General features: G+C 42.3%; 2 protein-coding genes and 1 non-coding gene across 11 annotated transcripts in view; all 3 read left to right on the top strand.

The window, feature by feature from the left end:
- The window catches only part of HCK (HCK proto-oncogene, Src family tyrosine kinase), a 67,212-nt gene extending 18,591 nt beyond the window's left edge, over nt 1-48,621 (top strand). For 2 of the 4 annotated variants that reach the window (XM_077111765.1, XM_077111791.1), the window contains exons 3-13: nt 4,616-4,655; nt 5,011-5,113; nt 6,038-6,136; nt 8,135-8,238; nt 35,597-35,746; nt 36,071-36,223; nt 37,732-37,911; nt 38,630-38,706; nt 43,484-43,637; nt 45,583-45,714; nt 48,166-48,621. In XM_077111765.1, the coding sequence (XP_076967880.1) occupies nt 4,616-4,655; nt 5,011-5,113; nt 6,038-6,136; nt 8,135-8,238; nt 35,597-35,746; nt 36,071-36,223; nt 37,732-37,911; nt 38,630-38,706; nt 43,484-43,637; nt 45,583-45,714; nt 48,166-48,368 (1,395 nt within the window). In that variant the 3' untranslated portion in view covers nt 48,369-48,621. Of the gene's footprint in view, nt 1-4,615; nt 4,656-5,010; nt 5,114-6,037; nt 6,137-8,134; nt 8,239-35,596; nt 35,747-36,070; nt 36,224-37,731; nt 37,912-38,629; nt 38,707-43,483; nt 43,638-45,582; nt 45,715-46,211; nt 46,280-48,165 lie in introns of all 4 variants that reach the window. The other 2 variants (XM_077111782.1, XM_077111772.1) reach the window with 2 other exon arrangements.
- On the top strand, nt 15,366-15,472 carry LOC143652769 (U6 spliceosomal RNA). Its single transcript, XR_013160837.1, has one exon. It is a non-coding gene; the product is annotated as a U6 spliceosomal RNA (small nuclear RNA).
- Nucleotides 48,622-57,598: 8,977 nt separating the features above from the next.
- Nucleotides 57,599-140,288, top strand: TM9SF4 (transmembrane 9 superfamily member 4). Of its 6 annotated transcripts, none has more exons than XM_077111721.1 (18): nt 57,599-57,837; nt 102,432-102,548; nt 109,066-109,165; nt 122,355-122,523; nt 122,625-122,754; nt 124,315-124,438; nt 125,812-125,930; nt 126,033-126,144; nt 127,441-127,511; nt 128,993-129,125; nt 129,993-130,074; nt 130,170-130,245; nt 131,768-131,851; nt 133,557-133,732; nt 134,261-134,324; nt 135,551-135,670; nt 136,526-136,615; nt 139,948-140,288. In XM_077111721.1, the coding sequence occupies exons 1-18, from the start codon at nt 57,823-57,825 to the stop codon at nt 140,095-140,097; spliced, it is 1,932 nt and encodes a 643-aa protein (XP_076967836.1). In that variant the 5' UTR covers nt 57,599-57,822; the 3' UTR covers nt 140,098-140,288. The 6 variants fall into 6 exon arrangements, with proteins under 6 accessions (XP_076967836.1, XP_076967844.1, XP_076967868.1 ...); XM_077111729.1 differs by having other exon boundaries at nt 57,600-57,837; nt 102,435-102,548; XM_077111753.1 differs by lacking the exon at nt 57,599-57,837 and adding an exon at nt 83,611-86,081 and having other exon boundaries at nt 102,435-102,548.
- Nucleotides 140,289-144,179: the final 3,891 nt, after the last annotated feature.

The raw sequence follows: 144,179 nt of genomic DNA, 5'->3' as shown, positions 1-144,179 counted from the left end.
AGCAAGAGTGGTGGCGGTCCTGGTGGCCCTGGTTTCATGGCTATAACTGTCGTAGGAATTCTGTTCGCTGTAGTAACGGCAAGAGTCAGAGGGAGCCTAGCAGAAACAGCAGCAGCAGGAACAACCATGCAAGAAATAGATAATAGAAGCAGGAAGACTGATAGGGGGGTTGGCTGATTTCCTTTATGCTTGCACAGAGCTTACTATGAAGCAAGCATTGTCCTAAGTGCTTGGCAATCCTTAACACCTTTACTTGTCAGAAAACCCCTGTCATAGGTAACAACTGTAATGTACCCATTTCCCAGATGAGGGGCAGGGAGGAGGATTAAGGGGTGGAAGCAGGATTCCAACTCAGACAGTACAAGCTTCAAGAGTGACAGAGGTAGGAGGCAGATGTGAAAGTGGGAATGGTGGAGGTGGTGGCAGTGGTGGCAGCACAGGTGGTGGTGATGGTGGCAATGGTGGTGGTGGTGGTGACAGTGATGGTGGTAATGGTGACAGTGGTGGCGGTGGCAATGGTGGCGGTGATGGCAACAGCGGTGGTGGTGGTGGTGGTGATGGCAGCAATGGTGGTGGTGCTGGAAGCAGCGGTGGTGGTGGAGGTGGTGGTGGTGATGGTGATGGTGATGGTAGAGGTGGAGACAGTGGCATTGGTGTGGTGGTGGTGGCGGTGGTGATGGTGATGGTGGTGGTTGAGATAATGGTGGTTGTGACAGTGGCATTGGTGGTGGTGATGGTGATGGCGGCGGTGGTGATGGTGATGGTGGTGGTTGAGATAATGGTGGTTGTGACAGTGGCATTGGTGGTGGTGATGGTGATGGCGGCGGTGGTGATGGTGATGGTGGTGGTTGAGATAATGGTGGTTGTGACAGTGGCATTGGTGGTGGTGATGGTGATGGCGGCGGTGGAGGCAGTGGCAGTGGTGTGGTGGTGGTGGTGGCGGTGGTGGTGGTGATGGGGGTGGTGGTGGTGGCAGTGGTGGTGGAGGCAGCAGTGGTGATGGTGGTAGTGATGGTGACAGTGGTGGCGGTGGTGGTGGTGGTGGTGGCGGTGGTGATGGTGATGATAATGGTTGAGATGGTGGTGGTTGTGACGGTGGCATTGGTGGTGGATGTGGTGGTGGTGGTGGTGGTGGAAGCAGCAGTGGTGATGGAGATGTTGGTGATTGTGGTGATGGTGATGGTGATGGTAGACATGGAGGCAGTAGCAGTGGTGTGGTGATGGTGGCTGTGGCAGTGGTGGTGGTGATGGTGGTGGTTGAGATGGTGGCAGTGGTGATGGTGGCATTGGTGGTGGTGGTGATAGTGATGGTGGTGGTGGAGGCAGTGGCAGTGGTGTGGTGGTGGTGGCAGTGGTGATGGTGATGGCGGTGGTGGCAGTGATGATGGTGATGGTGGTGGCAGTGGTGGCAGTGGTGTGGTGGCGGTAGTGGTGGTGATGGCGGTGGTGGCAGTGATGATGGTGATGGTGGCAGTGGTGGCAGTGGTGTGGTGGCGGTAGTGGTGGTGATGGTGGTGGTGGCGGTGGTGGCAGTGGTGTGGTGGTGGTGGCGGTGGTGATGGCAGTGGTGGCAGTGGTGGTGGTGGTGGCGGTGATGGTGGTGGTGGTGGCAGTGGTGATGGTGATGGTGACGATAGTGGTTGAGATGGTGGTGGTTGTGATGGTGGCATTGGTGGTGGAGGTGGTGGTGGTGGTGGAGGTGGTGGTGGTGGTGGAGGTGGTGATGGTGAGGTGGAGGTGGTGGTGGAGATGGTGATGGTGGTGTTGTTGGTGGAGGTGGTGGTGGAGGTGGCGATGGTGGTGGTTGTGGTGGTGGTAGAGGTGTTGGTGTTGGTGGTGGAGGTGCTGGTGGAGGTGCTGGTGGTAGTGGTGGTTGTGGAGGTGGTGGTGGTGGTAATTGTGATGGTGGTGGTGTAGTTGTGGTGGTGGTGGTGCTGGAGGTGTTGGCAGCAGTGGTGGTGGTGGTGGTAATTGTGATGGTGGTGGTAGTGTTGTTGTTGGTGGAGGTGATGGTGGTGGTGGTGGTGATGGTGGTGGTGGAGGTGGTGGTGGTGGTGGTAGAGGTGGTGGTGGTAATTGTGATGGTGGTGGTGGTAGTGTTGGTGGTGGTGGTGGAGGTATTGGTGGTGGTAGTGGTGGTGTTGGTGTTGGTGGTAGTGGAGGTGTTGGTGGTGGTGGTGGCGGCGGTAATGGTGGTAGTGGTGATGGTGGTGGTGGTGGAGGTGGAAATGGTGGTGGAGGTGAAAGTGGTAGTGTTGGTGGTGGTGGTGGTGGAAGTGGTGGTGATGGTGATGGTGATGGTGGTGGTGGTGGAGGTGGTGGTGATGGTGATGGTGGTGGTGGTGGTGGTGGTAGAGGTGTTGTTGGTGGTGGTGGTGGAGGTGTTGGTGGTGGTGGTGGTGGAGGTGTTGGTGATGGTAGTGGTGTTGTTGGTGGAGGTGGTGTTGGTGTTGGTTTTGGTGGTGGTGGTGGTAATGGTGGAGATGGTGGTGGTGGTGGAGGTATTGGTGGTGGTGGTGATGGTGGTGGTGGTGGAGGTGGTCTTGGTGTTGGTGGAGGTGGTGGTGGTGGAGGTGGTGGTGGTGGTGGTCGTGATGGTGGTGGTGGAGGTGGTGGCGGTGGTGGAAGTGGTAGTGGTGGTGTTGGTGTTGGTGATGGTGGTGGTGGTGCTGGTAATGGTGGCATGGTGGCGGTGGTGGCTGTGGTGATGTTAGTGGTGACGAAAAGCAGCAGCAGCCAGAGCGGCAGCTCCACCAGTGGGGTTAGTTGTGCTGGTGAAAGGAGTGCAGTATGCACAGTTCTGGCAGTGATGATGGCAGCAGTTCTAGCAATGGTGATGACAGTCCTGAGAGCAGCAGCCAGAGCTTTAATAATCATTACCATTCTCGGAACACCTACTATGTCCCAGGTTCTGGAGTGAGGTGTTCCCCATCATAAATCCCCACCAAAAGCTGTGAGACAGGAGTTACTGCACCTCACAGCAAGCATGACTAAGACCCAGAGAAGTTAAATGGCTCCCGGGAGTGACACAGCTGGGGAATCAGGGTGCAAGATCCTTCTAACCCCAAGCCTAGTGCTCATTCTACTCTGTGGCTGTGTCGTCCCACCCTTTATCTGAAGATGTCTAGGGGGACACAGCCTCCACCTGATGCCTCCAGAGCTGGGGGTCACTCCTTTTTGGAGAGGCCCCTACCATGGTCAGGATGCTCCATCCTTTAGAAAGTTCTTTTTCATATTGAGGAGACCTGTTACCCTATAATCTTTTCCCTTTGGTCACAAATCTACCCCTTAGCCCTGTAACAAACACATCTACTTCCTTTGTCCCCTAACAGCCACTAGAGATTGAAGGTGAAGATTTGGTCCCACCTCTTCCTTCCCAATCATCTTTCTTCATGGGACATGGATTCCTGGCCTCTCTCTCCACCCAACTTGCCCTCTTCAGGCATGATGCCTAAAATAAGACTAATGGTCACCTCCCTATTTCTGACACTCAATCTTTATTAATGCAGCCTGGGATTACACAGACTTCTTACAATGGTGATGTCCTGAGCTGATCCCAAAGTATAGACCCTAAACCACTTCCCAATCTGCTCCTCTAGCCTAGCTGGTATGGCCCTGGGCCCTTTGTGTGGTAAGGGCTCCAGGTTCTCCGTGGTTCTCTGGCCTGTTACCAGTAGAAGGCAAAGGGTTTTCTTCCAGATTTATGAGATTGATCAACTCTTCTTTGCTTGCCTCCTGTGGGTCATTAGTTCAGTGGTACATTAGTAAGTGGTTTTCAGGAAAAGAGTTCCGAGGCGAGCGAGTTCAGTTTGGGAAACACTGAGCGTAACAGGCCAGTTCACTGTAGGATTCCGCAGAGCCTTTGTGAGTCTCCCCAGAGGTTGGCACTTTGGTGTGGTGTGGATTTATACTTTGTCCATGAACTCACACATATGCTGGATGTGTCCTTAGGAAATACTTAGGATGTGTGTGTGTATACCTAAATGTATCACATTTATCATTTTTCAGAACTAGTTATTTTCACTCAACAATATAACTTTGAGGTCTAGTTGTGTCAATAACAAAGCTTGACTTCTCTCCTTTTTTTTTTGGCAGGGTCGGGGGGCTGCATGGTCTGGGAATTGAAACTGGGTCTCCCACATGGAAGGCGAGCATTCTACCACCAAACCACCCGTGCACCCTCAACCTCCCTCTCATCTGGGCTGCCGAGAGCACCCTGGGTGACGATTCCCCTTTGGATGAACACCTAGGTTGTTTCACATCCATAACAGAGCCTTTATTCTTGGGACATGTTGGTGGGCCCAGAGTTTCTTCAAAACACACCTCAGAAAAAATTGATCTGGATTATCCCCTCACTGTATGCCAAAGGGAAGGCACAAGCCAGTGTGCCCCAGTATTTCCAAAACGGGGCAGAGCCCCCAACTCAAGAGACCTGGCCCCACCTGCAGCCCCACCCCTAATGTGCTGTGTGGCCTCAGGCACATCCCTACCCCTTTCTGGGCCTCCCTCTGTGAGAGCTAGAATAAGATGATCTAGGGTATCGTTTTCAACATAGCTCTTCCAGGACTCCCCACCCACTATCAGATTAATTTCCTCCTCCATTTCCTTCCCGCAGGGGCTTAGCAAAAACAGCAACCTGCCAGAGCCCTCGGAGGGTAAGTGTCTGACAAACAGGGGCAGCCAACTCCAGTATTATGCAGAGTTAGGTTCTCAGTCAGAACTTGAGGGAAGAATCCCAAATAGTCCAAGTTCCCTTGAAAACCCCCTAAATTGTCCCTGAAGAATTTTGTATAGGCTTCTGTGTTCCTGTAACACTGTTTAGCAAGGTGAACAAATCCCATTATTGTCAAGCTCTAGAATCACACCCAGGTTGGTAACACGCTTACTTACACCATGAGACAGACACACCCATTGGGTCCAAAGCTTGACACCAGATGCCAGGATGGGGAGCCCCAGGGCTGGGGGTGTGTTGAGGGAAAGCTTCCCCGTCCCCTGTGTCTTCCTTTCCAGCAGGTTCTGAGGACACTGTCGTGGTCGCCCTGTATGATTACGAGGCCATTCACCATGAAGACCTTAGCTTCCAGAAGGGGGACCAGATGGTGATCCTAGAAGAGTGAGTTCCCATCCCACTCCACCCCCAATACACGATTGAACTCTCTTAGGTGCTTTCAGTAAAGAACCTGATAGACGGGCGGGCCGCGGTGGCTCAGCGGGCAAAGTGCTTGCCTGCTATGCCGGAGGACCTCGGTTCGATTCCCGGCCCCAGCCCATGTAACAAAAAACGGAAAAACAAAATACAATAAAACAAGAAAATGTTTAAAGTTGTTTTCCTTCCTTCCTTCCTTCTATCCTTCCTTCCTTCTCTCTGTCTTTCCTTAAAAAAAAAAAAAAAAAAAAGAACCTGATAGACTATCTTATACTAGAGTGTAAATGACTGATGAGAGCCTGATCATACCAGAGGAGGAAGGGTTTGCTGTTGGCTTCAGGTCCAGACAGTGACCAACAGGTGAAAGTGCTTTCTCAGGAGAGCCTTCCAAGGCACCTCTGATTATGCTGTAGGTTTACTTATGGGTTATTCCCTACTGATGTGATTTTGCATTCAGAAATCCTTCCGTCTCTGAGTTTGCCACCTCTGACCCTCCTGTAATCTTCACCCTCAGTGGGTGTGGAATCCAGGCTGTGCTGGGGGCAGAGAATGGGAGTGCTCAAGCTTGGTCAGACTCCCTCTGATCTTAGCCCTGGCGGAAGCAGTGAGTCTCCCCCAGGAAGAGGGCTCTGCCTCGGCAAAGGCCGTTAGTCCAGAGAAGAGGAGTGGGGCCACAGATCCACGCCCAGGCAGCTCTCACCTGCAGACCCTCAGATACACAGCGGGTCCTGTTGTAATGACCCCTGCCTTAATCCCAGGACTCATGCTGGGGCTGGGGCAGTCATGGCCCTGCCCCTCTCCCTACTGACCTCCTGGGGTAGGGGTATTCCTGGCCAAGACGACGGGGATGGTGCTTCTGACCCCTGATCCCTGCCCTCTCTCGTGCCTCAGGTCCGGAGAGTGGTGGAGGGCTCGGTCCCTGGCCACCAAGGAAGTGGGCTACATCCCTAGCAACTACGTCGCCCGCGTAGACTCTCTGGAGACAGAGGAGTAAGTATTCCATTTCCCCACCTTCCAGCAGGAAACCCGAGGAAAGCAACCTTGCTCCCACCTCAGGGCCTTTGCACACACGTCTCCCCTGCCTGGCATAACGTTCTGGGGGCTCTTTGCCCAGCCGGTTCCTTCTCACCCTTCGGGTCTCCAAGAGGCCCTGAACACCCTGTCTGAAATGGAACTCCCTTGTGGAAACCTGTTTTGTCCCCTGCTGATGCCCTGTCACTAGTGAAAACCACCTTGTTTATCTAGTTGTTGACATTTGTTGTCTGCCTCCCTGCGATAATGTGAGCTTGTGAACACAGAGAACTTGTCTGTCCACTGCTGCCTCCTTGGCACAGGCCTGGCATGCAGTAGGTGCTCAATGAATGTTTGTCGAATGAAACATGTGGTCCTGCCAAGGAGGGTCCTCGGAGAGGTGAGACAGCCCACACCTGGCCTGTCATCCCCTCATTTGATTCATTCAACAAACACATGCAGGGCCCTGAAAACAAGACACATCCCTACCCTTAAGGTACGCCCGAAAACCCATCCTTCTGGACTGTAGGTTCTCCCTTGTGTCTCGCTTGACTGAAAGCAAAACATTCATACTTCATTCATTCTTTTTTTTCTAAACTTTTTTTGTTGTAGAACGTATATACAGCGCAAAGAAATAAAAAAGCAACAGTTTTCAAAGCACTCTTCAATAAGTGGTTACAGGACAGATCCCAGAGTTTGTCACAGGCTACCATACGATCCTCTCAGATTTTTCCTTCTAGCTGCTCCAGAATATAGGAGGCTAGAAGGCTTAGATATTTTTTTATCATCACAATTGACTTCTTTTCCTTCTTTTTTGTGAAAAATAACATATATACAAAAGAAGCTATACATTTCAAAGCACAGCACAACAGTTAGTTGTAGAACATATTTCAGAGTTTGACATGGGTTGCATTCATTCTTTCTTTCATTCATTCATTCATCCATCCATCCATCCAAATATCCAGTAGGTATGTGTTGAGCCCCTCTGTTTCCCCGGCTGTATTCCAGGGGCACTAGATGAATCAGACAGGTCCCCACTGGAGATATTCAGTGAGGCAGGTGAGATTGACAGGTAAAAGACAATTACACTACAGGATGGAAAGGGACACGATTAAAAACCAGACAGTCACAAAGCTGAGAAATAACAATGCCCATGGTTTTATCTCCTCTGCCTCCTTCCTCTAGTTACATGGTAGAGTGGGTTTGGGGTGCTGGCCTGTTTGAAAGCTGATGCAAATGAAAAGTTTGAGCCACTCCCACTTTAAAACCACCCCCTTCTTAGAATCCATGGAACCTGTTTGCCCTGTGAAGTCTCCCCTCTCATGTTCTGAGGAAGTATCTACCCTCTCCCTGTTGACCTTTCTGTCCTGAACCTCCCCCCTGTCTATTCTCTACAAATACGGGAGGGTCTTGGCTGCTGCTCTCTCCTTCAGGCTCTTTCTGGGGTTATCCCATGCTCTGTGCCCCCACTCTGGGCTCTGGATATTTACAGAATCCCTGCCCCACCTCATTCTGTTTACGCAAAGGAAGACTGACAGTGAAGCCACCGAAGCTCAGCCCTGCACTCACATGGGCCCCCCAGCGGGACTCTCCCACGATCATGTGCTGTTGTGAAATTTGCAAAAGTAGGATTTTTCAGCACAGTTGCTAAAGAATGTTGTCTTTCCACTCAGTCCCGTTCATCATTGTTTCCTTCACATTGGCATCGGGCTGATCCATCGGCATTTCATATTTCGCAATGTTGTGTTGTTCTTCTTAACGGAAGCCACCGAATTTTATTAGCTTCAGTGCCAGCGACCCAGATTCAATGTCAAAAGAATGGTGGTTTTTGTCCAGCACAATCTTTGAGCAAAAGCCATGCTGCAGGAAGCCAGGCCCCCGCATCCTGGGCCCCCCAGCCCAGCCTGGGCCCCAGGTGGCCGCAGGCTCACTTGCCCACCTCCAGGTGCACACACAGCTGTCTTCCCCTCTCATCAGGTGGTTCTTCAAAGGCATCAGCCGCAAGGACGCCGAGCGCCAGCTCCTGGCCCCCGGCAACGTGCTGGGCTCCTTCATGATTCGAGACAGCGAGACCATCAAAGGTGACGCCCTGCCCCCCATGCTGCCCTACCCTGCAGGGTGCCCCGAGCACAACTGGCTGGCAACGCTTCCTCGAAATGTGTCCTGGAGAAGGGTGAACAACTCAGCCAGCTGCCGTGGCTCCAGGATCTCCTGTGCCCCCCTTTGCCACCCTGGGTGGGGAGGGTCGAGCCTCAGCCTGGTCTGGTCCTTCTCAGGCCCTGCAGTTGCCCAGTTCAGATCAGTGGAAGTAGTCCCCAGTGGTTATGGCAGCCATGAAAACAGCATCCTGCTGCTGGCTTGATCTTCACTAGCTAATATATTTTTAAAACACCCATCACCCATATATTTGGTCCACAAGCCCGGTTCCTCCTTACCTCTGTGAGAAAGAAGGAACTCTGCTTAAAATAGCTCTTTGAGGCATTTGGCAGTTGGAGTGTTGGGTGGCCTGTGTTACGAGGTGGCCTAGTGTCGGGCAGTTGGGTGGGAGGCAAGACTGGTGCTCCCAGACATTGCATGACAAATTGGCATCAATTAAGGGTAATTTCCCCCAAAGGAATGAGCTCAAATAGGATTCCATGATTTCAAATTTCACATGCAGAGTACAATTTTATTAATAGGTTTAGACTCAAAATGCTTCGTTCAAATTTGTATAAAGTGTGATCTCATGGTGCGCTGAAGTGAAGTTTTGGGGACATTGATCAAAGGCATCTGTGTGGCCTTCTGCTTGACCCCAGCGATCTAAATTGCTGAAGCATGAATGTGGCCAAGATAACACCATTCACAATCGGTGCTTCTGGCCAGCGAATATTTAGGCTTTATCTCCTCCCACCCATCAAACCCCCTTCATGCCCCCATGGGAAAAGAAATGGGATAAGAAGGCAAAACTATACGCAGACCAGTGCTTGTCCTTCTAGCTGTACCCAGTACAGCCTGGGGATTGGGCTTTTCAGGGCTAGCCCATCCTGTCAAGAGGGGCAGAGAAACCAAAGGAACAGTTGCAAACCTATGTAGGCAGCGAAGTGAGCCTTGCCTGGCTTTCACCGCCCTCCAGAGGTGGCGGGGGGTGGTGGTGGTGGGCTTAGGAGGGGAAGTACAACTTGCAGTGTGAGTCCCCTGAACCCCACATCCTGTCCCTCGGACCCTGCCCCACTCCATCCAGCAACAGACGAGCCGTCCTCCCCTTGACGTGGGCAGGGTGGCTAAGAGTAGGCCCAGGAACCAGCTGCCCAGGTCTGAAACCTGGCTCAGCCTCTTACCAGCCTCATGACTTCAGGTAAGTTACTTTGCCTCCCTGGGCCTCAGTTTCCTCATCTGTATAGTGAGGATGATGATATTATAAATCCTCTCATCCATGGGATTATCGAGCACCTTAGTTCATTTGTATAAAGGTACTTGGAACAGTGCCTGGCATGCATGGTCATCAGTTATTCATTCAACAAATATTTATGGACAGTTGGCCATGGGCCAGGCACTGTTAAAACTGTGAACAAGACATCCCTGCCCTCCTGAAGCAGATATTCTCCTGATGCACAGCACCACATGGGAATATCCCCCCAAACACCACAGAGCCGAGAACAAGACGTGGGCCTTCGGTTGGGGCACCTGCCTTGAAAGCTGAATCTAGACTGAGACACTAATTGTAACCCTTGGTCATACCTGGGTGAGATGTGGGAGGCTTCACAGGCTTCAGTATCGGAAACGAAGCCACTGTGGCCGAACGGCAGTGTGGTCCCCAAGGAAGGGGCCTGGGGCCGGGGAATTGCCCAGATAGCCTCGTGCTGCCACCTGCTGCAGTGTCACCCAGGCTGTGGTTCTCGGGCCAGCAGAGCGTCTGCAGCTTCCCAGGCCCCGGCCCAGAGGGATCTAGAGTCTCTGGTGGTGGGGCACAAAGGCTGCACTTCCACCATGCTCCCAGCAGTGTTATGAGGTCCTCCTGCCTGTCCCCAGCATGGTGTGTAGGTTAGAACCTGTCCGAATACGGCCTGGAAGCTGTCACCTGGCGACAGGGGAAAATGCTTGTGGCTTTAATCATTTTCGCAAGATCCAAAGCAGGTTGGTCTTAGGCACATAAGGACTTGTGGCCTTCCTCAAGAATGACCATGAGCCAATTGAGAGACAGAGAGAGAGAGAGAAAGAGAGAGAGAGAGAGAGAGAGAAAGAGAGAGAGAGAGAGTGAGTTCGGGGAAGATGGTGGAGTAGGGTAGGCTGAGTTCACCCCTGCTCCGTGGAACAACAGGACAGGGGGTGGAAAAAACAACCGGGACTGCAGTTCCAGGATGTGTGATCGGGGAGGGTCTTCTACCTTTCATAGGGGGTCCTGGACGAGAGAAGCGGTGAGACCGGGAAAGGGAGAATGGAGTGAGTCTCTTCAGCTGTGTCCCCACCGGGGGTGGGCCGTGGCACATGGGGAGTGCAGGTCCGAGGGAGTGGACCCCTGTCCACTCCAGCCTGCCCCAGCAGCCAGCCTGAGACACCTCCTCGTGTGCCCCGAAGCTGGCAGCACCCGTGGGGAGCCCAGAGGTGCACCTAGCTGCCCACTGTGAAAAGCCACCACGCCGGGCATTGTGATCAGTTGCCCCATCAGGTGCTGTGACCACCTGCCCTGTTATGTGCACGAGGACCGGCCCCCCAAAACACACTCCCCAGGAGCAGCTCCCCAGCCGTGCACGCCGTCTTGCTCAGCCACCTGCCACACTCAGGGGAGAGGCGGGCCCGAGGGGAAGAGGCAGCTCACGGGTGCCATCTGCTGGGAAGCAGCAGTAGGTGCAGTCTGGCAAACTCCCTATCTGCTTAGTTTTGGGTTTTTCTTCATTTCAGTGGACACCAATCTGAGTTCATTTCCAATATATTTTGGAGTGTCTACTTCTGGCTTCGGGTTCTACTTTTGCTGAGATTTGTGTGTGGTGGTGAGGGTGCAGTGCATGGGCCAGGAGTCAAGCCTGGGTCTCTTGTGGGGTGGGCAGGCATTCTGTCACTGAACTACCTGTGCATCCCTGCCTAGCTATTAATAGTCTCTCAAGTAGAATTGCATCCCTCCATGAGATTTGGGCCTTGCTGGCTTTGCAGACAATTACTGACATACAAAGTACAAAAGGAGACCTTCAATGCAAACATAACCAAATATAAAATCTTAGATTAGTAAAGGAAATCAACTTGCAAAATAACCTTATTAAGATAATAAAGTACCCTGAATGCAACAGAAAGTCAGAAAGCAATGAAGATGCAGGCACATTTGGCCCAGCCAAATGACCAAATCAAATTGCCGGAGGGGACGTAGAATTTGGAACAACTAATCAAGGATCTTCATAATGACATAAAGGATATCAAGAAGACACTGGAAGACCATAAAGAAGAATTTGAAAGAATAAATGAAAAAAATAGCAGATCTTATAGAAATGAAAGATACTATAGATCAAAATAGAAGTATACTGCAGATACATGATAGAAGATTCAAAGAAGCAGAAGAATGAATGAGCAAGCTAGAAGAAAGGACAATTGAACTCAAGCACATAAAAGAACAAATGGGAAGAAAGATGGAAAAATGGGAATGGATCTCAGGGAAATTATGGACAATGCAAAGCACACAAATATAAGAATCATTAGTGTCTCAGAAAGAGAAGAGTAAAGGGCTAGGAAGGTCAGTTGAAGAGATAATGGGGGAAATTTTCCAAACCCTTATAAAAGACATAAATATGCAAATAAAAGGATCCAAACAAGCCCCAAATAGAATCAGTCCAAACAGGCTGACTTCAAGACACATACTAATCAGACTGTCATATGTTGAAGAGAAACAGAAAACTTTGAAAGCAGCAAGAGAAAAGCATTCAAGGGAAACCACATAAGACTGAATTTGGACTACTCAGCAGGCACCACAGAGGCAAGAAGGCAGTGGTATGACATACTTGAGATCCTGAATGAGAAAGATTTCCAGCCAAGAATTCTTTACCTAGCCAAGTTGTCTTTCCAAATTGAGGGAGAAAGAGTGAATTGAACAGGGAATAAAGAAGTATTTGCAAAGCCTCCTTGAGGGGATGTGGGAAAGGGGGAAAATTTCAACTTCCTCATTTGGAGAGTTCTTAATATTCTCACAAGCAGTGGAGACAACCAAATCAATGGGCTGAGCCCTTGATCTTGGGGTTCGCCCCTATAAAACTTATTCCCACAAAGGATAGGTCAAGCCTACTTAAAATTAGGCCTAAGAGTCACCGCCAGAGAACCTCTTGTTGCTCAAATGTGGCCACTTTCTCTAAGCCGACATAACACGTGAACTCACTGCTTTCTCCCCTCTACATGGGACTTGTCTCCAGGGGAGTAAATCTCTCTGGCAACGTGGGACAGAAATCCTGGGATGAGCTGGGACTCAGCATCAAGGGATTGAGAAAACCTTCTTGATCAAAAGGGGGAAGAGAGAAATGAGACAAAGTGTCAGTAGCTAAAAGATTTCAAGCAGAGTTGAGAGGTTAACCTGGAGGTTATTCTTACATGTTATATAGATATCCCTTTTTTAGTATATGGTGTATTAGAGAGGCTGGAGGGAAGCCCCTGAAACTGTAGAGCTGTGTTCCCGTAGCCATGTTTCTTGAAGATGATTGAATAATGATAAGTCTTCTACAATCTGACTGCATGATTGTGAAAATCTTGTGTCTGATGCTCCTTTTATCTACCGTATGGACAGATGAGTAAAAAATATGGATAAAAAATAAATAAGGGGAGTAAAGTTTAAAGTAAATTGAGTAGATTGAAATACTAGTGGTCAGTGAGAGGGAGGGGTAAGAGATATGGTATATATGAGCTTTTTCTTTTTTATTTCTTTTGCCAGAGATATGCGAATGTTCAAAAAAATGATCATGGTGATGAATACCCAACTATGTGATGATATTGTAAGCCATTGATTTTATACCATATATAAAATATTTGTATGTCAAGAATGTATATTTGTTGTTAAGGTTTACAATAAAAATATTCTGAAAAGTTGAGAGAGATTAAAGTCTTCTCAGACAAGCAAAGGCTGAGAGAATTTGTCAATAAGAGACCTACCCTATAGGAAATACTAAAAGGAGTCTCTTTGGTTGGGAAAAAAAAAAGACAGGAGAGGGAGGTCTGGAGGAGGGCAGAGTTGAAGAATACCAGTAAGGATAATTTAACGGTTAAAAAAGGGGAGGGGGGAATATATAGATCCAACAAATGAAAACTAAAGTATAAGATGGTAGACTCAAGACCTGGTTTTTCAGTAACAACTCTGAACATTAACAGGCTAAATCTACCAATTAAAAGATACAGATTGGCAGAATCAATTAAAAAATAAGGTCCATCTATATGCTGTTTACAAGAGATGCATCTTAGACCCAAGGATACAAATAGATTGAAAGTGAAAGGATGGAAAAAGATGTTCTATGCAAGCTGTGATCAAAAGAAGGCAGGAGTAGCTATACTAATATCAGATAAAATAGACTTTAAAGGTAAAGATGTCATGAGAGACAAAAAAGGACACTACATGTTAATAAAAGGGACAATTCACCAAGAAGAAATAACAATCATAAATGCCTATGCTCCCAATCAAAGAGCTCCAAAGTACATGTGGCAAGCATTGGCAGAACTGAAGGGAGCTATAGACATTTCAACGATAACAGTGGGAGACTTCGATACACCACTTTCCTCTATAGATAGAACAACCAGACAGAGGATCAACAAGGAAATAGAGAATTTAAACACATTGATAAGTGAATTAGACCTAATAGACATATATAGACTGTTATACCCCCAAACACTAGGATATATAGTCTTCTCTAGTGCTCATGGAACATTCTCCAGGATAGATAATTTGCTGGAACACAAATCAGGTCTTTATAAATTTAATAAGGTTGAAATGATCCAACGCACTTTCTCATACCACAGCGGAATGAAGCTGAAAATTAATAACCACCAAGGAACCAGAAGTTCTATGAATAATGGAGATTAAACAATTTACTCTTAAATAATCAGTGGGTCAAAAAAGAAATTGCTAGAGAAATAAGTAAATATCTGGAGACAAATGAAAATGAGAATACAACATATCAGAATTTATGGGTTGTGGCAAAGGCAGTCCTAAGAGGGAAATTTACTGCCCTAAATGCCTATATTAAAATAAAAGAACGACCGGGTGCATGGGTGGTTCAGTGGTAGAATGCTCGCCTTCCATGCGGGAGACCCGGGTTTGAAACCTGGACCATGCACCAAAATATAAATAAATAAATAAATAAATAAATAAAAGAAAAGAACGACCAAAAATTGAGGACTTAGCACACCTGGAGAAATTATAGAAAAAATAGCAAACTAACCCCAAAGCAAATAGACAAAGAGAAACAGCAATGGTTATAACAGAAATAAATAAACTGGAGAATAAGAAACAACAGAAGGAATCAACAAAACCAAAAGTTGGTTGATCTCGAGAAAAATCAGTAAAATCGATGGACCTTGTGCCGGTTTGAATCTGTGGTGGACCCCAGAGAAGCCATGCCCTTCGATCCTCATTCAATATTCATGACTGGGAGCTTTATGATTGTTCCCATGGAGATGAGACTCACCTCATTGTGGTCTTAAACTTGATTAGAGGGAGACACGACTCTGCCCATTCCAGGTGGGCCTTGACTGGAATCCTTAGAAGAGGAAACATTTTGGAGAGAGTCACCTTTTTAGAGCCACAAAAATGTCGAGAGCCAGAGCCCACGCCGCCAGAAACCTTTGTAGATGGAGGGATACATCCCCGGGAGAGCTTTGTGAAATAAGAAGCCTGGAGAGAAAGCTGGCAGTCTCCATGTTTGCCATGTGCCTTTCCAGTTGAGAGAGAAACTCTGAACTTCATCAGTCTTTCTTGAGTGAAGGTAAACTCGTCTTGGTGCCTTAATTTGGATATCTTTATAGACTTGCTTTAACTAGGACATTTTCATGGCCTTAGAACTGTAAACAAGCAACTTATTAAATTCCCATTTTTAAAAGCCATTCTGTTTCTGGTATATTGCATTATGGCAGTTAGCAAACTAGAACAGACCCCTAGCTGGGCTGACAAAGAAAAAAAGAGAGAGGATGCAAATAAACAAAATCAGAAATGAGAAGGGGGTTGTTACCATGGATCCTGAAGAAATTTTAAAAAACATAAAAGGATACTATGGTGCTCGTTTTGGCAGCACATATACTAAAATTGGAACAATACAGAGAAGACTAGCAGGGCCCCTGCCCAGGGATGACATGCAAATTCATAAAGCGTTCCATTTTTTTTTTTAGAAAGAAATAAAGAAAAAGAATGGATGCTATGAAAACTACATGCCAACAAGCTAGGTAATTTAGATAAAATGGACAAATCCCTAGAAACACACAAACTACCTACACTGACTCGAGAAGAATAGAAGATCTCAACAAACCAATTACAAGTAAAGAATCAGTCATCAAAAATCTTCCTACAAAGAAAAGTCCAGGACCAGATGGCTTCACAGGGGAATTTTAGCAAACATTCCAAAAAGAATAACACTAGCTCTGCTCAAATGCTTCCAAAAATTTGAGGAAAAAGGAATGCTACCTAACTTATTTTATGAAACTAATATCACTCTAATATCAAAACTGGATAAAAGGAAAACTACAGACCAAATCTTCCTGATGAACATAAATGCAAAAATTCTCAACAGAATACTAGCAAATTAAATCCAATGATACATTGAAAGAATTATACAACATAACCAAGTGGAGTTTATACCAAGAATGCAAGGGTGGTTCAACTCAGGCAAATCAACCAATGTAATAAAGCACATTAACAAATTGAAAGGGAAAAATCACATGATCATATCGATTGATGCTGAAAAAGCATTCAACAAAAATCAGCATCCCTTTCTAATAAAAACACTTCAAAAATTTGAGTGAAGGAAGCTTCCTCAATATCATAAAGGGCAAATATGAAAAACCCATATCCGACATCAGACTTAATGGTGAGAGATTAAAAGTGTTCCCCCTAAGGTCGGGAATGAGACAAGGAGCCCATTGTCACCACTATCATTCAAGGTTGTACTAAAAGGCCTAGGATAGATACAAATCAGCCCTGGAGTTGTTCGGTGGCAATTAAGAAAATTAAAATATATCCCATGAAAGGAAGATGGAAGGAGTAGAGTGTAGTTTTGCAGAAGAACTGCATTTCACAGGTTTTCCAGTTAAATTGGAGCACTGAAAGTTTAGAATGCATGACAAATTATGCATGGGCCCTTGATCACACACTTAAGGCTGGCTACTAGCTTTGACATAGCACTCTCCATCATCTGGCCAAACTACTGTGGTCAAAAACATGTAAATTGCTTTTTTTTTTTTGGCATGGGTAGGCCCCAGGAATCGAACCCTGGTCTCCCCATGGTAGGCGAGAATTCTACCACTGAGCCACCATTGCACTGCCTGTAAATTGCTTTTTAACAGCTTATGCTGTATAAGGCAAAGCCAACATGCAAAATTAGGCTTTGATTGGCACTTTTTTGAAAAATATGCAGCAAATATGGGATGCAATCTGGATGGCTGCTTCTACATTTAATGTGCACTATTTAGGTACCTTTTGAACATTTAACAGTTTTTCTTTGACAATGACTTTTTGTGGGGGGTGGGGGCAGTGCATGGTCTGGGAATTGATCCCAGGTCCCCCACTGACGATGACTTTTGTAAGGATTGGTACAATATATCATTCCTTATGACATGTACATTGTCCTTCACTAATTCTTGGGTCTTGCTGTAGTGTCACCTAAATTGGTACAGGTTCTGCTGAAAATCTTTAATGGATAATCATAACACTTTCGGTCACATGTTTTTCTGGCAGTCTGAAGGTTTTTAAAAGAAAAAGATACCAAACGCCTGCTGCTATCACCCCTTTCAATTGCTATCTTTTAAAAAGCACCAGTATGTGTTTTAGATTGATTTCCCTGCTTAGAAAAATGACAGTCAGTAGTTTTCAGTCCTGATGGTATAAACAAAGGAAGTAAAACATGTTTATAAAAGCTGTATCTTGAAACACTGGTGTTCGAAAACTAGCAGCTTATGTGATTTACCCCCTGTGTTGTTAGTGCCACAAAGTCTATGCTTGTCTCCAGCAGCTATTTCTATGGTGCATACACTTATCTTTTCTCTCATTTAACTCTGAGTTCTCCTGTTCTCGAGGAGGTATTTATATTCAAAGTGGCGATGTCTTCCCGTAGATGCATAGGGAGAGTCACAAGTTTGATAGAGATTGGACAGTTTAGTAGCGACCGAGCCTTCCTTATGTACCATGTTGGAATTTGTGTTTGCAGTTTGGGCATTAGTTCTGTGTGCTTGTGAACTTAATGCTGCTTCTTGTTGAATCCTGCTTTAACTTCATGGAAAATTAACCCCATCTATTAAGGAAAGGTTAAAGGTATTTTCTGTGCAGATGTTGAATTTTATTTCAGCCTTTAGCTAAAGATGTTTTCCTGGTAGTTGCTTCATCAACTTAAAAAAAAAAATCCATCATTAGACAACTAGAGGTTTTGCTGGGTTTGTAGCTTACTAAAAATGGATAGGCTGCTGAACATGCCACATTCAGAAGTTTTATAGGGTTGTAGAGATGGGGGATCTTCTGTTTATTTTCAAATAAAATAAGTTCTTGACTTATCATTTGTGGTTGTTGTACATCATATTGGAAGGCTTATCTGTTTATAGTTTTGCAAATGCCCCCCCCTTGCATGCTTTAAATGACATCTGCCTGGGATGTACCACAGCCATATGTCAGCTGTGTTTTAACGGCTTGGATTAGTGTGTAATCCATAGATGGTGTTAGGCTTGCAAACCTATACAACTAAATTTGCTCTCTGTAGAAAATAATCTCATGACATTTAAAATTACAAAGTTGAAGTAAATAAGTTCTTTATACAAAAAAAGTCTTAGCTAGAGAATTTGGCAGGAGAAAGAAATAAAAGGCATCCAAATAGGAAAAGAAAAAGTGAAACTTCCATTATTTGCAAATGATATGATCCTATACTTGAAAACCCTGAGAAACCTATGACAAAGCTCCTGGAACTAACAAACAAATTCAGCAAAGTGGTGGGATACAAAATTAATGTGCAAAAATCAGTAACATTTCTATACACAAGCAATGATCTGTGGAGAAAATTAAGGAAAAATTCCATTCAAAATAGCAATCGAAAGAATCAAGTATCTAGGAATAAACTTTAACAAGGACGTCAAAGTTGTAGACAGACAACTACAAAGCATTGCTAAAAGAAATCAAAGAAGACTTAAAAGATGGAAAGACATTCCCGTTTAAGAATATGAATGGTGAATGTTAAGATGTCAATTCTACCCAAATTGTTCTACAGATTCAATGCAATACCAATCAAAATTCCAACAACCTACTTTGAAGACTTGGAAAAGCTAGTTATTAAATTTATGTGGGGGGTGCGAGGGTAGTTCAGTGGTAGAATTCGGGTTTGATTCCCCGCCCATGCACTTCCCTGAAAACTAAACAAGCAAGCAAACAAACAAAAAGCCAACCGAACAAAAATTCAACAAATGGTGCTGCAATCTGTTGATACTCACATGGATAAAGAATGAAATGTGACCCTGCCATACAGCATACAAAAAAGAAATTTTTATTTGGGAAGGAAGGAGACCCCAAATAGCTAAAGATATCCTAAAAAAAGAAGAGAGGAGTTGGAGGACTAAAACTTCTTGACTTTAAAGCTTACTATAAAGCCACAGTGGTCGAAACAGCATGGTACTGGCGCAAAGACAGAAGTATTGACCGATAGAATCACATCAAGAGTGCAGAGATAGACCACTAAGTCTGTGGTCAATTGATCTTCAATAAGTCTCCCAAATTCACTGAACTGGGACAGAATAGTCTTTTCAAAAAATGGGCTTGGGAGAACTGGATATCAATAAGCAAAAATTAAAAGAGGACCTATTTACACCTTATACAAAAATTAATTCAAAATAGATTAAAGACCTAAATATAAGAGCCAGTACCATGTAACTACTAATAGAAAATGTATGGAAACATCTTTAAGACCTGGTAATAGGAGGTAGCTACTTAAACTTTATACCCAAAGCACAAGCAATGAAAGAGAAAATAGATAAATGGGAACTCCTTAAAATCAAAAGCTTCTCTGCCCCAAAGGACTTGGTCAAAAGGTGATAAGGCAGCCAATTCAGTGGGAGAAAATATTTGGAAACCTCATATAGGATAAAGGTTTGTTATCTTGTGTACATAAAGAAAGTATACAACTCAACAACAAAAGAACAAACAATCCAATTATTAAATGGGCAAAGGGTATGAATAGACATTTTTCTGAAGAGCAAATACAAGTGGGTAAAAATCACATGAAGAGGTGCTGCTTTTCATTAACTATAAGGGAAATGCAAATTAAGACCTGTGTTAGTTTGCAAGCTGCTGGACTGTGACATACCAGAACTAGACCAGCTTTTTTAAAAAAGGAATTTAATGAGTTAGAAGTTTACCCTTCTGAGGAAGTGAAAATGTCCAAATTAAGGCACCAACAAGAGGTTTATCTTCACTCAAGAAAGGCTGACGAGTCTAGAACACCTCTAATCAGCTGGGAATTCACATGGCTGGCGTCTGCTCGCCCCTTATTCTTGGGCTCCATTGCTTTCAGCCTCTGTTCCTGTGGGCTTCCTCACTTTGCTTCTTTGGGGCTGGCTTTCATCTCTTGGCTTCCCTTGGCTCTCTCCGGGTTCTGGCTTGCTTAACATCCCATGGTGACATCTGCTGGGCTCCAGGCATCTCCAGACATCTGTGTTTCCGTTCTCCAAGGATCGACATCTGTGTCAGCTCTGCTCTGAAGTTTCTGTCGACTCTCTCTGTAGGCTGTGACTCTCTCCAAAATGTTACCTCTTTTAAAGAATTCCAGTAAACTAATCAAGGCCCATGGAGTCACATTTCCATCTAATCAAAAGTTCACACCCACAATTGGGCATGCCACATCTCTGTGGAGATAATCTAATCCAAAATTTTCACCTACGGGATTAAAAGAAACGGCTGCCCCCACAAGATTGAATCAGGATTAAAATATGGCTTTTCTGAGTTACATAATATTTTCAAACCAACATACTCCTCAAACACTATTCCTCACAGAAACACAATAACTCATGCCCACAGCCATCAAAATTCCTGAATAAATAGTTTCCCCTGATTTTACATTGAATACGCTTTCCATCATGAATTCTGGCTCTCCTCCAAAGGGTTTCATCCTGCTAATAAAGACTTTTCCTTCTTAGTTCATGCTTTTTGTGACTTTTCCCTCTCATTTCATGTTTTGTGGTTACTCCTAAATATTCTTTAGTACGCCAAGGATTTGTATTTCATTGAATGATACTGCACAGTAATTACAGACCTAATGATTCGTGAGATAAAATGGAATCCACTCATTTTATCTAAAGGATAAATTGCAAATTAAGGCACTCCCATATTAAGTACAGACATAGAAATTCTCACATGCAGTTTCTCTGGTTGAGTTAGAGTGGTCAAGAGGACTTTTCACTTCCAATGGATTTGTATTGTGAGTTCTCTCACATGGTATATCATCACCAACGATATTCTTATGGATTCTCCCTGTATCAATTTCCTTATGTTAACTGAAATACTACTGATGACTAAGGACATTCGCATATTGATTGCAAACAGTGTTTCTTCAGCATGTGAATTCTCTGGTGGGTTCAAAGGTTAAAGCTAGGTCAAAAATCTCTTCCCTATTCAAAACATGTAGTGTGAGTTCTCTTATTGCATTTACGGTTAGAAGACTGACTGAAGGCTTTCCTACACTGATGACATTTATAGGTTTCCTCTCAGGTTTGAATACTTTCATGTTGTCTAAGGATAGAAGAATTAAGCTTTTCCCATATAGATGACACTCATTGCTTCTGTGCATTCTGTCATGTTGACTGAGGGCAGAACTGCAAGCAAAAACTTTCCCACATAAATGGCATCTGTGGGGTTTCTCTCCAGAGTACTTTCCCTCATGTCATCTGAAGGTAGAACAATGAATGAAGGCTTCTCCACACAGATGGCATTCAGGGCATTTTTCTCCACTGCGTGTTCTCTCATATTGTGTAAGATGGGAATGTTGACTGAAGATTTTCCAACACAGATGATATTCCTGGGCTCTCACTCCAGTGTGCGTGTTGTGTGATGGGAGAGCAATGAACGAAGGCTTTCTGACATGGATGGCATCCACAGGGTTTCACTCCAGTCTAAGTTCTCTCATGTTGAAGATTAGAAGATTGACTGAAGGCTCTTCCACATAGAAGGCATTCAAATGGTTTATCACCAGTTTAAACTTCATTGTATTGGCTGTGGCCAGAGCTATTATTAAAGGCTTTAGCACTTCACTGAAATTCATATAGTTTATTTCTAGTGTGAATCTGCTTATGTTGACTAAAAGATGGTCAGTGAGAACTTTACCAAGGTGTTTGCTTAAATGTGATTTATTTTTCATGGAAATTAATGTATGTTGAGTCACTGTGGATCTGAGAGTGGCATCTTTTTGCAAATAATTACATTGAAAGGAATTCTTTGGGTGTGAGAAAGCTACTATGTTTGCAGTGTCAGTAGCTCAGCTGACAAGTATCTTCCTTTGGATTTTCACTCACAACCACACAAGGAACAAGGTGAGAAAAGCTGGTATGTGTAGGCTGCTGCTGCCCTCGGGGGGTCCCTTTGCACCCCAAGCCAGCCAGCGACCAGGTCCACTGGCTGAGAGGTGGCCCGAGGGCACAGCGGACCACGTAGGAGATCTATGCTCGCCACTACCATCTTGTGTCCATCGTGGCCCAAAGGTTTGACCTTGTATAAAGAATCAATAACAGAGGAGCATGGGGGAAAACTAATATTGCATGCTATGGCCCATAGTTAACAGGAAGACATCAACAGTACCAGAGCAATGCCAGGGGTAATAATTGGGGAGGGGAGAAGGACGAGAGATTAGGGAAAGTGTTGATTTGATATTTGGTGAGGCCGTGTTTATCAGTTGTCTCTTTGGACCAATGAAAATTGTCTGAAATTGAGAGTGCTGCTGATTGTACAACCAACTGAGGGCACTGTAAGACATGGTTTGTTTATTTTGGATATTATTCATGATGCCCAGTGGATAGAGGGGGCCGAAGGGTAAATGGCTGAGAAGCCAAAAGGCGACTGTGATATACATACATGTATATATGTAAATATAGATGGGGGAATATTGTGCAACTCCAAAAAGGAATAACATGAAGCATGCAATGAACTGAATGAAACCTGGGGATAATGTGTTGTGCCAAATAAGCCAGAAACAAAAGAACAAATATGCTATGGTCTCTTTCAGAAAATACTTATAAGAAAATTGGAGCCTAAATTGTAAGCCCTTGTAATAGCCACACTTACTATGAAGTTCTAAGTGTATTTCTAGATTCTGAGTCACTGAACTCTATGCATAGAAGCTGGTATTTCACTGGAAATCTGAGTACCTCCATGACAGCTCAGACACAGGACTGGAGTTCTACAGCCCTGAAAGTCAGCACTGTTACATACAATAACAGTTAAATAACCAAAAAGAAGAAAACAGCCTTTAATTAGAGGTACGAACAAAGCCGTTCTGGTTGGGACTAAGGTAAATAATCAGAATACAGGGTAAAAGATAATAGTGTACATACTCTAGAGCTTTGCCTACTGCATGAGACAAAAGATGGAGAGGTTTATTGTATCTAAAACCTAAATCTTCTGTAACACACAACTTACAATAAGCTGTCTAGGTGGCTCATTTAAACAACTCAACCTCATGGAGCCAAATGGAAACAAGGCCTTGTAATTCTATGTAGCTTAATATAATTCCTGGATACATATTATATATACTATGACTATGGTGGGCTGATAGCTAAAAAGTATTGGCAGTGTCCCTTGCAGGACCTAAGAAAAGAATATGGAATATTAAACTTTCCCATCTGGGAAACCCCTGGGACCCTTTCAAACACTGGGGACTCCAGAGGAAATAGACCAAGCCCTTGATTTTGAGTCTTGCTCTTATGAAACTTATTTCTGTAGTGGAGAAGCTAAAACTACCTATAATGAGGCCTAAGAGTTGCTTCCAGGAAACCTCTTTGGTTGCTCAGATGTGGCCTCTCTCTCTAAGCCTAAATCTGCAAGGAAAATCATTGACATCCCCCCAACCCCCACCCCTACACGAAACATGACATTCAGGGGTGAAAGTCTCCCTGACAGCATGGGACATAACTTCCAAGGATGAGTTTGGCCCTGGCACCATGAGATCGACAATGCTTTCCTCACCAAAAGGGGGAAAAGAAGAGTAACAAAATAAGGCATCAGCAGCCAAGAGAGTTCAAATAGAGTCAGAAAGTTATTCTGGAGGCTACTGTTATGCAAACTTCAGCTAGATATCGCTAATTGCCGTGGTTTGCCAAACCCCAACCAACATCATTACTGTTAACTCTTAAGAACACCCAGAGATCTAACTGATACTCTATAAAATTTTCACGCACTAAGTTTCCATTCCTGAAAACTATAACCTCCAGAGGATGCCTGGGCCAGATAAATCCTGAAACCCAGACCAACCAGCCTCTCCAAGACTATCAACTAATTACATTCCTCTATCCTTTCTTTTTTTTTTTGGAACAGACATTTCTGTTTTTATTTTTAGAGTTAATTTAGGATACTTTGGCCATGACTCTAGTTAAAAAGCTTCCACATTTTTAACAACAAAGCATAAAGTACACATTTTTGTTGATAGTTTAAATTTGAATGTTACTGCATCAATTTTCTATAATATCCTATAGAGTGACGTTCACTCTAAAATTTGTGAACATAATTTCACAATTGCTTACTCTCAGCAAGAGCTTTTTGCAGAACAGATTTGTTAACCTGATCTCACAGATAGTCTTTCTAAATATATCAGAGTGGAATCAGTCAACATGTGAGGCTTTCAACTCCTCAGAGGAGGAGGCGAGTGGCTTGGTGGTACATTTACTAATTGTAACTTTCCATTCATCTGCAGTTTTATCAGCCAGAAAGTTCATAAGTCTCCAATGTACCTATTTATTTTTTTACTTTTTTTATTAATTAAAAAAAAATTAACTAACACAACATTTAGAAATCATTCCATTCTACATATGCGATCAGTAATTCTTAATATCATCACATAGATGTATGATCATCATTTCTTAGTACATTTGCAGCGATTTAGGAAAAGAACTAGCAAAACAACAGAAAAAGATATAGAATGATAATATAGAGAAAAAAATAATAAAAATAAAAAATAGAAAAAAATATATAAAAAAAGAAAAAAAACCAAAAAACCCAAACAAACAAACAAACAACAAAAAAAAACTATAGCTCAGATGCAGCTTCATTCAGTGTTTTAACATAATTACATTACAATTAGGTAGTATTGTGCTGTCCATTTTTGAGTTTTTGTATCTAGTCCTGTTGCACAGTCTGTATCCCTTCAGCTCCAATTACCCATTATCTTACCCTGTTTCTAACTCCTGATGGTCTCTGTTACCAATGATATATTCCAAGTTTATTCTTGAATGTCGGTTCACATCAGTGGGACCATACAGTATTTGTCCTTTAGTTTTTGGCTAGACTCACTCAGCATAATGTTCTCTAGGTCCATCCATGTTATTACATGCTTCATAAGTTTATCCTGTCTTAAAGCTGCATAATATGCCATCGTATGTATATACCACAGTTTGTTTAGCCACTCGTCTGTTGATGGACATTTTGGCTGTTTCCATCTCTTTGCAATTGTAAATAATGCTGCTATAGACATTGGTGTACAAATGTCCGTTTGTGTCTTTGCCCTTAAGTCCTTTGAGTAGATACCTAGCAATGGTATTGCTGGGTCGTATGGCAATTCTATATTCAGTTTTTTGAGGAATCGCCAAACTGCCTTCCACAGTGGTTGCACCATTTGACATTCCCACCAACAGTGGATAAGTGTGCCTCTTTCCTTTCTTGTTGACACCCCTTCTCAGCATGTAGAAGTTAGAATAAGCATTACCCAAAGATCCCTAAAGATTGGGAGAAGGATCAAAGGAGAAGGAGGAGTTATAACAGAGTAACAGAGAAAATAGGATTTAACAAATGAATATGGCTACTGAATCACTATATTGATATTTCTTTTAGCCTTCAGTGATTTCGAGTAGCGAGAAGGAAAAATCTGAAATTGTGGAATGGTAATCCATAACAAACTCTGAAATCTATCTGTTCTGTAACTACTTGTTAAAACATACTTTGAAAATTATTGCTTTTTCTTTCTTTTCTTTGTATAGATGTTATATTTCACAATAAAAAAATAAAGCACAAACTTAAATATAAATTAAAATTAGAGGAATAATTATATTAAAAGAGAGAGAAAGAGAGAGAGAAACTGTAGAAACAATGACAATCAAATGCAATTCGTAATCCTGGCATCCTGGACTGGATCTAATAATGAAGGAGAAATGCCCAAAAGGAGGCTATTGAGACAATTGGAAAAAAATGGAATATAGACTCTATGCTTTCTATCAATGTTAAATTTCTTGAACTTGATAACTGTACTTATGATGGTTATATAAGCAAATATACCTGTTTTAGGAAATACAGCTAGAAGTATTTCGTGTTCAAGGAGAATGATCTCTGCGACCTTCTCTCAAATGTTTAGCAGATAGATAGATAAATAGATAGATATATAGATAGATAGGTAGATAGATAGATAGATAGATAGATAGATAGGCAGACAGACAGACAGACAGATAGATAGAGATGGAATGGTACAACAAAAGTGGCATAATGTTAAAAGCTGGTAAATCTGAGTGTCTGGGTAGGGGATAAATTGGAATTGTCTGTATAGATTTTGTATTATACCTGCAGTTGTCCATAAGTTTGAAATTATTTCAAAATTAAAAGTAAAAAAAAATGACTGTGGGAGAGAGTGGTCATCATCCTATATTGTGGAATGTCCATAAGTGGCAAAGACACAAGAATGAATTCCTGAGAGGAGGGGCCAAGATGGTGGCTTAGCAATGTGCATGTTTTAGTTCATCCTCCAGAACAACTACTAAATAACCAGAAACAGTACCGAACAGCTCCCAGAGCCACGTCAGTGACTGGACACACAGTGTACCCCAGTTGGGACCAGCTGGACCGGCTGCAAGCCTCCCCAAAACCGTGAGTTCCCCAAGCTGCGGCGGCCGGCGGCCAGTGCCCCTCCCCCACAGGCAGCTTCCCAGAGGGAAAGGAAAGAGACTCTAAACCTGGTCAATGCAGAGGTCGATCACTGGGCTCACGGAAAAAGAGGAAAGGGGGAGGAAATGGAGGTTTTAGTGGCTGTGTCTCTATGGAGACTTGGCAGCCTCTGGATTCAGCGGCGGGACTTCTCAGGCTGCAGCTGCCCCAGGCATAGGCAGAAACGGGCTGCTTTCAGGGCTGTCTCCCACCTGTGCCTTCCCCAGGGGAGGGGTGAAGCCCAACTCAGGTGGAATCCCTCCATCAAGGAACTCAGACCCCAGGGCTTGGCAATTTGAAGCCATTAAAACCAGCCTACAACCTCTCCTCTGTCTCCACCACGCCCCCAGCAGGGAGAGTCTTCCAAAGTTAAAAGTGCCGCAACATCTTTTGCTGGTGTGACCCGCAGGCAGACACGCCACATACTGGGCAGGATAAGAAAAACAGAGCCCAGAGACTTCACAGGAAAGTCTTTTAACCTGCTGGGTCTCACCCTCAGGGAAAACTGATGCAGGTGATTCCTTGCCCCTGATAGGAGGCCAGTTTAGTCTGGGAAAACCCGGCTCGGGTCTATAATACCTACATAGACCCTCCTAAGGGTGGGGAGGGAAAAGGCACCGTACAAGCAGGGCAAGAAACAAGAAAACAAGAACTGAAAAATTATCCTCTGTTAAACAAAACCTAAGCTAGAGGTCCAGAAAAAGCTGAACTGAAGGTCAAAGAACAGATAGACAACAAATTCATCTAACAGGAAAACCCTAGGTAAGAGAAGTGAAAGCAATCACCATAATAAACTAATTAAGGTAATTAAATGTCTAGACACCAGCAAAAAAATAACAAATCATACCAGGAAAATTGAAGATATGGCCCAGTCAAAGGAACAAACCAATAGTTCAAATGAGATAGAAGAGCTGAAACAAATAATTCAGAATATACGAACAGACCTGGAAAACCTCATCAAAAACCAAATCAATGAATTGAGGGAGGATATGAAGAAGGCAAGGAATGAACAAAAAAAAGAAATGGAAAGTCTGAAAAAACAAATCATGGAACTTATGGGGATGAAAGATACAGTAGAAGAGATGAAAAAAAACAATGGAAACCTACAATGTTAGATTTCAAGAGACAGAGGTTAGGATTAGTGAACTGGAGGACGGAACATCTGAAATCCAACGAGATACAGAAACTATAGGGAAAAAATGGAAAAATATGAGCAGGGACTCAGGGAACTGAATGATAATATGAAGCACACAAATATATGTGTTGTGGGAATCCTGGAAGGAGAAGAGAAGGGAAAAGGAGGAGAAAAACTAATGGAAGAAATTATCACTGAAAATTTCCCAACTCTTATGAAAGACTTAAAATTCCAGATCCAAGAAGTGCAGCATACCCCAAATAGACCTTCTCCAAGACACTTACTAGTCAGAATGTCAGAGGTCAAAGAGAAAGAGAGGATCTTGAAAGCAGCAAGAGAAAAGCAATCCATCACATACAAGGGAAACCCAATAAGACTATGTGTAGATTTCTCAGCAGAAACCATGGAGGCGAGAAGACAGTGGGATGATATATTTAAATTACTAAAAGAGAAAAACAGCCAACCAAGAATTCTATACCCAGCAAAATTGTCCTTCAAAAATGAAGGAGAAATTAAAACACTTTCAGACAAAAAAATCACTGAGAGAATTTGTGACCAAGAGACCACCTCTGCAAGAAATACTAAAGGGAGCACTAGAGACAGATACGAAAAGATAGAAGAGAGAGGTGTAGAGAAGAGTGCAGAAAGAAGGAAAATTAGATATGATATACAAAATACAAAAGGCGAAATGGTAGAGGAAAGCACTACCCAAACAGTAATAACACTAAATGTTAATGGATTGAACTCCCCAATCAAAAGACATAGACTGGCAGAATGGATTAAAAAACAGGATCCTTCTATATGCTGTCTACAGGAAACACATCTTAGACCCAAAGATAAACATAGGTTGAAAGTGAAAGGTTGGGAAAAGATATTTCATGCAAATAACAACCAGAAAAGAGCAGGAGTAGCTATACTAATATCCAACAAATTAGACTTCAAATGTAAAACAGTTAAAAGAGACAAAGAAGGATACTATGTACTAATAAAAGGAACAATTCAACATGAAGACATAACAATCATAAATATTTATGCACAGAACCAGAATGCCCCAAAATACATGATGTAAACACTGCAAACACTGAAAAGGGAAATAGACACAAATACCATAATAGTTGGAGACTTCAATTCCCCACTCTCATCAATGGACAGAACATCTAGACAGAAGATCAATAAAGAAACAGAGAATTTGAATATTACAATAAATGAGCTAGACTTAACAGACATTTATAGGATATTACACCCTACAACAGCAGGATACACCTTTTTCTCAAGTGTTCATGGATCATTCTCAAAGATAAACCATAGGCTGGGTCACAAAGCAAGTCTCAACAAATTTAAGAAGATTGAAATAATACAAAACACTTTCTCAGATCATAAGGGAATGAAGTTGGAAATCAATAATAGGCAAAGCGCCAGAAAATTCACAAATATTTGGAGGCTCAACAACACACTCTTAAACAAGGTAGAAATTACAAGAGAAATCAGTAAATATCTCGAGGCAAATGAAAATGAAAACACAACATACCAAAACTTATGGGATGCAGCAAAGGCAGTGCTAAGAGGGAAATTTATTGCCCTAAATGCCTATATCAAAAAAGAAGAAAGGGCAAAAATACAGGAATTAACTGTCCACTTGAAAGAACTGGAGAAAGAACAGCAAACTAACCCCAAAGCAAGCAAAAGGAAAGAAATAACAAAGATTAGAGCAGAAATAAATGAAATTGAGTACATGAAAACAATTGAGAAAATCAATAAAACCAGAAGTTGGTTCTATGAGAAAAATCAATAAGATTGATGGGCCCTTAGCAAGATTGACAAAAAGAAGAAGAGAGAGGATGCAAATAAATAAGATCAGAAATGGAAGAGGAGACATAACCACTGACCCCACAGAAATAAAGGAGGTAATAACAGGATACTATGAACAACTTTATGCAAATAAATACAACAATGTAGATGAAATGGACAACTTCCTAGAAAGGCATGAACAACCAACTTTGACTCAAGAAGAAATAGATGACCTCAACAAACCAATCACAAGTAAAGAGATTGAATCAGTCATTCAAAAGCTTCCCAAAAAGAAAAGTCCAGGACCAGACGGCTTCACATGTGAATTCTACCAAAGATTCCAGAAAGAATTAGTCCCAATCCTGCTCAAACTCTACAAAAAAATTGAAGTGGAGGGAAAGCTACCTAATTCATTCAATGAAGCCAACATCACCCTCATACCAAAACCAGGCAAAGATATTACAAAAAAAGAAAACTACAGACCAATCTGTCTAATGAATATAGATGCAAAAATCCTCAACAAAATTCTAGCAAATCGAATCCAGCAACACATTAAAAGAATTATACATCATGACCAAGTAGGATTCATCCCAGGTATGCAAGGATGGTTCAACATAAGAAAATCAATTAATGTAACACACCATATCAACAAATCAAAGCAGAAAAATCACATGATCATCTCAATTGATGCAGAGAAAGCATTTGACAAAATTCAACATACTTTCCTGTTGAGAACACTTCAAAGGATAGGAATACAAGGGAATTTCTTTAAAATGATAAAGGGAATATATGAAAACCCACAGCTAATATCATCCTCAATGGGGAAAAACTGAAAACTTTCCCCGTAAGATCAGGAACAAGACAAGGATGTCCACTATCACCACTGTTATTCAACATTGTGTTGGAAGTTCTAGCCAGAGCAATTAGAGAAGAAAAAGAAATACAAGGCATCAAAATTGGAAAGGAAAAAGTAAAACTATCCCTGTTTGCAGATGATATGATACTATATGTCGAAAACCCTGAAAAATCCACAGCAAAACTACTAGAGCTAATAAACGAGTACAGCAAAGTGGCAGGATACAAGATCAACATTCAAAAATCTGTAGTGTTTCTATACACTAGTAATGAACGTTCTGAGAGGGAAATCAAGAAACAAATTCCATTTACAATTGCAACTAAAAGAATAAAATACTTAGGAATAAATTTAACTAAAGAGACAAAAGACCTATACAAAGAAAACTACAAGAAACTGCTAAAAGAAATCACAGCAGACCTAAATAGATGGAAGGGCATACCGTGTTCATGGATTGGAAGACTAAATATAGTTAAGATGTCAATTCTACCTAAATTGATTTGCAGATTCAACGCAATACCAATCAAAATCCCAACAACTTACTTTTCAGAAATAGAGAAAACAATAACCAAATTTCTCTGGAAGGGCAGGGTGCCCCGAATTGCTAAAAGTATCTTGAGGGAAAAAAACGAAGCTGGAGGTCTCACGCTGCCTGACTTTAAGGCATATTATGAAGCCACAGTGGTCAAAACAGCATGGTACTGGCATAAAGATAGATATATTGACCAATGGAATTGAATAGAGTCCTCAGATATAGACCCTCTCACCTATGGACATTTGATTTTTTCAAGTGCTTTTTTTTTTTTTTACATGGGCAGGCACTGGGAATTGAACACGGGTCCTCGAGCTCGGCAGGCAAACATTCTTACCTGCTGAGCCACCGTGGCCCACCTGACATTTGATTTTTGATAAGGCAGTCAACCCAACTCACCGGGGACAGAACAATCTCTTCAATAAATGGTGCCTAGAGAACTGGATATCCATATGCAAAAGAATGAAAGAGGACCCGTATCTCACACCCTATACAAAAGTTAACTCAAAATGGATCAAAGATCTAAACATCAGGTCTAAGACCATAAAACGGTTTGAGGAAAATGTAGGGAAATATCTTATAAACCTTATAATTGGAGGCGGTTTTATAGACCTTACACCTAAAGCAAGAGCACTGAAGAAAGAAAGAAAGAAATGGGAACTCCTCAAAATTAAACACTTTTGTGCAACAAAGAACTTCATCAAGAAAGTAAAAAGACAGCCTACACAATGGGAGACAATATTTGGAAACAACATATCAGATAAAGGTCTAGTATCCAGAATTTATAAAGAGATTGTTCAACTCAACAACAAAAAGACAGCCAATCCAATTACAAAATGGGGAAAAGACTTGAACAGACACTTCTCAGAAGAGGAAATACAAATGGCCAAAAGGCACATGAAGAGATTAGAGAAATGCAAATCAAAACCACAATGAGATATCATCTTACACCAACCAGAATGGCCATTAACAGAAAATGACAAGTGCTGGAGAGGATGTGGAGAAAGAGGCACACTTATTCGCTGTTGGTGGGAATGTCAAATGGTACAACCACTGTGGAAGGCAGTTTGGCAGTTCCTCAAAAAGCTGAATATAGAATTTCCATATGACCCAGCAATACCATTGCTAGGTATCTACTCTGAGGACATAAGGGCAAAGACACAAACGGACATTTGCACACCAATGTTTATAGCAGCATTATTTACAATTGCAAGGAGATGGAAACAGCCAAAATGTCCATCAACAGACAAGTGCCTAAAGAAACTGTGGTATACACACACGATGGAATATTATGCAGCTTTAAGACAGAATAAACTTATGAAGTATGTAACAACATGGATGGACCTAGAGAACATTATGCTGAGTGAGACTAGCCAAAAACTAAAGGACAAATACTGTATGGTCTCATTGATATGAACTGACATTAGTGAATAAACTTGGAATATTTTGTTCGTAACAGAGACCATCAGGAGATAGAAATAGGGTAAGATATTGGGTAATTGGAGCTGAAGGGATACAGACTGTGCAACAGGACTGGATACAAAAACTCAGAAATAGACAGCACAATACTACCTAACTGTAATATAATTATGTTGAAACACTGAATGAAGCTGCATGTGAGAATGATAGAGGGGGGAGGGCTGGGGACATTTTGAAATCAGAAAGATAGATGTTAAAGATTGAGATGGTATAATCTAGGAATGCCTAGAGTGTATAATAACAATGAAATGTACAAGGTACAATTTTAAAAATGTTTTTGCATGAGGAAGAACAAAGGAATGTTATTATTGCAGGGTACTGAGAATAGATGGTAATTAATATTTTAAAATGTCACCTTCTGTGTGAGACTAAAGCAAAAAATGTTTATCTGTTACAAAATAATATTTTGACTAGTGCATTTCCTAATATAACTTATATAGATAGTTTGATTGAACGCCGTAAGTACTTGGAATCTCAGGTAGAACATGAGATTTTGTTGGTTTGTCCAGAGTGATGCCTCAATGAATCCCAGAGTGATTTGATCAGTGAGTGGAAAAGTATCTGCAAAGCCCCCTTCGGGGAGTGGTGAGAACGGGGAGAAATTCAACTTCCCCAAGTTGAATTCTTGATATTCTCACAAGCAGTGTGGACAACCAAAGCTATAGGCAGAGTCCCCAGTCTTGGGGTTTGTTCATATGAAACTTAACCCCGCAAAGGATAGGTCAAGTCTACTGAAAATTTAGGCCTAAGAGTCACCCCCAAGAGAACCTCTTTTTTTGCTCAGATGTGGCCCCTCCCTCCAGCCAACACAACGAGCAGTCTCACCACCCTACTCCTTTCTACGTGGGACATGACTCCCAGGGGTGTGGACCTTCCTAGCAACGTGGGACAGAGATCTTGGAATGAGCGGAGACTCAGCATCAAGGGATTGAGAAAAACCCTAGAATGAGCTGAAACTCAGCATCAAGGGATTGAGAAAACCTTCTCCACCAAAAGGGGGAAGAGTGAAATGAGACAAAATAAAGTGTCAATGGCTGAGAGATTCCAAACAGAATCGAGAGGTTATCCTGGAGGTTATTCTTACACATTAAATAGATGTCACCTTGTTAGTCAAGATGTAATGGAGAGGCTGGAGGGAACTGCCTGAAAATGTAGAGCTGTTGTCCAGTAGCCATGTTTCTTGATGATGATTGAATAATGATATAGCTTTCACAGTGTGACTGTGTGATTGTGAAGACCTTGTGTCTGATGCTCCTTTTATCTACCTTGTCAACAGATGAGTAGAATATATGGAATAAAAATAAATAATAGGGGGAACAAATGTTAAAATAATTTTAATTTGAAATGCTAGTGATCAGTGAAAGCGAGGGGTAAGGGATATGGTATGTAAAATTTTTTTTTCCTGTTTTTGTTTTATTTTTCTGTTGTCTTTTTATGTCTTTTTCTGAATTGATGCAAATGTGTGGGAAATGATCATGATGATGAATATGCAACTATGTGATGATATTGTGAATTGCTGAGTGTATGTGTTGGGAATGTTTGTGCTTCTTGTAATTTTATTTTTTTAATTCATAAAAAATCTTTAAAAAAGATTTAAAACACACACACACGCAAAAAGGTATGGGTAGGCCAATTAATTGAAGAATTTAAATAAGTGTGATTATATTTGAGTCACAGGATAGTGTATGGGGTCATAATTGTTTTATCTTCTCTATCGCTAGCTTTGTATCCTCAGAGCATCTGGCATATATATATAGCTGGCATACGACAGGTGCTCCATGAAATCAAAGGACCTCAGGAAGTTCACTTTGTTAATAGAACTGAAAATTCAGGTTTTTCCCCAGTGAATCTGGAGAGAACTCAGAGTCCTAGTATGAAGCAGACACCCAGCCCCACTCAATAGTGGACCAAATCTTTGCAAGGGCACTATAACCAAACACCTTTCTGGGCTCCCTCCAGCATAAGTCAGAAATGCTAAGTGGATCCGGAACTCTCCTTCTCTCGGTATTTCACTGCTGCTTTCCTTGAGGATCCAGGAAGTTGAGCAGTTCCCTGTCTATTCAGTGTGTACTCAGTACATGTTAATGACGGACCACCACATGTTAACGATTGGCTGAGTGCAAAACTTTGACATTGAGAGAGTTGGAATCATTCGTTCTCAAGTGATACCAAACAAGATATTGGAATGGCAAGTCAAGGAAAATCGTTCCTTGTGATTTTGTTGTGTGTGATTTCAATTATTAAAGTTAAATCTGTCATTTCAAAAAAAAAAAGGAGTGAATTCCTGCATGTATCAATTATTATCTTACTTATACATTATTCAATATAATTGGCATTTTACTACATTAATCGTGATTGCTAATATTTATTGAACTAGGTGCCGGAAATTGGGCTGAGAATTCCGCATGTATTAGCTTATTTACCTGCCCCCTCCAAATCCTATGACTTAGGGCTGTTATAACCGAGCAAACCGAGGGACAGGCTCACAGCTTGCCCAGGGACACGCAGAGCCTAAGTGGCAGATCTATGGCCATGGACTGAAAGACGTGGTTTCCTGGCCCAGGTGCTGACATGTGTATTAGTTCCCTGTTGCTGCTGTAACAAATTTCCCCAAACTTAGTGACTTGAAATAACAGAGATTTATTCTCTTATAATTCTAGAAGTTGGAAGTCCAAAATCAGTTCCGCTGGGCTTATGTCAAAGTGTCAGCCAGGACAGGTTCCTTCTGGAGGCTCTGGGGAAAATCCACTTTCTTGCCTCTTTCAGCTTCTAGAGGCTGCCCGCGTTCCTTGGTCACTGGCCACTTCCTCACATCTCTCTGACCTCTTGCTTCTGCCATCACCTCTCCTGTACCAACTCTAACCCTACCTCTCTGTGATCACACCGAGCTCCCCTGATAACCCATGACCCCTCACTTAACACGTGTGCACAGTCCCTTTTGCCACATCGGGCAACACAGTCACAGGTTCTGAGGATGACAACCTGGGCATCTTTGGAGGCCATTAGTCAGCCACTGGGGCTTGTTTTTTGTTTGTCTTCAGCCAGTGTTTACTGGGTGTTCCCCAAATACTGTAAGGGTGTTGCCTCTTTTACTCTTCAGGCAACGTTATGAAGTAGGGAGGTATGATGACTGTGCCCATTTTACAGATAAGGAAACTGAGGCCCCAGGGGGTGTCATAAACACTTGCCCAGCTGGTACATGGCGGGGTCTGGATGAGAAGCCAGGCAGCCCGACCCCACAGCCCGCTGACCCCACGGTGTCAGCAGCGGCCTTCCCGAGGTGTCAGGCAGGCGTCTCGGGTGCCGATGGGAGGCAGCAGGCCCCTGAGGTCTCACTTCCGTGGGGTTTCTGTCTGACCATGCAGGGAGCTACTCGCTGTCCGTGCGTGACTATGACCCCCAGCACGGGGACATGGTGAAGCATTACAAGATCCGGACGCTGGACTGCGGGGGCTTCTACATCTCCCCGCGGAGCACCTTCAACACGCTGCAGGAGCTGGTGGCCTACTACAAGAGTGAGTCCTGCCCTGGGGCTGCATCCCCACCTGACTCTCCTGTGGGGAGAGCCCGAGGCAAGGGTACACTGCAGCCTCAGAGGCCTGCAGAGCTCTTCCTGTTGCAGGACCCCCAACCCTCCCCAGATAAAGGTTGCTTTGGATTCTCCCGAAATCTCAGGCCCGTGGATCGGGGAGTGGAGTTGGCTTCTCGTCATGCTCTGCTCTCCTGGGCGTGTCCCTGATGGTGGCGACTAGTTCAGAATGTTGGCCAGGTGCAGTGCCCGGGACAGGAGACCTCCGAGGGGGCTTGGTTGCCCTCTACTGACCAGAACTTTGTTCCAGAGACCAGCGATGGGCTCTGCCAGAAGATGACAGTGCCCTGCGTGTCCTCCAAGCCCCAGAAGCCGTGGGAGAAAGATGCCTGGGAGATCCCCCGGGAATCCCTCAAGCTGGAGAAGAAACTTGGAGCTGGGCAGTTTGGGGAAGTCTGGATGGGTAAGGATTGAGGGCCAGAGGGTGGGGGTAAGGCAGGAGAGGGGAGAGAAAGGTCATTTGCTTCCAGGAACACCTGAGTCAAAGTGGGAGATGGCAGAAGGGGAGATTTGAATAACAGCCATAAGGGAGTAATTCCTTCCTCTGATAGCAAACCAAATTGTCCTGCTCATGCAAACACCGATTTGCCTTTGAGGCCAAGCTTGTCGGGGTCAAATACTTCCTTCTGAGAAGCAAATGTCCTGGACGGGGAATTTCGTCCCTCCCGTGGAGCTGGCACACTCTACCAGTTTGGGGTGGAGATAATCAGGGCTTCTCAGAGTGATGAAAATTCAAAGTGGGGAAAATGCAAGTTGGAGATTTCCAGATGAATTCAATGTTGGTAACCAATAAGAAAGCTGTTTTGAGCACTTATGGTATACCTGGCCTTGTGCTAGGCATTGTGGGACCCTAAAAATGCACATTCCACCCCTGCTGTCTTCTTTCCAATAACATGAGAACAGTAATGCCTGCTTTGTAGGGTTGTGAGCTAGAGGCAGTACATAAAAGCGCCTGGCCCGAGGACTGATGCACCCAATATGTTTATAGCCCTCGGAGCTCCAAGTGTCAGTGAAGGCAGCTCACAAAAGGTGCAAACAACAGCCACGTCAAATAAGTTTATAATTCACGTAATCCAGCTATATATCTCGAGTCCGCTACATGCCAGGCACTGAATAAGACAATGTGGCAAAGACAAAATACAATGAGGAAGCTAATACAGATCTGAGTAGTGAAGTTAGACAACAAAAAGTATTATATAAGGCTCTACACTCTTACGAAATCTGGATTTGAGCTTCCTGGTGTCCAAGGCAAAGATGAAAACACAAGTAATTTATGAGATTTACAGGATCCACACAATGCAGAGGGGTGGAATGGGGTGAGGAAACAGCTGGTACAAAGTCCCTGTGGTGGGAGGGGGAGCTCAGTGCTTGAGGAACTAAATGACCCACAGAGTGGCTGGGCCATAAAAGCAGAAGTGGGGTTGGTGGATGACAAGGCTGGAGAAATGAGCAGAGCGAAATCCTGCATAGCCCTGTGGGCCACATTGACTGGTATTTATTTCAAGAGCATTGTTAAAGTTAAAGCATTAGGTGGTGGTATATGTGGAGTGTGTGTGTGTGTGTGTGTGTGTGTGTGTGTGTGTGTGTGTGTGTATGAGTGAGAGAGAAGTGTTTGAGGCTGTTTTTTAATCCTTCAGAGGGAGTGCTTATCACTTCCACTTTGAAGATAAGGAAACGAAGGTTCAGAAAGGCTAAGTGACTTGCCCAAGAGCACACAGCCAGGAAGTAGCGAACGGGCCTTCCAGCGCACATCTATTAGAGACCAAAGCCCGTGCTCCCCATGCCTCTCCGAGAGCTGGGCTAGGCAGGGAAGGCTTTCTGGAGGAGGCAGATCTGCCGCCGGGCCTTTCAGGGCTGTGGGAGGAGACCAGTGGGTTCTGACCCCCTTCCCCACCCCGCGCCCCCCTCCAGCCACCTACAACAAGCACACCAAGGTGGCAGTGAAGACGATGAAGCCGGGCAGCATGTCGGTGGAGGCCTTCCTGGCGGAGGCCAACGTGATGAAGACTCTGCAGCACGACAAGCTGGTGAAGCTGTACGCGGTGGTCTCGGAGGAGCCCATCTACATCATCACGGAGTTCATGGCCAAAGGTGCCGCCTTCTGGGGGGCTGGGGATTCACGCCCGGACCCATCCTGGTCCACTGGGGATGCAGAGGTGACCCCAACACAGTTCTAGCCCCCACGATGCCCCCAGCCTGGCCAGGAACTCTTCTGACAAGTACTCGTTGAGCCCCTTAGTATGTGCCCGCCCTGTCCTCCCGATTAATGGGTGAGATCACGTTCAGGGGACCCCAGGGGTCAGGCGGAGCAGTGGCCACCCCTGGGTGATGATGGGTTCACCATGACCAGCAGTGGCTTCCCCCCATCTGCCGGCAAGGCATGGATTCCAGAGCACCCTCTACCCAACTCCGCCACAATTCACAGCTTCTTAGGGATGTTTTTTAAGCCACCGTTTCACAACCATTTTCAACCCCTGCCCATTTTTGGATAAACAAGAAACATCTCACACAACTTCAGTTAGTGAGATTTGAAATCCTACTTTTTGTTTTACTTTCTAAATAGACGGAAATCCTATTTTTTGTTTTACTTTCTAAATAGACGATCTGCCAACTTTATAAAGCGATGGCTCCGGTTACCCAGACTGCGATAACTGCCTCAGTCAAATTCGGTCTAGCAGTCACAGAGCCATGACATGATAACTCAGATTCTGTTTCTCAAGCACTAGGAGTGATAAATAAATATTTTCATTTAAATCCATGAAAAACTTTAACAAAAACAGAGTAACATAAAGTTCCTTTCCCCGTGCAGGCAGCCTGCTGGATTTTTTGAAAAGTGAAGAAGGCAGCAAGCAGCCCTTGCCAAAACTCATTGACTTCTCAGCTCAGGTAAGTCTAGTGGGGCAGATGGGCAGGTGGGAGGAGGCAGGCAGGAATGCATTATTTATTCAACAGGTATTCATTGAGCACATACTATAATATGTGCTCAGTATTATAATATCGATAATGGCAAATATTTATTGCCAACTAAGTATGTGCTAGCAATGAATATAGTATAGCACTGGGTGGGCCATGGTGGCTCAGCAGGTAAGAATGCTTGCCTGCCATGCCCGAGGACCCAGGTTCGATTCCCGGTGCCTGCCCATGTAAAAAAAAAAAAATATATATATATATATATATATATATATATATAGTATAGCACAAACTATAATAATGACAATGATGGCAAACATTTATTGACAGCTAAGTATATTTACTAACTTATTTAATCCTCACATTTAGCCTTAGAAGGTGAGGTTTTCACGATCTGTTCTTGCACAACGAACCTCTCCAAACCTTAGTAGCTCAAACAGCGGCGCATTTTGTGGGTGCACTGGGCTTGGCCGGGTAGCTCCTCTGCTGCACATGGTAAAGCTGGTCCATGGTGTGGATGCAGCCTGCTGAGTGCTTGCCTGGGCTGGGCTGGGCAGTTCCTTGTCCTCCACTTTGTCTCTCCATATGACCTCTTATCACTCTGTGAGCTAAACGGAGTTTCTTCACAACATGGCCGCTAGGTTCCAAGAAGCTAAGCCTCATGCTTGCACCCCATTTGCTGATGTGGCCAAAGCAAATCACATAGTCAAGCCCAGAGACAGCACGTGTGTGGGGGTGGGGGGGTGGGGGGGGGACCACCCACAGGTGTGACTCTGGGGAGGTATGGTTTATATGGGGCCACCAGTGTAACAGTCTGCCCATTTTTCAGAATAGGAAATTAAGGCATACAGAAAAAGTTAAGCGCAGATGAGGAGACTGAGGTCCAGTGAAGTTAAATGGCTTGGCTTAAGTTACTGTGCTAGTTATAGGGATACAGCAGTGAACCAAATAGAAAAGTTTCCCATCCTCACAATTTATAGTCCAGATGGAAAGACTGACATTAAACAACCGAATCTCTTAGAGAAACACGATCCAAGTGGTCCTGGCTGAGAATCAAAAGAACACAGTGCCCAGCAAAATAACTAGTGTACACAAATCCAGACACACGTCATAACCCGCCCCCCTTTCTTTCTCAGCTCTTTCCTCACGCCCCTGACAGCTCCTCTCATCCCTGCTTCCATCCTGCCTCGTCCTCTCTCCTATCAGTGCAAAAACAGGGTGGGTATAAGGGGTGTTATGGGAGTGCAGAGCTGAAGCATTTAGCCTGGTCCAGCAGCAATCAGAGAAGGCTTCCCTAGGGAATTGGCCTTGCGGCTGAGGCCTGAAGGATGAGTAGAAGTTAGGCAGATAAAGAGGAGAGGAAGGGGCAGTCTCAAAGAAGAATCAGCATGTTCAGATGGAGCCAAGGGATTGACACGTGTGAAGGGGGTGTGGTTTGCCACCTGTTGGAAATGAAAGGAGCCCTGCACCAGGGCCTCGGGTTGAGCTTTCTGGAGATGTCAGAGGCAGAGCTCATTTGGTTATGCAAATCTTGGGAGACCAGGGGCCCAAAGGCCACCGACAAGGTATAATTAAAGGCTCTGCCTTTCAGAGCCTGAAACTCTAGAGGCATATGGAAATGAAGGCCCTGTCCCCATGGAAATAATAGTCTGGCCAGTTGCTAAATTATAGCCATAAATTGGCAGAAATCTTGTGGAGGTCATGGGCTAGGATCAGAGTTACTTGCCCCATTTCATAGATGGGAAAACAGAAACCAAAGCCGGGAAAGAGATCCTGGAAAGACAAAAGAGGACCTTGTACTTCCAGAAACAGAGGCGGCCTCAGCGCCCAGGCATAGGAAGGAGCCCACTTAGGGACCTGGTCTTCACCCCCCAGTCCCGGAGAGACAGACTGACGCAGTGGAGGGGGCCCAACCCTGTCACCAACTGGCTGTATGACCCTGGTCCCTTCTCTAGGTCTCAGTTTCCCCATTTGTCAAATGAGGCATTTGGACCTCACTTGTGGTTTTCGAGTTTGAAAGCTTTTTTTTTTAGGTCAAATAAAATCTTACACAGTAACTGAATATAGAACAATAAGTCAAAGCAGAGCTGCTCTGATTGAAGGGGGAGTAGCCTCACATGTGGCCTTTCTTTTGTCTCCCGACCCCCAGACGGCCCCAAGGAGTCAGCAGGGTTCATTTCAAGGAACCCTAGGCTGGAATATTCGTACAGGCTCTTCCTGTTCTAAGTCTGTGATTCCCAGAGATTCTTGGGAGCAAACCCAAGTCCCCGTGTGCAAAATCATGGTGGTCTAAAAATGGTGTGGTGACATCACCCACATTGACAACCTCCAATTCTTAGACTGACCCTGGGCCCAGTGAACCCATCCATTATTCATTCATTTGACAAACCTTGAGAAGCCACACCGTTAAGCCTATGGGCTCAAGAGTCAGAGTCTTGGATTTGATTCCAGCTTTGCTGGTGTGACCTTGAGCAAGTTTCTTGACCTCCCTGAACCCTACATTCCTCAACAGGGAGCATGGATAGCTGCCATTGAAGTGGGCACTTATTCCATGCCAGACACTGTTCTAAGCCCTTGAGGTAGGCTTAGAGGATTAAGCCTCACATGACCCTTGGAGGCAGTTGCTATTAATGGGCCAATTTTACAGAAAAGGAAAGTGAGGCACAGAGGGGTGAAGTAGCTTGCTAGAGATAACAGAGCTATGGGGCTCAATCTGAGCTGGTCTGACTCCAGTCTTAGTTACCCGTGCCTCATGGAGCTCATGTGAAAATCAGTGAGATAATACATGCATATATGTCAGCGGGTGCTAAATAAATGGTAACGACCAGCATTTGTGCCTACTCTGTGCTAACTGTAAGGCAAAAAAGGTTGCATAGAGTGATGGGTAAGTGCATGGATTCAAGGGGTGGGCGGTTGGAGATCCAATCCTGCTCTGCCACTTGCAACTTTGTAACCTTGAGCCAGTTACTACTGTCTCTGTAAAATAGGCTGACAGCAAGAGTCCTTCCCCCAGTCAATGCTTTCCGCAGGTTTAAGAATCATCTTACAATAAATGAATCAGCTACAATGTCTGCATAAGAGCTGCTGATGGGCAGGCCATGGTGGCTCAGCAAGCAAGAATGCTCGCTTCCATGCCAGAGGACCCGGATTCGATTTCTGGTGCCTGACCAGTAAAAAAAAAAAAAAAAAAAAAAGAGCTGCTGATAACTATTCTCCCAAGGACTCTTTATAAAATTTCCACACCTCCCAGGCCAGCCCCTGTCTCACCCCACACCCTACTCCTCTACCCCAGGCAAAATCAGAAACTCCCTTTCAAGGTTTTGTTGGAAAGTTGGAAAGTCTCAGACCTTGAACCTCAGTTCTGACGGCCGTGGGTGCCCCCTGCTGGCCACTCCCTGCAAACACACACACCTTGGGCCTTGAGCCAGCGGTGGTCGCTTGGTGGGTCACTCTGGCCATATTCCCGCCAAAAGAATCGCATCACACTGCACCCAGCGTGGGTCACCCAGTACACTGGAGTTCTGGTTAATTTATGAAATGCCATGGAGCCCTGGATGGGGAATCTGCAGACTGCTTTGAGTCTGACCTCTTCAGAATTTTCCAGACAGTATGATTTGGAGCAAGTGTCCTTCTGTAAAATTGGGATCATGATAGCCCTCGTCACCAGGGGCCTGCAGGCCAGTTTGTGAACCATAAGTGCTGTTTTCTAGATATCTGAGGGTTAATCAGAAAGCTCGTTTGTCCAAACCCTTGTTAGTGAAAATCTCTCTAAATCACTATCCCAAGTCTCTCTATTGGAGGCGCCCAGGGCCCCCCTTGTGAGTAAGAGTCCGTGAGTCCCCTCTGCAGCCATGGCAATCTTAAAACATGCAAAAGATGATGCCACTCTCCTGCTCAAAGCTTCTCCCATGGTGCTCAGAATAAAACCGGCCTCCTCCCCCAGCCTACCAGCCCTACGTGGTAGGAACCTCCCCTCCCACCCCCGGCTTCTGCTCAGCCCCTCTGGCCTCCCTGCTCTGCCCCAAGCACCCAAGCCCATTCCCACCTTCAGGTCTTTGACCTGATATTCTCTCTGCCTGGCACTTTCTCATTTGACACACTTTATTATCTTCACTCAGACCTTGGCTTAAATTCCACCTCCTCAAACAGCCCTCCCTAATAACCCAGTGCAAAAAAGCCCTCTGCACCCCCTATCCTGGTACCCTGCTTTGTTATTCCTGTTTGAAGGACACGCCTGGTACTCACAAAACACTCAATAGACACCTGTTGAATGACGTAATGGATTTTCCCTACCCTGGATTTGGGAATGAAGAAGGTATAGGAGACACATGAGAATATGACATGAGCCTAGGTTGTCCTTGGCAAAGGAGTGAGGGGTGAAAGCTTTTCATAGTGATTTGAGATGTGTAATGTTGCAAGTGTATAACAGAGAGAGAGAGAGAAAAGGGAGGGGTGAGAGAGATTACTTACCTCACTCCTCCAGTAAATCCTGGGGAGATAATTCCATGGCGTTTTCCTGGGGTACTTTTCAAAGTGCTCTCTGGAAGTATAGGAACTTCAGAGAAGCCCCGAAACTGACCCAGGTCCTAGGGATGCCCCCCGACCTGGGTGGGCAGACAGAGAAATGCCAGCCTGAGCCCAGGGCCCTCCCAGCGGAAAAGGGGACCCGGCACACACACTTTGCAGTTTCCTCACTCTTGCACATCCTTCTGCTGTGCGCTGGGCCGGGTCTGAGGGTGTCTCTGTTTGGGAGATCGCAGAGGGCATGGCCTTCATCGAGCAGAGGAACTACATTCACCGAGACCTTCGGGCTGCCAACATCCTGGTGTCTGCGTCCCTGGTGTGTAAGATTGCCGACTTCGGGCTGGCTCGGATCATTGAGGACAATGAGTACACGGCTCGGGAAGGTAGGAAACGCAGCCACGTGCGCCCGTCGTGCCCACGTGGAAGAACTGTGAGAATTGAGAATTAATGTCTGTGAGTGTGAGCTGTAAAATGCTGAGGCCTGCCCTGGGATTAGCTCTGTATTATTACAATGTTGTAACTATTTTGTTATTATAATGTCCTTGACTTAAGAGTCCCACCCAGTGGCTTCCAGAAGGAGATGTTGGACTAGATAGAGAAATATTGATCAATTTTAGACTTAGTTAAGGCAAGTACATTTAAAAATAAGGGTAAAAGCAGGTTTATGGATAAGAGACAAAACTGGGATGAATCCAAATGTCCATAAACAATAGAATGGATATATAGATTGTGGAATATCTACACAGTATAATTGTGTACAACAATGAAAACGTACAAACCAATGCTGCGTGTACCAAAATGGATGATTCTCCCAGACATAATGTTGAAATGAAAGAAATCAGACACAAAAGAATACATGCTGGTTGGTTCTATTTATATGAAATTCAAAAGCAGGGCAAAACTTGTACATAAATGCTCATAGCAGCGTTATTCATAATAGCCAAAAAAATGGAAACATTCTAAAATGTCCTTCAACTGATAAATGGATAAACAAAATGTGGTGTACCCAAATGGAATATTATTCAGCAATAAAGAGGGATGAAGTTCTACAAAATGGATGAAAACTGATACACGTTCCTAAGTGAAAGAGGCCAGATGCCAAAGGCCACTCATAGTATGGTTTCCTTTATATGAAATGTCCAGAACAGGCAAATCTATAGAGACAGAAAGATTGGTAGTTTCCTAGGCTATGGGATTTGGGGGGAAATGGGAAGTGATTGCTAATGGGTACAGGGGTTCTTTTGGGGGTGATAAAAGTTAATTGTGGTAATGGCTGCACATCTCTGCAAATATACTAAAAATCACTGAATTGTATACTTTTAATGGGTAAATTTTATGGTATGTGAATTATATTTCAACAAAGCAGTTTAAAGAAATAGGCAGAATTCATTTATGGCAACACAAGTCAGAACAGTGGTTATCTAGAGTGAATTTACTGACTGGGACAGCACAGGACGGAACCTTCTGAGATACTGAAAATGTCCTAGACTTTTATCTGAGTGGTGATTAAAAGGACATATCATATATAAAAATGCATCAAGTTGTACATTAAAAATTTGTGCGCTTTATTTCACTTTATAATTTGCTTAAAAATTTTTAACTAAGGACAGCTACTGAAAGAATAAAAGTAGAATGTATGATTTGCAAACCAGGAGAGAATAAGCAAGAATAAAAAAACTTTCTTCATCTGAGGGAAGGAAAGCAAGAAGGAAAAAAACACATAGAGCATTTTTAAAACTTGAGACTGTTCTAGGCGATAAAGCAAGTCTCACTAAATTCTAAAGAAGTTTGGAGTGTGTCCTGTAGACCCCATTCCCCAACCACAATATCATTATGATAGAAATCACTAGCAAAAAGTTAACTAAACCCATCCCAGTGGAAGGAGGGAAGTAGGACAGGGGCAGATGCCCAGTAGCTGATGGCAACCTCAGAGCCCCGGATGGCAGACTTCAGTGCCAGCCTGCCCAAATACTCTCTTCCCCCACGCCTCCCCAGGTAAGGGGACTGAGGCATCACCTGTCACCTGGACTCAAAGGCTCCTGAAGTCCTCTCCCCCAGGATTTTATGACTTCTAGGACTCTACTCTTCAGTACCTATAGTTGACTGTGCTCTCAACAGAATCAACAGAGGTGGCCCCCCGAGAATGAGCTCCCTCACCACACACCCCAGACTGCTCCCACTTTAGCCATCTGTCCTCAGAATGGATGTTCCTTGGCTCCACAGGGATGCCCAGGTTGTGGGGAAATAGCACTCTGCAGGGTCAGTGTTGGCAGCTGTTGCCAGCTGCTTCCCAGACTCCTCCTGACGTGTCTCTGTCCAACCCTGCAGGGGCCAAGTTCCCCATCAAGTGGACAGCTCCCGAAGCCATCAACTTTGGCTGCTTCACCATCAAGTCAGATATCTGGTCCTTTGGCATCCTGCTCATGGAGATCGTCACCTACGGCCGGATCCCTTACCCAGGTGGGGAAAGAGGCATCTCTTTGGGGTGCCACCAGGGCCTAACCTGGCCTCCCTCTCTCATTTATTTGTTAATGTGTCCATTTAGACCAGGCCCTTGATCCTCACCCTAATATTCCTGAGCCTCCCCATACTTGGCCCTTCATTCTGCCCATTTCTAATGCCCCAGCCTCCCCCAGAGTCCAGGCCATCATCTCCAGCCTAGATGGTGCAATGGGCTCCTGGCCAGCTCCCTGCTTTCTCGCCTCTCTCCAGTTTGCTTTCCACATGCTGCCAGAGGGCTCTCTCTAAACTGAACCAGAACTGTTCCTTGTGTACCCCTAACTGTTTAATGGGAGATAATTAGGATGAAATACCAAATTCCTCATTCTGGCCTGTTTCATCTAATGCTGCACCTCATCATTCCATCATCTAAAGAACCTACATCTCTCTCATAATATTCTTTACTGTTACAATTGGTAACAATGTGTTAGCTTAATACTGCTCTCCATCAAACTCAGCTTCAGGAGGCTGGAAGTCATGTACCAGTTTATCCACGGTGTCCTGACATCTCTGCACTGGACGCATGGTGGGTTCTTAGTAACTATTTGTTGAATGGGTGAGTCCATTCTCATGCCTCCGGGCAGTGCCCTACACTGAGTATCCCATGATGGGCATAGAAAGCTGTGCCTAACTTGCTCAATAAATAATGTTGTTCTCTGTCCTTTTTCGTCTGGGATGTCTCCTGGAATATCTGTGTCCAGAGCACTGGAGAGAGGAGGCAAGAGGTGGCAAGATGAATAGAGTCCTGAATTTGAATCCTGTCCCCATCCATTATTGTTCCTTGAGAAATTCACTTCACTTCTCCTTCCCCAGTATCTCTGCCTGTAAAAAAAAAAAAATGGAAGTAATTACAGGATAAGGATATAGATACTTGGTTCATTTAATGGTATTTATTGAGTTCCTACTGTATGCCAGGCCCTGAGGACACAGTGAGAGATGTGGCCCCTGCTTACGAGGAGCTCACATTCTAGTCTGGAGGAATACACACGCAACCAGTAAACATCCCAGCTGAGAAGAGAGTAAAGCCGGGGCACGTGAGAGGGAGCGAGTCGGGGCAGTCAGAGTTGAGCAGAAACAGTTGAGTGAGGATCTAGAGAAAAGACACCGGGTAGAAGGCACTGGCAGCTCACAGGGCTTGAGGTGAGTGTGTGAAGAATAGCAGGGAGGCCAGGTGGCTGGAGGACAAGATAGGAGGGCTGAGTGGTAGGCAATGAGGTCAGCAGGGGACAGAATATGCAGGGCCCACGGGTCCAGGGTGTGGGGGTCGTCTCAGCGCTCAGGAAGCTGTTGGAGGGTTTTGGGCAGGGAATTGGCATCTGACTTCCATTTCTAAATGATGGCCTGGCTCAGCACGGACAGTGAATTGGGGAACCGGAGCAGCTAAGCCCCATCAGGCAGCTGCAGCAGTGGTGCAGGTGAGAGGTGGTGGGCAGTGGCCTGGACAGGGGTATGGCCACGGTGACAGAGCAAAGTTGAGGGGTTCATGGTATATTTCAAAAGAAGAAAGGATAACGCGGGAGGTGAGGAGAGAGAAGAGTCAAAGATGACTCCCTTGGTTTTGTTTGTGCAACTGATCTTCAATTAAAAGGACTCAGGGTAGAAATTCAAGAATTCTGTTTGGGCCGTATTTAATGAAGAGGACTCACAGACATCCAGGTAGAGATGGTCAAAGAAGCATTTGGATATATGGTACGAGACATATGGATGTATAGGGGTTTAAGACTGATAATATAAATTTGGGGCTAGACATTTAAATGGTTGTTCTTATGGAAAACTAAAATAAATTTCTACTAAACGACAAGGAAGTGGGCCCGCTCACAGGGGCACATGCTCCTAGCCACTGGATTGTTTTCCCTTGAGAGTGTGCCAGTAAAAACCAGGCAGTGGGTTACAGAATCTTATATGCATTAGGAAGCATTAGGCTGCAAGTAGTAAAATAACATTAAAAATGGCTGAAAAAAATAAGTCAATTTATTATTCCTCATTATAGGGAGCCTGGTTTAGGTGATTGGTCAGTTCAGCAGCTCAACAGTACTGAGGGCTATGGGCTATGGGTTAGTTTCTCTGATTATCTTCCCCAGGTGACCAGATGATGCTCCAAGTATCATATCCTCTCACCGTGTCCAAAAGAAAGAAAAGGAAAGCTTCTTTTTTAATCAGGGAGGGACACTAACCAGAAACCCACCCCCACGCCCCCCCCAGCAGACTTCCCCGTCAGCTCCCGTTGGCCCAAACCGGGTCCCCTTGGTCCCGTGCCCCAGCCGCCCGCAAAGGGGGAAGATGGCTTTTCTAGGGGGAGGGTGTCGGCTCCCACGGTGAGGTGGGGAATAGGGTGGTTTCTGGGGAAGCAGCGCCGGCCCGTTCCCCGACCCCCACCCCCTACCCCCTTTTAATTCCGCGGCTCCTTCTCAGGGATGTCGAACCCCGAGGTGATCCGGGCGCTGGAACGCGGCTACCGGATGCCTCGGCCGGAGCACTGCCCCGAGGAGCTCTACAACATCATGACGCGCTGCTGGAAGAACCGCCCCGAGGAACGGCCCACCTTCGAGTACACCCAGAGCGTGCTGGACGACTTCTACACGGCCACCGAGAGCCAGTACCAACAGCAGCCGTAACCCGGCGTGCGCGGCCTCCCGAAGCCCGGACGCACGCTCGCCCTCCAGCCGCAGTTTCGTCATCTTGGTGGAAGGGTGGGTTGGACGGGACAGTCTCTTTTTGACTCTGGCCATCCACAGTCTGCCACTCCCAGGAAACGCCAAGTTGATATTTCTATTGCCTGGGACAGCTGGATCCCTGCCACAGCGATGGTTTGGATGGGAAACCTCAAGAGTAGTGAGATATTTAAATAAAATGTATAATGCCAAAGGATTTACCAATAGATCTGCTTTTCTTGTCCTTCCAATTCCCAGATTTGCCTTCTTGCTATATGGCAACTCAGATAAGGGGAAGGGCCCTCCCAGAGACCAGTAATAAGAAGTAGCATTTGGTGCTGAAAGTTTCTAGTTACCCTATAATAGGCATTGCCTGTTTCAGTCCCCTATTGCTGCTGTAGCAACACACCACAAACTCGGTGGCTTAACACAAATTTATTATCTTACGCTTCTGGAGGTCCGAAGGCCAAGATGGGTCAGCCGGACTGCATTCCTTCTGCAGGCTCTAGGGGACAGTGTATTTCCTGGTCTTTCCCAGCTCCTAGAGGCTGTCCACATTCCTTCACTCCAAATGCTGCTTCATCATCACACCTCCTGCCTCTCTCTTCATGTATCAGGACCCCCGTTTTACAATATCAAGCCCATCTGAATAGTCCGGAATCAACGTGCCATCTCAAGATACTCAACTTAATCACATCTGCAAAATTCCATTTGAATCTACGGTGACAGTTTCGCAGGTTCTGGAGATCAGGACAAGAACGTGATTGGGGACCGTTATTCTGCCTCCCTCACTGGCTCTGGACAGGATTTTGTCTCCAAGGATTTGGTTCTGCCAGAATGCTGGAAGTGATTTGTGATCCGGGACCCTGGCTTTTTTGCCAGGCCACACTGCGATGTGGGCTTGTCTGTCGTCTGGCCCTCCCCCAAGGCTGTGGGTTGCCTGTATCCCCAGCATTTCCCATGGCCGAGCCGCAGGAGCCCTGGGGTCTGGAGATGTGGCTGCTGAAGGAATCTGGTCCCTGGTGTGGGCTGCTGGGTGGAGAAGAGGGAAACCTGGGGGGAAGCAGAAGAGGTGAGGAGGTGATGTGACCTCAGCTGAAGGTCCCTGGGAAAAGACGGAGAAGAGGAAGGCAGTGAAATAGCAGAGCAGATGACGGTTACTATGTAACAGCATTTCCTGAAAGATCTACATTTTGACCCCACCCACCTATCCCGGATTTCATGAAACCCCTATCCTGAATTGATTCTTTATCCCCAAGTTGTACAGGGCTAACCTTAGGGACTGGGTATAAGAGCAGTGGAAAACAAAACTAGCAGGGTTTCAATAACTAGTAGGTGATTAAATTTCTCTCTTGCTTTCAGGGTTGGGATGTATCTTTTGGTATCTGAAGGCAGAATCCAAGTTCCTATGAAGGCAATTTGCAGCACTTGTGATGTGTGGTATATTAAATTACTGATCGGCAAATATTTATTCTCTCCCCACCCACTTCCATGAGAGGAGTGTATTTCTCTGCCTCACTGCTGTTGAACTTGGCCATGAGACCTGTTTTAGTCAATGGGACGTTAGGAGATATGATGCAAGCAGAAGCTTGAAATGTGCTTGTGAGGCTTGTACTTGCCCTTTGTGCACCAACCTTTTTCCTTGCGAAGAACACAGGTAGCCCCTGAGCTAAGGAAGATTAAGTGACATTTGGAACAGACCTAAACCCAACCTCTAACTTGGAGCTTAAGCTCAGCTGAGCCCAGCCTAGGTCAAATGAACCCCAACTGACCTGTGTAAAAGAAGTGAATGCTTATGATTATAAGCCTTTGAGTTACTAGAGTTATTTTATTATAAAGCTTTATTATAGCAATAGCTGACTGAAACATGACCTCAGGAGTTGGAGCCTATTGCCACCAGGGACGAAGTGACAGGGTCAGTTCCTGCTCCCTTTTCTTCCAGCTCTCACTGCTCTCTGAATCCTGTTAGCCAACACTCCGATTCTTCTCTCTGGTCACAAGAAAAGTGGGTGAAAACTTGTGGATTCATTTTGTGATGCCAATCCTACGGGAAAGCTGCACATGTCTTCCTTGGAAGACAGCCATGAAAGGCTTGAGTATGATGCCTCAAGCTAGCTTCTAGCTGTGGCTTTGAATCATTTTTTTTTTTTTTGGCATATTCATCATCACAATCATTTCTTAGAACATATGCATCAATTCAGAAAAAGCAATAAAAAGAAAACAAAAAAATTTATACATACCATACCCCTTACCCCTCTCCTTCACCAATCACCAGCATTTCAATCTACTAAATATATTTTAACATTTGTTCCCCCTATTATTTATTTATTTTTAATCCAAATGCTTTACTTGTCTGTCGATAAGGTAGACAAAAGGAGCATCAGACACAAGGCTCTCACAACCACACAGTCACACTGCGACAGCCATATCATCATACAATTATCTTCAAGAAACATGGCCACCGGAGCACAGCTCCACATTTTCGGGCAGTTCCCTCCAGCCTCTCCTTTGCACCTTAACTAAATAGGTGATATCTATTTAATGCGTAAGACTAACCTCCAGGGTAACCTTAACCTCCAGGGTAACCTCTCGACTCTGTTTGGAATCTCTCAGCCACTGACACTTTATTTTGTCTCATTTTGCTCTTCACCCTTTTGGTCAAGAAGATTTTGTTTCCCCTGTATCTTGGAATAAAGCTGCCTCCTTATTTCTCCACCTGGGCTCTCAATTTTGTCATGTGTCTGCCTCCATCACAGTATGTTCTGGTTTAAGGCTATGTCAGTTTGCACCTTATTTGCATTCCTTAGCTTTTGGGAGGTGGCAATGACTTGTAGTCGTTCACATATCTGTGCTCCCCTTTCTTCCAAAGAAATGGAATTTTTATCAGGGGCACATGATCTCTCAGAATCAAGGCTATACTTTTCATGTCCTCTTGCAGTAAATTTTGGCTAAATGATTAAGTTCTGGCCAATGAGTTGCCAGCAGAAAAATGAGGTAGCATCTTTCGAGACAACTGAATAGGCTCTTTGCCCTCCTGTTTTTCATCTCTTCCTCTATCTTACTGTCTGGACTGTGCATGTGAAGGCTGGAGCTCCAGCTGCTATACTGGACCCTGAGCATGAGGGATGACATCTAGGAATGGCAAAGCTGGATGGAGCCTGGCTCCCTGAGGACATCTTGGGGCACGGCCACTGTATCAGCCTGGACCATCCTCCCCTAAACTTTTACCCCAGAGGATGTGGCCAACACTGTCAGTATCCCACCCATTCTCTTGAAGCATGGAGGAATTTCAGTTGCCATTATCCATCATTGTGCCTGAGGCTCTTTTTCTAGAATTGTACACAGCCTCAGCTGCCAGTGTTCTCAGAAGGCTGGAAGTTCCAAGGAATTAGCACCCCCTTGGACCAATTCTCAACTAATGACTCTTGGGAGTTGGTAAATACATATATCAGCCAGCACCCATGCCCCTTGGGTAGGATAATGCCGAGGCATATGTTTTGCATCATTTCCCAGAGTTTCCCCCATGAGATTAAGCTCCGGTTACCCACAGTGATAGCTTGCTTGATAACATACCTTTTATTGGTTGCCTGTCCTTCTGTACATCACTGCCCCACTAATTGTCAGCAGTGATCTGCTGGTAAAGCTTAAATAACTGGCTCTCCGAGTATAGTTCCAACACGAACGCGCATTAGAGTGTTATTTATATTAATAAGTAAGATGAAAGTGAAATAACGAAGATGTATATTGGAACTTTCCTTGTTAGTGATGTGTTTGGAATACTGTCCAACTTTTGTGCTATTCACAATGGAAGAACTATAAACACGGTACAATTTTAAGTTTAATCTGCATTATTAACATTTTCTTTATCACCTTAAGCCTAGAACAGGATTTGTCAAACTGTGGCAAACTGCATTTTATTGGAACACAGCCACACCAATGACTGACATCTCTATAACAGCTTTTGTACTACAACAGCAGAGATGAGTAGTTGCAACACAACTGTATGGTCTGCAAAGCCTAAAATAGTTATTATCTGACCCTTTACATCATCAAACCCCGATGTATAAGCATTTGTGATTTCCCTGATGCAAATATTCCCACTATGGCCAATTTCAGGCTGCCAACCAGAGCTACATTATGATTTTCATGGGCCTTGGACACTTTTGCCTTTTGGGGACCCCTCCTCCATAAACATACATATGTATATATTTGGGGTGTGTGTGCATATATATGTATAAATATTAAAAATTGTATTTTATGACTGCATTGGCATAAAGACAATTATATTAATATTACATATTAAAATATTTTCTTTGACCTAAAAGTTCATTTGTTTCTTCTGATTTTAAAACTAATTTCTTTTAAACATTTTTTGGGCCCCTGAAGGTGTTCTGTGTGTTGGGCACTGTGCCTACTCTGCTAATGGATAAGTGGCTCCTGTTGTCAACATGATGTCACTGAACTCAGAGTTGGGAGAAATGTGGGCTAGGACACCATTTAGCAATATTTCCATTGCAAGATATGATAAACATAAATAATCTCAAGAGCAAAGATTATGGTGAAATATAGTAAAATAATTAGGAAGTGATAAGTTTTGAGTATTATCTTTATTTTTTGCGGGGGAGGTGCATGGTCCAGGAATCAAACCCGGGTGTCCGCATGAAAGACAAGCATCCTACCACTGAACCACCCCTGACCTTATCTTTATTGTTAATATAATTTATTTAATTTTAAATTGACATAATTTAATTTTCAATAATGCCTGTTTAACAATCAGCTTAGAAAGATTCCTGAAAATTGGCTCTTGCCAGCCAGTATAAGCTGGTTCTGTATACCACTGCCCTTGGTGTCCCTTCACCTCCCAAATAAACTACTTTCATTTGAATCCTTGTCTCAGAGTCACTGCAGGAACCCACACTAAAGCAGAGAAAAGTTAGTTTCTCTCTTGTTAAGCCCACTGTTATTTGGGGGGATCTTTCTCACAGCTGGACTTATTCCCAACTGATAGAGTGAGGCTTGAGACTGATTCATAGTGCAAGCATTCAACAAATATTTCTTTTTTGGGGGGGAGGGGCAGGGTGCATGAGCCAGGATTTGAATCTTTTTTTTTTTTTGGTATGGGCAGGCACCAGGAATTGAACCCAGGTCTCTAGCTGGCAGGCAAGAGCTCTGCCACTGTGCCACCATTGCCTGCCCCGAATCAAATATTTTTTGAGTACATATTTAATAGGGACACAGCTGAGAACAACACAGACCCAGTCCTGGCCTTTATGGGAGATGAATAATAATAAATAACCAGATATTTATTCATTACATATACGTATATAAAACCTTCTCAGATGGAATGGTCAGGGAATACCACCTTGACGGACTGACAGTTGAACCTTGCTAGTCATGGTGAGGACTCTGGATCTCATAATTGTGAGGGGAAGCACTAGAGAGTTTAAGCAAGGGAAGAATGTGGTCCAATTCTTGCTTTTAAAAGATTTTTTTGAATAGAGACTAGATATGACAGGATGACAGTAGGCAAACTGGGTAGAAGACAGAGGCTTGGGTGTGAGAGAGGACAGTGGCCTGGACAAGGGTGGTATGGTGGAGTGTCACAAAACGGCCCCCAGTGAATCATGCCCTTGTGGGGTCCCCTCTCACGTGACTTGCTCTGACCAATAGACTATGGTCGAACTGTGGCATGGACGTCCTGGAGCTTAGGTCTCACTCACTCATGGGTCCCTGAGACCATCACGTGAAGAAGCCCAAGGCTCCCTTCTTTGGGGAGTAGAGACCACGTGGAGAGAGAGGCCTGCTGAGAGCCAGCACCCACCACCCAGACCAAGGAGGCGCCCTTGGATCCTCCAGCCCAATCTGAGTTGTGAAATGACTGCAACCACATGAGTGAGCCCAGGCAAGACCAGCAGAACAACTGCCCAGATTACCAACACAGGATCACAAGAAATAATATATCATTGTTGTTTTGAGCTACTAAGTTTTTGGGGGGTACATTATGCAGTAATAGGTAACTGAAGCTAATGTGGGCCCAGAGTCATTCCATTCTACCCTTCTCCTTGCAGATACCTAAGGATCAGATTTGCTTCTTCCAAGCCTAGTCCGACCTTCCTGTTCTTCTTGGAAAAGTATTTGCAGGTGTCTGGGACTGCGTGCCCTGACATTACCATAAGAACCTTTGAGTTTGGGCTTGGTTTTATATTTCTGTTTGGCTGTACAGCAGAGGTGTAGACATGACACCTCTGTCTACACCTCTGCTGTACAGCCAAACAGAAATATAAAACCAAGCCCAAACTCAAAGGTTCTGAGTCAAGCCTTAGCCTCTTCTGACTTGTTGGGTTACCTTTTTCAAATCCCTTAACTTCTCTGCATCTCAATTTCTCCATCATTCCAGAAATATGAAGCCATGCCCTACTGACCTCAAAATAATAATAGCAAACATGCATATGGCACTTACTATGCAACAGGCACTATTCTGAAGCTTTGAATATGGTCTACATAAACATCCTATGAGGTGATTTATGACCCCTGATTTATAGATGAGGTAGGTGAGGTTTAGAGAGAATAAGAGACTTGCCCACGTCATAGATCTAGTGATTAGTGGAATGGGATTGAAACCAGGCAGCCTTCGGATTTTGGTTTATGTTATCAAGGAGATTCAAATATGAAAACCCTTTTGGGAAAATACAAGGTATGAAGAGGGGGAGAATGGAAATACTGAGGCATAATATGCTGTTCATCGAAGTTTGTTCCTTATCAGTCATCCCTCTTCAAGTAGCCAGAAATAGTGGGAAATGCCCAGAATTCAAACTCCAGGAGAATTGGTTTCAAGTCTGGAATCTATAATTTAGTTGTAAGATCACTCCCTGTCTCTCAAGTTTTGTTGCCCTTGGGGATAATATCTGTTCTGCTACTCCTCAGGATATTTGTGAGAGTCAAGTGGGTGTGTGTTTCAATTACCTATTGCTACATAACAAACCATGGCAAAATTCAAAACAACTGGGCTCAGCTGAGCAGTTTTTCTGTTCCACGGAGTGTGAGATGAAGTTATTTATGTGGCTGCATTCAGCTGGTTGCTCAGCTTGGGTGGAATGTCCAAGTTGATCTCACTCACATGTCTGGTGCCCACCTGGAGTTTATAAAATGTCTTGGGGAGCTGTCTGAGCCTTTCTTCCTTTCCATGTGGCTCTCCAGCAGGTTAGTCATGAAGGATAACTTCCAAGAAGGTGAAAGTAGAAGCTTCCAAGCCTCTTAAAGCCTAGACCCAGAAAGGGCATGGAATCATTTGTGCCACATTCTATTTGTCAAAGCAGATGACATGGCCAGCCACATAAGGGGAGGGGAAATAGATTCTACCTCTTTATGGAAGGAACAGGACACTCATACAGGAGGAAGGACTTGTTAGCAGCCGTCTTTGCAGATAATCCATTATTATGGTGCTCTCAGGCGGGGATTGGAGTTCAACTGTCCCCCGAACCTCAAGAAGCAGGATTAGCTAAGAGAATCTTATGGACATTTTTAAAACATTTTTTAATTGTTAAATATAACAAACATACAAAGAAGAGAAAGTAAAAGCAATGATTTTCAAAGTACACTTCAAGTCGTTACAGAACAAATTTCAGAGTTTCTTATGGGTTACCATTCCACTATTTCAGGTTTTTCCTTTTAGCTGCTCTTAAACACTGGAGACTAGAAGAAATATATATGTTTTTGTATGTGTGAAAAATGACATATGTACAAAAAAGCAATAAATTTCAAAGCATGTCACAACAATTAGTTATAGGACAGATTTCAGAGTTTGGTATGGCTTACAATTCCTCAATTTTAGGTTTTTACTTCTAGCTGCTCTAGGTTACTGGAGACTAAAAGAAATATTAATTTAATGATTCAGCAATCATACTCGTTTGTTAAAACCTACCTTCTCTGTATAACTCCACCATCACCCTTGCTCTTTCTCCCACTCTTTAGGGGTATTTGGGCTATGACCAGTCTAACCTTTTCATGTTGAAGGGGCTGTCAGTAATATGGGGTAGGGAGATGGAATTATCTGACATTCTGGCGAGGCTGGGCCCCTAGGTTCCAGGATTTATCTGGTCCAGAGACCCATCTTGAGGTTATAGGTTTCTGGAAAGCTACCCTGGTGCATGGAACCTTTGTAGAATCTTATATATTGCCCTAGATGTTCTTTAGGATTGGCTGGAATGGTTTTGGTTGGGATTTGGCAAGTTATGGTAGGTAACAATGTCTAACTGAAGTTTGCATAAGAGTGATCACCAGAATAGCCTCTCGACTCTACTTGAACTCCCTCAGCCACTAACCTAATTTTTTGGGGGTGGTGGTGGTGGTGCATGGTCTGGGAATCGAACCCAGGTCTCCTGCATGAAAGGCGGGCTCTTATGAACATTTTAAGTATAATGTTTGGCACACAAAAAATGCTCAGCGTGTAATTATTGTTATTAATCATCTTTATTATTTTAACAACTTCTTGAAGCAGTCACGGGTAGCACTGGTACTATATCCACTTGACAGTGATACTTGGACCAGATTAATTTTAAGTCTCTGCCAGTTTTAACAACCATGATTCTTTGAGCCTTTTTCTACAGATATGGGAAACTAAGAAAAGTTGAGTTACGTGCCTACGGTCAACACCCGTAGCTAGCTAGAGCATGGTGATTCCACCAATGTTTCTCCCTCCACTAAATATGCTGCTTTTCATTTATTCATTTAATAAATAGTATGTTATACTGGACACCTACCATATGCCGGAAGGGGTATACATAAACCTATAGCGACAATTGTTTGTCAAATACATACTATGTAGCATTGTGTCATTGAATCCTCACTATAAACCTATGGGGAAACTGCAATAATAATCCCTTCCTCATTTCACAGATGAAGAGATTGAGGCTGGGCAAGGTTAAATAAGACAAAATTGTACCCTCTTAGAGATCACAATCTATTGGCAAGGATATAGTTAAATAAATAAATATATAATACAAAATTTTCTCGGAGTCGGTCTACTATTGGAGACCAGGTGTCAATCTCAAGCTCAAATAACCCTGGCAACGGGCCAAATTGCCAATAGTAAAGATGGCGCCCAGCGAGCGTGCGTTATCCACACGCACCCCTCCCCCCATTACCCAAAATGCAGCGGGACAGCCACACACACCCCCCCCACACACACACACCCACTGCGGTCTCTGCCAGGAGCTAATATGGCGCCCACAGTTACACTAGTCTCTCTTTTCACCTAATCAACAACCTGCCCATCCACTGCAGGCCCTCGAACAGGAGATAAATCTCCTTTGCTCCTCGCTAGCGACGACAAGTCGGGTGGCCACCTGGTTGAGTTAAACTCCGTAACGGGAAAAGTGCCACTTCCGCTGACGTCATTACGGCGACACGTGGATCCAAGATGGCGGCGGCGATGGTGAGTGAAGGAGACTCCGGGAGCCGGAGCCGGAGCGGGCTCCGCCGGGGGAATCCCAGGACCTTCCGGCGTCCCATGCTTGGCCCGGAGCTGCCTCCAGAACCCCTGCCTCAGACATAAGGGTCGTCCCTGGCTGGGCTTGTTTCCCAGTTCCCCCTCCCCGGCCTTGGCCCCGTTCCCTGTGCTCAGGCTTGTCAAGGCCCTGAGCTTTAGGAAAGGCTCTGGGTCTAAGGAAAGACCTCATCCACTGCCTCCGTCGGGTCTCATTTCTTCTTTGGTCCCCGCCTTCTGAGACCTTCATTATCCAGTTTTCACCTCCCAACCCAGACCCCTTCGAAGAACCTCCCATTATTTCCACCCTCGCTCCTCCCCGACACGTCCAGACCCTACTTTCCTGACATCTCCGCCTCCCCAACATCCTGGCCAGTCCGCGTATGCGACCTCTCCTCCGACCAGTTTTTTATCCCAGGCTCTGTTCCAGACCTTTTCCAGAGCTCTGACCTCAGCTGCCACCCTCAGCTGACCCCACCGCTCACTCCTCTTGACTGACTCTTCCTAGAACCATGCTGTCACCCTCCAGCGTCCATCCCCAGGACCCTTCTCTAACCCTTTCTCCTGTCTTCTCGCGATCAAATCCCCCTCTATCTTGGGCACCATTTACCCCAGTGATTCTCAAACTTCACCGTGTGTGTGTGTGGGGGGAGGCATATTAAAAATGCGGTATCCCGAGCTCCCTTCCAAATATTCTTTCTAATTCAGTAGGGCTAAGTGATGCCCAGGAATGTGCACTTTTCTAAGCACTCCAGTGATTATGATGGAGCTGCTCTATGAAATACGTTTTGGAAAAACAAAAACACTGTTCTGGTCCCAACAGGCTGCCTGCCCTTGCCATGTCCCTAAAAGGCCACGCAGTGCCTTAGGGGTGCAGTCTGATTCTCAGCCTGACTGTGGATGAGGATGGAGGTGAAAAGTTGTGTTGAGGGTAGAACTTACTGTTACTGGTTCCTGGTGTAGGATCCTGGAAGTAGCTCTTTGAAGGACTGGCCTTACTTCCAGAAATTCTTCTCACGTTCTGCTTGTCAAGAAGCCAGAACCAATGAAGTTGGTTTTAAATGAAGTCATTTAATCCAGAGTGATTTCCTGGGTCTTGCTGTTTGTTGCTTTCTCAGCAGATAATTTCGTACTACGAGTGAATGTGAAGACTCAGAGTAAAGGAAGTGACACTTGATTTTAGCGAAAATTCTTGCTTAAACTCTTTGGTGGTGTTTTTTCTCAAACCAGGTATAGATAATTGACTGATAAAGGGTTTTCCTCCCTCTCTTAACCAATTGATTATTTATCCTTTTTTTTGTTTAATGAGGAATTCTTTGTTTAGAGTTTCAAAAATCAGGTAAAAAGGTTCACAGCCTTAATGGTTTCTCTGGTTTCAGACTTCAGTCTGAACCATAAGTGGGCAAATCTCAAAAGTGGTATGTTGAAATCCATTTTTTTGTGTGTCCCACATTCAAAACAAGGATGGCTTAAGAACTTAACAGGAAGCTATATCCTCTCTTGCCATAGGGAAAAAATTCAGCAAAGTGGTATTTATAGCATTGCACTGGGAAATTCCTGCCCTATTAGTGATACTTAAGAGGCGATAAGTAAGCAGTACATATTTCTGGTATACATTTATTTAATCAACAAATACTTGAGTGCTGGATCTGTGCTAGGAGCTAGGGATGTAGTTGTGAATTAGAGGGTCAATGTCCCTAAATTTCTGGAGGTTTTCTAATTTGAGCAGATAGGTAGTGAACAAGTAAATAAATGAGCAAGATAATGTCAAGTAGTGAGTGGTAAGTGCTGGGAAGACAGCAACATGAAGGAATAGTGATTGGAGTGGGATGACACAACTGCTTTAGATTGGATAGTCGGGGAAGATGATATGAGTTCAGACTTATTGACAAAAAAGGAACCAGCCCATGCAAAGAGATAGGGCAAGGTGTTCCATACAAAGCACATGGCAAGTGTAAAGGGCTAAGGAAGGGGCTGTATATATTTGAGGAACACACAGAAGGCTGGAGGCACTGAAGCATGGTGAGGGTGGGAGGGAATGATCCGAGATAAATTGGAGATACAGGAGCAGCTTTATTTTTTGAAACCTGTCTGTAATTGCAGTAGTTTGTAATATACAGTTTGTAGTCTGTGATCTGCATTTTGAAGTAGACTGTTCTATTAGACTACTTCCCTTTCTACAATATGTATGGTTTTCAACCTGCAGAGCCATTTGAGTTTGAATTTTATTCTGAGCACAGTGAAAAGTGTCTGTTGTGCCACCTGGAGTATGTACTGTGCTTTTATACTAAAAACAGTGGCTGATTTCAAGAAACTGTATATAATGTATACTCACAGAGGCCAGTTTAAAGGATGCATGTGAGAAACTTAATGTTGGTTTAGTAGTGAAAATATGTAGAAACAGATTTATTACAAGGTCCTGTGTGTAAAAGGCAAAGTAGGGTCACAGGTAGACGTGGTCTGTGTCACACATTTTCTTACACAGAAGTCGGAACAGATTAAGAATTACTGATTGTATATGTAGAATGGAATGATATCTTAATGTTTTGTTTGTTATTTTTTTTTAATTAATAAAAAAATTAAAAAAAAAAAGTCGGAACAGTCCCCACATCCTTGTGTACACAGGCTGTTTCACAACCATTGGGGGGGGTTGGTCTGCTTTGGGGTATATCGGTTTCTGAGGCAAGTTATACAACCAAAGAGGAACTGAACTAGTGGATTTAACCTGGAAACAGCCTCGGTTTTTAATTTGTTTTTGTTGTGAATGTTGTGGGTATAAGTTTCAAGTATTATTTATGGGCTTTTCCCTTACTCCCCTTCCTTTGTGAGTGACTCTTCTTCCCCAAGGGTTGGGCAGCCACCTCCCAGGTCTATGTTATTATGCTGGGTGTTTCCTGAATGTGCAGGGCAAGACGTTTACCATAGGAGCAGAAAACTTATAGAAATCGAAGTTCTGTTTGGTTTTCCTGCCTTCCTCCTGCCCTGGATTTAAACTCCTGCTATGAAGTTTCAGGATCCAGTGTTATCTAGAGTATCTGGGTTGAAGTAAGAGGTAGACTCAAATCTCACTTTTTATGGAAAACTGCTCTTAGATATATTATTGTGATGGAATTTGGGAAATGTCCAATGAGTACATTTGTAGGCATCTCAGAAGTCTAGAAACCTTAATTTGGAGGAGAAAACTCTGCATACCTTTCTTATAATTGTTCATACTTTTTAAAAAAGTATTTCCTTTTTCATGAGTTATAATTCACATAGCATAAAATTCACCCTTTTAAAGCGTACATATCAGTGGTTTTTAGTATACTCACAAGGTGGTGCAACCATCACCACTATGTAATTCCAGAACATTTTAATCACCCAACGAGAAACCCGATGCCTAGTAGAAGTCAGTCCCCCCATTTCTCCCTCTCCCCAGTCCCTGACAACCATTAACGTACCTTCTGTCTCTCTGGATTTGCCTGCTATGGACATCTCATATAAATGCAGTCACACAATATTTTGCCTTTTTTATCTGGCTTCTTTCACTTAGCCTAATGTTTTCAAAGTTTATCCTTTGTGTAGCATGAATAAGTTCTTTACTTTTTTGTGGCTGAATATTATTCCTGTGAATGGATATACCATCCTATATTTTGTTATCCATTCATCTGTTGATTGACCCTTGAGTTTCCACCTTTTGGCTCCTGTGAATAATGCTGTTATGGACATTTATGTACAAGTTTTTGTGTAAACGTATGTTTTCACTTGTCTTGGGAATATTCTTGGGAGTGGATTTGTTGAGTTAGTTCACACTGTTGAAGTCACTTGGGTTTGATCCAGTCCAGAGGCGGGGATAGACTGAATGACTTCAAGGTTCTTTTTTGACCTGATTGGAAGCAGTGGCCAGCCATTCCTTCCTCCCTAGTCAAAAGCACAGCAGCTGTTTTTAGTGATGAAATCTGGTGCTCACCTTAGGATGGTTGGATGAGTAGAGTCTCGGAATAGGAGGCAGGAGGCCTAGACTCTGCCACCAGTCCTGTGTTCAGAAAATCTCTCTCTTCTCTGGGCCTCAGGTGTTGATGGGCACCAGCAAATTGAGGAAGGAGCCCTGGAGTAGGAGTCAAGAGCCTGGATTTAGTTCCAATACTGCTGCTGATACATTGTGTGACCTGGGGCAAATTATTCTGGTTCTCTTGGTTTCAGTTTCCACATATATGAAATTAAGGTTTGGACTTAATTTCTCAGTTTCAAGGTGATAACTTTGTGGTTTAGACTATTTGTGTTTAAGGTGACTCTTGCAAATATACCTACAAAATCAGATTATTATTATTTTTTTCTACTATCATTTTCCCTGTGGCCTTGTCAAGCTGTTATCTGTCCATTTACTCTTCTCAGTTGCCTCACCTGACACATTCTGCAAGAGCATTGAGTCCAGGAACTTGGGGTGCTAACCCCAGGCCTTGCTTAAAATGTGTTTCTCTGAGGAGCCCGTATAAAGGAGTGCCCTTAATCCCCTCAGGAAGTACAGAGGAGGCAGAGATGGCATTAAGTTGCCTCTAGGTTTCACTTTTACAACTTGGACTAAAGTTTCCCTTTGATCTCAGCATTAAAGAAGCAGGTCACAGAATGTTGGAGAAAGTTGAGTTTTGATCTCTAGGCACTGGCAGGAAGGTGGGAGGGACCCAGGATGAGCAGGGCCATCTGGCCACAGTTGAATGATAGGAGTCACCTACCACCCCCAAATGTGCTTTGATCTCTGAACCATTTGCTGACATGAGCACTTCCCAAATGGGGCATGGATGGGGACACCCTGGACTTCTCAGTTGTGTCTTATTTCTCTTCATTGCTTTCTTCTCTGCCTTCCTAACATGATTTCTCACCTATGCCTCAAGCATAAAGCCAGCAGACCTCCCAAGTTTTCAAATCCTAAGGTTGTACATTGCAACTAGCAGTTCTTAAAAACAAAATCAAATTACAAGTTGAAACTGAATTATTAAATCAGATTAGAAGGGAATGCTGGGTCCATCCACAAATCCCATGACCTTTTTGTGTCTCAGTTTCTAGCTGCAGGTCACATGCTACAGATTGGCAGTCTGGGGACTACATGTTGACATGGACTTGGGTTTGGTTTTGTTTCTGACTTGCATAGGACTTTAAACCTTTGAGTTTGTTGCCAACATTTAATAACTGGGAGACATGATAATGACAAAGTAATGCTTAACTTATTGAGATTGCAGGAATCCAACACAAAACACATAAATAATTAGAATTATTTTGTTTAACTGTCTTTTGACAAACTGTGAGATGTGTAATTTGGAATTTCATGTTATAGGATCATTTTTATAGTACATAGTCAAAATTTTTGAGCCATATAGTAGTATATAGTGAAGATATTTTTAGCAGAAACAACTTGAATACAGTAAAAAAAAAAAAAAAAAGATTGGGAGATTTCACGTTATAAAATCTAGATTTCCATTTTCGCTTGAAAATTTAGGTCCCCGTCAGGAGGACAGGCATGCAGGGACCAGTTTCCCATTTTCCTCTCACCTCCCTCTTGTTTTACTCCCAAGTTGCTTTACCGTTTAGGTCATTTGCATGGCCCCTTTAGGTGGCTGAATTTGCAACTCCTGAATGAGATGGTCTGTATATGGAATTTTTCCTACTCTGACATTTTGAGTCAAAAGCCATTAAAGGTTTGTGTTACTTGTCTATACTACCTGACTTCTGAGGAAAAATTCTATTTGCATGATACAGGTACATATACATATACGTTCATAATACATTTCAATTGACGCCCACTCAACATTCCATCTGCTCCTTACCAAAGCCCATTTTGCAGATGAAAAAACTAAGGATTGGCCTAAGAACCTGGACTAAAATCCTAACTCTGACACTGATTAGTTTTGTGACTTGAACTGTTACTTTTTCACTTTGGACAAACAATTTGCTTTTTCAAAGCCTCAGTTTCCTTATTTTTTAAATGGGGATGAAACCCTCATTAAAGGATTTTGTGATGATTAAATGGAATATGAGATGAAAGTGCCTAGTATGAGAGGAGCTTTCTAAATTTTAGTACACTTTTCCACTTCAAGGATTGAAGTCTTCCAGGACCTTCTAAACCTGTTGGTTGGGCCAGCTAAAATCTTTTATAAATACCCAGGGGATCGAAAGAAAGTCCCTGAATTTGTTTTATTTCTGCCCTTCTCTGGCCTCGAGACTTAAGTCTGGTTGTCTGTTGCTTGTGAGGGTAGTTTTTAGTTTCACCTGGACTCTCACAGCCTGCTGAGGTTTTTTTCTATCCCCAAATAATAGTTTTTGAGTCTTTTTATGTGTTTCTGCTCAACAACCATTCTATATCTATGGCCTCTTAAATAAAGGCTACATTTTCTGAGTCTCCTATGGCTAATTTGGTTGTTTTTCTTGCTGTGTGAGTTGTTTACCTCTGTAGAGCTATTGGTAAGTGGTCTTTGGCTGTCATTAAAAGTCATTCGTGTGTAGTTGAATTCTTAGACAGGGCTAACTGGGTAACTGTAGGCAAAATGTGCCCAAAAGCCGTTTTTTTTTTTTTGGTTAATCTTGGGAGTAGTTATTCACATGGCCTTAGAATTGTCATTGTATCTTTGAGAAAGGAAAAAGAATCTCGTTTACGTTAAGAAAGGTGCAACTTTTTCAGCATGAAAAGCATGAAACAGGAACCAAAAAGGCTGTTCAGTCTGACCAGGCTGTTTGACTAGGTTTTATGGGAAAGGAGACTGCAATGCAGAGGTGTTCCAGAAGAGAAAAGGTTAGCCTCTGGTCATCCAGAAATGTGAGTGAATGAAATAGTGTTTAGTTCTCAGGGGGAACTTCCTGTTTTCTTTGGTAGAAGGTACTTGTTCATATCTTTCACACTGGGTGGTGCAAGGTTTTGCAGGGTGGGAAGTACTTTTTAGTCCTAGAAGTCATTCGTTGGGCAATTTTTGAGAGATCTTTCTGCATACTGGTCCCTCCAAAATAAAACATATAGGAAAGGAAAAGCTCTGGTTCTTGGGTTTTGGATTTTATAACTTTCTTGGACACTCATATCTTTGCCAGTGATGTGTTAGATAACAGCAGAAAGGGCTTCTAAATTACCACCACCTTGTTCCTTGACATGTGGCCTTTGCAGTCTTGTGACCTGGAAACTAAGTAAAGCAAAATAACTTTACAGTTGAATGGGCTGATTCACATTTCTTGGGACTCCCACTCTTTTCACAGCTCTGAACATGGGAAACCCTTTGCTAAATACTTAGTTGACGTTTCAAACTGAACCTTACATGGGAGTAACTGTGGTCACCAATTAAAAATTAAAAGTAATAGTAGTAGGAAAACTTGAATGAGCTTCATCAATATCGGACAAAATAGACTGTCTCCAAACAGGGAATGGTATTAGGGATACAGAGGGACAGTTCAAAATGATAAAGGGGTCAATTCATCAAGAAGATCAGACAATAACATTCAATTAAAAAAATTAAATTGAAAAAAATTTAAAGTTCTGGTTCTTTGGTGATTGTTAATTTCCAACTTAGTTTTGTTGTGGTCAAAGACAGTGTTTTGAATAATTTCAATGTTGTTAAATTTATAAGACCTGAAAAAAAAAATCAAAGGAAGATATGAAGGTGTTTCCCAAGAGGCACGTACTTTGCTGCTCCTCACTGTCCTTACAGAAATGCACTGTGGGTCAGACAGCCTCTGTCAGACTGACAGGTGTCATAGAATCACCAAAAGTTGAAATGGCGTCCTGTCCAGGGGTCTTCTCGGGCCCATGATCTTCTAGGTCCTCTGTTCCCCTAGAATCGGATGCCATACGTGGTGTATTGAGCATTTTTTCTGGAAGGAGAGTCTATACTTTTTATGAGATTCTTAGAGAAGTTCGTGACACCAGCCTCAAGATTAAGAATTGCTGATCTGGTCTGCCTACCCATGTACCTGTGGTAGGCAGAAAATGAAACAACAAGCCAAAGAAAGGAAGAAAAATCTTTGCAAATCGCATATCTGACAAGGGACTTGTATCTAGAATCCCTTCTGCATCCTTCTTACCTGTTACTCCCAATTTCCGTACATCGTCAGGGGAATTCACCCAGATATTTCTAGAGGCAACCCATATCTTTCCATCTTTTAAAGTATTTTTATTTTCAAGGGTGATCCATATGCATGGAAAGAAGTTAGTATTAAAGCTGTAAAACAAAAAGAAGGTCACACTCTGCTATCCCCAATTCATTCATCAGAGCTAAATGTTATTTGATTTTTTTAATCTCACCAGAACATTTTTATGCATATAAAGATATCTTTTTTAACTTTTCTCTATAAAAAATTCCCAACATACAGTAAAGTCAAAGAAATATTAACCATTACCCATCACACAGTTCAACAGTTATCAATATATCAATATCAATATATTGCCTAACTTATTTTATCTATACCTCCTCATACTTTACCTCTAGCCGGCTATTTTTGTTTTTCCTTCAGACTTATTGAAATATAATTTAATTCCGTAAAATCACCCATTGCGAGAGTATAATTCAGTGATTTTTAGTAAATGTATAGGCGTGTACTATCATCACAGTGATAAAATGTTTTAAAACATTTCCATTACCTCAAGTTCCCTTATGCCCATTTGCAGTCAATCCCTGCTCCTATAACCAGCTCTATTGATCTGTTTTCTGTTTCTATAGATTTGCCTTTTCTGGACATTTTATATAAATTTGTATCTGGCTTCTTTCACTTAGCATAAATGTTTTTGAGGTTCATCTGTGTTACAACAAATGTACACATATTCCGTTTATTGATGAATAGTATTCCTTTTTATATAGATACACTACATTTTGTTCATTTATTCACCAATTGATGGACATTTGAATTGTTTCCAATTTTGAATTGTTATGTTTAAAGCAGCTGTGAATATTTGTCGACAAGTCATTGTATGGACACATGTTTCCTTTTCTCTTGGGTAAATATCTAGGATTAGAATTACTGGATAGTATTTTAAATTTATATTTAACTTTTTAAGAAACTGCCAAACTATTTTCCAAAATGGTTGTACCATTTCACATTCCCACCACAATATATGAGTTCTAGTTTTCTGCACATTCTCATCAAAACTTGTTTATGTCTATCATTTTGAGTTTTGCCATTCTGTAGGTGTATAGTGATACACTGTGGTTTTGATTTGTATTTTTAAGGACTAATGATGTTGAACATCATTTAATGTGCTTATTAAGCCATCTGTATATCTGTATATGGATTGTTTGTCTTAGTATTAAGTTGTAAGAGTTCTTTATGTATTCTAGATATAAGTCCCTTGTCAGATATGCGATTTGCAAAGATTTTTCTTCCTTTCTTTGGCTTGTTGTTTCATTTTCTTAATGGTATCTTTTTAAGTATGAAAATTTTAAATTTTTATTAAATCTAGTTTATTAATTTTATTCTTTTATTATTTGAGCCTGGTATTATGTTTAAGACATCTTTGCCTACCCAAGGTCATGAAGATTTTCTCCCATCTTTTTTTCTAGAAATTTTATTGTTTTAGCTTTTATAATTGGATCTTTGGTCCATTTTAAATTAATTTGTGTATATGTGTGTGAGGTTTCTTTTGCCTGTGGATACCCACTTGACCAAGTGCCATCTGTTGAAAAAACTGTCCTTTTCCTATTGAATTATCTCAGCAACTTTGTTGAAAATCAATTTATTGTAAATGTAAGGTTTTATATCTGTGCTCTCTCAATTCTGTTCCATTGCTCTATATGCCTATTCTTTTTTTAATTTTATTTTTTAAATACCAAAAAACATCAAACGCAAACATTCCTATTTTGATTTTGATCATTCCATTCTACATATATAATCAGTAATTCACAATATCATCACATAATTGCATATTCATCAGTGTGATCATTTCTTGGAACGTTTTATATGCCTATTCTTAACACACTCTTGATTACTGTGGTTTTATAGTAAGTTTAGAAGGTAAGTAGTATGAATTTTGTTCTTTTTTAAAGTTGTTTTGGATTTTTTGGTTTAGTATTTCTATATACATTTTTAGGCTTACCTTGTCAGTTTCCACAAAAAAGCCTCCTGGAATTCTGGTAGAGATTGAATTAAATCTATAGAATACTTTGGGGGAAAATTGCCATCCTAACAGTATTGGGTCTTCTAATACATGAACATTAGAGTTTCTCCAGTTTATTTAGGTCTTCCTTCATTTCTTTTAGAAATGTTTTATGATTTTCAGTTATCGTAAAAAAATTGATTTATAAATATTTTATTCTTTTCCATGCTATTGTAAATGAAACTGTTTTCTTAATTTTAATTTTGGATTGTTTGTTGCTAGTATGCAGAAATAGGATTGATTTTTATATATTGACCTTGTATTCTTTGACTTTGCTCAACTTGTTAATTTGTTCTGGTAGTTTTGTGGGTTCCTTAGGATTTTCTACCTTGAGATCATGTGACCTGAAAATAAAAGGCAGATTTACTCTGCTTTCTAGTCTGGATGCCTTTAATCAATTTACTTTCATGTACTGGCTTATTCCTGATTTTAGGAAGAAAGCATTGTCTTTCACCATTAAGTATGATGTTAACTGTAGATTTTTAACATATTCTTAATCCATTTGAGAAAGTTTATTTAGACCTTTTATTATGAAGGGATGTTGGAGTTTTTTTTAATACATTTGCTAATTTTTTAATTGCTATAATATTACATAATCACATACCATGTAATCATCCAGAGTGTACAATCGATGATTCACAATATCATCATATAGTTGTGCATTTATCATTTACAATCGACTTTTTCTTTTTTGTAAAAAATAACATATATACAAAAAAGCAATAAATTTCAAAGCACATCACAGCAATTAGTTGTAGAACAGATTTCAGAGTTGGTATGGATTACAATTCCACAATTTTTGGTTTTCACTTCTAACTGCTCTAAGATACTGGAGACTAAAAGAAATGTCAATATAATGATTCAGCAATCATACTCATTTGTTAAAACCTACTTTCTCTGTGTCACTCCACCTCACCTTTAATCATTCTCCCACTCTTTAGGGGTGTTTGGGCTATGCCCATTCTAACTTTTTCACTTTGGAAGGGGCTGTTGTAATATGTGATAGAGGATAGAACTAGTTGGTGTTCTGAAGAGGCTGGCCCCTCTGCATTTAAGGACTTATCTGGTCCAGGAACCCATCTGGAGGTTAGAGGTTTCTAGAAAGTTACTAGTACATAGAACTTTTGTAGAATCTTATATAATGCCGTAAGTGTTCTTTAGGATTGGCAGGAATGATTTTAGTTGGGGATTGGCAAGCTATGATAAGTAGCAATGTCTAACTGAAGTTTGCTTAAGAGTGCCTCCAGACCAGCCTCTCGACTCTGAACTCTCAGCCACTGATACCTTATTGGCTACACTTTTTCCCTTTTTGGTCAGGATGGCATTGTTGATCTCACAGTGCCAGCGCCAGGCTCATCTCTGGGAGTCATCTCCCATGCCACCAGGAATACATTCACCTCTGGATGTCATGTCCCATGTATGAGGGAGGGCAATCATTTCACTTCTAGAGTTGGGCTTAGAAAGAGAGAGGCCACATCTGAGCAGTAAAAGAGGTCCTCCAGAAGTAACTCTTACACATACCTGTAGGGAGCTAAGCTTCTCTGCTATATACATAAGCTGCACAAGAGCAAACCTAAAGATCAAGGGCTTGACAATAATATCAGTACACTGATTTAAACTGAATGTGAGTATGATGGAGAAGGATTGGGGGCATGTATGAAACAGAAGGAAAGATAGAAATTAAGACTAAGACGGTATAATTTAGGAATGCCTAGAGTGTACAATAACAGTGATTAAATGTACAGATTAAAAAAATGACCATGCCGGAGACCTGGGTTCAATTCCTGGTGCCTGCCCATGCAAAAAAAAAGTGCATGACAGATGGTGCAGCAGTGGCTTAGTGGCACAATTCTCACCTGCCAATGCCAGAGACCCAAGTTTGATTCCCGGAGCCTGCCCATGCCAAAAAAGAAAAAAAAATGTGCATGAGGGAGAACAAGTGAATGTCAATATTACAGGGTGTTCAAAACAGATGGTATATGGGAAAAAAGTACAATCAATGTAAGGTAGGGTCTATAGTCAACGTAACATTGTAATATGTTTCCACTGAATGGAACAAAGGCATTATGCCAAAACTAAATGTCAACAAGTGGGGGTCATGGGAGGGGGTATGGATTCTTTGGGAAGGGGTATGGATTCTTTGTGGAAGAAAAGGAAGTGTCTTCAGATGAGTATGGTGACGAAGACATGTCTGTACACTTAGTCTGACTTGTATGATGTGTGAATAAAACTGTTTAAAAATGAACAGAGAGAAGTGCTAGAGAAAATACGGAGGAAAAGATGTTCCTATTCACTCTCAGTAGGGAAATGAGAGGTGTAGCCCCTTGAAGGGCAGTGTGGTAGTTCCACAGGAGGCTTAGGGGTGGGCTTGCCATTTGATCTTGAACCCCGTTGGTCAGCATATACCTGGAGGAGCTGAGTGTGGGAACACAAATGGACGTTTGCACACTGGTATTTATGGCAACAGTGTTCCTGATCCCGCAATGAATGGAAGTGACCTAAGGGTACAACGACTGAGGAATGGAAAGGGGAACTGTGGTGTATACATACAGTGAACTGCTGAGCAGCCGCAAGAAGGAATGAAGTTGTGAGGTATGCGGCTAGGTGAATGAACCTCAAGAGCTGTATGTTGAATGAAATGTCAGGAAAAAAAGACAAATATTGTCAGACCTCAATCATATGGACTAACTATAATTTTAAAATTTGATGAACTGAAGTTGAGAGCATGGGTTATCAGGTTGGGGCTTATTGTAAAGGGTCCTAGATTGTAAGCTTTTAACAGCAGTCACATATATTCATGAGGTGTAACTGTTAATTCTAAATTCTGAGATACTGAACTGTTAGTATATAACATGGCCTTCCCCAGAAACTTTGTGTATTTAATGCCACCTGAGCCTCTGAAGCTATGAAAACCAGAAGTATATAGGAACTATTTAAAAAGTTGAGAAAGGAGGGATCAGACTTCAATTGGAGATAAGAATGAATCTGATCTGGATAGGACTAAAGAATACTAGAAGACTAGGTAAAGGATCATATCATCCATATTTTAAAACCTCTACTTCTAGATGAGACTAAAAGGAGAGATGTTTATTTGGTGCAAAATTTATATTTTGGAAAGTGCATTTCCTAATTTAACTTGTATGGTTAGTTTAATTGAATACCGTAAGTACATGAAATCTTGAATAGGGAGTGAGATTTCTTTGGTTTGTCCAGGTTAGTATGATGCCCCCATAAACCCTAGAGTGATTTTGGCAGTGAATAAAGAAGTTTTTTAAAAGTCCCCTTGGGAAAATGAGAAAGGAGGAAATATCCAATTTCCCCATTTGGAGAATTTCTAATTCTCTTGCATGTAGGAGGAACAACCAAATCAAGAGGCTGAGCCCTTGATCTTGGGGTTTGCCCCTATAAAACTTATTCCTGCAAAGGATAGGCTAAGCCTACTTAAAATTAGGCCTAAGAGTCACTCCCAGAGTACCTCTTTTGTTGCTCAGATGTGGCCTCTGTCTCTAAACCAACTCAGCATGTGAACTCACTGCCTACCCTCCTATGTGGGACATGACCCAGGGGTGTAAATCTCCTTGGCAACATGGAACAGAAAGCCTGGGATTAGCCAGGACCCAACATCAAGAGATTGAGAAAGCCTTCTTGACCAAAAGAGGGAAGAGAGAAGTGAGACAAAATAAAGTTTCAGTGGTTGAGAGATTTCAGACAGAGTCAAGAGTTTATCCTGGAGGCTATTCTCATGCATTATATAGATACCCTTTTTAGTTTATGGTGTATTGGAATGGAGGGAAGTACGTGGAATTGTTGAACTGTATTCCAGTACTCTTCATTCTTGAGGTGATTGTGTGACTATATAGTGTTTACAGTGTGACTGTATGATTGTGAGAATCTTGTGTCTGATGCATCTTTTATCCAAGGTATGGATAAATAAAAATATATAGATAAAAATAAATAAATAATGGGGGTGGGAATAAGGGGGTAAAATAAATCGGGTAGATTGTGGTATGAGTGGTCAATGAGAGGGAGGGGTAAGGGGTATGGGATGTATTGTCTTTTTCTTTTTCTGGAGTGATGCAAAGGCTCTAAAAAGTGATCATGATAATGAATGCACAACTATGTGATGATATTGTAAGCCATTGATTGTATACGATGTATGGACTGTATGTGTGTGAAGATTTGTCAATAAAAATATTAAAAAAAAAAAAAGATCAAGGGGTTTGCCTATTGAATTAGGTGTCCCTAACGGTTTTTTGTTTGTTTTGTTTTTGTTTTTTGCATAGGCAGGCACCGGGAATAGAACCCGGGTCTCCAGCGTAGGCAGGCGAGAATTCTGCCACTGAGCCACCGTGGCCCGCCCTGTCCCTAATGTTTGACACGATATCAGGGGTTTCCCCGGTGGTAAAGTTTAATAGTTTCATATTTTTCTCCCATCCCTCAAGGGACTTAGCCAATACTTTTTGATTATCTACTTGATATACTCTGGGATGTGTCCAGGTGTTACGTTAAATTATGCAGGATTAAAGGCCCTCATTCTAGGCTCCCTGTGTTTCAGTTGTTCAAATAAGCTGTCCAAACAGGTTGAATTAGATTACATGCAGAAAATTTAGGTTTGGGGCAAAATAAACCTTTCTTTCTGTATTTGGTTCTAAAATGCAGATAATGTCTTCTTTACCCCTGTATTCTGAATTACCTTGATCCCGATCTGATCAGCTTCGTTTTTATCTCTAAATACCAGGTGTGCATATATAAAGCAACCCCTCAAAATCCAGAAATAGCAATTACTGCTTCGAACTAAATGTAACTGCTATAAGAGCTTACAATCTAGGCCCCTGTTTTCTTATTAGTGTTTTCTAAATGAGACCATACAGAATTTGCTCTTTTGTTTCTGGCCTGTTATGCCTCGTGAAATGTCCCATGGGTTGGTTCACAACGTTGCATGCCTCACAACTTTGCTCCTTTGTATAGCAGCGCAATATTCGCTCATATGTAATCACCATCATTTGCCAGTCTACTACTCAGTCAATGCATCTTTCACCTACCCTTCATTGGGCTTCATGCCTAATATCCAAAGTCAGCATTCCATCAACACTCAATTTAGATAATTTCTTTGCTCCGAAGAGAAAGATAACCAATAAACACACCTTCACCAAATAGAAAATCCAAACCTCACCTTAGCTCTTGTCCCTCACCCCCATTATTTACTGCTGGTATTGTGATACTGTTGATGTTTTCCTGTTAAACACAGCCCATGGCATACAATAACAGTTTTCCCTCTATTCCTTGAAATTATACACTCTTTGTACAAGATTCATACCTTTGCAGTAGTTCATGCAAGAACTTATTTATATTTGTAGTGTTAATTGGTGGGACACATGGGTCTGTGCAACCCCTTTCAATCACATTCACCTTCAATATGATAATATTACTTACAGATCTATTAGTGAATCACCTTCACTTCTGTCTATTCCCGTCAACTTCATTAGCTCACCGTTTACCCTTTTCTAGCTTCCTTCTATCTCTAGGACCCCTATATTCTGTATTATAAGCCTCTGGTTTTACCTTTACCGTGGTCGTAAAAGTGAATCATACAATATCTATTCTTTTGTGTCTGGCTTATTTCACTCAGCATTATGTCCTCAAGGCTCATCTGTCTTATCATGTACTTCAGGATGTTATTTCGTCTTACTGCTACATAATACCCCATTATATGTATATACCATATTTTGTTAATCCACTTGTCTTTTGATGGGCTCTTGGGTTGTTTCCATGTTTTGGAAATTGTGACTAATGCTGCTGTGAACCTTGGTGTGCAAATGTCTGTTTGTATCACTGCTTTCAGCTTTTCTGGGTATATACCAAGTAGTGGTATTGCTGGATCATGGGGCAACTCAATATTTAGTTTTCTGAGGAACCACCAGACTATCTTTCATAACGGCTGCACCATTGTACATTCCCACCAGCAGTGCATAAGTGTCCCAATTTCTTCACATCCTCTACAACATTTATAGTTTCCTGTTTATTTGATAGCAGCCATTCTTATAGGTGTGAGGTAGTATCTCATTGTAGTCTGCGTTTCCCTTATAGCTAATGAAAATGAACATCTCTTCATGTGCTTTTTGGCCATCTGAATTTGCTCTTCAGAAAAATGTCTATTCATATCTTTAGTCCTTTTTATAATTGGGTTGTCAGTTCTTTTATTGTTGAGTTGTATGATTTATTTATGTATACAGGATATCAAACCTTTAACTGATATTGATTTCCAAATGTTTTCTCCCAGTGAGTTGGTAGCCTCTTCACCTTTTTTTTTCTCTCTCTTCACCTTTTTGACAGAGTCTTTTGAGGGGCAAAAGCATTTGCTTTTGAGGAGTTCCCATTTATCTACTTTTTGTTGTTGCTTATGCTTAAGAGGTGTGAGCTACCTCTTATTTCTTGGTCTTGAAGATGTTTCCCTACATTTTCTTCTAGGAGCTCTATGGTACTGGTTCTTATGTTTAGTTGTTTGATCCAATTTGAGTTAATTTTTTTTGTAAGGTGCAAGATAAGGGTCCGCTTTCATTCTTTTGCCTATTGATATCCAGTTCTCCCATGCCCATTTATTGAAAAGATTATTTTGTCCCATTCAGTGGATTTGGGTGCCTTGTTGAAGATCAGTTGACCACAGATTTGGTGGTTATTTCTGCACTCTCGATTCAGTTCCATCAGTACTTCTATCTTTGCGCCAGTACCATGCGGTACCACTGTGGCTTTATAATAAGTTTTAAAGTCAGAAAGTGTTAATCCTCCAACTATGTTCTTTTTTAGGATACTTTTAGCTATTTGGGGTCTCTTTCCCTTCCAGGTGAGTTTGGTTACTAGCTTTTCCAAGTCTTCAAAGTAGGTTGTTGGAATTTTGATTGGTACTACATTGAATCTGTAGATCAGTTTGGGTAGATTTGTCATTTTAACTATGTTTAACCTTCTTATCCATGAGCAGGGAATATCTTTTCACTTATTTAGATCTTCTCTGATTTCTTTTAGCAATGTTGTGTTGTTTTCTATGTACAAGTCCTTTACGTCCCTGGTTAAGTTCATTCCTAGATACTTGTTTCTTTTTTTTAATCAAAATTTCCCATTTTTAATGACTTTCAAGTACACAGTTCAGTGGTATTTACATTCACAATGTTGTGTTATCATCACCACCATCCATTACCAAAACTTTTTCATCACTACAAACAGAAACTCTGTACCCATTAATCACTCACTGCCCATTCCACACACACCCCACCCAGTAGCCTGTAATCTGTTTTTTGTCTCGATGCATTTACTTTATTCTAGGTATTTCATCAAGTGGAATCATACAGTTTTTGTCCTTTTGTGTGGCTTATTTCACTCAACATGATATAGTCAAAGTTCATCCATGTGGTCCCATGTATCAGAACGTCATTCCTTTTTGCAGTGGAGTAATGTATGTATGTATATACCATGTTTGTTTATCCATTCATCTGCTGATGGACATTTGGGTTGCTTCCACCTTTTAGCTATTGTGAATGCTGCTATGAGCACTGTTTTATAAAATCTGTTTGAGCCCCTGCTTTCAATTCTTTTGAGTGTATGCCTAGAAGTGGGGTTATTGGGTCATATGGTAATTCTGTATTCGACTTTCTGAGGAACTGCCAAACTGTTTTCCTTGGTGGCTGTAGCATTTTACATTCCCACCAACACTGTTCCAGGGTTCCAATTTCTCTACATACTTGCCAACACTTATTTTCTGTCTTTTAAAAATAATAGCCATCCTAGTGGGTATGAAGTAGTAGCTCATTGTGGTTTTGATTTACATTTTCCTGATGACCTATGATAATGGACATATTTTCATGTGCTTATTGGCCACTGTGTGTTTTTTTTGGACCAGAGTATATGCAAGTCCTTTATTGATTTTTTAAATTGTGTTGTCTTTTTGTTATTGAGTTGTAGCAGTTGTTTATATATTCTGGATAGTAAACCCTTGATACCTGTTTATTTTCATTGCTATTTTGAATGGAATTTTTTTCCTTAATTGACTCCTCAATTAGGTCATTGCTTGTATATAGAAACATTACTGATTTCTGCACATTAATTTTATATCTTACCACCTTTCTGAATGTGTTTATTAGCTCAAGTAATTTTGTTGTAGATTTCTCAGGATTTTCCAAGTATAGCATCATGTCATCTGCAAATAATGAAAGTTTTACTTCTTCCTTTCCAATTTGGATGGCTTTAATTTCTCTTTCCTGCCTTCATTGCTCTAGCTAGAACTTCTAGTACCATGTTGAATTATAGTGGTGACAGAGGGCATTGTTGACTCGTTCCCGATCTGAGGGGGAAAGTTTTCAGTCTTTCACCATTGAGTACAATGCTGGCTATGGATTTTTTTATATATACCCTTTATCATATTGAGGAAGTTACCTTTGATTCCTACCTTTTGAAGTGTTTTTATCAGAAAAGGGTGTTGAATTTTGGTGAATGCTTTTTTAGCATCAATCAAGATGATCATGTGATTTTTCCCTTTCTATTTGTTAATGTGCTTTATTATATTAATTAATTTTCTTCTGTTGAACTATCCCTGCATTCCAGGTATAAACCCCACTCAGTCATGGTGTATTCTTTTAATGTGCTGTTGGATTCAGTTTGCTCATATTTTGTTGAGAATGTTTGCATCTGTGTTCATTAGGGAGATTGGTCTGTAGTTTTCCTTTCTTGTGGCAACTTTACCCAGTTTTAGTATTAAAGTGATATTAGCATCATAAAACGAATTAGGTAGTGTTCCTTTTTCCTCAATTTTTTGGAAAAGTTTTGAGCAGGATTAGTGTTAGTTCTTTTTGGAATGTTTGATAAAATTCCCCTGTGAAGCCATCTGGCCCTAGGCTTTTCTTTATAGAAAGATTTTGTGTGTGTGTGTGTGTGTGTGTATGCTGTATGGCTGGCTCACGTTTCATTCTTTTTCCATGTGATTATCCCATTATTGTAGCACCATTTGTTGAATTTTTGTTTGTTTGGTTTTTTTGTTTGTTGATTTGTTAGGTTGTTTTTTGAGGAAGCTTATGGGCTGGGAATCAAACCCGGGTCTCCCACAAGGCAGGTGAGAATTTTCCCACTAAATTAACCTTGCACCCCCTTGTTGGAATATTTTTCATGACTGATTGACTCTCTTTACTTGTGACTGGTTTGTTGAGATTTCCTTTCTTCTTGAATGTGTAGCTTTTTTCATATGCTTTCAGGAATTTGTCCAGTTCATCTAAGTTGTTTAGTTTGTTCTTGTATAATTGTTCATAGTATCTCTTATAATTTCTTTTATTTCCTCAAGGTCTATGGTAACAACCTACTTCTCAATTCTGATTTTGTTTATTTGCATCCTCTCTCTTTTTTTCTTTGTGAACCTTGCTAGTGGTCATCCATTTTAATGATTTTTTCGAAGAGCCAACTTTTGGTTTTACTGATTCTTTGTATTGTTCTTTTGTTCTCTCTTTCATTTAATTCTGCTTTAAACTTTGTTATTTCTCTTCTCTTTCCTTTGGGATTAGTTTGCTCTTCTTTCTCTAGTTTCTCCAGGTGAGCAGTTAAGTCCTCAATTTTTGCCCTTTCTTCTTTTTTAATATAGGCATTTAGGGCAATAAATTTCTCTCTGAGCACAGCCTTTGCCACATCTCATAAATTCTGATATATTGTATTCTGTTTTCAATCATCTCCAGATAGCTACTGATTTCAGTAGCAATTTCTTCTTTGACCCACTTGTTTAAGAGTGTGTTAATCTCCATATATTTATTAAATTTCTTGTTCTTTGGTGGTTGTTGATTTCCAGCTTCATTCCATTGTGATCAGAGAAAATCCTTTGAATAATTTCAATGTCTTAAAATTTATAAAGAACGATTTTGTGCCCCAGAATGTGATGTATCCTGGAGAATGTTCCATGAGCACTAGAGAAGAATGTATAGCCTGGTGTTTTGGGGTGTAATGACCTATATATGTCTGTTAGGTCTAATTCATTTATCAAATTGTTTAAGTTCTCTGTTTCCTTGTTGGTCCTCTGTCTGGTTGTTCTGTCTATAGAGGAAAGTGGTGTATTGAATCTCCTACTATTATTGTTAAAATATCTGTCACTCCTTTCAGTTTTGCCAATGTTTGTCTCATGTACTTTGGAGCTTCTTGATTGGGAGCATAAATATTTTTGATTGTTATTTGTTCTTGGTGAATTGTCCCTTTTATTAATATATAGTGTCCTTTGTCTCTTATGGTGTCTTTACCTTTAAAGTCTGTTTTGTGTGATATTAGTATAGCTACTGCTGTTTTCTTTTGGTTACAGCTTGCATGGAACATCTTTTTCCATCCTTTCATTTTCGATATATTTGTATCCTTGTGCCTAAAATGAGTCTCTAATTAAGCAGCATATAGCTGGATTATATTTCTGAATCTATTCTGCCAATCTGTATCTTTTAATTCATAAATTTAGTCCGTTAACATTCAAAGTTATTACTCTAAAGGCATTTCTTGAATCCACCATCTTGTCCTTTGGATTTTATTTGTCAGATCGCTATATTCTTTTCCCTCTTCCTCTTTTTATCCTTTAAATTACCCTTACTGGTATTCCCCAATTCTGTGCCCTCCTCCTGTCTATTTTTTTCAGCCAGCAGAACTCCCTTTGATATTTCTTGTAGGTCTGGTCTCTTGTTGACAAATTCTCTCAGCATTTGTCTGTGAAAATTTTAATCTCTCCCTCAGTTTTGAAGGGCAGTTTGGCTGAATACAGAATTCTTGGTTAGAAGTCTTTCCCTTTCAGAATCTTAAATATACCACTGACAGTTGAGTAGTCTGAACTCAATCTTATGTGGTTTCCCTTGCATGTAGTAGATTGTTTTTCTCTCACTGCTTCTCAGGATTTTCTGCTTCTCTTCAACATTTAACAGACTGATTAGTCTTGGGGAAGGCCTATTTGGATTCCTTCTATTTGGAGTTCATTGGGCTTCTTTGATTTGCATACTTACGTCTTCTATAAGTTTGGGGAAGTTTTCCCCTATTATCCTCAACTAATCTTCCTAGCCCTTTACTCTTCTCTTCTCCTTCTGGGACACCGATGATTCTTATATTTGTGTGCTTTGTTTTGTTCACCTTTCCCTGAGATCCAATTCACATTTTTTTGCCATTTGCTCTTTTATGTGTTCCAGATCAGTTATCCTGTCCTCAGTTCGCTTATTCTTTCTTCTGCCTCTTCAAATCTGCTGTTGTGTAGTGTATTTTTTATTTGGTCTATACATCATTAATCTCTGTGATATCTGCTATTTTGCTATTTATTCTTTCAAATTTCTCTTTATGCTCTTTGAGAATCTTCTTGATCTCCTTTATGTCATTAGCCAACCCATTGATTTTATTTAGTAGAGTTATAGGAACATCTTTGACTAGTTGTTCCAAAGTCTCCTTCAGTGTTTTAATTTGGTCATTAAACTGGGCTATACTTCTCTGCATCTTCATATGCTTAGAGATAGTCTGTTGACTTTGAGGCATGTAAATATCTTGATAGGGTTACTTTGGAAGTTGATTTCCTTCAGTAGACTAAAGCTTTGTATTTGCAAGACAGTTGTGGAGCAGCATGCTGGGTTGGGGGGGGCGGGATACAGCAATGCGGTGACAGGTGGTGGTGCAGGTCTATACATGGGTCGGGGACTATACTCTGGTGCCTGTGAGCATGGAATATGAGGATGTGGAGGTTCAGTGCCAGGGCCGTGGGGGCAGAGTGCAGCTCAGGCAGGCCTTGGAGTGTAGAAGCAGGGTGCGTTATGCTGGACATAGAAGTAGGGCAGAAGGCAGATGGGGAGACTGTGTGTATGCATGGGGGCTGGTGTGTGGACAGGATGTGAGAAAGCATGTGGAGTGTGGGAGTCATAGGTGTCAGAATGTGGGGATCAGGGTGCAGAGGTCAGGGCACAGGGAGGGCAGGACATGGATGTGTCCTGGCACAGGAGGAGGGGTCCAGGGAGGCCAGCATATAGATGCTCAAGTGTGCAGGGGTGGGGCAGAGGTCAAGGGGTTGTGGGATGTGGGTCAAGGACAGGTGATGGAAGGTGGGCAGGCTCCTGGTGCAGGTGTGCAGGGGGTAGGGCGAGGGTGCTTGGAGTGCAAGGGGGTGTGGGTGACAGGGTTCAGGTATGGGGGCAGTTGTGGGTCACAGGGCGGGGATGGCACACATGGGTGTAGTGCCTTCAAGGAACACAGCTTGGCTTACTTCCTTGTCCCTGTCTCCTGTCCATGCACTCCTGAGGGCTCTGGGCCTGCATTTGGAAAGGGGCACATTAAACTGTTTGCATTAGCTGGATGGTCTCCAGTTCTTTCCATCTCAATTCTACAGTTTTTGCAACCTGGGCCTCCCTTGTCTCCAGGCAGATCAATGGTCTCATGGCTCCCATTTCCAAGGCTTCTCTGTGATTGTGACCTGGAATCCCTAGACTCCAAACACCCTGAGGTACTGAACCAAAAAGCTGAGAATGGCCCCAAGCAAGCTCTACCCAAGGCATAAAGAATGACAGCGCTGCCTGGGTCCCCCAAGTGTCTGCAACTAGCAAACCTCACACAGGGTGGAGCAGAAGCCACATTCCAGCTACTCTCTGGGTGTTGGATTTTGTCAAATGTTTTTTCTGCATCCATCAAGATAGTTTTGTATATTTTTTCTCCATTAATATGGTGGCTTAATGTTGATTTTCAGACCTCAAGATTACATTCTTGTGATAAACCCCACTTGGTGATGGTGCATAAACTTTTATATGTTGCTGGATTCAATTTGCTAATATTTTATTAAAGATGTTTCCATCTATGTTCATGAGGGATACTGGTCTGTAGCTTCCTTTTCTTATGATGTTTTTGGTTTTGGTACATGTTTTTTAAAAATGTATTAAGACAAGTGTTACCATGCTATTGTGTTTACATTGCTGTGTATGTGTTGTGTACATGTACTATGTGTTGTTGTGTATCTTGCCTTTTAAAAAAAACTTTCTGTGCTGTATAGTGAGGCTCACATTTCATTCTTTTTCCATGTGACTATCCATTATTGCAGCACTTTTTGTTGATTTTTTTTGGGGGGGGGTACATAGGCCAGGAATTGTACCCCAGTCTCCTGCATGACAGGTGAGAAATCTACCACTGAACTACCCTTGTACCCCATCTTGCCATTTTTTTTTAATTCCTTAATAATTTATGTTGGCAAATAATTCTACCTTCCATTTAAATATATATTGCTAAATTGACCTCCTCAAAGACTGTCCCAATTTACCTATATCTGGTGTAATCAGACATTTAAAATATAGTGACTCTGATAGGTAAACAAATGAGATATTATTTTGCCTTGCATTTTCAAAATTCTGAATGATGTTGAGCATCTTTTGTGTTTGGCCATTTGAGCTTTTTTCTTTATTTTTTTATTTCTCATTCTTAATCTTTTGAGTTATTTGTTCTTTATTAGTTTTTAAGAGCTCTTTGCATACTGAAGAAATTAGTCCCTTGGTGGTATGGAAATATTTTTACTTAATTTAGCTTTTTACTTTTTTCATTTTCATCCTCTATATATCCTTTTCCTCTATAGCTTCAAGATTTTGTTTCATTCTTGGAAGGTTTCCATGTTAAAGCACATCTATTTTTATTTTATTTTATTTTTTTTTACATGGGCAGGCACTGGGAATCGAACCCGGGTCCTCAGGCATGGCAGGCAAGCACTCTTACCTGCTGAGCCACTGTGGCCCGCCCCACATCTATTTTTTTCTTCTAATACTTCTATTTCAGTTTGTATTTATAATTCTTTCCTTCCTCTGGTACCAAATAGTTTGGATAGCTCTGTAATATATTTCAGTATTTAGTAGAACTAGTCTTCCGCCTTTTTTTCCCCAAAATAATCCTGAAGCAAATGATAATATCAAATTGACTACAGTGGTTTATTAGAGGGAAAACATTGGATTGGGGGAGGGGCAAGGAAGAAAGAATTGGAGAGAGATGGTCAGGGGAAACAAAGAACAGTGAAATCTGTGGCAGCCCAGTTCTTTGGACATCTCTGACCATGACCTTAAATTGTCCCTGAACATGGCCCTCACCTGAGTGTCAGACCTCTGATCACTCACTGGGCCAGGTTAGTGCAAGTGGACTTTCTTCACTCTGCAGGTGATTTGCTGTGTGACCACTAGTATGTTAATTCCCCTCTCTGGACTCCTGAATTTATCCCTGAAAATCTTTAAAAAAAAAAAAAAGTCTTCATTAACTCAGCTTTGAGTAAAAATTTTGCTTGTTTTTTCTACCCTTAGGTTGCTTGGGTTGATGGAATGTCCCATATTATCAATGGAATCATGAACTTCTTGAATTTCAAGGGAGGTCATAAGGCTTCTGATGCACCCTCCTCACCAAAGCAGGGATATTGTCTGCCACCTCCTTCCCATGGTCACCTGCTTCTGACTGGCTCATGGTGATATCCTTTCCTTGGCTGAATGGCTGTCTTGTTGGAAGCTTCCCTAGATTGAGCCCACATTTCTCTCCTTGCAGGATACTCATTGATTGATTCTGCCTTCAGTACAACCCAAGAGACGGCCACTGTTTTATCAAGCACACACTTTGTGCCACATGTTTTATGTACTTGATTTAACTCTCACTGCTCCACCACCCTGACCTTCCTTATTTTACTAATAAGAATCTTGAGGCTCAAAGAGTTCATAAAAAACTTGCCCCAAGTTACACAGTCAGGAAATATTGGATCTGGGATTTGAACTCATGTCTGTATTGCCCCCAAAGCCTGTGCTGTTTCCACCATGCCAGTGGTTCTCCAAGTATAATCCCAAGACCAGCAGTATCAGCATCTCCTGGAAACTTGATAGAAATGCAAAGTCTTGGGTCCTGCCCCAGACCTACTGAAGACATTCTGGAGGCAGGACCCAGGAATCTCTTTTAACAAGTTTGAGAAACTCTGCCTACAATTCTCATTTCCCACCTGGCTACTGTTTTTTTTCACACTTGACCAAGGATTTAGAAATGATTTCATATATCCTTATTAGGTATCAAATCTAGACACCTATCTTAATATCTCTAGGGCAGAAATGTGCTGCACACATCCCCTCTCCCCCAACAAGCGCAAACACACTCACACAGCTATAAAACTGCAGATATGATTGTACCACTTCCCTGCTTCCCTGCTTAAAATTCTTCCCAATTGGCTTCCCAATGCACTGAGGACAGTCCTCAATGTGACTTTTGTATGAGGTATCCCTTACCTGTTTTCTATCCTCTTACCTCTCACAGATCTGTTTGTGCTTGCTACTCAATGGATAGTTTTTGAATCAGAAATACCATCTCCTGGGAGCTAGTTACAAATGTAGAATCTTAGGCCCCATCTCACCTATGGATAGAGAATCTGCATTTTAACAGGGTCTCCAGGTGATTAAATTTTGAGAAGTACCCACCCCCACTTCACTTGCCGAAAATTCCTTATAGTTGCCATTAGGCCTTCATGTCTGTTATTTTTACTTCCTGGAATACAGGTTCTTCTCTTCCCTTCTCTTTCCTCTTCCTTCAGGCCTTATGGTAGACAAGAGTTCCCCAAGATCAGGTATGTTGCTCCTGTATACTCTCCAACATGCTGTCCTTAGCTCACTCATAGCATCTGGGACCTAGTGTTGATGACTAGTCTCCATCTCCCAACTACTGAAAGCTCATTGTGGGCATGCATAATGTGACTGTAGCACAATGCCTGACTTAACTTTCGTACCGGTAAGAGCAGGAACTCTTACCTGGGTTCGAATCCTGGCTTAGCCAGTGGGTAGCTTTGTAACATTAAGCAAATTATGTCACTTCTTTGGGCCTCGGTTTTCTCATCTGTGAAATGAGGATAATAATTTCCTACCTCATAGAATTGTTGTGAAGATTAATTGAGTTACTGCGTGAAAAAAAACTAGAGCTGTTCCATGCACATGATCGATTTTCAGTAAATGTTACCTGCCATTGTTAGCAACATCATCATTCCATGCTCCTCATCTTATAACACAGCTCACTTGCCTATTCGTCACATACCTGTTCCTCCACATTCTGTCTGGGTGACCTTGAGCAAGTTATTTAATCTCTGGAGCTTGGTTTAACTGGTAATAATCTATAAAATGAAACCAAAAATCCCTAGGTAGTCGTAGTTGTGAGGTAGTTGTGAGGATGGCACAAATTAGTGTTTATATAGTGCCTTGTACTTTGTAGATCTTCAATGATGTGTAGCTTCTTATTGATTTTGGCATTTTCCCACCAGGGTGAGCATTATTCTCAGTACTGTGTCTTTTGTTTGTTTTTGTTTTGGGTGTTTGTTCCATTGGTTTGAGACTTTGGAATGAAAGTATGGTGAAGTCTTTCAGGATTTCCTTTTTATTTTTATTTTTTAACTTGGCAGACACCAGGAATCAAACCCAGGTCTCTGGCATGGCAGACAAGAACTCTGCCTGCTGAGCCACCATGTCCCCAGGATTTACTTTTAATTCCTCTGCAACCTGAGCTCTCAGGGAGCCATTGAGTGCCCTGGGGTGGTGTGTCTCAGCTAAAAGTAGAAGATTCTATTTCAAAAGAATGTAAAACTGGAGTAACTTCTTAGATTTAATTGGCTTGATAACCAGAGGAGATTGTAATCCTCTGTCCCTGCTTCAAATCATATGTCAGATAAGGCACAGAAGTCAGGTGATCAGCTTCTTGGGAGGGGAAGGTCAGAACATATATATATGTTTTTTTTTGTTTGTTTTGGTTTGTTTTGTTTTGTTTTTGCATGAGCAGGCACCAGGAATTGAACCCGGGTCTCTGGCACGGCAGGTGAGAACTCTGCCTAATGAGCCACCATGGCCCACCCAGAACACATATATTTTTGATTATCAAGAAATAATAATACCCTAGAAGGAAAAAAAAGTTACTGGTTATTAAGTATTTTCAGTTCCATGTTTTCTTTTGATTCCCACTTCTACCATATGAATCTATCCTAATAAATGAGGCACAGAGTCGAACAAAGTTATCCACCCAAGGCTGCATACCTGAGGGCTAGGGCTAAAATTCCCTACCCTTATTTGAGGGTGCCAATCTCAGTACTTTCCCCAGTATATGACAGCTGCCTCTCTGTTGTTTGTTGGGGTATAGTTTTAGACCAGGTAAAAGAGGAAATATGGACTCCAATGTCTTCTTTCTAAGGGGTTTGTATGATCTAGGATAGATACTTCTGCCCAAAGCAATGGTCCTGACCCTGACTGCATTTTAGGATCACCTAGAACAGTGTTGCTTAAACTTTAACTTGAGGATCTTACTAACTGTAGATTCTGATTTACTAGTTCTGGGGCCAGGCCAGAGAGTCTGAGTTTCTAGCAATCCTCCAGATAATGCTGGTACTGCTCTCATGGAACTCATCTTCAGTAGCAAGAATCTAAAGACTTTTTAAAATACTGAGCCAGGGCTCCATCTCTTAGAAATTCTGACTTTTAATTGATCTGGGTTGAGGCTTGGGTATTAGTTAAAAACCACTATTCTAGACATTCAGGTAGGATATAGGGATGACAAAAGCTCCTAAGAATTCTCAACCTGTCTATGGGTGTCAGGCACTCCTTAAATGAGACTTCGCCCCTCCTCAAGAGCATACTGCAAAGATTGAGAAGTATAGTATAGTAGTTATTAAACCTGTATATGAATGGATGGTTTCATAATTTTATAGAACAAAGGTTGGTTCATATTTATTATTAATTTGCTTAATGAGAATTTATTGAATGCCCTCATCAACAAAGCTAGGCAGGCAATTAGAGGTGGTGGAGGCAATGGCAGATACTTAAATGATCATGAAAAGTGCTTTAGTAGGGTCTTAAGCAAGAACAGGTTTAAATGTTTGTCAAATAAATAAGCACAGTTTTTTATTGTTTTTATACAATCCTTGGTTCAGTGTGAAAATTCATTTGGGTTTTGGGTAATGTTTCTATTCTCTTGTCTCTTGTACCATCATAAAGATATTTACAAAGTGCCTTGGAAAATAAGGGAGGAAGAGAATAATTCCCCCTATGTGAATCTGAGCAAGGTTCTTGAAGGAAGAAACATTTCAACTGGACCTCAAAGGGTAGGTGGGACCTAAATAGGGTGAATCCAAATGTCAGAAACAGCCTGAGCAGGCGTCAAAATTGGAAAGGAAGAAGTAAAACTCTCCCCGTTTGCAGATGATATGATACTGTATGTCGAAAACCCTGAAAAATCCACAGCAAAACTACTAGAGCTAATGAATGAGTATAGCAGAGTGGCAGGTTACAAGATCAATACTCAAAAATCTGTAGTGTTTCTATACAATAGTAATGAACAATCTGAGGGGGAAATCTAGAAAGGAATTCCATTTATAATTGGAACCAAAAGAATAAAATATTTAGGAATAAATTTAACTAAAGAGACAAAAGGCTTATACAAAGAGAACTACAAGAAATTGTTAAAAGAAATCACCAAAGACCTAAATAAATGGAAGGGCATACTGTGTTCATGAGTTAGAAGACTAAATATAGTTAAGATGTCAGTTCTACCTAAACTGATTTACAGAGTCAATGCAATACCAATTAAAATCCCAAAAACTTAATTTTCAGAAATAGAAAAACCAATAACCAAATTTATCTGGAAGGGCAGGTGCCCTGAATAGCTGAAAGTATCCTGACAAAGGAAAATGAAGTCGGAGGTCTCACACTGCCTGACTTTAAGGTGTATTATGAAGCTGCAGTGGTCAAAACAGCATGGTACTGGCATAAAGATAGATATACTGACCAATGGAACTGAATAGAGTGTTCAGACCCCTCATCTATGGACAGTTGATCTTTGACAAGGCAGTCCAGCCAACTCACCTGGGACAGAGCAGTCTCTTCAATAAATGGTGCCTAAAGAACTGGATATCCAAATGCAAAAGAATGAAAGAGGATCCATATCTCACACCCTATACAAAAATTAACTCAAAATGGATCACAGACCTAAATATTAGGTCTAAGACCATAAAACTGTTAGAAGAAAATGTAGGGAAATGTTTTATAAATCTTATACAAGGAGGCAGTTTCCTAGACCTTACACCCAAAATACGAGCATTGAAGAAAGAAAGAAAGAAATGGGAACTCCTCAAAATTAAACACTTGTACATCAAAGAACTTCGTCAAGAAAGTAAAAAGATAGGACTTATGGGTCAAGATGACGGCTTAACAACATATGCATTTTAGTTTGTCCTCCAGAACAACTACTAAATAACCAGAAACAGTACAGAACAGCTCCCGGAGCCACGATAGTGACCAAACACACAGCGTACCCAGTCTGAACCAGCTGGACCGGCTGCAAGCACCCCCCAGAACCGTGAGTTCCCAAAGCTGCGGTGGCCAGCACCCCTCCCCTACAGGCCGCTTCCCAGAGAGGAAAGGAAAGGACTTTACCAGCAGCAGGGACTGGGCACAATCAAACGCCAATTGTGGAACTAATTAACAAATTCTGACTACTAAAAATAGGCCCCCAGCTTAGGTGAACCTGATCAAAGTGGAGGTTGCTCATTTTTGCCCTGGTGCCAAGGGGGCAGGACTGACAGAAAAAGGGGGAAAAAAAAAAAGAAGGAAACAGAGGTTTTTGTGGCTGTGTATCTACAAAGGCTTGACTGCCTCTGGATACAGCGGCAGGACTTTTCAGGCTGCAACTGCGCAAGGCATAAGCAGAAGTGAGCTCTTTTGGGGGCTTGTCTGGAGCTTGTGCCTTCCCCAGGGGAGGGGTGAAGCCCCACCCAAGTGGAATCCCCCCATCAAGGAATTCAGACACCAGGGCTTGGTAATTTGAAGCCGTTAAAACCAGCTCACAACCTCTCCTCTGTCTCCACCACGCCCCCAGCAGGGAGAGTCTGCCAAAGTTAAAGGTACCACATCATCTTATGCTGGTGGGACCTGCAGTCAGACAAGCGCCACATACCAGGCAGGATAAGAAAAACAGAGTCCAGAGGCTTCACAGGAAAGTCTTTCAACCTGCTTGGTCTCACCCTCAGGGAAAACCAACGCAGGTGACTCTTTCCTCCTGATAGGAGGCCAGTTTGGTCTGGGAAAATCTGGCTGGGGTCTATAATATCTAAGTAGACCCTCCTAAGTGTGTGTGGGGGAAAGGCACCACACAAGCAGGGCAAGAAGCAAGAAAACGAGAACCGAAAAATTCTCCTCTGTTAAACAAAACTTAAGCTAAAGGTCCAGATAAAGCTGAACGGAATGTCAAAGAACAGATAGACAACAAATTCATCCAGCAAGAAAACCCTAGATAAAAGAAGTGAAAGCAATCTCCAGAATAAACTAATTAAGGTAATTAAATGCCTAGACACCAGCAAAAAATAACGTATCACACTAGGAAAACTGAAGATATGGCCCAGTCAAAGGAACAAACCAGCAATTCAAATGACATACAGGAGCTGAAACAATAAATTCAGAATATACGAACAGACATGAAAAACCTCATCAAAAAACAAATCAGTGAATTGAGGGAGGATATAAAGAAGGCAAGGAAAGAACAAAAAGAAGAAACAAAGTCTGAAAAAACAAATCACAGAACTTATGGGAATGAAGGACAGAGTAGAAGAGATGAGAAAACAATGGAAACCTACAATGGTAGATTTCAAGAGACAGAATGTAGGATTTCTGAACTGGAGGATGGAACATCTGAAATCCGACAAGAAACAGAAACTATGGGGAAAAAATGGAAAAATATGAGCAGGGACTCAGGGAATTGAAAGACAATATGAAGCGCACGAATATACGTGTTGTGGGTGTCTGAGAAGGAGAAGAGAAGGGAAAAGGAGGAGAAAAACTAATGGAGGAAATTATCACTGAAAATTTCCCAACTCTTATGAAAGACTTAAAATTACAGATCCAAGAAGTGCAGCGTACCCCAAACAGAATAGACCCAAATAGACATACTCCAAGACATTTAATAATCAGAATGTCAGAGGTCAAAGAGAAAGAGAGGATCTTGAAAGCAGCAAGAGAAAAGCAATCCATCACATACAAGGGAAGCCCAATAAGACTATGCGCAGATCTCTCAGCAGAAACCATGGAGGCGAGAAGACAGTGGGATAATATATTTAAATTATTAAAAGAGAAAAACTGCCAACCAAGGATTCTATATCGAGCAAAATTGTCCTTCAAAAATGAGGGAGAAATTAAAACATTTTCAGACAAAAAATCCCTGAGAGAATTTGTGACCAAGAGACCAGCTCTGCAAGAAATACTAAAAGGAACACTATGGACAGATATGAAGATAGAAGAGAGAGGTGTGGAGAAGAGTGTAGAAAGGAAGACTATGAGTAAAGGTAAAAAGAAGGAAAATTAGATATGACATATAAAATCCAGAAGGCAAAATAGTAGAAGAAAGTACTACCCATGCAGTAATAACACTGAATGTCAATGGATTAAACTCTCCAATCAAAAGACATAGTCTGACAGAATGGATTAAAAAACAGGACCCATCTGTATGGTGTCTCTACTCAAAGGACATGAGGCCAAGGACACAAACGGACATTTACACACCAGTGTTTATAGCAGCATTATTAACAATTACCAAGAGATGGAAACAGCCAAAATGTCCATCAACAGACAGTTGGCTAAACAAACTGTGACATTTACATAAGATGGAATATTATGCAGCTGTAAGACAGAATAAAGTTATGAAGTATGTAACAACATGAATGGACCTTAAGGACATTATGCTGAGTGTGATTAGCCAGAAACAAAACGACAAATACTGTGTGGTCTCACTGATATGAACTGACATTAGTGAATAAACTTGAAATATTTCGTTGGTAACAGAGACCATCAGGAGATAGAAATAGGGTAAGATATTGGGTAATTGGAGCTAAAGGGATACAGATTGTGCAACAGGACTGAATATAAAAACTCAGAAATGGACAGCACAATATTACCTAACTGTAATACAATTATGTTAAAACACTGAATGAAGCTGCATATGAGAATGATAGAGGGAGGAGGCCTGGGGCATAAATTAAATCACAAAGAAAGATAGACGATAAAGATTGAGTTGGTGTAATCTAGAAATGCCTAGAGTGTATAATGATAGTGACTAAATGTACAAATTTAAAAAATGTTTTTTGCATGAGGAAGAACAAAAGAAAGTCATTACTGCAATGTGCTGAAAATAGATGGTATTTAATATTTTAAAATTTCAGCTGAGTGAGACTAAAGCAAAAAATGTTTATTTGGTACAAATGTATACTTTGACTAGTGTACCTCCTAATATAACTTATGTAGGTAGTTGATTGAACACCTTAAGTACATGGAACTTTTTATAGGACATGAGATTTTTGTTGATTTGTCCAGGTGAAGCCCTGATAAATCCCAGAGTGATTTGATCAATGAGTGGAAAAGTATTTTCAGAGTCCCCTTCGGGGAATGGTGAGAATGGGGGAAAACTCAACTTCCCCAAGTTGAATTCTTGATATTCTCACAAGCAGTGTGGACAACCAAAGCTATAGGCTGAGCCCCCAGTCTTGAGGTTTGTTCATATGAAACTTAACCCCACAGGGGATAGGTCAAGCCTACTTAAAATTAAGCCTAAGAGTTACCCCCAAGAGAACCTCTTTTGTTGCTCAGATGTGGCCTCTCTCTCCAGCCAACACAGCAAGCAGACTCACCACCCTCCCCCTGTCTACGTGGGACATGACTACCAGGGGTGTGGATCTTCCTGGCAGCATGGGACAGAAATCCCAGAATGAGCTGAGATTCAGCATCAAGGGATTGAGAAAAACTCTAGAATGAGCTGAGACCCAGCATCAGGGGATTGAGAAAACCTTCTCGACCAAAAGGGGGAAGAATGAAATGAAACAGAGTGTCAATGGCTGAGAGATTCCAAACAGAGTCAAGAGGTTATCCTGGAGGTTATTCTTATGCATTAAGTAGATACCACCTTGTTATCCAAGATGTAATGGAGAGGCTGGAGGGAACTGCTGTGTTCCAGTAGCCATGTTTCTTGATGATGATTGTATAATGTTATAGCTTTCCCAGTGTGACTGTGTGATTGTGAAAACCTTGTGTCTGATGCTCCTTTTATCTACCTTGTCGACAGCTGAGTAGAACATAGGGAATAAAAATAAATAATAGGGGGAACAAATGTTAAAATAGATTTAGTTTGAAATGCTAGTGATCAGTGAAAGGGATCAGTAAGGGGTATGGCCTGTAAAATTTTTTTTTCCTGTTTGCTATATTTTTCTATTGTCTTTTTATTTCTTTTTCTGAATTGATGCTAATGTTATGGGAAATGATCATGATGATGAATGCGCAACTATGTGATGATATTGTGAATTGCTGAGTGTATGTGTTGGGAATGTTTGTTTCTTGTATTTTTTTTTAATTAATAAAATTAAAAATAAATAAATAAATAAAAGTAAAAAGACAGCCTATACAATGAGAGACAATATTTGGAAACGATATATCAGATAAAGGTCTAGTATCCAGAATATATAAAGAGATTGTTCAACTCAACAACAGAAAGACAGACAGCCTAATTACAAAATGGGCAAAAGACTTGAACAGGTACTTCTCAGAAGAGGAAATATAGATGGCCAAAAGGCACATGAAAAGATACTCAACTTCCCTGGCTATTAGGGAAATGCAAATCAAAACCACAGTGACATATCTCATACCCACCAGAATGGCCATTATCAATAAAACAGAAAACGACAAGTACTGGAGAGGATGTGGAGAAAGAAGCAAACTTGTCTACTGTTGGTGGGAATGTCAAATGGTACAACTGCTGTGGAAGGCAGTTTGGCCGGTCCTCAGGAAGCTAAGTATAGAATTGCCGTATGACCCAGCAATACCATTGCTAGGTATCGACTCAGAGGACATGAGGGCAAGGACACAAATGGACATTTGCACACCAATGTTTATAGCAGCATTATTTACAATTATGAGGAGATAGAAACAGCCAAAATGTCCACCAACAGATGAGTGGCTAAACAAGCTGTGGTATATACATACGATGGAATATTATGCAGCTGTAAGACAGAATAAAGTTATGAAGTATGTAACAACATGAATGGACCTTAAGGACATTATGCTGAGTGAGATTTGCTAGAAACAAAAGGACAAATACTGTATGGTCTCACTGATATGAACTGACATTAGTGAATAAACTTGGAGAATATCTTTGGTAACAGAGACCATCAGGAGATAGAAACAGGGTAAGATATTGGGTAATTGGAGCTGAAGGGATACAGATTGTGCAACAGGACTGATTGTAAAAACTCAGAAATGAATAGCACAATACTACCTAACTGTAATACAATTGTTAGAACACAGAATGAAGCTGAATGTGAGAATGATAGAAGGAGGAGGGCTGCGGGCACAAATGAAATCAGAAAGACAGACGATAAAGACTTAGATGGTATAATCTAGGAATGCCTAGACTGTATAATGATAGTGACTAAATGTACAAATTTAAAAACGTTTTTGCATGAGGAAGAACAAAGGAATGTCATTACTGCAGGATGTTGAAAATAGATGGTAATTAATATTTTAAAAATTTAACTTATATGTGAGACTAAAACAAAAAATGTTTATTTGGTACAAAATTTATATTTTGACTAGTGCAGTTCCTAATATAACTTATGTGGACAGCTTAATTGAACACCATAAGTAAATGGAACCTTGAGTAGGGCATAATTTTTGTAGGTTTGTTCAGTGTGATGCCCCAATAAATCCCAGAGTGATTTGAACAGTGAGTAAAAAAGTATTTGCAAAGTCCCTTTCAGGGAATGGTAAGAAAGGAAGAAAATTCAGAATTCTCCAAGTAGAGAATTCTTGATATTCTCACAAGCAGTGGGAACAACCAGAGCAATAGGCTGAGCCCCCAATCTTAGGGGTTGTTCATGTGAAACTTAACCCCACAAAGGATAGGTCAAGCCTACTTAAAATCAGGCCGAAAAGTTCCCCCCAAGAGAACCTCTTTTGTTGCTCAGATGTGGCCTCTCTCTCCAGCCAACACAACAAGCAAACTCACCACCCTCCTCCTGTCTATGTGGGACGTGACTCCCACAGGTGTGGACCTTCCTGGCAACATGGCACAGAAATCCTAGAATGAGCTGGGACTCAGCATCAAGGGATTGAGAAAACCCCTGGAATTAGCTGATACTCAGCATCAAGGGATTGAGAAAACCTTTTCGACCAAAGGAAGGAAGGAAGAGCAAAATGAGACAAAATAAAGTGTCAATGGCTGAGAGATTCCAAACAGAATTGAGAGATTATCCTGGAGGTTATCCTTACGCATTAAATAGATGTCACCTTGTTAGTCAAGATGTAATGGAGAGGCTGGAGGGAGCTGCCTGAAAATGTAGAGCTGTTGTCCAGTAGCCATGTTTCTTGAAGATGATTGAATAATGATAAAGCTTTCACAGTGTGACTGTGTGATTGTGAAAACCTTGTGTCTGATGCTCCTTTTATCTACCTTATCAACAGATGAGTAAAACATATAATAAAAGGAAATAATAGGGGAAACAAATGTTAAAATAAATTTAGTAGATTGAAATGCTAGTGATCAATGAAAGGAAGGGGTAAGGGGTATGGTATATATGGATTTTTTTCTGCTGTCTTTTTATTTCTTTTTCTGAACTGATGCAAATGTTCTAAGAAATGATCATGATGATGAATATGCAACTGTGTGATAATATTGTGAATTACTGATTATATATGTAAACGGAATTATCATATGTTAAGAATGCTTGTGTTTGTTATATATATATTTTTAATTTTAAAAATTAAAAAAAAAACAAAAGGAAGAAAGAAACAGCCTGAGCAAAGGCTTGGAAGAGGCCTCATCTGACCTGGTGGGAGTCATCTCATTGAGGGCAGGGACGACTGCTGGGCCCTGAAGGCTTAGAAAGGAAAGGGGGGAGGTAACTGCTGGAAGGCACCTTGGGGCCTAAAGGTGTTGTCTGTTTTCTGCATAAAGTAGAATTGCAGAGTCAAGCTAGGATTACCCTAACCTAGGTATTTAGAACAGTGATATTTTCTTTTGCCTGTTTTGCTATTTTTTTAAGATTAGCAATTACAGTAATGACCATTGTTATTTCTCATGTCTTTATCCTTCCTCTAAGTTAAATTTATTTGTGGTTTGTTGGTATATCTTTATATGAAAATTGTCTATTTTCTGCATAGTTTTTCAAAAAATCAGGTTTGGACTTTTTTTTTTTTTTTAACTTTTTTTTTGTATAATATAACATATGAACTAAGCAAAGAAAATAAAGCAGCAGTTTTCAAAGCACTGTTCAACAAGTAGTTACAGGGTAGATCCTAGAGTTTGTCATGGGTTACCATACCATCATCTCAGATATTTTCCTTCTAGCTGGTCCAGAACATTGGAGGCTAGAAAAAAATATATGTATATATATATTTTTATTATAACTTTTTTCCTTTTTTGTGAAAAATAACATATATACCAAAATAAACAATAAATTTCAAAGCACAGCAGAACAATTAGTTGTAGAACAAATTTCAGAGTTTGGATTGGTTATAATTCCACAATTTTAGGTTTTACTCCTAGCTGCTCTACAGGTTTGGGCTTTAAAAAAAATCTGTTAACAACTTTTAAAAAATCTGTTAACACCTTTGAATGGCAGTTTATGCCAGTAATATAAGACTTATCTTCCTTAATTAAAATTCAGGTACAAAGAGGAATTAGAGGAAAAGAGGAGGCTGGGCTTATTTCTTCTTTGTGAGTGTTCACATTCTATGGATGATGAACGAAGGTTCCGTAGAGGGAGGGCCATGCCACATTCTTCAGATAACTGATCAAGTAGAGGAAATCCTCTGACAGAAAGGAAATCAGATGCTGTAACCAGCCCACATTTGGTAGGATTTTCATCCCTACTCAGGAAGAAGGAATAAAACATCTATTTGTTGTTGTATTCAAATTGACCCATAATATTAAAGCCTTCTTTTTGTATATGCATCGAATGTCTCTGGAGGGATTTGCCAGGAACTGAGAAACTGGAAATCCATGAGATTTCTTTTTCTTGGTATACTCATTTATGCTGTTTGAATTACTTACCTGAAATGTTTTACTCTTTCTTTCTTTTTTTTTTTTTAATTTTAAAGCAAGCTATTTTTTAAAAAGGTAAGCTTAAAACTGTTTTAGTAAATTACTAAAGATAGAGTTTTCAGATCTAAAATGAATAAATATGGTTTGGGGATAGATTTAAATAATTCACATTTAAGGTAGATAGTCAACATGGACACTATGTTATATGAAAAGCTTGATTAAATGCTCTGATTTTTTTTTAACTTTTTATTTTGAAATACTTTCAAACTTACAGCACAATTACAATAATAACACCCCTACCCACATTCAGATACCCAGATCCGCCAATTTTAACATATTGCCACAAGTGCCGTATCATTCTATCTATCCATCTGTTGGTCTTTCTATTTGTCTGACTATAGATCAGCCCATTTTCTGGACACTTGAGTGTTGATTTTTTATATCGTACTTCCGAACACTTAATACCACCATGTACGTTTCCTAAGAACAAGACCATTCATTTATGTAAACAGTTATCGTAAATTCAAGAAATTTAGCATTGATATAGGTTACAGTCTATTCATTCCAATTTTTCAACATGTCCCAATAATGTTCCTTTGAGCCTTTTCTATATCTAGGATCATGTATTTCATTTCATTCTTAATTTTTTTTTTTTGCGTTTTAGCATTTTTTAATTGTGAAATATGTATACAAAAAGCAATAAATTTCAAAGTACACTGAAAGGACAGATTTCAAAATTTGGTATGGGTTACAGTTCCACAATTTCAGGTTTTTCCTTCTAGCTGCTCCAAGACACTGAGGACAGTATAATGATTCTGTAATCATACTCATTTATTAAATCCTAAATTAAATTCTCTCTTATAACTCCTCCTTCTCCTTTGATCCTTCTCCCAGTCTTTAGGGATATTTGTGCTATGCCCATTCGAGCTTTTTCATGTTGGAAAGTATTGATAATATGGGAAAGGGAGATGGAACTGGTTGATGTTCTTGGATAGATTGGCCTCTGGGTTTCAGGACTTATCTGGCCTGGGAACCAACCGAAGGTTTTAGGTTTCTGAAAAGTAAACTTAATGCATGAAGCTTTTGTAGAATCTCAGATAGAGCCCTGGGTGTCCTTTAGGATTAACAAAAATGATGTTGGTTGGAGTTTGGCAAGCCATGGCAATTAGCAATATCTAACTTAAGCTTGTATGAGAGTATCTTCCAGAATAGCCTCTCGACTCCATTTGAACTCTCTTAGCCACTGACATCTTATTTTGTTATGTTTCTTTTCCCTTTTGGTCTGGAAGGCGTTGTCGATCCCAGCATGCCAGGGCGAGGTTCATCCCTAGGAGTTATGTCCACGTTGTCAGGGAGACTTTTGCCCCCGAATGTCATGTCCCACGTTGAGGGGGAGGTAATTATTTCATTTACTGTCTTTTTAGTTGCTTTTTTATTCTTTCTGCTTTTTTTTTTTAATTGTGGGAACATATATACAGCATACACCTTCTCATTTCAGCTACTCCCAAGTATACCATTCAATGAGATTAATCCCATTCATAATATTGTGGAACCTTCGCCACCTTCCATTACTAAAACATTTCCCATCTTCCCAAACGGAAACCCTATACCCATTATGTCTAGGGTAATGTGCCAATTATACATAACTCCTCATTGCCCCTTCTCCCAAACCTTGGCAACCTGTACTCTTCATTTTTGTCTCTGTGAGCTTGTATATTCTCTGATATTTACTTTGTAGTTACTATGGCACTTCAGTTTAGCATGCTAAATCTGTAACAGTCTCATTTGTTTGATACCAACTTAACTTCAATAGTCTATACAAACTATATTCCTATATCCCTCTGTCCCCCCACCTTTGTGTAGTTCTTGTCACAGATTACTTGATTATACATTGTGGGTCCCAAACCACTAATTTGTCATTATATTTTATGCATTTGATTTTTAGATTCTGTAAGAGGTAAAAAGTGGAGTTACAAACCAAAAATACAATAATACTGGCATTTATGTTTACCCAATTTGTTACTCTCACCAGAGATCTTTATTTCTTCATGTGACCTTGGTCTGTTGTCTATTGTACTTTCCTTTCAGTCGTTTCTTGTAGTGCCAGTCTGGTGGTGACAAACTCCCTCAATTGTCATTTATCTGGAAATGTCTTAATCTGTCCCTCCTTTTTGAAAGATAGTTTTGCCAGAATCTATCTTGGTCAGCACTTTCTTGCTTTCAGCACTTTAAATATGTCATCCATTGCTTTCTTGCATCCATGTTCTCTGATGAGAAATCAGCATTTAATCTTATTGAGCCTCCTTGTATGTGCCACTTTATTTTTTCTTGCAGCCTTCAGAATTTTCTCTTTATCTTTGGCAGTTAACACTTTGATTAACATATACTACAGCATGGGTCTTATTTGGGTTTATCCTGTTTGAGGTTTGAGGAACATCTTAGGTGTGTATATTCATGTCTTTTGTTAAATTTGAGAAATTTTCAACCACTATTTCTGTGAATATTCTCCCTGCCCCTTTCTCTCTTTCTTCTCCTTCTTTGGATCCCACAATGCATATGTTGGTACACTTGATAGTATGCCACAGGCTCTTTGTTCACTTTTCTTTGTTCTTCTTTTGGCTCCACAGATGTAAGCCAGCTTGTCTTATGTTCAGGTTCACTGTTTCTTCTGCCAGCTCCAATCTACTGTTGAGCCCTCAAGAGAATTTTTAATTTCTGTTATTGTGGTCTTCAATGCTGTTTGATTCCTTTTGATAATTTCTGTCACTCTGTTGACATTCTTCTCTTGGTGCTCATGTCATTTTCCAGATTTCGTTTAGTTCTTTTCTGTGTTTTCCTATAACACTTTGATCATATTTAGGACCATTTTTAAAAAGTCTTTGTCTCATATGTTCCAGGTCTGGTCCTTCTCATTGATGGTTTCTGATGTTTTAATCTTTTTCTGGGGCCATGATTTCCAGTTTCTTTGTATGTTTTTTAACCTTTTGTTGAAAGCTGGAGATTTTGATATTTTAATGTATTACCACTGGAATTTAGAGTTGAAGTGTCTGTTCCTTAAGCTTTTATCAGTTAGTATTGTGACAGAGCTTTCCTTGAATGTCAGGGACTAGCAAAAAAAATAATAATAAGGACAAAAGAAAACACCTTTTTCAGTCTTTGCAGACTGACCTCTGTGAGTACCACCTTTAGGGCTTATCCATACAGTGAGTTTAGAGAATAGCTCCTGGCCAAAGTATAGGGACCTCTCTGGTCCTTTCCATGTATATATCTTATCTTGGTATTTGTGTGTGGCCCTAGGAAACAGTTTCCTTGGTCCTGGCCACTATACATTCTACAACCAGCAATCCTTTGCCCCAGACAGCATGACTGGACTGTTCTCCCGCAGTGTTTAGGAGAGCTCGATGAGCAGCCTTCTACATGCAGGACAAGTTCTGGAATGGTAAGTCCCTCAGGCCACCACTAGGCAGGTATACATGGTCCCAGTATGTACATGCAGGCCACCTACTTCCTCCAGAACTGGGACCAGGGATTCGCCCTGTGAGTGAGGGCCTGGGAGGGGTTGGAAGGGACCAGCTAGGGCACCGTAAGATCCTACTTAAAAGTAGCCTTTTCTTGATTTGGTGTGCCCTCTGTTAGCATGGTCTTTTAACTATTTTCTGGAGCTCTGAGAAAGATGTTTCTGCCAGACCTTGTTCAGAGCTTCTGTGGGGGAAGAGAGCCCTGAGGCATCTCAATCCACCATCTTGATTGGGGTGGAACCAAATCTAGTCATTTTATAAAAGTCTTACTGCTCATGGTAACACTGAGGGAAGGTGGGTTAGGTATATACAGAAACTGCAATTTTTTGCAATTCTTTTGTAAATCTATTTTTTTTTTCAAAATAAAAGTTAAAAGAGAGAGAGAAATTACTTCTTTCTATACTGAATCCTGCCCCATGAGACAATTTTGTACCTTCTACTCTTATTTCTTCCTGCTCTCATTCTTAATTCTAGGAGCTCCTGATTACCAGATAAAATACAGCTGTCTTAGCCATTTTTCAATTTTTATTGAGGTCCAACTATTATTACATATTTTAGTGACCATTAACTGGAAGATACTTATAAAAGTTCAGAATAAATCAAGGGAAAAGCACTGCAATCATACCACTTTTAAGACTTTAACCAAGTATGTATACATATAAAATAACCAAATTCAGAACTTTAAATTTTTAAACCTGTTTTTTCTCAACTTATGGTCCAGGTGAAAATGCAGATGATTGTACATTTTTGACAATCTCCCTTGGTGATGCTGATACGCTTTAAAATTGAGGTTCAGAAAGAATTATCTCAGAGTGTGTGTGATAGTTTGATGGTGGAGGGGCTTCAGAGAAGTCTGTGACCTTGTCTGAGAGGGAGGAAATGAAGGTCAACTATAGCAGCAGCAGCGAAGTGGTGGAGAGAAAAGGCAGATGCAGAAATGCAGTTGAATTGGTGATTCAGGTGTGTGGACAACAAAAGTTGCTTGCTTTTATATGAGGCAGAGGGAGGGGGATCAGGCAACTCATAAATTCTTGAGGGGGTGGAGACTTTTTTTTTTTTTAATAATGTTTATTTATTTATTTACATGGGCAGGCACTGGGAGTCGAACCCAGGTCTCCGGCATGGCAGGCAAGAACTCTGCTGCTGAGCCAGCATGGCCTGCCGTGACCTATTTTTAATGAAGGGAAAGATGCTTTGGTCACTCAGCTTTGATGGCGCAAATTTCTTGAGGCAGAAATTGATCTTTCTTGCTTTTGATTCCCAGGCAACTACTATGCAGGTAGATATTTACAGTGTGCTTCCTCTATGCCAGGAACTGCTCATGACATTGGAGATGTAGACCCTGCTCCCACTGAGTTTACATTCAAGTGCAGGGGACAGATAATATGCATATAAAAAAATACATGTCCTACATGACAAGTAGATAGGCCCATGAAGGGGCGAAGAAATGGGTCATGGCAGTTCCCAGGATGTTGTTTGATAGAGGATCATCAATGGAGGCTTCTCTGAGAAGCCTTCTTTGACAGAGACCTGGATGAAATTAGGGAAGAGAGGAGCCATACAGGTGTCTGTGGGAAGCGCATTTGGCATAGGGAACAGTAAAAGCAAAGGCCCTGATCTGAAATTTTGTAAGTTTGTCCAGAGTGATGCCCTGATAAATCCCAGAGTGATTTGAACGGTGAATAAAAAAGTATGTGCAAAGTCCCTTTGCTAGTTTGAAAGGATGTATGGACCCTAAAAAAGCCTTGTTTTAATCAAAATCCCATTTCGTAATGGCAGAATAGCCCCTATTCAATATTGTATGTTTGAATCTGTAATTAGATAATCTCCCTGGAGATGTGATTTAATCAAAAGTGGTTGTTAAACTGGATTAGCTGGAGGCGTGTCTCCACCCATTTGGGTGGGTTTTGATTAGTTTCTGAAGTCCTATAAAAGAGGAAACATTTTGGAGAGAGAGAGATTTTCTGAGAGAACAGAGAATGACATAGCCATGAGAAGCAGCGAGTTTACCAGCCAGTGACCTTTGGAGATAAAGAAGGAAAATGCCTCCTGGGGAGCTTCATGAAACAGGAAGCCAGGAGAGAAAGCTAGCAGATGACGCCATGTTCACTATGTGCCTTTTTGGATGAGAGAGAAGCCCTAAACTTCATCAGCCTTCTTGAACCAAGGTATCTTTCTCTGGATGCCTTTGATTGGACATTTCTATAGACTTGCTTTAATTGGGACATTTTCTCAGCCTTAGAATTGTAAACTAGCAACTTATTAAATTCCCCTTTTAAAACGCCATTCCATTTCTGGTATATTGCATTCCAGCAGCTAGCAAACTAAAACAGTCCCCTTGGGCAAATGGTGAGAAAGGGGGAGAATTCATCCTCCCCAAGTGGAGAATTCTTGATATTCTCACAAGCAGTGGGGCAACCAAAGCAATAGGCTGTGCCCCCAATCTGGGCTTTGTTCATACGAAACTTAACCCCACAAAGGATAGGTCAAGCCTACTTAAAATTAGGCCTAATAGTCACCCCCAAGAGAATATCTTCTGTTGCTCAGATGTGGCCTCTCTCTGTCTCAGCCAGCACAACAAGCAAACTCACTGCCCTCCCCCTTTCTACGTGGGACATGACTCCCAGGGGTGTGGACCTTCCTGGCAACGTGGGACAGAAATCCTAGAATGAACTGGGACTCAGCATCAAGGGATTGAGAAAACCTTCTCAGCCAAAAGGGGGCAGAGTGAAATGAGACAAAGTAAAGTGTCAATGGCTGAGAGATTCCAGAGTCGAGAGGTTATTCCTACACATTAAATAGCTATCACCTTTTTAGTTAAGGTGTAATGGAGAGGCTGGAGGGAACTGCCTGAAAATGTAGAGCTGTAAAAATGAAATGTAACTATGTTTCTTGAAGATGATTGTATAATGATAAAAGCTTTCACAGTGTGACTGTGTGATAGTGAAAACCTTGCGTCTGTTGCTCCTTTTATCTACGTTATTGGCAGATGAGTAAAACATCTGGATTAAAAATATATGAATAATAGGGGCAACAAATGTTAAAATAAATTTAGTAGATTGAAATGCTAGTGATCAATGAAAGGGAGGAGTAAGGGGTATGGTATGTATGAATTTTTTTCTGTTGTCTTTTATTTCTTTTTCTGAATTGATGTAAATGTTCTAAGAAATGATCATGATGATGAATATACAACTATGATGACATTGTGAGTTATTGATTATATATCATTTTGGAATAATCACATGGTAAGAATGTTCATGTTTGTATGTGATGTTTAATAAATAAAAAAATTATTCAGCAATATATCATAAGATATGAAACAAATAAAAAAAAAAAAAGCAAAGGCCCTGAGAGAGCTTCCTATGATCAGGGGGCAGCAAGGATGCCAGTGTGGTTGTTGCTGAATGAGTGAGGAGGAGAATGAAAAGTGTTGAGGCCAGTACAGTTTTGGAGAAGGCTTATAGCCTAATATATTGGTGAAATAACTTGCTGCCATAAAAAGAAAACAATTAGTGGAACATTGTGGAGCTGAATTTCTTGCTAGCTGATTAGAAAGAGCTACAACATGAAATGGCTGTAAGAATGTTGATCCAGAAGTGGAGGATTGTGGCTCCTATATTAGTCTTTCCTTTTGCCCTGCTGCTGTTTGACTCATTTTATGGCTCGTTTCTGGAAATGCAGGATTGTCGTCTTGTAGCACTCTTAGGAGCATTTGGGAAACAGCACTTACATGTGCCCAGGCTTCTTAGAGGGAGAACAAAGCTGAGTCTTGTTAGAACAGACATGAAAATGGCATGACTTTATCTGCCCAGAATGATATCTCTTTTCTCCATATCAACTGGAGCGTCTCTTCTTCCAAGCAGGTTTGGTTGCCATGGTACCTGCTGCTTCTCTGTATCACGTGTGAAACGAGCGCCTTCTACGTCCCTGGGGTTGCACCAATTAACTTCCACCAGAATGACCCTGTAGAAATCAAGGTAAGTGTGTTCCTGTCTGTTGGAGCCTGGCTGGAGGGCTGTGATGAGCTGTTAATGTACATCCTCTGGTTGCAGAGGACAAACACCAGTGTGTGACCCTGTGAAAAAGAAGGTTTGCTGCACAGTCTGGATGGAAGTAGGGTACCCTGAGGAACCCTGCAGTTCCAGGACCTCTGCCTCTGATCCTCCGTCTTTCTCTGCCTCTCTCTCTCTTTCTCTTTGTCTCTGGCATGGTCTCCTTTTCTGGCTCTGTCTGTGCCTCTTCTCTATATGTGCATGTGTCTCTCTCTTGCCCTCCCATGTTCTCTGTCTCTGTGTATGCATGTGTTTGTCTCCATCTCTTCTGTGTCTCTGTCTCTCTCAACATGCCTCTGTGGTATCTCTGCCTCCCCCTTTCATGTGCTCCATCCTCTTCTCTGTTACCAATTTTCTCTGTGTAACTCACAGCAGCTGTTCATACACGGCCTGTTATAGCCTCTTGGACTTTTCAATTCTAACTTCCTCCACCATTGATTATCCAGTTTAGTGTTGTCATAATGGGTACTATATATCCAAATAGTGAGATATGATTTTATATGATTCACTTATTTTAATAATTATTTTTGTATATAGGAAAATATAATTAGTACATCAATTCCATATTTCATGGCTGCCATTGTTTGCTTTCTGTTTTTTTAATTGCGATATACAAATGTATTTAAGTTAAAAATTAAACAGAATTTTAAACCCACATATTTTGGAAACACAATTTGTCATTTAATAGAAATTATTGTCTTTTAATTGGAGAATATTCCTTATGGAAGAAACTTCTAGTGTTAATCCCAAACATAGCCATAATCGTACTTGGGAGCAGTTTGAAAACTCAAGGTTGCAGTTCCTACACTGTGCTTGTTTTTAGTCCATTGTTTATCTGCCTAGTAGACTCTGGAAGTAAATATTTACCACTTTGTACAATTTTAAAAAAAAGGTCAGATGCAAGTAAACAGTAGAATAAGTGATAAGTAGATAGGGCAAGTTGATGTTTCAATGATTAGAATTTGGAAACCGTTGTGCTACATCAGAGTCCACAGAGAAGCCATCCAACTGGGCCATCTCACACTTTAAAGCTAGATGCCCACCTTTAGGTTGGGCAGCTGTGGCTGGGGTGGGAGGTTAGAGGCAGTAACTTAGCATATGGTTGAGCTGGCACCTTGATTAAGGTCCCTACAACAATGGACTCTTAGTGGCATTCTCAGAAATCCAGGGGGAGGGGGAGTTGACTTGGGCCAGGTTTCCCAGAATACAGACTCTGAGGTGGAGATTTTTGTTCAGATTTATTAGGCAATTATGAGGGAAACAGAATTGGTCAGAACTGGGAGAAGTTGAGCAGCTAAAGGCCCACTAGAAGCTCTGGAGTTGGAATGGCTCTTCATAGTTGTTCAACATTGAGGCAAGGACATGGGGTCTTTCCATAGTGCTGTATGGACTGGTCATTGGATCCAGACTGCCCCAGGGAGGGAGCGTACCCTACACAAGGGCTCCCAGTTGAGCTCCTTCCCTCAGCTGAAGGGCTCCCCTCTACATCACCCATATATAACCACTCCTAATACTTTGGTATCTTTTTTTTCTGGGCAGTGTTTATAATGTAAAGTACTTGGTGTTCTCACCACTCTGTAAATCCCCAACTTCTTAACTACCACATTGGTACCCCATAAGTAAAATAATTAATGGTTGAAATTTTTAAGTGGTCCTTCAGCTCCTTAGTGATTCTATAAAAAGAGCTAGTGTAACTTAGAGAGTTGTGGAAATAAATTCTGCTCCTAAAATAAACATGCATTTCTTGCTTCATTACCATGATAATATTAACTACATCTTTATTGTTATGTACAAAAGCAAAGCAGTGAGGTTGCATGAAAAAATTTTTTATCCTGTCCTGAGCATCACAGTGCACAAAAAGAGAAGCAGAAAACAATAAAGTCACAAAGAGCCATCCATGTGTACATCCATTCATGTACATGCGCCATTGTTTGCCATGACTTTGTTAGGTATTAGCAAAATTATAAATTGCTATATGTCATTTTCGTTTGGGGCATCAGATACTCTTATCCTGAGGGAATTCAACCAGTTTATAGGTTAAAAATTTAAATAACACATTTGTGAAAAGATCAAAACTGTCATAAATCAAGCTCTAAAAGGATTGAGGTTTTATCTGTTTCTTCTTCACTGTGGTATCATCAGCTCCTAGTACCTAGCCTGGCAGAGGGGATAAATATGTCTGATGAATATTTGGAACTGTGTTTACATAGTAATCGATAAATGCAACATTATGTGTTATATTGTGAAGGCCTCTCTTTCTTGGCTGTCAGACTTGTAACTTGTAGAAACAGTAATTAAAATCACATTTATTAAAAAGTGAATGAACCTTAAGGACAGTATTTTGAGTGAAACGGCAAAAACAAAAACACAAATACTATCATGCCTTGCTCATATGGAGTAACTATAATATACAAACTCAGAGAATTGATGTCAAGAGCATGGGATATCAGGTTGGGGCCTACTGTAAAGGGTCTAGATTATAAACTCTTACAGCAGTCACATATGTTCAGGAGTTGTAACTGTTATTTCTAAATTCTGAGATACTGAGCTACTTGTATATAACCTGGTCATTCCCTGAAACTTTGGGTGTTTATGTGACACCTGAGACTCCAAGTTATAGCACTGAAGCTATAAAAGCTATAATACCCTGTATAGCAACCATTTAAAAAGTTGGAAAAGTGATCAGACTTCAACTAGGAATATGAATGACGCTGATCTGGATAGGACTAAGGTAAATCAGAATACAGGGTAAAGGATGATATGGTCCATATTTAAAAACTTCAATTCTGTATGGGACCAAAGGGAAAGGTGTTTATTTGGTGCAAAATTTATATTTTGGGTAGCACATTACATAATTTAACTTGTATGCTCAGTTTATTTGAGCACCATAAGTACATAGACTCTTGAATAGAGTGTCAGAGCTTGTTGGTTTGTACAGGTTTTCCAATATATCCCAAAGTAATTTGGGCAGAGAAGAAAAAAGGGAACTTGGCGGACTGGGAAAAAGGAGGAACTATTCAACTCCCCCATCTGGGGAATTCCTGATATTCTCACAAGCAGTGGGGACAACCAAATCAATAGGCTGCCCCCTTGATCTTGGGATTTGCCCCTATGAAACTGATTCCTGCAAAGGAGAAGCTAAGCCTGGAGGTTATTCTTATGTTATATAGATATCCTTTTTTAGTTTATGGTGTATTGGAGTAGCTAGAGGGACGTACCTGAAACTTAAGTAGCCTTGATTCTTGAAGATAATTGTATAACTATATAACTTTTACAGTGTGACCATGTGATTATGAAAACCTTGTGTCTGATGCTCTTTTTATTCAGTGTATAGACAGATAAGTAAAAAAAAAAATCAGGATAAAATTAAGTAATAATGGGAGGGCTAAAGGGTAAAAAATACTAGTGGTCAGTAAGAGGAAGGGGTAAGGGTTATGGGATATATGAGTTTTTTCTTTTTTTATTTCTTTTTCTGGAGTGATGCAAATGTTCTTAAGATGATCATGGTAGTGAACACACAACTATGTGATGATATGAGCCACTGATTGTGTACCCCGGATGGACTGTGTGTGAAGATTTCTTAATAAAGATATTAAAAAACAGATCATGGACTGCGGTGGTTCAGTGGCAGAGTTCTTGCCTGCCATGCCGGAGACCCAGGTTCAATTCCTGGTGCCTGCCCATGTGGAAAAAAAAAAAAAAAACAGATCGCATTTATTGGATGCACGGGGAGTTTAGTGGTAAAATTTTCACCTGCCATGCAGGAAACCTGGGTTTGATTCCCGGCCCATGTACTACCACCCCACCCCACCCAAAAAAAAAAATCACTTTTATTGAGAGTTATTTACAAAGCAGACATTGTGCTTAGATTTGCTCAGACTGCCTCCTAAGAACCCATTGTGGCAGATACTACATTATCTCCATTTTACAGAAAGTGATGCCCAGGGAAGGGAACCACCTTGCCAGGTCACATGATGAGGAAGAGAGAGGGTTAGTGCTGCACCCCATCTCTTAGCCACTGCAGTGCCCTTCCTCCACTTCCTCTGTCAAAAGCTCCCCCCAGAGCAGAGCCTATGGCATAGGGAGACAGGGGTGGCTCTGACTTCCAGTTCTGCCACATTAGGACTATGAGAGTGGATGCTTTGAGTAGGAAGAGAGAGTGGGAGATAATGTGAAAGTGGGATTCAGTCTCTTTGTAATGTGGGTTTTATTTTCTGATTGTCCAGAGAATGAGAGACTTAGAGAAGACAGCCAGAAGAACACAAAATAATGCTATTCTAACAGATAAAAACTTTTTGGCCATTTTTTCAAAGCAGTTCATGAAATGCTTAGTTGAGGCCCTCAGTTCTCAATCCAGCATCCAAAGTGTTTGCTCACTTGGAGGCAAGGCTTGACCTGAACTGATATAAGGCTTTTATTGAATTATTTAGCTTGCTGAATATGTGTATTAACTGTATAATCATTGCATACAGGGTATTGCTCCAGACTCACCTGGGGAGTGTTACAAAAATCTATGATGTATACAGCACATTGTCCTTCTAAAATCTGAAAAATTCTTAATTCCAAAGCAAGAGCTTCAGATTAGGAAGCTCTAAAAGTTAATTACATTCTAAAAGTTAATTACATTTTTAGGTGATATATGAGGAATGGTTGATTGTTCCTGTATGGTAAAGCTAATTTTAATTTATTTGGAATTTAAATTTTTACAACACTTTAATTGGTTCAGTTTTATCCAGGGTTTTGGGTTTTCTCTGACTTCCTCCTGTACCTCTTTCAACTTTAACCTAGATATTTAAGGTGACTGTAATCAAAATAACAAATATTTGATGTATAAAAGTTTACTATATATGTACAGTGCACCTGTGTTTCTACTGCATTTGTATAGACTGCTTCTTTCATATAACATTAGGTTAGTATTTCCCAAACTACAGCATACTCATAGTAGCACTAGGTTAAACAAAATTAAGCAGGTCTTTACTACAGAACTTCTCAAAGCCTTTAATATGCTTGTGTATATTGGGAAGTGTGATGCTGGTTAATGTTTAAAGTTTGTTTTGGAGGCTTCTGTCATCATTTCCAGATCTGTAGTCTGTGTGCTTGTATCATTTCCTAAACATTCCCTTCATCATCTTATACCTCTTTTTTTTTTTTTTTTTTTTGTATGCTGTGTGGTAGGGCCACATTTCATTCTTTTTCCATGTGACTATCCCATTATTACAGCACCATTAGTTGATTTTTTTTTTTATTGGGGGGGAATACATGGGCCAGGAATTGAACCTGGGTCTCCCACATGGCAGGCAAGAATTCTACGACTGAATTAAATCTCCTTTTTACTAACTGCATATGCCATTGAATGAACATATCATGGTTTGTTCCCCAGTTTCCCATTGTAGGAGCTTCTGGTTTTTTTGTTTGTTTTTCCTCTCATCTCTCATTCAGCAAACATTTATGAGCACCTGTTCTGTGCCTGTCTTAATTTATAAGCCCTGGTGTTACAGTGGTGACTAAGACAGATGGTCCTTGCCCTCATGGAATTATATCTTAAATTCTAGTGGGGAAAACTGATTGAAAAAAAAAAAAAAGAACAGGTAAACCAAATAATTACATCTTACCAGACTTGCTATGATGGAAACTAAGAGCGCTGAAATGGGGAATGATGAGGGTGTTCTTTAGATGAGGTGCTTAGGGGGGAAGGCCTGGTAGGTGAAGTGAATTAACTGAGACCTAAATGCTAGAAGTAGCCAGATGTACACAGCGTAGGACAGAGAGGAATTGCAGCATCAAAACCCCAGGCAGCTGTGCAAACACAGGCTTTACAATGATTATATGGATACTTTATTTAAATATGCCTAAGGTTAAGGTAACCAAGATATCCATCTTTGGAGGTTCTAAGTATATTGTTTGTTTTCTTAAATTAAATAAATAAACAAACAAACTCAGGCAGGAGAGAACTCTGATCAAGGAGCTGTATTGTTACAAATAAGGTGTGAACCTCTTGGTATCTATCATTTTGAGTTGTTTCCTTAGCAAAGATTCCCAGATGTGAATTTATTGAGTCAAAGCATATCAACATGTTCAAGACTCTCAGTATATATTGAATTTGATTGTGTTTTAAAACTAAATCTCAGGTGCATGGGTGGTTCCGGGGTGCAGTGTTCACCTTCCATATGGGAGACCTGGGTTTGGTTCCCGGACCATGCAACCACACCCCCCCCCCCAAAAAAAACTGTAACTCGGTCTAAAAAGAACGAAATGTAAAAACAGTTTAGAATTGTGCACGGTGTACTCTTCTCTAGTGTCTGCAATTTGGTTTGCTTATTAGAAAATATAAGCAAGTGTACTAAGGATATGTAGATACCGTGGGAGGATTCATTGGAGTAGTCATCTTTACCTGGGAGATTTCTTCTGGGCTGAGGAATAATGACCTCTCTTCTCCCATCAGGCTGTGAAGCTCACCAGCTCTCGAACGCAGCTACCTTATGAATACTACTCACTGCCCTTCTGCCAGCCCAACAAGATAACCTACAAGGCAGAAAATCTGGGTAAGTTCTTCTCTTGCAGTACTGTCAACTTGCCTCAAAGTGGAACCCATGTCTTCTCAAAGTAATAATGGCAGTTAACTCTTATGTAATACTTACTGAGTGCTAGGTGCTGTTCTGCATAGTTTACATACATGTTAGTGCACTTCATCATCATACCAGCCTTGGGGAGGTAGTTACAGTTTTTTTTTTTTTTATTATTAATTAAAAAAAGAATTAACAAAACAATTAGAAATCATTCCAATCTACATGTACAATCAGTAATTCTTAATAACATCACATAGTTGCATATTCATCATTTCTTAGTACATTTGCATCGATTTAGAAAAAGAAATAAAAAGACAACAGAATAAGAATTAAAACAATAATAGAAAGAAAAAAAAACAAAAAAAAAACCCTATACCTCACATGCAGCTTCATTCAGTGTTTTAACATAATTGCATTACAATTGGGTAGTATTGTGCTGTCCATTTCTGAGTTTTTATATCCAGTCCCGTTGTACAGTCTGTATCCCTTCATCTCCAATTATCCCTTCTCTTTTTTTTTTTTTTTAATTAACGGAAAAAAAGAAATTAACCCAACATTTAGAGATCATACCATTCTACACATGCAATCATTAATTCTTAACATCATCACATAGATGCATGATCATCATTTCTTAGTACATTTGCATTGGTTTAGAAGAACTAGCAACATAACCGAAAAAGATATAGAATGTTAATATAGAGAAAAAAATAAAAGTAATAATAGTAAAATCAAAACAAAACAAAACAAAACAAAACAAAAACCTATAGCTCAGATGCAGCTTCATTCAGTGTTTTAACATGATTACTTTACAATTAGGTATTATTGTGCTGTCCATTTTTGAGTTTTTGTATCTAGTCCTGTTGCACAGTCTGTATCCCTTCAGCTTCAATTACCCATTGTCTTACCCTGTTTCTAACTCCTGCTGAACTCTGTTACCAGTGACATATTTCAAGTTTATTCTCGAATGACCGTTCACATCAGTGGGACCATACAGTATTTGTCCTTTAGTTTTTGGCTGGACTCACTCAGCATAATATTCTCTAGGTCCATCCATGTTATTACATGGTTCATAAGTTTATCTTGTCTTAAAGCTGCATAATATTCCATCGTATGTACATACCACAGTTTGTTTAGCCACTCTTCTGTTGATGGAGATTTTGGCTGTTTCCATCTCTTTGCAATTGTAAATAATGCTGCTATAAACATTGGTGTGCAAATGTCCGTTTGTGTCTTTGCCCTTAAGTCCTTTGAGTAGATACCTAGCAATGGTATTGCTGGGTCGTATGGCAGTTCTATATTCAGCTTTTTGAGGAACCGCCAAACTGCCTTCCACAGTGGTTGCACCCTTTGACATTCCCACCAACAGTGGATAAGTGTGCCTCTTTCTCCGCATCCTCTCCAGCACTTGTCATTTTCTGTTTTGTTGATAATGGCCATTCTGGTGGGTGTGAGATGATATCTCATTGTGGTTTTCTTTTTTTTTTTTTTTTTTTTTTTAGAAAGACAGAGAGAAGGAAGGAAGGATGGAAGGAAGGAAGGGAGGAAGAAAGGGAAACATCTTTAAACATTTTCTTGTTTTATTGTATTTTGTTTGTTTGTTTGTTTTTTACATGGGCTGGGGCCGGGAATCGAACCGAGGTCCTCCGGCATGGCAGGCAAGCACTTTGCCCGCTGAGCCACCGCGGCCCGCCTCATTGTGGTTTTGATTTGCATTTCTCTAATGGCCAGGGACATTGAGCATCTCTTCATGTGCCTCTTGGCCATCCGTATTTCCTCTTCTGAGAGGTGTCTGTTCAAGTCTTCTTCCCATTTTGTAATTGGGTTGGCTGTCTTTTTGTTGTTGAGATGAACAATCTCTTTATAAATTCTGGATACTAGACCTTTATCTGATATAACATTTCCAAATATTGTCTCCCATTGTGAAGGCTGTCTTTCTACTTTCTTGATGAAGTTCTTTGATGCACAAAAGTGTTTAATTTTGAGGAGTTCCCATTTATTTATTTCCTTCTTCAGTGCTCTTGCTTTAGGTTTAAGGTCCATAAAACGGCCTCCAGTTGTAAGATCCATAAGATATCTCCCAACATTTTCCTCTAACTGTTTTATGGTCTTAGACCTAATGTTTAGATCTTTGATCCATTTTGAGTTAACTTTTGTATAGGGTGTGAGAGATGGGTCTTCTTTCATTCTTTTGCATATGGATATCCAGTTCTCTAGGCACCATTTATTGAAGAGACTGCTCTGTCCCAGGTGAGTTGGCTTGACTGCCTTATCAAAGATCAAATGTCCATAGATGAGAGGGTCTATATCTGAGCACTCTATTCGATTCCATTGGTCGATATATCTATCTTTATGCCAATACCATGCTGTTTTGACCACTGTGGCTTCATAATAGGCCTTAAAGTCAGGCAGCGCGAGACCTCCAGCTTCGTTTTTTTCCCTCAAGATGTTTTTAGCAATTCGGGGCACCCTGCCCTTCCAGATAAATTTGCTTATTGGTTTTTCTATTTCTGAAAAATAAGTTGTTGGGATTTTGATTGGTATTGCATTGAATCTGTAAATCAATTTAGGTAGGATTGACATCTTAACTATATTTAGTCTTCCAATCCATGAACACGGTATGCCCTTCCATCTATTTAGGTCTTCTGTGATTTCTTTTAGCAGTTTTTTGTAGTTTTCTTTATATAGGTTTTTTGTCTCTTTAGTTAAATTTATTCCTAGGTATTTTATTCTTTTAGTTGCAATTGTAAATGGGATTCGTTTCTTGATTTCCCCCTCAGCTTGTTCATTACTAGTGTATAGAAGTGCTACAGATTTTTGAATGTTGATCTTGTAACCTGCTACTTTGCTGTACTCATTTATTAGCTCTAGTAGTTTTGTTGTGGATTTTTCCGGGTTTTCGACGTATAGTATCATATCGTCTGCAAACAGTGATAGTTTTACTTCTTCCTTTCCAATTTTGATGCCTTGTATTTCTTTTTCTTGTCTAATTGCTCTGGCTAGAACCTCCAACACAATGTTGAATAATAGTGGTGATAGTGGACATCCTTGTCTTGTTCCTGATCTTAGGGGGAAAGTTTTCAATTTTTCCCCATTGAGGATGATATTAGCTGTGGGTTTTTCATATATTCCCTCTATCATTTTAAGGAAGTTCCCTTGTATTCCTATCTTTTGAAGTGTTTTCAACAGGAAAGGATGTTGAATCTTGTCGAATGCCTTCTCTGCATCAATTGAGATGATCATGTGATTTCTCTGCTTTGATTTGTTGATATGGTGTATTACATTAATTGATTTTCTTATGTTGAACCATCCTCGCATACCTGGGATGAATCCTACTTGGTCATGATGTATAATTCTTTTAATGTGTTGTTGGATACGATTTGCTAGAATTTTATTGAGGATTTTTGCATCTGTATTCATTAGAGAGATTGGTCTGTAGTTTTCTTTTTTTGTAATATCTTTGCCTGGTTTTGGTATGAGGGTGATGTTGGCTTCATAGAATGAATTAGGTAGTTTTCCCTCCACTTCGATTTTTTTGAAGAGTTTGAAGAGAATTGGTACTAATTCTTTCTGGAACGTTTGGTAGAATTCACATGTGAAGCCATCTGGTCCTGGACTTTTCTTTTTAGGAAGCTTTTGGATGACTAATTCAATTTCTTTACTTGTGATTGGTTTGTTGAGGTCATCTATGTCTTCTTGAGTCAAAGTTGGTTGTTCATGTCTTTCCAGGAACCCGTCCATTTCCTCTAAATTGTTGTATTTATTAGCGTAAAGTTGTTCATAGTATCCTGTTATTACCTCCTTTATTTCTGTGAGGTCAGTAGTTATGTCTCCTCTTCCATTTCTGATCTTATTTATTTGCATCCTCTCTCTTCTTCTTTTTGTCAATCTTGCTAAGGGCCCATCAATCTTATTGATTTTCTCATAGAACCGACTTCTGGCCTTATTGATTTTCTCTATTGTTTTCATGTTTTCAATTTCATTTATTTGTGCTCTAATCTTTGTTATTTCTTTCCTTTTGCTTGCTTTGGGGTTAGCTTGCTGTTCTTTCTCCAGTTCTTCCAAATGGATAGTTAATTCCTGAATTTTTGCCTTTTCTTCTTTTCTGATATAGGCATTTAGAGCAGTAAATTTCCCTCTTAGCACTGCCTTTGCTGCGTCCCATAAGTTTTGATATGTTGTGTTTTCATTTTCATTCGCCTCGAGGTATTTGCTAATTTCTCTTGCAATTTCTTCTTTGACCCAGTCGTTGTTTAGGAGTGTGTTGTTGAGCCTCCACGTATTTGTGAATTTTCTGGCATTCTGCCTATTATTGATTTCCAACATCATTCCTTTATGGTCCGAGAAAGTGTTGTGTAAGATTTCAATCTTTTTAAATTTGTTAAGACTTGCTTTGTGACCCAGCATATGGTCTATCTTTGAGAATGATCCATGAGCACTTGAGAAAAAGGTGTATCCTGCTGTTGTGGGATGTAATGTCCTATAAATGTCTATTAAGTCTAGTTCATTTATAGTAATATTCAGATTCTCTATTTCTTTGTTGATCCTCTGTCTAGATGTTCTGTCCCTTGATGAGAGTGGTGAGTTGAAGTCTCCAACTATTATGGTATATGAGTCTATTTCCCTTTTCAGTGTTTGCAGTATATTCCTCACGTATTTTGGGGCATTCTGATTCGGTGCGTAAATATTTATGATTGTTATGTCTTCTTGTTTAATTGTTCCTTTTATTAGTAGATAGTGTCCTTCTTTGTCTCTTTTAACTGTTTTACATTTGAAGTCTAATTTGTTGGATATTAGTATAGCCACTCCTGCTCTTTTCTGGTTGTTATTTGCATGAAATATCTTTTCCCAACCTTTCACTTTCAACCTATGTTTATCTTTGGGTCTAAGATGTGTTTCCTGTAGACAGCATATAGAAGGATCCTGTTTTTTAATCCATTCTGCCAATCTATGTCTTTTGATTGGGGAATTCAGTCCATTGACATTTAGTGTTATTACTGTTTGGATAATATTTTCCTCTAACATTTTGCCTTTTGTATTATATATATCATATCTGATTTTCCTTCTTTCTACACTCTTTTCCATATCTCTCTCTTCTGTCTTTTTGTATCTGACTCTAGTGCTCCCTTTAGTATTTCTTGCAGAGCTGGTCTCTTGGTCACAAATTCTTTCAGTGACTTTTTGTCTGAGAATGTTTTAATTTCTCCCTCATTTTTGAAGGATAATTTTGCTGGATATAGGAGTCTTGGTTGGCAGTTTTTCTCTTTTAGTATTTTAAATATATCATCCCACTGTCTTCTAGCTTCCATGGTTTCTGCTGAGAAATCTACACAAAGTCTTATTGGGTTTCCCTTGTATGTAATGGATTGTTTTTCTCTTGCTGCTTTCAAGATCTTCTCTTTCTCTTTGACCTCTGACATTCTAACTAGTAAGTGTCTTGGAGAACGCCTATTTGGGTCTAATCTCTTTGGGGTGCGCTGCACTTCTTGGATCTGTAATTTTAGGTCTTTCATAAGAGTTGGGAAATTTTCAGTGATAATTTCTTCCATTAGTTTTTCTCCTCCTTTTCCCTTCTCTTCTCCTTCTGGGACACCCACAACACGTATATTTGTGCGGTTCATATTGTCCTTGAGTTCCCTGATACCCTGTTCAAATTTTTCCATTCTTTTCCCTATAGTTTCTGTTTCTTTTTGGAATTCAGATGTTCCATCCTCCAAATCACTAATTCTATCTTCTGTCTCTTTAAATCTATCATTGTAGCTATCCATTATTTTTTCTATGTTTGCTACTTTATCCTTCACTTCCATAAGTTCTGCGATTTGTTTTTTCAGTTTTTCTATTTCTTCTTTATGTTCAGCCCATGTCCTCTTCATGTCCTCCCTCAATTTATCGATTTCATTTTTGAAGAGGTTTTCCATTTCTGTTCGTATATTCAGCATTAGTTGTCTCAGCTCTTGTGTCTCATTTGAGCTATTGGTTTGTTCCTTTGACTGAGCCATATTCTCAATCTTTTGAGCGTGGACAGTTATCTTCTGCTGCTGGCGTCTGGGCATTTATTCAGATTTCTCTTGGTGTTGGACCCAGCAAGGTTGTAATATTTTTCTGTGAAATCTCTGGGTTCTGTTTTTCTTATCCTGCCCAGTAGGTGGCGCTCGTGGCACACGTTTGTCTGCGGGTCCCACCAGTAAAAGGTGCTGTGGGACCTTAAACTTTGGAAAACTCTCGCCGTCCTGGGGGTTCGCTAGCCGAAGCGGCTTGAGCCGGCCCAGGGTCCGAACGCAGGGAGGGTTGCTGGTCGCCGCAGCCAGGGAAAGAGCCCGTCCGAATTTCCTAGTCGGCCCTGGGCAACAAGCGTGGTGGGAGGGCGCCAGCGGCAGCGGCCCGCCCGAGAGAGTGCACGTTCCCCGGGAGTCACGGGGTCACCGTTCTCCGCGGCCTGGGGGTTTCCGATCCAATTCTCTCAGTTGGTCCGGGGGCTGCGCGTGGTGTGGGCGCTAGTCGCCTTGGTTTCAGGGGACCACCTCTCCAATTCTCCCAGCCGGCCCGGGAAGGGGGAAGGGAGTAACTCCGGCCGCTTCCCGCCCCGCCCGGTGAGGCCCGCGCGCCTCGGCGATCTCACCCGAGCTGCTTCTCTCAGCCAGCCAGCCGTTCCAGGATGGGGTACGCTGTCTTTTTTATCTCTGTTGTGGCTTTGGGCGCTTTCTGTATCGTTTCTACTCCCCTAGTAGGTGTCCTGGAGAAGAAACTAAGATCCGCGCGTCTTACTAAGCCGCCATCTTCCAGTAGTTACAGTTTTTATCCCCATTTTAAGTAACTTTCCTCTGGCTGTACAGTTAGTTAATAGCTAATCTTTGAATCTACACAGTCTAACTTCAGAGTCAAAGCCCTTGGTTACTCCTCAGCACTGCCTCTTTCTTGATTTCTAGATACCCGCCTTCTTTCTCATAGCTCTATCACCTGCTCTGCTTTTAATTGAAAGAGTGTTTTACGTTTCTCCGTGAAGAAAGCAGAGACATCCCTGTAGTTCTTGCTCAGCTGTACAGGATGCATCTCAAATAATGTGTGAAACACCCAGAACAGTGTCTGGCACAAGTGCTCTATAAATACTAGTCATTTGATTCTAATTTAAAATATTCTCCAGTTGACAGAATTTTAGGCTCAAAGGAAAAAGAAAAGTCCATTCAGAACTTATTTATTGTGTTGATTCTGTGCCTCTGTGTGTTTTAAGCCCTGGAGATAAAAACATGGAAAGATGTCTCCCTGATCTCAAGGAACTTAGGAGATTTTCCTTTTCTTAGGAGAAAGAATAGAATTGGCTTTTGTGCAGGCACCTGAAAAAGCTGCCTTCTCTGACAGGGCTCCCCATGGCGCAGTTGTTTCTGGTACCTCTAACTGACAAGTTTATCTATTGCCAGGTATTAGAGGTCCCAGATCAGATGGAGGCAGGCTTTAGTGGCAAAAGTAGGTGGTCCCACCTCCCCCCAAACCAAAGTCTTGCCTTGTGGTATTGAACAGAGATTGTCCCTAGGACCTGGTCTGGTCCCACCAGTTGGGTTCCTTCTCCTACCTACCACATGCCTTTCTTTCCTCTCTTCACACCTCCAGCTACTTGCCCCTGCCCAAGAAGCATAGGCCCAGGAAGCCTGACCTACTTGGTTTCCAGAACTCCTGATATCAGGCCCCTCGCAGCAGCTCCTCCCTTCTCCTGGGAGCAGGTGTGGAGGAGTTGGCAGCCCAAGGCTCCACAGTAGGCATACCTTAGTGTGACCTTTACCTCTCTGAACCTCTGCCATATCTTCCATGAAGCTAGGATAGCAGTTTCTGCCTTATAAAACTGGAGAATTCAGTGTGATCTTCTGTGGAAAAAAATAAAATTATCCTGCCATATCGAATCACATTCTGTCTTTACGTGGCTGCTTTTGTGGTCTGGGGGCTTTTTGATAGGAGGGATTTTTGTCTTAAATTCCTCTCTCTCTTCTTACCTGCTAGCCTAGTAGGCATTCAGTAAATGTCAGTGTCCTACCTGAGTGGAGCAAAGTCATCCTTGACGGAATGTCCATTGGATTGCAAGCCTTGTATTCTACATCACCACCACCACCACACTTGTCAGATTCTTCTGATGAGCTACGCATGTTCTGAGCACTTCTGTGCTTTAACTTATTTAATTCTCACAACAACCCTATGAGGAAGATACAATAGTTGGCAGAATTTCAGGAGCCCTGACTCCAGAGGCCATACCCTTGTGCACCATACTCTGTCCAATATCTTATTTGATCCTTATAATAACTCTCAAGCCAAATATGATTGCCCCATTTCATAGTAGAGGAAACAGTGACTTAAAGGGTTTGCTCAGGGTCATATGGAAAATAGGAAGATTTTAACCCAGGTTTTTACTCTAAAGCTGGAATTCTTTCTATTGTCCCAAGCTGCCTTCTCCAGAAAGTCTCATTTGGCCTCTGTGAGGGCTGTGCTCATGATTCTTACACTGATGGACAGTCATAGTATAGCCTTTATGCTGGAACAACTATGGCAGATGTACTCTCTTAGAGGGTCCACATTCACAGCTTGTTGCTTATGTAGCATGGCTGGCTATCTGCGCCAATCTTAAAAAAGTTAAAAAGAATACTTCTGTGTTAGAAACGAGCCATTCCAGATCAGTATGTCTTCTTTCTTAGTTCAAATTTAATTTCTAGTTACCTAGAAGAGATACTTGCCTGACTTGGTCTATAGCTCTGCTCCTCTCTCTATGCTCTTCTTCTCCTCAGGCATGTTCCTTGTTGACCTGAAAAGAGGCAGACTGTAGGCATGGTGTAAAGGAAAGACTCAGGGAGTTAGCACTACCGTAACCCCCTCATATGATCATGGGCAAGTTACTGTACTTCTTTGGTCCTTAGCTTTGTCATCTTTTAAATGGCATAGAATGACCCGGGTCATTTCAGCAATAGGCCATGCAGGTGTTTTGTTGGTGTCCTTACTCTCTCCTCTGACCAGTCCACCCCTGAACTGTGTAGACTCATGTGCAGGCTTCTAAAAGGGTGAGAGGATATGCTTCATCGAGGTCGCCCTTTACCCTTTCCCTCCCCTAGGTGATCTCATCCACACTCTGAGGCATCACTTGCCAGAGCTGCCACTACAGCTGAATGGTTTCCCTAGAATGGTGTACCATGTGACCCTGTCACTTACCATCTCTGTAGTGAAAACTCAGAACTTCATTCACAGCCCTGACCTCTAACCTGAGCCTCAAATCCAGGCATTCAGTTGACATTTCCACTCGACATATACAAATTGAAAATACCTTAAATCTAAATTTATCATTCTTCCTGTTATCCTGCCTAGAACCTGTGGTAGCAACCTTAGAGTCTCCCTAACGCTTCTCCTCCTTCCACTCCCCATTCATCCCTCCCATCCCGTCAGCACCAGGTTCCATAGATTTTACCTCCTCAATGGCTCTTGAATCTGTTCTTGTCTCCACCTTTACCACAACCCTCCAATCCAAACCACTGTCATCACTTGCTTGGATAACTAACGGCCATTGCTCCCAGCCAGTTCTTTGCATCCTTTATGTTTTCAACACTAAATAGCCAGAGTGACCTTTCTATAACCAGAATTAGAGAACTTCTTCCCCCGCCCCTGTGGAAACACGTCATTGGTTTTTGTTGCTCTCTGGATAAAGATCAAACTTCTAGTGGGCCCACAGGCCCCTTAAGGTTTAGCTCTGACCTGTCTCTCTAAGAGCTCACTTCCAATCACTTTCTTTCTTGTTCTCTGCATGCAAGTACACAGGCCTTCTCGAGTTTACCATTCTTCCCCCATCCCCAGAAGGGCTTTGCACATACTATTCTTTTGGTCTACATTATTCCTCCCCTAGCTTTTTTCATAATTAACTCCTCTCTTCCTTTACAGTTCACTTCGAGTACCTTTCTTCAGGGAAATTTTCTTAAACCTACTCCCTCATGTCTAGAACAAATTCTTCTTTTTATACAATATATTCTCATTATTGTGATTATTTAGTCAATGTCTGTCTCCCACTAGACCATAAGCTCCATAAGTATGCCTGCAGGGCCTAGCTCTTGGCCCTTAGTAGGTGAGTGTTAGACCGAGTACATGTAGAGGTGTAGGTCCTGCCTTTTGACTTTGGTTGATCTCCATCAGCTTGCTCCGATTTCACGTCATCATAGTAGAATTGTTAGAATAGTATGATTGAAAATGCTGTTTGGTTTAATTGATGATCCCTAAGAGTAGTGCCTGCTAGTGTGACATCTAGCAGCGGGGTTCTCTGAGGCAGCAGGCATGGAGGGACATGCCAGTTCATTAAATAAAAAGAGATTTGGCTAAAAATCTCAGGTGTTGGGTTTCATCCCATTCCCCTCCCTTCCTGAGCCAAGTTCTGAAGACACAGAGATAAACAGCAAACAGTCTTTGCCCTGAAAGAGCTCATATAACATGGTCTTTCCCAGAAACTTCAGGTAATTATGTGACACCTGAGACTCAGAGTTAGAGCTTTGAAGCTATGAAAGTTAGCAATACCCTGTACAAGAACTGTTTAAAAAGTTGAAGTGATCAGACATTGAGTAGAGACATGAATGAAGCTGATCTGGATAGGACTAAGGTTTATTAGAAGACTGGGTAAAGGATGATATCATCCGTGTGTTAAAACTTCAACTTCTGCGTAAGACTAAAGGAAGAGATGTTTATTTGATGCAAAATTTATATTCTGGGTAGTGCATTTCCTAATTTAACTTTTTATGGACAGTTTAGTTAACACCATAAGTACATGGAATTTTGAATATGGCATGAGATGTTGTTGGTTTGTCCAGGTAACTGTGATGCCCCAATAAATCCCAGAGAGATTTGGACAATGAATAAAGAAACATTTGCAAAGTCCCCTTGAGGGAATGAGGAGAAAGGTGGCAATATTCAGCTTCCCCATTTGGAGAATTTCTGATATTCTAGCAAGCAGTGGGAATAACGAAATCAATTGGCTGAGCCCTCAATCTTAGGTGTTGCCCCTATGTAACTTATTCCTGCAAAGGATAGGCTAAGCTTACTTAAAATTAGCCTAAGAGTCACCCCCAGAGAACCTCTTTTGTTGCTCAGATGTGTCCTCTTTCTCTAAGCCAACGTGGCAAGTGAACTCCCTGCCCTCCCCCTCTACGTGGGACATGACTCCCAAGGGTATAAATCTCCCTGGCAGTGTGGGGTAGAATTCCTGGGATGAGCCAGGACCCAGTTCCATGGGATTGTGAGAGCCTTCTTGACCAAAAGAAGGAAGAAAGAAATGAGACAAAATAAAGTGTCAGTAGCTGAGAGGTTTCAGAGTCAGAAGTTATCCTTGAGATTTTTCTTGTGCATTAAATAGATATCCCCTTTTTAGTTTATGGTATATTAGAGTGGCTAGAGGGAAGCACCTGAAACTGTAGAACTGTGCTCCAGTAGCCTTGTTCTTGAACATGACTGTATAATGATATAGCTTTTACAGCGTGACTGTGTGATTGTGAAAACCTTGTGTCTGGTACTCCTTTTAGCTAGGGTATGGACAGATGAGTTAAAAATATGGATAAAAAAATAAATAATAGGGGGAACAAAGGTTAAAATTAATTGGGTGGGCCGTCCATGGTGGCTCAGCAGGCAGAATTCTTGCCTGCCATGTCGGAGACCCAGGTTCAAATCCCGGTGCCTGCCCATGCATAAAATAAAAATATAATAATAAATTGGATAGATGGAAATACTAGTGGCCAGTGAGGGGGTGTAAGGTATATGGTATGTATGAGTCTTTTCTTTTTTATTTCTTTTTCTGGAGTGATGCAGATGTTCAAAAAAATGATCATGGTGATGCATACACAACTATGTGATGATATTGTGAGTGATTGATTGTACACCATGTATGGGATATTTGTATGTTAAGAATGTTTGTTGTTTTAGCAATAAAAATATTTTTTTAAAAAAGAGCTCATAGGTAGGGGAGCCAGTAACATAAATATATTAGCAGATTGTGCACAGTACCTTCAGTGGCACATGAAAAGTACAGAGGTAAGGCTGGTGATACTTGTCTACCTACTCTGTGCCTGGCATTTTATTTGGATCAACTTCTTTATTCTCAGTGTAACCCTGAGTGGGTATAACACTGAGTGGGTGTAACACTGAGTGGGTGAGTGGGTGCTATTGTCATCCCCATTTTATAGATGAGGAAGTTGAGGCTCAATGAGGTTAAGTGACTGTATTAATTTCCTAGGCAGCCATAACAAATTACCTACAAACTGGATGGCTTAAAACAGCAGAAAATTATTATCTCACAGTTCAGAGGCTAGGAATCTGAAATCAAGGTATTGATAAGGCCATGTTCCCTCTTGATGTCTCCAGGGAAGAATCTGTTTCATGCCTGTCTCCTAGCTTTTTGTGGTTGTAGGTAATCCTTTGCATTCCTTGGCTTGAAGGCATATCACTCCATTCTACTCCTCTATCTTCAAGTGGCATTCCCTTGTCTGTATCTGTGACTCTTCTTATAAGGACATCAGTCATATTGTATTAGGGCCCAGCGTAATTCAGTATGACATCATCCTAACTTGATTACATCTCTGAAGACCTTATTTCCAAAATAGGCCACATTCATAGGTGAGGGTTTTAGAATTTCAACACATCTTTTGGGAGACACCAGTCAATCCCTAACAGTGACTTACCGAAGATTGCTCAACTAATAAGTGGCAGAGCCATGGTTCAAATGCAGATGGCTTTGGAATTCAGAACCCTCTCTTTTTACTGTTGCATGAAGCCACAGAGAGAATTTAGAGGAGGAAGTAAAGAGGTTAGAAAGGGCTTCCCAGAGAGAGTAAAATAGAAGCTGAGCTTGAAAGCAGAGGAGTTTCCCAGGAGCGTGGGGCAGGAAGGGCTCTCCAGACCCAGGGGCAACATTTTATGTGGTATGTTTGATGAGCTCTGAAGAGTTTGGTGGTGCTAGAGCATAAAGGAGGAGAAAAAAGAGACAGGTGGGAGGTTAGATGAGCAAGATGAGCATGAGCCAGATGGGGAAGAGTATTGAATGCCAGACTGAGGAACTGCTGAAGGCCCTGGAGGTCCGGTTTTGCCCTGCAGTTCTATGTCTCTGTGATTCTGCTGACCTCAGCAACCTCAGGGCTGAAGCTCTGAGCTCGATCTGTCTCTCTTATGGCAGGAGAGGTGCTGAGAGGGGACCGGATTGTCAACACCCCTTTCCAGGTTCTCATGAACAACGAGAAGAAGTGTGAGGTTCTGTGCAGCCAGTCCAGCAAGCCAGTGACCCTGACAGTGGAACAGAGCCGCCTCGTGGCTGAGCGGATCACGGAGGACTACTATGTCCACCTGTAAGTTGTCCTTTGCCCCCTACCAGCCTCATATTCACATAGGGGAGGGCAGTAATGGGAGAGGCAGACCAGAGGGACTGAGAGGGGCATTGGGTTTCCAGCATTGCTGACAACCTGCCTGTGGCCACCCGGCTGGAGCTGTACTCCAACCGCGACAGCGACGACAAGAAGAAGGAAAAAGATGTGCAGTTTGAACATGGCTACCGGCTCGGCTTCACAGATGTCAATAAGGTAGAGTGTCTTCTGCCTGCTGCATCAAAGGGCTGGGGGAGCTATATCCCACAAGTCAGGAGCACCTGGAACCACAAGGAGTGGGGAGCATTTAGCTCCAGGCTTGTAACACAGAAAAGATGGGAATCAACCAAGGCGAGTTTTTTCCTGGTACTCCTGGGTATAGTCTCTCACAAGTCCTAAAACCCTAAAAAAGCTGAAATTTCACCAGTATGGAGAAGAGAGGTCTAAGTAGTGGTCAAGAGCATGCAGGCTCCCTGGGTTCGACTTCTGCCTCCTCCATTTACTAGTCAGAGTGACCTTGACTTCCCCTCTGTTTCCTTATCTCTGAAGTGTATATAATAATGATGCCTGCCCTGCAGGGCTGTCCTGTGGAGAGATCAGACAATTCATGTAAGCACTTTGTAACGCAGCTCCTGGGAAATATACTGATACAGGCAGTAATTGTAATAGTTATTCTCTTTGCCTACCTTTCTGATTTTCTGAAATGAACATACGTTACTTAGGGAATAAGAACAAAAACCTTTATTTTGAAGCAAAGCTCCTATCCTCAAAGGGCTTCTGTCGTAATTGGGAAAAGAACTGACAGCTTAAGGCCCTGAATCTTACATCCCAATTACTTTCCACTGGCACTGGGTGCCAGAGGAGTTGAAAGGCAGCCCACTGTGTGTTCACGTTGTCAGGGAGGACGTAGACCTTGAAAAATAGATAGACTTGAGCTGCATGGAGTTGGGGGTGGATGGCATTCCACTTGTAGTGAATGCTGTGAACAGGTAGGCAGAGTGGGGACTGTTCATGGGGAAGGGGTGGGGGAGACTGGGTGAACTACAGTTACCGCTTCCACATCGCAGGGGTTAGGGCTGGAGCACCCCTGCCATCTGGAAAATCCGTGTGCATTTTTTTTACTTTAGTGTTTAGGAAACTCCTTAGCTGCCTCTTGATTGGCAGACACTGCCTCTTCTGTTACTTTTACATTATGTAGGCTAAACCTTGCATTAATTTTATTTTCAAACCAGCCTTTGCTGGCCAGAAAATCCATGGTAGACCTTTCACCTTCATTTTCCTTTAGGAAATCATATAAGGACTTAACTTTTTCTCATATGATGCCAAAGTCTACCGGAATGCCTTTTTTTGTAACAATCTTGCACATTTCTAGCCTTTGTGTGTTTGCTGGCCTTCACATGTCATTTGCGGCTTCTGCAAAACTCCTTCCAAATTCCCACTTGATTCTTATGCCAACCCACAGTATATTGAAACTGCAATGGGGAAAGTCACAATGTGGAAGGAATAACTAGTATATCTAAGGAGATGATGACAGCCAAATATATTAGGGTCAGATGATAGAAGGCCTTAGAATGCCAGGCTAAGAGATTGAGGCTTTTATCTGGTAAGCCCTGGAGAGCCTTGGAGAGCTTCTGACTAGGGGAGTGACATGCTGTGAGCAGTGTTTATGGAAGGTTCATACAGCTGGGCATGCTGGATGAAGGTAGTCTCCCTGGGTGATTTAGTGGTTGTTTATTGGCTACTAGCCATTTTGCTCTCTCTCTTGCTCCGTTTTAGATCTATCTGCACAATCACCTCTCGTTCATCCTTTACTACCACCGGGAGGATGTGGAGGAGGACCACGAGCACACATATCGTGTCGTACGCTTCGAGGTGATTCCCCAGAGCATCAGGCTGGAGGGTGAGTGGGGAGGTGTGACCAGAGGGGCAGGGCTGGCTGGGGCTGGGCAATACCCAGAGTCTTCTCACATACGAATCCTGAAGTACCCGCCAGGCTGAGAAGCCTGGGATATTGCACATAGGCCCGCCAGACTAGGGTTACTGCATTCCCATCAGAGAAGATCAGGGTGGGGAGCTTATGTCTGTCGTGTCCTGGGCCTAGGCACTTTACCATTCTTACCCCTCCTAGCAACCCCAGGAGGCATGTGGTGGTTACAGATTAGAGATCAGGGGCTCTGAAAAGTTAGTGACCTGGCCAAGATAAACAGCAAGTTAGGACTGTGCTGGGTCTCTTCACAGAAACCCCCCAGCTCACCCTAGATTGAAGAACAAGGAACATGGGTACAGGCAAAGCTGTTTACTGGACAGCAGATTTCTTTGTTTCACTCCCTCTTTGTGAGTGATTAGCATAAACTAAAATTTGCTTCAGCTCAGCAGTTGTGTGGGAATTAGAGAGCCCATCCCCAGCCACGATGGACCTGATAGGACTAATCAGCTTTACCTTGCCGTCAGCCCTTTTACGCCATGTACATTTTTCAGCCAGGCAGGCCTGGCCTTTCTCTACATCGGTGGTTTTCTGGTTCTTCTTCTTCTTCTTTTTTTTTTTTAAGCTGTGGAATGTATTTTTCAAACAAAATTTTAGCACAGTTGCAATATAAGACATAGATCCCATACTTTTAGAATGCCATACTAGCTCTCCATGTTTCATGAATTTCATGAGAACTGTTTTACTTTTACATATACAGATGTCATTTGACATTTGCTCTCCGCTGGCTCTTTGAGGTTAGACTGCATCTCCTTTTCTCAACATTTAATCTCTAGTACCCAGCGCAGTACTTGGCACCTAGTAGGTACTTACTATGTTTGTTGGGTGAATGAATGGATGGATGCCAGGATGAACAAATGAGTAAATGAATGAGTGGCTGAAGGAAACATCTGAGTTGATGGAATTACTAAAGTGCTAGAGGGACTGATTAAATAAATGACTGAATGTATGATAGGAAAGAATCCTTTATTTTTTTGTGTTGAGCATGGCTGATTGAGTGACTAAATGAATGTGTGAGTTGAGTAAAAGAATTGATTGACTAAGTGAAGGACTCAGACCCTCCCTCCCCATGTACTGTTCTTAAGGCCCTTTGAAAGGTCAGGCTGTAGGGAATACAATTTAAAAACCATTGTTGCCAACTGGGCTCTCAACTTCCACTCTGGCCCTGGAAGCCAAGTTACAGCAGCATTTAGCCCCCTTGGGTAGCCTCTGAGAGCAGCCCCCTGGAATAGCCCTTCAGTAGTGGCACTGGCCACCGCAGAAACAGACTGACACTCTGTCTCTCACAGACCTCAAAGCAGATGAGAAGAGTTCATGTACCCTGCCTGAGGGTACCAACTCCTCTCCCCAAGAAATTGACCCTACCAAGGAGAATCAGCTTTACTTCACCTACTCTGTACACTGGGAGGTGAGGAGGGACTGGAGCTTGAGGGCAGGGGCGGAGGGTTCTTGTCTGGGCAAGGAGTTTTCTAGCAGAAGGCCTGACTAAGTGCTTCATCCCCCCTGCCAGGAAAGTGACATCAAATGGGCCTCTCGCTGGGACACTTACCTGACCATGAGTGATGTACAGATCCACTGGTTTTCTATCATTAACTCCGTTGTGGTGGTCTTCTTCCTGTCAGGTGAGAGATCTGTGGGTTGATATGGGAGGGATAAGGGGCTGAGGCATCGCACATCACTTACGCTGTACATAAGTGAGCAAGAGTCAGTCTCTACTCTGGTGAGCTCACTAAAGGAAGAGTGAAACCATTCATTGATTCATTCAGCAAAGACTTTGTTCTTGCTCATTCTGTGCCAGGCGCAGTGGCAGATGCCAGAGATATACTATTTGGGCAAGCCCAATCCAGTCTCTGCACTTATGGATTTTATATTCTAGTGGTGGGAAGAGACAAAAAAGGAAACAAATAGTGGAGTTCCAAAGATTGAGAAGTGCTATGAAGCTGATAAACAGGGTGACCAGAAACACAGCAGTTGAGGAAAGGATGAAGTCTACTGCAGAGAAGGCCTCTCTGAAGGAGGAGGATCCACCATTCAAGGACCCAGGAAAGACTGTTAAGGGCCATGGCCCTGCAGTGCAGCAAGCTTGGTGAGAAGCCAGGTGGCAGGAAGATGATAAACAAGGTGGAGAATGGTGGACAGAGGTGGAATAAAACTGCTTATTTCAATTATCGAATGAGAAGTAAAAATAATGTTTGCTACTGTTTATTAAGTATTTACTGAGGGGCCAGCTACTATGCCAAGCATTTTATAAATATCTCAATCCTTAATGCCCCGCTAGCGAAGCCTTAAAAGGTTAAGTTAGTTAGCTAGAGGTCGTGCAGCCCGATCTCTTAGCCACTACATTGTGTTGCCTCGAGAGGTACACAGTGTGCTGTGGAGCTACAGATGGGTTCCTCTGACCTATTTGGGAGTATCTAAAGGTGAAGATACCCAGGCTGAGTCTTAAAGCATGAATAGGAGTTAGGGCAGGCAGGGCATGCCAGGCAAAGGGAATAGCCCAGGTAAAGGCTTGGAGGTGAGATAGAGATAATGTGAACTAATGACTAAAAGCACCCATAAGGTAGAGTGGGAGATGAGGCCAGAAAGTTGGTAGGACCATACCATGGAGGGGCTGGGATACTGTTCTCTCTGGAATAAAAAATTATGTCCTATGACCGCCCCCACCCATCCCAGCAGTCCTTTCCTTCCCCCACCTGGGGGATGACCCTCAGTGCACTTACTGCCTGGGTAGCTGGAGTGGAGCTGTGCCCAGGAAAGGACCTGAGGTGGCTATATGGCATTTCTGCTACAGGAAGCCATGCCTTGCTGCCTATCACACCATGAGACCAAGTCACAAGGAAGCATGAAGTGCAGAAAACAGGGTTGGCAGGTTGGCAGGTTGGCTGACAACCCTCCCTCACTCGCCCAACCTGTTTCAGGTATCCTGAGCATGATTATCATACGGACCCTCCGGAAGGACATCGCCAACTATAACAAGGAGGATGACATTGTACGTAGACTTGGCTGGGGATGGATGGACTTAGAAAGGACAATCTCAATATAGAAGGACTAGTAGTAGGGCTCCGGTAGTAGTTGAAGCTGTGTTTGTGTATGCGTGTGTGTGTGTGTATCATGTCTGTGCATGTGTGTGTGTGTAAGTGAATTAACATTCATAGAGTAAAGCTTAAATATTGAAAAGTATGGGGGTGAGTTTTCTATCTAACTACAAATGCAATGGAAGAAATCACAGAATGAAAATTTGGTTAGTTTGATTAAAAATGTAAAAATGGCTCTGCCTGCCAGAATGCATGAATAAACCAGAAGAGTGAAGTCACAAAACAGCATTTGCAACACACATTTTAAAAGATTGAATTAGTAGAGAATCTCCTGAAAGAAAAAATAAAACACCTAAAACTTCCAATGTGATAATGAACATAAGACAGGAACCAAAAATTCATAGACAAGGAAATACAAAGATCCGTACACATGTGGGAACATATTTTTACCAAAGTTTAACCCCACAAAATGCAATTAAAACTACCATGAGAAGAAAATCTTGAGCCATCAAAGTAGCACAGTTTGTTTCTTATTTTGATTTTTTTAATAATACTAATTGTTGGCAAGGTTAATATGCAACAAGAACCCATGGAAGTGTAAATTGCTGATTTTCTGAAAAGTGTAATTGGCAGTACTTATCAAGAACTGGAAAATAGTTCATGTTAATTCTTCTGGACTTTTCCCTAAGGAAGGCATTAAAAACTCAGACCAAGACTTTGTGTAGAAGTATTGAATGCAGCTTTATTTATAATTGAGGAAACTGGATATAGCCTAGTTCTCTGTAACAGTGGATTAGATAAATTATGATATAATCCTGTGATGAAAAATTGTACAGTCATTAAAATAGTGTCTTCAAAGAGTATTGACATGAGGAAATGCTCATGATCAAACATCAATTGAAAATGATGAAATACTAAGTAAATACAGTATAATCCCAACTCCATCATTTAAAAATCATATGTACATATACATATATACATATTTGAAAGCCTGAAGGAAATCTATCAAAACATGGTAACATTAAGTGGTGGGAGTATTAACCATTAAAATTTTATTTTTTATGTCTTTCTGTGTTTAAAATTTTTTTTTCTGTAATAAAATCATTTTTTGTACATTTGATTTTCATGCCACATACCAAAATTGATTTTACTTATTTTTTTTTTTCATGCATTAGGTTTGTGGGATTTTGGAGATTTTCCTTTTCCATAGCTACAGCTGTCATGTTTGTACCCTCTTTTTCCCATGTACAGTTCTGTAAGAAGCATTTTTCCACATCGTTTACACTTCTTTGTTCTCTGGCTGTTAAGAGCAGAGCCAGTTGACACCTAAGGGACCCTCAGCCTGGGTTAAGGGACATGGATCTTGGGGGGTGGTTCCTGCAAGAATTGGTTCCTCCTCTACAAAGCAGGCTCATTCTCTGACCCTTTGTTCCAGGAAGACACCATGGAAGAGTCTGGATGGAAGCTGGTGCACGGTGATGTCTTCAGGCCACCCCAGTACCCCATGATCCTCAGCTCTCTTCTGGGCTCAGGCATTCAGCTCTTCTGTATGATCCTCATTGTCATCTGTAAGTGGGCCCAGTGGGATTAGGTGTGGGGGCCAGTAACCAGAGGAACATGGGACCTAATTCTGAGGCATGGCCACCTCTTGCACTTACCTCAAGGAGAGCAAGGTGGGCTTCCTTCCCTAGAGAAGGGGGCCAAGCCCTCGGCACCAGGTGGTCATCATCATTCCTAGACCAGACAGAGCCATCCATCTCAGCAAGAGGGCTGGGTCCTCTCCACCTCGGGCCCTTCTGCCTGGCTCTCCAGCACTATTTACAGTACCCACCACGGCCACTTTGTCATTAAAGCCACACATCAGCACCATGAGGTTGGCCACCTTTGCAGTTGAATCAGGCATGGTGCAGAGGTTAAGTGCCTTGTTCAAAATCACAAATAGATAGTCAGTGCCAGGGCTAGGATTGGAATCAGGACTTTTTTCTTAAATAAGAAACATGTGTAATAGTTATAGTCAACACTAGAATAAGTTTACCTAGATTTGTGTCTCACCCTCATACCTCCAAGCTTTGTGACCTTAGGTAAGCCAGTTAGTGTCTGAATTTCAGTATCCTCATCTGAAAAAGTGAGACACTAACCTCCACCTTGCAGGTTCAGTAGGTAGATTTAGTGAGCTAGCATTCATAACACTCTCAGCCCAGTCCCTGGCTCATCACAGGCACTTTTGGGGCTGGAAGCTACAGTTACTAGTAGGCCATCCGTGGCCCAGAAGCTGCTTCAACCCTCTGAACCCCAGTGAAGACCCATTTTTCTCTTGTGGAGGGGAAGGGACTATACTGTGGGGAAGGGCAAGATCAGAAGGCAGCCTCATCTAGTTCCATCTGCCTGGGGCCTAGGGATCAGCCTCTGTGACTTTCTCTCCCCTCCGTCCACAGTTGTGGCCATGCTTGGGATGCTGTCACCCTCCAGCCGGGGAGCCCTCATGACTACGGCCTGCTTCCTCTTCATGTTTATGGGGTAGGTGTAGCCGTGTGGGCTCTTGGGGACTGGCACAAGTCTCCTTCCCCCAGCTAAGAAGTTCGTCACTATGGCTTGCTGTCATTTTCCCACAGGGTGTTTGGTGGATTCTCTGCTGGTCGTCTTTACCGCACTCTAAAAGGCCATCGGTGGAAGAAAGGAGCCTTCTGTGTGAGTGTCCTACAACCCCCTAGTGTTTGATGGGTAGTGGAGGAGTTTTCTGGGTAGAGGCTGGAAGTCCAGAAATTGGAGCAGCTAAAGAGGCAGAGCATTGGCAGACGTGGGTGGGGATTTTAGGGCCACAGCTGAGCAGCAGCACAGTGTGCTTAAGACCAGGAACACTGGGCTCTTATCCATAGGCTCACTTTGGAACCTCGTAAGGCCTTTAGTTGCTCAACTATAAAATGAGGGGATTGAGTTTAGATATATTTTAGCCTACATTGTTCAGTAGTTCAAGCAAAAGGGAAAACTAGGGCACTCAAAGTAACAGGGGCCGAACTCAGGTATCAAAGTTTAGGGTCAAAAACTGATCAACAACTTAGGGAGAATGCCCTGCATAACAGAATAAAGAGAACTGCCTGTCAGGGACAGGAGGAGCCAGGCACACATCACTATCAGCCTGTTTTCCAGACTTCTGCCCTGCTGTCCTGATGGTAAAGAGAGATCTTAGCAGCAAAAAAGACCACAGAAACTGGAAGGAAGCTGTAGGTAGACCTCCTCGCCTCCCGGGGAACCCTGAATCACTTCTTGGGCCCAAGAAGAGAAAGTGAGAGCCATGAGGACAAGGGAAACCCTTGGGGGCCCAAACTAGTCCTAGCATTCTGAAACCATTTTCACAGCAGATGAAAACACGAGAGCTCAGGCTGTCTAAGCTCTGGACATATCCTTAGCACATAGTTAGCCCTGAGTAAAGAGGCATGATGGTGATTATTCTGATCAAAGAAAGGTTCCTGAATTCTTGATACATCAAGCGTTTTTCTCAGCATAGTGTGCTGAGACCCAGGATCTAGAGAGGAGTAAACCCTTCTTCCCCTGGTAAGGTTCTTGCCTGACGAAGTCTTCCATCAGATACCATCTAGTGTCTCCCTCAAATGTCCCGCACCAACCCAGTCTCTTTTTCCCAAACCCATTCCTTGCACCATCCTCTGTCTAGGGCCCCAAGCCAGAAACCTGGATAGCTTCCTTTTTTCCTTCCACTCCCTTCTGCCTGGCCTCCTCTCAGATACCAGGTGTTGAGGATGTTCATGAGTTCCCTCCACCTCTCCGTCTCCAGGGTTCTGGCCCAAGTTTAGGCATCTTTGCCCCTCTCCTGGACCCTTGACTGTCTTGGCCCTCCCTGGTCTCTCCACAAAATTCTGACCCTTTTCTTGTGACCACATAGCAGCCCACAGCTATGTGGATATATGGTTTTTCCTTGGACGTTTGCCAATGCTATCCTCTCTGCCTGGGCTACTGTCTCCCTTCTCACCTGGCTAACATCATTTCATCCTTTAAGTCTCAGTTCCCACATTTCTCTCCTGGAAGCTTCCACATCCCTCCCCCTCCCCAGTCTGTCCTCATTATCCTCCTTTGTGCTTCAGGGGAGCCTGGGCAGAGAATTGTGCTTACAAGTAGTGCCATGTATGTTTCTCACACATGGGCCAAGTAGGAGCACTCTGGATATAGCCCTCCAACCTGGCCCTCTTGCTTCCAGACTGCAACACTATACCCTGGTGTGGTTTTTGGCATCTGCTTCATATTGAATTGCTTCATCTGGGGAAAGCACTCATCAGGAGCTGTAAGTATCCTCCCCCTCCCCACCCCACCCCACCCCACCACCCCTTCCCAACAATTGTGCTCATCCCTACTGCCCCAGGTCACTTCCTGCTGTTCTTCTTCCCTTTTCTGAGTCCCCAGAGTTCTGTTCCCAGCCCTGGGTGTTGAGGGCTGGCTGGGGTTTCCCCAGCCCTGCCCATCCATCTGCCCATGGCCTGGCCCTGGCTTCCTGTGGGCTCTTTCAGATAGCTGGCCAAAGGTCACTTCTCTAAAGGGAGGTTTCCACAATCCAGGGGCCAAGTGGGGAATTTCCCTTTGTTCTCAACCAAGGGTGAGTTGCCTGGTGAAAGTATAGTAGGTCAATATCCTCAAACAGGGCTCTTCTCCATAGTGTCCCTCCCCTCAGCACCAGTCCCCGAAAGTGGAGGCAGTAAGGATGGGGAGGGTGAGACTGTCTCTCCCTTACAGCAGAGATTCGGCCAGCCCTGGTCCATTACTAGCAGCTGCCTGGGATGTGTCAAGTAGAATTTTGAGCTCAGGGAGGGGATACAAGTCTTGATCAGTGACCAGGGCTGCATTCAGGGTGGGTTTGGCAGGAATTTGCCATCCTAGCCTTAGCAGGTAGAGCCATCTCTCTTCTACCTGCAGGTGCCCATTAAAGGCCACGAATGAGTCTCCAAGTCCAGCCATGGGTTCTTTCCCAGCAATCAAGGAGCAACCCTCAAGAAAGATAGGGTCATGCTGTTCTTTCTTACTTCCTCTATTTTTTATACCTGTGTTCCTTCCTTCTGCCTTTGAACATTTTTCACCCAATTATAAACTATATACTCATTGTAGACACTTTGGAAAGTACAGAGAAGTTATAGAAGAAAAGAAAACTAACCCATAATCCAGCCACCCAGAGATAGATATTGGATAGATGTAGCTCTTTAGTATATGTTTCAGTCTTTTTTACTTTTTTATAGAGATATATAAAATGGAATTATATAATTTTAAAATTATAAAATAATAGCAAACATTTGTATGGTCCTTAAGCATTGTTCTAAACACTTTACATATATTAATTCATTTCTTCCTTTTTGTACAATTCTAGCAAAATCTTAATACTGTACGTAGGAGCACAAAAAAAAAAAAAGAAAAACAGTTCTAATCCCACATATTCCACCCAAAGAAGTATGGTTAACTTTTTTGTATAGGCCTTTTCAGGCATATATACATATAAATATTGGGATGTTTTTATTAAAATGGAGTTCTTCAATACATAGTTTTATAACCTATTTTCACAACAGTATATTGTGTTTTAACAAAATTAGAAATACTGTGCAGTTTTGTTTTTCTTTTTCTTGTTTTTCTTCACTTAACTTTCCACACTTAATTTCCCTTCTCTCCTTTGTGTTCTCAGTCTCTTCCTTCCCTGTTCTTTCCTTCCTTCCTTCCTGGATTATGAGCTCCTCTGGGATGCTGTGGTTCCTTCTTTACTAGGATTTCAAATGGCATTCCCTGTCTGTACTCCGCTTTTCCCCCAGGGCTGCAGTCAACCCTAAGAGGCTCTGCCCTGGAACACAGGGGCCCTGGGGCAGAGCTGTGTGTACATTCCCTTGCCTACCATGGTGGCCCTGCGTATGTGTGACCCCTTCTTCCCTGGAAATCAAGGAGGTTCCCCTCCTTGCATATGGCTTCCACTCCAAACAGCAGGGCCTTGAGTCTCACGAGCACTCTTTCTGCAGGTTCCTTTCCCCACCATGGTGGCTCTGCTGTGCATGTGGTTCGGAATCTCCCTGCCCCTTGTTTACTTGGGCTACTACTTTGGCTTCCGCAAGCAGCCATATGACAACCCTGTGCGCACCAACCAGATTCCCCGGCAGATCCCCGAACAGCGGTGGTACATGAACCGATTTGTGGGGTGAGTCATCGGGCAGAGGCAAGGGCAGGGAGTTTCCAGAGTGGGCAAGACCAGCACACCATCCTGAGCCCCAGGAGGACATGGAAGAGAATCTTCCTTGCCGAGGGATGCTCTGACTAATGTTCCTGTACGCCGGCAGGCTCTGGTAGACTTCATAGAAGCTTAGTTTCCGCTCCAGGCTTAAAAGGACCAGGTTGTAGCCAGACACAGTGTCAACTTAGGAACCAGAACAGGGAAGGAGAGGAGGGGTGAAAGGAGATGGAAGAGGGTGAAACAGAGTAAGACCATCACTTGGACCTAAAGCAAGTCAACTCACCTCTCTGTAACTCAGTTTCCCCATCTTTAAATTAGAACTGTGCCTACCCTGCTTACATCTCAAGGGATTATAATGGTTAGAAAAGCATGCCCAGAGAGTTGGGATTCACCACACCCATGTAAGCTCTCTCTTTTGTGCTGGTTTGGGAGGGATCTTGGGGTTCCCAGTGGCCGAGGTCTCCCAGCAGCATTAACCCTCCCCTTCTGCTGCAGCATTCTCATGGCTGGGATCCTGCCCTTTGGCGCCATGTTCATTGAGCTTTTCTTCATCTTCAGTGTGAGTACCGTTGCCTGCTCCCCACCCCACCACCATTACCCACTTTAGCCTGATCTCTATCCCTACATTTAAGTGCTCTGCCTCTTACTGCCTGTGGGATTTCAGATGGGCCACTTAACCTCTCAGAGTCCTCACTCTTTACCTAAAATAGGGTCACAGTCCTGTCTCTTAGAATGGCCGTGAAGGTTAAATGTGATGGGCCATGTGTACAGGGCCCCAGTAAATAGAAACTGCTTCAGTAATTTACAATCAATAACTGTAATTATTAATATCAATGTTGCATCTCTTTTGCTTTCTGGGTCCCTATGTGTCTTTACCTGTCCAAGCTCCTGAAAACTCTCAGTAAAGTGGGGGGAATGATCCCTAGTGCATAGGATCATTGTGAGGCTGAAATGAAATCGTGTCTGTAAAAGGTGCAGTGCTTGGCATTCCAGAAACACTTGTCAAACAGTAGCTGTTGTGATAATGATTACTCCTGTCCCAGGAGTGCCCTTGTAGCCAAGACGAAAGCTGGCAGAATGGCTCTTAAGGCCAAGTAAGTCTGACTGAGTCATTGCCCAGCACAGATAGTACCTTGCACCAAGTCAGTATTGGATGAGCATCTTCGTCCTCCAGGTTGGTCCGTCCTCTCCCTGCTAACTGCCTCACCCACGCTGTCTAGGAAAAGTGTCAGTGCATGGGTTGGCTGCTCTTGGCCCCATATGTGCCTCCCAGGGTGTAAAAGGCCAAGCTTTCATAGACTCACATGAGGTGATATATATAAGGCACACAGTGCAGTGCCTAACACCTGATGAGCCTTCCCACAGTGGTGGTGGCTGCTGTTTACTTTTTTTTTTTTTTGGCATGGGCAGGCACCGGGAATTGAACCCAGGTCTCCAGCATGGCTGGTGAGAACTCTGCCTGCTGAGCCACCATGGTCCGCCCTGCTGTCTATTTTTGATTGGGATGGGTGGTCATTATTTTCCACAAGCTGCTGCATTCAGACTGGGACTTACCCAAAACAAGGTCAGCTATGCCCCAGCCCCCCACTAAGAACAACCTGGCTCACCCTTTGTTCTAGGGAGGAGGAGCCAGTCAGAGCCACATGCCAGATCTACTGAGCATGTCCTCCTGGTGTCTCCGTTCCTTCCCTGAGGTGGCATCCCTGAGAATAGGCAGGGTATGCCAAGGGAAGGGGACCTGGGTGGAGGTGAGTCAGCTGAAGGCCAGCTGTGATGTGTCCACAGGCAATCTGGGAGAATCAGTTCTATTACCTCTTTGGCTTCCTGTTCCTCGTCTTCATCATCCTAGTGGTATCCTGTTCTCAAATCAGCATCGTCATGGTGTACTTCCAGCTGTGTGCAGAGGTGAGGGGAATGGGGCCAGGATGTGGGAGAGGGGAGTTGGGGCCTGTGTTGAATGGGTCATTAAAGCTGTGCAGCTGCTAGCTCTGGGTTTCCCGTGTGGCCCCCCCTTCCTCGCTCTAAGGTCTTGGGCAAGTAAGTCACTTCACCTCCAAACCTCCGTTTCTTTAGCCTTAGACTAAAGTTAACGATAACCATTTTGCAACATAATTGTATGGGGGAGTTACTGTGCTGAATGATAAGACAATAGGTTTGTCAATACCGAGTCCACTCCAGTAGTATTTTTCCAATAGGCTGTTGTAGGTTGGGTGACTTGCCTTTCCTCTGGAGAATAGCTCTTTGTAGAGTGGCTAAAGCAAGAGCTCTGGGACAGATTATCTGAGTTGGAGTCCTGGCTCCTCCACTTAGCAGCTCTGGATCTTGGGCAAGTTTTATAATCTCTTAATGCCTTCTGCTCCTCAGTAAAACAGGGAAGGTAATAGTACCTAACTTAGGGGTCCAATACAGGATTAAATGAATTAGTTCATATACAGCATTCAGAATGGCGTCTGGCAAATGGTGAGAATTTGCTCAAGAACTCTTAGTTGTTATTACTGTTCTTTTATTGTTGATATATTTTTAAATTGAGGTAAATTTTAGAAACAGTGAAATTGATCCTTTTTAGTGCAGTTCTGTGGGTTCTTGGGAACATATAGTTGTGTAACCACCATCACAGTCAAGATATAAAACATTTCTGTCACCCAAATATTATTGTTCTTACCCTGAGTTTTTAGCCTTTAGCCTCGGGCAGCTGTGAAACTTGGCAGGAAGAGGGTCTTCCTGGAGAGAGCAATGACTTTTCCTCTGTTTGCTTCTCAGGATTACCGTTGGTGGTGGAGAAATTTCCTAGTCTCCGGGGGATCTGCATTCTATGTCCTGGTTTATGCCATCTTTTATTTTGTCAACAAGGTACTACCCTCCTTGAGGCAGCCCCTTATTCCTTTCAAAGCTGGAGGGTAGAAAGAAGGGTGTTGGGGAAAAATAAAAAAGGTCTGAATTGTACTTTCCCACCAACCATGGGGGAAGACCAAAGCCATTCATGAGCTATTTTGGCTCTAGAACATGCGTCTTTTTAGAAAAGAGAGAATCTGTGTTCCAGGACCCAGTTCAGTATGTTTGGGAGACAAAGCCTTCAGGATAAATGACAGGAGGAATACTGCTTGGCAAAAAATCTCTGAGATATAGCAAAAGCAGTACCTAAAAGGGGATATGTCACTTTTAACTGCATTTATTAGGAAATTACAGAGACTGATAATATGGTGTTCACCTCAAGAGGCTATAAAAGAACAATAAAATGAAAGAAAAAAGAAAGGAGATGTGAGGAGTTAATAAAGATAAAAGCAGAAAATGCTGAAAGAACCTTTAGAACCCAAAATTAGGTCTTCAGGCAGCTGGTTTCCAGAGGCTCTTTTTCCCTTCTCCCTTGAGTACTATTGGGCCCCCACGGAATAAGGAGAGCAGCTTGGCCAGCATCTCAGAGGCCTCCTTGCTGCTGGCCCTGTGTATAATGTGTGTGTAATGAAAGGGAGCCTGGCTTCCCCAACCTGAGCAAATTCACAGTGAGTTGAGTGGATGAGTGATAATATAAAAAGATAGCCACAGCACTGGTAATAGATTCATGAATGGTACATAAGATAGGCCACTGAGAGGAGTTGGGGCTAGCTCTGATTACCCCAAAACTTGAGGCTAACACAGAAGACGTGATCCCACTCACTATCTTTGGGCCTCCAAAGCCTAAAAGTAAGCTGTCCTCTGCTTGCAACCAGAGTGTATCCTGAAATAGAATTCAGTTGGTTGAAGCTTGGAATGCCCTTTCCCAAAAATATCCATTTGGAAAGGACTTTGAGAATCATTTAGTGCAGAGCTCCACTGCTGCTTCTGGTCTGGTGACCATGCCCCTTCTCTCCAACTTTTCAAGTGATCTTTTAGCATAGGAGTCTGCAAACTGCAGCCCATGGGCCAGTGGGCAAGTTTCTAAAATAAAGGGGTTTTTTGGTTTGTTTTTTTGTATGCTGTGTGGTGGGGGTCACATTTCATTCTTTTTCCATGTGACTATCCCATCATTACAGCACCATTTGTTGAATTTTGGGGGGGACGAGAGGGGGAAGCGTACAGACCAGGAATCATACTCGGGTCTCCCACATGGCAGGTGAGAATTCTACCACTGAACTACTTTTGCACCACAGTAAAGTTTTATTAGAGTATAGCCATGCTTGCTCATTTACATTTTGTCTATGGCAGCTTTCACACTATAGTGACAGAGTTGAGTAGTTGTAATAGAAACCATAGAGCTCAAAAACCTAAAATATTATAATCCGGGCCTTTTAAGAATAAGTTTGCCGACCCCTGACCTAGCACATCCAGTGACAGAGAACATTCCTTCATGATGCTCCCGTTCTCTTTTTGGACACCTTTCATTATCAAGGTTTTTTCAATTCACACTAAAATCTGTCTCTCTATAACTTCTATCTTCAGACCCTAGTCTTATCCCTGAGATCATCCAGATCAAATCTACTCTTCCTTCTCTACAAGCCCATATTAACTAGAACTCTTTTGAGCAGCTAGTGACCAGAATCCGGTTCAAACTGGCATAAGCCTAAAGGGAACTTGGCTGATACAACTGCTGTGTTTTGAGAAGTGGGAGTTCTAGTTCAGGCATTGTTAGATCAAAGACCTCGACTGATACCAGGGATCTGTGTCCACACCTCAGCTCTGAGTGCCTTCATTCTGTAGGCAGGCTCTTTCCACAAGGCAGACAGATGGCCAGTGACAGCTCTGGACTCTCCTGTTTTCAGCTTAGCAACCCTAGAACAAAAAGAATGCCTTTCCTCTACCACTGGATATACTGTCATTGGCTTTACTTGGGGTACATGCCCATCCCTCAGCTATTCACCAGAAATAATGGGATGGCATAGTCTGACTGATTAGCTTAGGTCTTAACTAGGATTGACAGGACCACAAAGTAGGGAGTGGGTTCTCCAAAATTCTTGGAAGACGGAAGCAGGAACAGTGTTGATCAAACAAAAATTGCTATTAGTCAGCATAGCCTCATATGCTGACCCCTGAGATGTCACAGCAACCTGTCCTTTCTCTCTTCTGCCCGTCTTTCTTCTCTGCTCTAAAACCCCCCACCTCAGCTCCTACCACTTTGTCTCATTTTAAAATGAGAACATGGGCCTACACGAGGCCCAAGGGCCTTTCCAGCTTTGCCTTTAGCCCTCATCCCTTTCCTTGTTTTACCATTGCCCTGCCCTTTCTCTCATCACTCTCTCCAGCCAGAAGAGTGCTTATGAGAGAAGGGGGGTTGAGCCCCCAAGTATGGTCTTTACCTCCCAGTTTTAGGTATTTGATCTTAGAGAGAGAATCTCAAATAGTGACCTTTATTGTTTTCTCCTGGATTCCTAGCATTTTGTGGCCAAGTATCTGTCCATGAGCCCTGGAACAGTGTCCAGTCAGGCCCTGGTGTACTGGGCATGTCCTGGTACCAAGGCACTGGATCAGCTCATTTGTCTCCTCAAACATGACAGTAACACAGATTCTAGCACCTGCCTAGGCCTCTAAATTCTACCCCAGTTACAGTGGAGTCTAAAATGCTCCAAGGTTAAAAAAAAAAAAAAGGCAGTGTAAAATATTAACATAAGCGACAGACGCATTCTATACAGAGCAGTGTAGACTGTGGCACGCTGGTGTTGGCTCTTTGGCTTGAGCTAGGAGCCTTGGTCATTCCTCTGCCCGGTCTCTGACTGCCCCCCAGCCACCCAAGAGTGTTGCTGTACAGTTCTGAGGACCATGGGATGGGGGTAGAAAGGGGTATAGCTGTGGCCATTTCTGTCTACAGCATTCTGGGCCTGGCCCCTGACGTCACCCATTTCTCAGTGAGCTCCCAGGCTCTCCAGGAAGACTCCCCTCCTGTTCCCATGAGAAATGACCTGTGGTAGTGGGGCAGGCCTTGGACTCTTTGCCCTTTGCCCCAGGCTCAGAACCCAGCCCCCTCTTCTTCCCAGCAGTGTGACTGTCTGTCTTTCTCTGCCATGTGTAAAATGGGGACAGTAACCTTCCATGGTGTTTATGAGCATCCAAGGCAATCGTCCACATAAAAATTCTCTCAGCATCTTGCTACTCATCTGGAGTATACCCTGCCCCCTGCCAGATCAGTGAGTGGGTGGGGGGCCCACAGAATTGCCATGGCAGGCTGACACTAAGCATCCATCCCTCTGTTTTCTTCCCGGCCCGTGCCCCAGCTGGACATCGTTGAGTTCATCCCCTCTCTCCTCTACTTTGGCTACACAGCCCTCATGGTCTTATCCTTCTGGCTGCTCACGGGTACCATCGGCTTCTATGCAGCCTACATGTTTGTCCGCAAGATCTATGCCGCCGTGAAGATAGACTGATTGGGCTGGACCATTGCCAGGCCTGCTCCATCCTTGGACAGAAAAGCCACCCTGCGTGGGAAACTGCAGGCACGCAAAATAAAATAACTCCTGCTCATTTGGAATGTAACTCCTGGCACAGTGTTCCTGGATCCCGGGCTGTGTGGTGGGGGGCGGGAGGGCCTGTAGATAAATCTTGCATTTTTCTTCATCATCTTATTCCAGTTCTGTGGGAGATGAGTTTTTTGGCGGGTTGTTTTTTCTTCAATGCTAAGAAAGTTAGGAACTCTGACCTTCGGTTCAGATTTATTTTTGCTGTGGAGGTTGTTGTTTTTAATTTTTGACAAATGGATCCAGGATGGATAAATCCACCAAGATACTGGTTTTTGGTTGCTGTCTCCACCTCAGTTCCTCAGGGCTCTTGGCTGCCCACAACTACCTGGAAGAGGAAGCAGCAGACCTTCTGGAGCTTCAGTGAGGTTTCTGAACCTCTCACTACCTATCCTCACCATTGATACCGTGACAAAGCACAGTGCTAGCCCACACTCTCACCCTCAGTGCCAACCAGCCTCCGCCAGCCCTTCTCCGCTTCTTTCCACCCCAACCTCCTCCCAGGGCTGCCCAAGGCAGGGGCTCCAGCCAGACCTCTGGGTCAACTTTTCACCAGGAGCAAGCCCAAGTCTTGGTTGCTACATGGAAATCCCTTGAATGTACTGAGCACTAAGTTCTCTAGGACTATAAGAATCAACCCTGTTCAGAGCAGCAGGAGTTTCCTGGACCAGCAGGGAGGAAGAAAAGAGACTGAATGAAATGGCCACAGCATTGTTTTTGTGCCAAGAAACCCTGGACTTGGGGCCAAGTATTTTAGGGCTAAGCACCCATATGTCTGTGTCTGGAAAGGGTGGCTAAGGCCACCAGGGTCCTCACTCCCTCAGGATTGCTCCCAGCCCTTCCACAGGGGGTTGCCACACTTCCCAAAGTGTACTAGTGGCAGACTCCTCCCCCAGTTCTGGGGCAGAACGAGGAGACCCACGGACTTTGGATTCCCTTTAGGAGATTGGGGAAGGAGAGAAGGAGAAGGCCTTCTCTCCCTGATGTCCCCAGCTTCAGTGCCCACACTTGGTTCTTTTAGATAGCTCAAATAGATCCATCCCCTCAACCTCCTGTCTGAATTCTTGCCTCCTCCTTTTTGGGACACCCAGAAAGCTTCTTGTGTGAAGGAAGATGAAAGGTAAGTCTATCATTCCTTCCCCAATTCCCAGGAATAGGCAAGGAGCCCAGTCCCCCAAAGAAAGAGGGAGTTAATGTGGCTGGCTCCTTCATAGCCCCCCATTCTTCCAGGCCCCCTGTCTACCCCTGTGCATGTCAAAAATATTTACTTTTAAGTTGCAAGAGACCAAACCCACCCTGGTGTTCGGGTTTAAGTAATATCCACTCACCCTTGCTCCAGACCCTTTGGGACTCCTACCACAGGACAAAGCTCAGGATGCTGGTTAATCTAGGAACACACGTACACGCACGCGCGCACACGCACACACACACACGCACACACACACACACACACACACACACACACACACACACACCCTGGATTCTCCCAGCAGCCCCCACCATCTCCACCAGTCAAACCAGTGAACTTCTCAATCTTGCTTCACAGTGGCTCCGCAGTGTCAAGTGGTGTTCACCAAAAATCAGGTTGGAGGAAAGGAACCCAAGCAGTAGAGAATGATATCGGAGTCTTTTGTTCATTCAAATCTTGGATTTTTCCCCCTAAGAGATTTCTTTTTTTGGGGGGGTGGAAGTGGGGAGTGGAGAACTGGACTCCTCATAAAGGGTTCAAACATCATTGATTTTTCTGACTTTTTAAATCATCGTCATTATTTTTAATTAAAAATGCCTGTATGCCTTTTTTGGTCCAGTTGTAAATAAATATACCATTGTCCTCTTGTTCTGTCTCTTGAATCTCATGTAAAGGTTGTTGGGTCGGAGGTGAAAGAACTTTCCCAAATGAATTGAGTTGAGTGGTTTCCCTCAAAGCTCAATATTATGTCAGGGTTTCTAGGGCTCAGGCCATTGCTGTTCCCTCCCCTGGTACAAATCCATAGCCTATCCCATCTGCTCTTCCATTACTATATTGCGAACATTTGACCAACTGATCCCACAAGTAGGAAATGGCTATCGAATGTGAGCTTTGGTGTCAGTGGGACCTGATTTTGGATTCCAGATCGAGTATTTTATTGCTAGGTCACCTTATCTCTATTGTGTAGGGTTCCTTCAATTGCAAGCAACATAGTGTAGGTCAAACTGGCTTAAGCCCCCACAGGGACTTGACTGGATCATGAGTGATGACTGGCTTGCGGTCTAGTTGAATCCAGCATCTCAAAGGATAGCCTTAGGACTCTTGCCCTTTCTCCACTGTGCTTCATTCTTTTCTACTGTCAACAGTCTTCTTTCCTATGGGGGAGGTAACAGGGCTTGGGACACATTTCTCTAAGTTTATAGAATCCAATATGGTAAGCCATGGTGGGGGGAGGGGGAACTGCCCTCCCTACTCCAGTATATTCAATATAGATAAATCCCAGGAAATAATCCCAGTTGGCCCAACTTGAATTATTCTTTTATTCATCTTGGACCCATCACTATATCCAAAAGATGGAGTACTATGATAGCCTGGCCTGGACCGCATACTCCAGGGGTGCTGGGTACTGTGAATTTCAGCCCCACCAGAATCACCTGGAATGGTTGATAAGGGCAGAACCATTTCTCAAGGTAAGGGATGCAGAGCCTACTTCCTCCAACTTGAAGCCTGGATTTCCTTATTGCAGTGAAAATGGGGCTGATTGACATTTGTGGAGTACTTCCTGTATTCCAGACATTATTCCAAACACTTCATGTATTAGCTGCTCATTTAATCATGGGTATGATCCTCTAAAGGAGGTTCTGCTATTAGTCCCCTTTTTACAGAGGCAACTGAGGCACAAGTAGTTGAGGCATTGTTGCTGGGTGTCCAATGGCAAGTGAGTAGTAGTGGAATAGCACTCATATAGAGGCAGCGAAACTCCAGAACTTGTCCTTAGGACTGCTATGCTATAGGTGCCTTTCCAAATAAAACAAAAACATCTTTAGGTATACTTGTTGTACAATAAACTGCATAATTGCTAAGTCTTGACTGTACCCATACACATACATAATATGAAACCATCACAATCAAGATAGTAAAGACATCCTTCAACCCTAAAAGATTCCTCATGCCCCTTTGTAATCCAGCACTCTTGCCCCTCTCCATCCCCCAAAAAACCACTGATCTGCTTTTTGTCACTACAGATCAGGTTACATTTCCTAGAGTTTTCTATAAATGGAATCATACATTATGTATTCTTGTTTTGTCTGGCTTTGTTCAGTATAATTATTTTGAGGTTTATTATGTTTATTTTTTATTTTATTTATTATGTTTATTATGTTTATCCCGTTTTTATTTCTGAGTTGTATTCCATTGCATGGCTATATCATTTGTTCATCCATTCATCTGTTGAATGGTTGCTTCCAGTTTGTGGCTATTAAAAATAATGCTGCTGGGACTTCCTGGAAGATGGCGGCTTAGTAAGACGCGCGGATCTTAATTTCTTCTCCAGGACACCTACTAGGGGAGTAGAAACGATACAGAAAGCGCCCAAAGCCACAACAGAGATAAAAAAGACAGCGTACCCCATCCTGGAACGGCTGGCTGGCTGAGAGAAGCAGCTCGGGTGAGATCGCCGAGGCGCGCGGGCCTTACCGGGCGGGGTGGCAAGCGGCCGGAGTTACTCCCTTCCCCCTTCCCGGGCCGGCTGGGAGAATTGGAGAGGTGGTCCCCTGAAACCAAGGCGACTGGCGCCCACACCACGCGCAGCCCCCGGACCAACTGAGAGAATTGGATCGGAAACCCCCAGGCCGCGGAGAACGGTGACCCCGTGACTCCCGGGGAACGTGCACTCTCTCGGGCGGGCCGCTGCCGCTGGCGCCCTCCCGCCACGCTTGTTGCCCAGGGCCGACTAGGAAATTCGGACGGGCTCTTTCCCTGGCTGCGGCGACCAGCAACCCTCCCTGCGTTCGGACACCCTCCC

Source organism: Tamandua tetradactyla, chromosome 1 (genome assembly GCF_023851605.1).
Source record: "Tamandua tetradactyla isolate mTamTet1 chromosome 1, mTamTet1.pri, whole genome shotgun sequence".
Classification (NCBI taxonomy): Eukaryota; Metazoa; Chordata; class Mammalia; order Pilosa; family Myrmecophagidae; genus Tamandua; species Tamandua tetradactyla.
Note: the sequence above shows the minus strand (reverse complement) of the source record. Positions and strands in the feature narration are given on the sequence as shown.

Excerpts from the sequence above, each read along its gene's own strand:
- TM9SF4 (XM_077111753.1), top strand. The coding sequence starts at position 85,938 with ATGTTTCTATTCTCTTGTCTCTTGTACCATCATAAAGATATTTACAAA. Across the intron at positions 109,166-122,354 it reads CTACAAGGCAGAAAATCTGG|GAGAGGTGCTGAGAGGGGAC; the intron begins GTAAGTTCTTCT and ends CTCTTATGGCAG. Across the intron at positions 130,075-130,169 it reads TTCCTCTTCATGTTTATGGG|GGTGTTTGGTGGATTCTCTG; the intron begins GTAGGTGTAGCC and ends ATTTTCCCACAG.